The 127,143-nt window shown below is 41.8% G+C and overlaps 2 protein-coding genes across 6 annotated transcripts; one reads left to right on the top strand and one right to left on the bottom strand.

Moving 5' to 3' along the window:
* The first annotated feature begins 25,528 nt into the window (after window positions 1-25,528).
* On the top strand, window positions 25,529-96,564 carry ACSBG1 (acyl-CoA synthetase bubblegum family member 1). Of its 4 annotated transcripts, XM_048866489.2 has the most exons (15): window positions 25,532-25,768; window positions 32,439-32,657; window positions 43,571-43,653; window positions 61,374-61,591; window positions 63,170-63,258; window positions 64,844-64,964; window positions 67,465-67,545; window positions 70,717-70,866; window positions 74,159-74,335; window positions 74,993-75,174; window positions 78,894-79,127; window positions 80,235-80,452; window positions 88,742-88,881; window positions 90,501-90,747; window positions 95,027-96,564. In XM_048866489.2, exons 4-15 carry the CDS (start codon window positions 61,460-61,462, stop codon window positions 95,101-95,103), a joined length of 1,848 nt encoding a protein of 615 aa, XP_048722446.1. In that variant the 5' UTR covers window positions 25,532-25,768; window positions 32,439-32,657; window positions 43,571-43,653; window positions 61,374-61,459; the 3' UTR covers window positions 95,104-96,564. The 4 variants fall into 4 exon arrangements, with proteins under 4 accessions (XP_048722445.2, XP_048722449.2, XP_048722444.2 ...); XM_048866488.2 differs by lacking the exon at window positions 32,439-32,657 and having other exon boundaries at window positions 25,529-25,768; window positions 78,897-79,127; XM_048866487.2 differs by lacking the exon at window positions 32,439-32,657 and having other exon boundaries at window positions 25,530-25,768.
* A 744-nt stretch (window positions 96,565-97,308) lies between these two features.
* On the bottom strand, window positions 97,309-120,161 carry IDH3A (isocitrate dehydrogenase (NAD(+)) 3 catalytic subunit alpha). 2 transcript variants are annotated; one of them, XM_048866494.2, is made up of 11 exons: window positions 120,012-120,161; window positions 115,678-115,716; window positions 113,422-113,505; window positions 110,097-110,211; window positions 107,890-108,077; window positions 107,493-107,626; window positions 105,809-105,911; window positions 105,666-105,730; window positions 102,399-102,483; window positions 101,571-101,723; window positions 97,309-99,033 (listed from the first exon to the last, which is right to left on the bottom strand). In XM_048866494.2, exons 1-11 carry the CDS (start codon window positions 120,036-120,038, stop codon window positions 98,950-98,952), a joined length of 1,077 nt encoding a protein of 358 aa, XP_048722451.1. In that variant the 5' UTR covers window positions 120,039-120,161; the 3' UTR covers window positions 97,309-98,949. The 2 variants fall into 2 exon arrangements, with proteins under 2 accessions (XP_048722451.1, XP_048722450.1); XM_048866493.2 differs by having other exon boundaries at window positions 115,654-115,716; window positions 120,012-120,160.
* Between the last annotated feature and the right edge of the window lie 6,982 nt (window positions 120,162-127,143).

Consider the following 127,143-nt stretch of genomic DNA (forward strand, 5'->3'; position numbering starts at 1 on the left):
GAGTGAATAATATATTAATAGTGAGTACTGGGAAATTCCTGCAGATGTAAAATAGCAAGCAGGTCAAGAAAATAATTGTGGCTTTAAGCCAGAAAACAACAAGGAGCAATAATTTCAGGCTGTCTATTAACAAGCAAAAATAAGGTAATATCAATTGTTTTTTACTTAATATAAAGCTTTGGATACATAATAAGTTTCTTTGTATACTAGCAATCATGATTTCATCTGTTTTGAACTAGGGACTGCAAATGTTTTAGTAACTAGACTGATGAGAGTACCCTTCTGGTGCTTGGGGAGGTTCTGTGTATTCTGTTTAAATTCTAGTTTTGTAAATTGCCAAAGCAATATTCAGTGAACATAACGGAAGTTTCCTTTTGCCTCCTGAAGAATACGGATTCTAAGAGGTCTGTTTTCCTTTATCAGCTACTGAAGAATGTTCGTGTCACTAAAATCTAATGCCACATAAATGCCTCTTGATGTTGTTATCTGCATAATGTAGGCCACCCACCCCTACCCTTCCGTGGGCTTGAGGTGTAACCCAATCAATTTAGGACACCCACTCCTACCCTGCCTGGGCTTGGGGTGTAACTCTCTATGGGTTGGCGGGGCCTTTTCCCAATGAAAGAGCCTTTACACAATAATATCCTTAACTTGTACTTATTAGCAACTGATCAACAGAATACACACGCTAAGGATACAATGCTCACCACTTCCGATAAAGCAGACAAACTTTTCCTGATGGCCAGTCAGGACTGAGTCATCTGGGCCTCCGTGTTCTGCATGGTGTGATCGGCAGGGTGTGAGGGTTCTGACAGCTTTGATCTTAGGTTGTGTCCTGGAGCTAGGTTCCAAAGAACTTCTTTTTAGACTCAAGTTTATATAATTAAACTTAGGTCCTGCTTATCTGTACCTTAATGAATCATTTTTACTAAAGTATTATGAAACAATATTTTAACCAGTCCTGGCACATTACAAAACAATTCTTTAACCAATCCTAGCACATCACCTGCTACATACAAGAGTCAATTCAAATATTGTGAAACCAGTTACAAAACAGTCAGAAACAATTAAAGATAAAATAAAAGGGAATTGTGACTTGCTACCCTTGGGTCATAGATAGGGCCCTACCAAATTCACGGTCCATTTTGGTCAATTTCACAGTCAGAGGATTTAAAAAATCATAAATGTCATGATTTCAGATATTTAAATGTGAAATTTCACAGTGTTGTAACTGTAGGGGTCCTGACCCAAAAGGGGGTCATGGGGTGGGGGTGGGGGGGTTTGCAATGTTATTGTGGCGGGGTTGCGGTATTGCCACCCTTATTTCTGTGCTGCTGTTGCTGGTGGCGCTGCCTGCAGAGCTGGGCGGCCGGAGAGCGGCAGTGGTGGCTGGGAGCTCAGCTCTGAAGGCAGCACCACTTCCTGCAACAGTGCAGAAGTAAGGGTGGCATGGTATGGTTTTGCCACCCTGAGTTTTGCGCTGCTGCCTTCAAAGCTGAGCCCTCAGCAAGTAGCTGCCACTCTCCGTCCACCCAGCTCTGAAGGCAGCAGTGCAGAAGTAAGGGTGAAATGTATGGTATCGCCACCCTTACTTCTGCACTGCTGCTGGCAGGGTGCTGCCTTCAGAGCTGGTCATCCAGCTAGTAGCTGCCAGTCTCTGGCCACCCAGCTCTGAAGACAGCGCAGAAGTAAAGGTAGCAATACTGTGACCCCCCTACAGTAACCTTGCGACCAGTGTTCCCTATAATTTTTTACATCCATATGCAGAATGAATTTTGTAATGTGCACCAATATGGAGGTGTTGTGTGACACATCACCTTCATATTGGTGCACATAACAAAATTCATGTGGTGGGGGTGGGGCTGAGGGGTTTGCAGTGTGGGAGTAGACTCAGGGCTGGGGCAGAGGGTTGTGGTCTGGGGGGATGAAGGCTCTGGCTCTAGGTGCGGGCTCTGGGGTGGGGCTGGGGATGAGGGGTTCAGGGTGTGGGAGGGGGCTCAGGGCCGGGGAAGAGGATTGGGGTGTTGGGGTTGATGGCTCTGGCTGGGGGTGCAAGCTCTCTGGTGGGCTGGGGATGAGGGGTTCGGAGTGTGGGAGGGGGCTCAGGGCTTGGGCTGTGGGCTCTGGGCTGGGGCTGCGGATGATGGATTCAGGGTGCAGGCTGCCCCCAGGCTGCAGTGGGAAGAGAGGACTCCCCCCAGCCCACTCTCGCCACAGCAGTTTGGGCTGGGGTAGAAGCACCTCTCCCAGGTTGTGGCAGCTGGGTTGGGCTGAGGGAGGGGCTCCTCTCCCCCGGCCACGGTAAGTGCGAGGCAGCTCTGTGCTGGGGCCGGCAGAGAGGGGCACCTCTCCCCGCCACGGCAGGTCTGTGCTGGGGCTGGCGGGGAGGGGCGCCAAAGCATGGACCTGCCATGGCAGGGAGGGGCGCCTCTCCCCAGTGCAGCCCTGAGCACCTGAGTGGGACTTAATAGGCAGCTGTGCGGTCGCGCAGCTTAGAGGGAACTTAGCTTGCAACCCCCTCCCCACAACCCCCTTTTGGGTCAGGACCCCCAGTTTGAGAAATAGTGGTCTCTCCCATGCAATCTGTATAGTACAGGGTAAAAGTACATAAAAGACCAGATTTCACAGGGGAGACCAGATTTCATGGTCCATGATGCGTTTTTCATGGCCGTGAATTTGGTAGGGCCCTAATTATAGATTTCCCAACTTAAACTACTAAGTGTTTCTTCCAGACAGAGTGTTATCTTGCAAAGTTTTTCTTAAAACTGTTTTAAGGTCTGTCTGTTTATTTGGTCACTTGTTGGTGCAAGCCTTCTTAGGCCAGGAATGCTTTCTTAACAACCAGATATTCTATTGTTTTGTACAGTTTAGATGGAACGTGACTCCCCACTTTTAGCTAATGGCTGCTGCTCCTTACTGTAGAAAGGCCTTAGACTATAATGTTGCTGTTGCAGAATGTTTTGCAGAATTTATAGTCCTTCTCTCCTGTAGAATTTATTATTTTATAAATAGCTTTTGAATATATTCATTAGTAGTCAGACACAAACCCTTCCTAGACTATTAAGAAGCAAAGGTCATATTACATGTTACAGGTAAGTTATTTTTTATAAATTAATGTATTGGATTTGCATTAGAACTTAGATACTTTGGGGCATTTTTAATGTAACCAATCTCTGATGGTGCCTCCACTAGATGTACATTTTTCATTTGTTCTATTCTTTTTCCATTCCTCTTAGAAAAGTTTAGATATCTGGATTGGTTTTCACCTTTCCCCAGGCAACCAGAGACTTATATGAATAATTTACTACACAAATGCAATATTTAGATAACGTGGGCTAGTAGTATAACCAAGTTATGTAATCATTTCACTGAAAGACCGGAAGACCAAAATTCAATGTAGAAAATCGCAATTTAAAGTGACACTCTAAGGTACAAACAGTAGGCTTTGTAAAAACAAGTTATGTCCAGACCTAAAATTCATAGAACTGTTGCAGGATTTTTTTCATTCCAATGGAAACAGCTTTTGAAAAAAGAGACATTCCCATCCAGTTTTTGCAACACAGAGATTCCATTAGAGCTAAAAAATGAAATTAACTAAAAATGGCTTTAAGGAAAACTGAAAGTGACTAGTTTGTTTCATTGTCTAACACCCGTGAAATACACATCATAAACATCATAAACTTTAAATTAATTTTGATTTTAAAAATCCATTCCATTTTAATAAAAATCTGTTTGGTTGAAAAATCTAATGTAATTAGCTGCATAGATAGGCCATTTTGCAGTATACTTTAACTATAAGGTATTTGGCTATGCGAGTGCTCCTTTAGGTTAAGCACGAATTGCATGAAATATGATAAAGCTGTCTTACCATTTAAACTCAAGTTGTCTGTGTTCTTTATGGACTTTCTGTTTCTGGTTAAGTTGTGCAGGTTTATTGAATAAAATAGAGAAAAAAATCCACAGAAAATCAAAATGGCAATCAAGGGCACAGTTCAATGCTGAAAAATCACATTGTAATTGAAATACTGTACATAGCAGCTATGAAGTTATATAGGCAACTAAATGCAGAAATACTTTAATTGCATATTTTGTAAATTTGAAGACTGAAGGACACATGCTATTGTTTTTTTATTAAGAAAAAATCCCCATTCATTAAAGTGGGGGAATTTTGCTTAAAAATCAATGGTTTGATTGGCCTTGAGATAGTACACTTGTTTGACAATGAATGAGAAATCTATCACTGACTTTAAACTGGCTGGATACTCTAACAGATAGCTAGGGACTGACCATGAAGATCACTAAGAACTTCACTCGATAGTTAATTTCAAGGGTCAGTATAAGTTATAGAATAAGGATTTAGAAAAGTATGTGTATATGTATGTGTAATTAAAGATAACCATACATTAGCAGTTAGATATAGATAAACGTGAATTCAAACTTTTAAGCAACTTTTCACCAGTAACAGTCAACTATCAGTAAGATGCTGTGACGTTATCTGATTAGAGTATGACCATGCAAATCATTGTTGCTACCACTGTTATATAATTGCAACGAATCTTATCCAAAGTGTGATGCATGGCCAGAAAGGGTAAAGCAGCTTGCAGGCTAATTGACCCAGATTCAACCTTTAGGGACATATTGGTAGATTATGTTTGTGTTTTTGTGGGTTTACATATATATTGTTAGACGTTAACAATGTAATCAAACAGTCCCTGTCTATGCTGTATTCTGTGAATTCAGAGATCAAAAGGAAGTATTCACATCTAAATGAACTGTAAACATAGGATATCACTGTATTCATCTCTCTTTGAAATGTATAGCAAATCACCTGAGAATGGTGGAAAACGGGCAATTGCCTTATGTTAATCCATGTAGGTAATTACCAGTGATGCTTAGGAAATACGTCTACTTCAAAGTCTCCATGATTGCCTGTTGTTCACCTAAGGACTCCAACCTGTCAAGAGAAGTCCTGGAACTGTATAAAACCCCCTTGGATCCTGATCCTTTTTATCTCAGATTGGCTTGATGCTTCATGCAGGGGAAGCGTAAGTCATAAGGCTGAGATCTCCAGTCCTGTCTGGATCACTCTGAATATGAACATTGGACTATAACTATGGACTAACTCTTTGCAGCTACAAAGTTCACCATCTCTCTTAGTCTCTAAGGTGCCACAAGTACTCCTTTTCTTTTTGCGAATACAGACTAACACGGCTGTTCCTCTGAAACCCATCTCTACTATGAATCTAATCTTAGAACTGTACTCATGTCTGTATGTATATTGATCTTTTAACCAATACTCTCTCTCTCTCTTCTTTTTAAATACATTTTAGTTTAGTTCAGGGGTTGGCAATGTTCGGCATGCAGCCCGTCAGGGTAATCTGCTGGCGGGCTGCGAGACATTTTGTTCATATTGACCGTCCGCAGGCATGGCCCCCCGCAGCTCCCAATGGCTGCAGTTCGCCGTTCCCGGCCAATTGGAGCTGTGGGAAGCAGCGGCCAGCATATCCCTGTGGCCCGCGGTTTGCCGATCCCTGGTTTAGTTAATGAGAATTGGCTGTAAGCTTGTATTTGGGTAAGAGCCAAAATATTCATTAACCTGGGAGGTAATGTGTCTGATCCTTTGGGACTGGTAGAACTTTTTTATATGATGAATAAGATTTTCAGTAATTCTCATCATATTTGACTTGGGTGTCTCGTTGGAGGCCTGAGGCTGGGTTGCTTTGAGGGAACTGTGTTGTTGGCTTCTGGGTAACCAGTGAGGTATGTATAGAAGCTGTTTTGTCCTGTCTTGGTAAATCTAAGTATTGGAATATCCACCAGCTTTAGGGATTGTCTGCCCCATTCTTTGCAGTTCACCCTAATTGAGTGAACTCAGCATGGCTCCCCTGGGATTCCAGTCACAGATGCTCTGGCAGATAGCTCATTACAGGTATCTTTAGCTAAAAAGTGTTTGGATGTTTTACTTCCCTTTACTTTATTTGACTAAGGCCTGGTCTACACTAAAGCTATAAGTCGACCTTTAAGTTATGCTACTTCAGTTATGTATGTTCCTGGTTTGTGATGTGGCAGCCAATGACAGGAACTCTGGATAAACATGGCTATTGTGGCAGACGCTCCAGACCTTATTGGAAAGCTTCATTCGACTCAGAGTACTTGCAAAATCACAGAGCTATCAGTATTTGGATTTTGTAATTGAAGTCGATGTAACTTAGGTTGACTTACAGCGGCGTTTACACCATGCTGTGTGGACGGGAGATGCTCTCCTGCTGACTTACCTTCCGCCTCTTGTGGAGGTGGAGTACAGACGTCAACAGGAGAGTGCTCTCCCATCGACTTAGCGGGTCTAATTGACACAGCTGCATCGATCACAGCAGTGCTGATTTAGATGTAAGTGTAGACAAGCCCTGAGAGAAGGTCAGTTCTTAGTGTGACTCAGGTTAAATTTGTGTCTTTCTTCAATGTAAGATATTTATTCTGTCAATCTTACACTCAGATAACAAGAGGTGATTCCACATTTTTAGAAGTAACAGGAAAGTTACATAAGGCCAGTTTCTTGAACCTACTCTACTGCAATAGTTCCAAGTTCAATCATTCTCCTGTATCCCTTCTCTTGTATCCCTCCACCTACAAGCTACAATCATCATCCTCCCACCTAACAAAATAAATAAAAATACAGAGAGTCCTTAGACTTACGGCACAATTCGTTCCTCAGAATTGCGTTGTAAGTTGAAACACAAGTTGAAACTGCTTTTCCCATAGGAATCAATGGTATGAAGCAAAAAGAAAAGGAGTATGTGTGGCACCTTAGAGACTAACCAATTTATCTGAGCATAAGCTTTCGTTAGCTACAGCTCACTTCATCGGATACATACTGTGGGAAGTATAGAAGATCTTTTATACACACAAAGCATGAAAAAATGGGGTATTTACCACTACAAAAGGTTTTCTCTCCCCCCACCCCACTCTCCTGCTAGTAATAGCTTATCTAAAGTGATCACCCTCCTTACAATGTGTATGATAATCAAGTTGGGCCATTTCCAGCACAAATCCAGGGTTTAATAAGAACGTCTGGGGGGGGGGGGGGGAGGGTAGGAAAAAACAAGGGGAAATAGGCTTGAATAGAGACTGGGAGTGGCTAAGTCATTATGCAAGGTAACCCAAGTTAATTGTATCCAATTTGCAAATGAATTCCAATTCAACAGTCTCTCGCTGGAGTCTGGTTTTGAAGTTTTTTTTGTTGTAATATCGCAACTTTCATGTCTGTAATCGCGTGACCAGAGAGATTGAAGTGTTCTCTGACTGGTTTATGAATGTTATAATTCTTGACATCTGATTTGTGTCCATTTATTCTTTTACGTAGAGACTGTCCAGTTTGACCAATGTACGTGGCAGGGGGTATTGCTGGCACATGGCATATATCACATTGGTGGATGTGCAGGTGAACAAGCCTCTGATAGTGTGGTTGATGTTATTAGCCCCTGTGATGGTGTCCCCTGAATAGATATGTGGGCACAGTTGGCAATGGGCTTTGTTGGAAGGATAGGTTCCTGGGTTAAAAGAAAAGGAGTACTTGGGGCACCTTAGAGACTAACCAATTTATTTGAGCATAAGCTTTCGTGAGCTACAGCTCACTTCATCAGATGCATACTGTGGAAACTGCAGAAGACATTATATACATAGAGACCATGAAACAATACCTCCTCCCATCTCACTCTCCTGCTGGTAATAGCTTATCCAAAGTGGGGGTGAGAACCTGGATTTGTGCTGGAAATGGCCCACCTTGATTATCATACACATTATAGAAAGGAGAGTAGAGTAATCACTTTAGATAAGCTATTACCAGCAGGAGAGTGGGATGGGAGGAGGTATTGTTTCATGGTCTCTGTGTATATAATGTCTTCTGCAGTTTCCACAGTATGCATCCGATGAAGTGAGCTGTAGCTCACGAAAGCTTATGCTCAAATAAATTGGTTAGTTTCTAAGGTGCCACAAGTACTCCTTTTCTTTTTGCGAATACAGACTAACACGGCTGTTACTCTGAAACCGTTCCTGGGTTAGTGGTTCTGTTGTGTGGTATGTGGTTGCTGGTGAGTATTTGCTTCAGGTTGGGGGGTTGTCTGTAGGCAAGGACTGGCCTGTCTCCCAACACACCTCTGGGCAACATACTAATCCACAGAGAGCTCCCTACCAACACTACAAAAAGAAGGATTCTAGGTGGACTCCTCCTGAAGGTCGAAACAACAGACTGGACTTCTACATAGAGTGCTTCCGCCGATGTGCACGGGCTGAAATTGTGGAAAAGCAGCATCACTTGCCCCACAACCTCAGCCGTGCAGAACACAATGCCATCCACAGCCTCAGAAACAACTCTGACATCATAATCAAAAAGGCTGACAAAGGAGGCGCTGTTGTCTTCATGAATAGGTCGGAATATGAAAAAGAGGCTGCTCGGCAGCTCTCCAACACCACTTTCTACAAGCCATTACCCTCTGATCCTACTGAGAGTTACCAAAAGAAACTACAGCATTTGCTCAAGAAACTCCCTGAAAAAGCACAAGATCATATCCGCACAGACACACCCCTGGAACCCCGACCTGGGATATTCTATTTGCTACCCAAGATACATAAACCTGGAAATCCTGGGTGCCCCATCATCTCAGGCATTGGCACCCTGACAGCAGGATTGTCTGGCTATGTAGACTCCCTCCTCAAGCCCTACGCTACCAACACTCCCAGCTACCTTCGAGACACCACTGACTTCCTGAGGAAACTACAATCCATCAGTGATCTTCCTGATAACACCATCCTGGCCACTATGGATGTAGAAGCCCTCTACACCAACATTCCACACAAAGATGGACTACAAGCCCTCAAGAACACTATCCCTGATAATGTCACTGCTAACCTGGTGGCTGAACTTTGTGACTTTGTCCTTACCCATAACTATTTTACATTTGGGGACAATGTATACCTTCAAATCAACGGCACTGCTATGGGTACCTGCATGGCCCCACAGTATGCCAACATTTTTATGGCTGACTTGGAACAACGCTTCCTCAGCTCTCGTCCCTTAACCCCCCTACTCTACTTGTGCTATATTGATGACATCATCATCTGGACCCACGGAAAAGAAGCCCTTGAGGAATTCCACCATGATTTCAACAATTTCCATCCCACCAGCAACCTCAGCCTGGTCCAGTCCACACAGATCCACTTCCTGGACACTACAGTGCTAGTGAACGATGGTCACATAACCACCACCCTATACCGGAAACCTACTGACCGCTATTCCTACCTACATGCCTCCAGCTTTCACCCTGACCACACCACACAATCCATTGTCTACAGCCAAGCTCTGCGATACAACCGCATTTGCTCCAACCCCTCAGACAGAGACAAACACCTACAAGATCTATCAAGCATTCTTACAACTACAATACCCACCTGCGGAAGTGAAGAAACAGATTGATAGAGCCAGAAGAGTTCCCAGAAGTCACCTACTACAGGACAGGCCTAACAAAGAAAATAACAGAACGCCACTAGCCGTCACCTTCAGCCCCCAACTAAAACCCCTCCAATGCATTATCAAGGATCTACAACCTATCCTAAAGGATGACCCAACACTCTCACAAGTCTTGGGAGACAGGCCAGTCCTTGCCTACAGACAGTCCCGCAACCTGAAGCAAACCACATACCACACAACAGAACCACTAACCCAGGAACCTATCCTTGCAACAAAGCCCATTGCCAACTGTGCCCACATATCTATTCAGGGGACACCATCACAGGGCCTAATAACATCAGCCACACTATCAGAGGCTCGTTCACCTGCACATCCACCAATGTGATATATGCCATCATGTGCCAGCAATGCCCCTCTGCCATGTACATTGGTCAAACTGGACAGTCTCTACGTAAAAGAATAAATGGACACAAATCAGATGTCAAGAATTATAACATTCATAAACCAGTCGGAGAACACTTCAATCTCTCTGATCACGCAATTACAGACGTGAAAGTTGCGATATTACAACAAAAAAACTTCAAAACCAGACTCCAGCGAGAGACTGTTGAATTGGAATTCATTTGCAAAATTGGATACAATTAACTTAGGCTTGAATAGAGACTGGGAGTGGCTAAGTCATTATGCAAGGTAACCTATTTCCCCTTGTTTTTTCCTACCCCCTCCCCCCAAACGTTATTAAACCCTGGATTTGTGCTGGAAATGGCCTACCTTGATTATCATACACATTGTAAGGAGAGTGATCACTTTAGATAAGCTATTACCAGCAGGAGAGTGGGGTGGGGGGAGAGAAAACCTTTTGTAGTGGTAAACACCTACTTTTCCATGCTTTGTGTGTAAAAGATCTTCTATACTTTCCACAGTATGCATCCGATGAAGTGAGCTGTAGCTCACGAAAGCTTATGCTCAAATAAATTGGTTAGTCTCTAAGGTGCCACAAGTACTCCTTTTCTTTTTGCGAATACAGACTAACATGGCTGTTACTCTGAAATGGTATGAAGGGGAGATTGGTTCCTGAACCAAGCCTTGATACTCTATTTTCACCACAATAACCCAAATTATTGTATTAAATGAAGTATAGATGACTAGTATTGCAACAATTTATTTACTGTACACTGTATTTGGTAAACAGCATTAAAAAACAAACTCACACGTGCTGCTCAGAATGCTGGCAATACAGGCTCAGAAAGCGAGGGAGAATGGCACAATGGCTGAGCAAGGCCAGCCAATCACTGTTCAAGCTTTCTGATTGGCTAAGCCTGGGGCCAGGAGCCAAAAAAACCAAGCAGCATCCCTGCCCGGCAACAAGCTACCCTACTGCCTCAAAGCCAATCAGAAGTGACCCCTTCCAGCTCCATACCAGTATAATGCAACCAGGAAGTGATTTCAAGCAAACCGTATAGAAGTTGAGTGTTGTCATAAGGGCAAAATGAGCATCATGGGGCAAAACAGGCAGCTGATTGAAAAGCGTCGTAAGTGGTGTCCGATGAAAGTTGGGCCTCATAAGTCCGAGGACTCCTGGTAATTCTTTGACCCTCCAAAATAAAATATTTGACTTTTAGCACCATTTTATTTGTAATTATCAATGTTTCAGCTGTGTTTAAGGAACAGAGGAGGAACCCTCTAGTAGCTAAATTTAATACCTGTAATTTTCCATAACTATTAATAGTTTGTTTTCATTAAACATTCAGGCACAGCTTTCTCAGATCTTCTAGTTGTATTTTCCTTTGCTTCTCAGATTAGTAGCCGGAAGCCTGCCTGTCTGATTTCTGAATACCGTTCAACATCTAACTGCTGATCAGTGCTTCTCTCCCAAGAACTTTTCCCCTCGTAAGTCCTTGCAACATCTCAGACTAATAGCTGCCCACCTTCTTATCAAATGACCAATGGCCACCATCTCTTTATTCCTTTACTTCCCTCTCCTCCTGCTTCATGTGCTATTACTAACTGTCCCATCTGCTTCTAATTCACCAACTACACATGTACACGTAAATACAACAGGAGATGTTCCACAGTTATAATGCTGTTGGTCCATGGAAGTAGGCAGGACTGGGAGTAGGAAGAAGCTAGTTGTACACTCTTGCCTCCTACTAGTTTCTCGCTAAACTGTCACTGGACTCTGTTTTCTGGTTCCAACATTCATCTCTCATGGTTATCTGGGGAGAGACAGGATGCCACCCCCACCTGGGCTCTGAAACAAGCATTATTTTCACATATAACAACCAGTACCACTTTATCTTTAATCCTTGCTACATTAAATGCTCTTAGAATCCCTGTGTGACTTGTTAATGGTTTGGGTTTTTATTTTTCTCCCTTGCTATATGAAATAGGCCTCAATCTCCTCTAAATCATACCTTCTAAATTGCTGGGCCATTCATTCACTACTGTCTCAGAGGGGAAAAAAGAGCCACCTGCTGAATTGCTAATACAACTTCCTTCAGCCATCTGTTTTCTTAAAAATGTTCCCAAGATTGGTTTTACTTAGATTAGGAGATCTGACAAAAATTACAGCCTATGTGGTATAGAGCCTGAATGTGTACTCAGTTACAATAGGATACGTGTAGCTCCACGGATTATTTCATCATGTGTGTAAGGGAGATTCGTCTTGTGTATAGTGTCCCTTTGGGTGCTCCACTCTATGTGTGCTTGTGCCCCTGCGCCTCAGAGGGGAGATCTTAGGTAGCACTGTATGTTCAGCCAGTGCATATGCTGTCCCTGTCTTGTGCCCTGCACCAAGGCTATAAAGCGCTACCTGGCGAACTGCCCGAGTTCCTTCCCTAACACATCAGCCTGAAACAGAGCCTCAGGAGCGTCTGAACTGAAATTACCTCACTCTTATTTTCTCTTGCTCAAGATAGTTAGTGCTAGTATCCCCTCTCTCTTTTTTGTTCGAGTTTCTAAAACAATTAAAAAAAGTTTTAGAATAGTGAACTGTTACCCATGCATAGATTTTCCCTCCTTGTTTCTTCCCTCTTGGGAAGTGGAACCTGGAAAGGGTATGCCTGGCTCCCCAGGTTTAAACATTGCCTTTCCTGCTGAGAGGCTATCCTAGCCAGTGACAGACATTCCCGCCATATATGCCGTCTCAGGGAGTCACACAGCCCTCAAAAGTATAATTTCTGCCTCAAATTAAAATCAAGGGCCAGAAAAAAAGGAACTAACGTTGCATCTGCTTATGATGGAGAGTTCACTGACTAGCTTCCAACCCCAGCCCAGGGCCCCTCCACATACAATGAGCCCCGAGAAGGCCAACTCCATCAACTTCCTTGATGCAACACTCCTGCATAGCTTCAAATAAAAGATCCCTGGATTCCTCTCAAAAATCCTCTAGAAAGCAAGCTTCAAATCCCTTGGGTAGAGAATCTACCACAAAGAGACGATCCCTGACAAGATTGACCTCCTCAGCACGCACTGATCTCTGACTCGGTACCCATGAGGCTGCAGACTCCTCAGGTACAATTATTGCCAGCAAGTCTAAGGACTCCAAGAGTTTGGGCTCTTGAAGATTGGTACTGTTGTGTGAATGAAGCAGTAGGGAAAAAACACAGCTCCTCTAAATCGGTACTGAGGCCCTAGGGGACCATCAGAACCTAGTACTTCAGCCCTGCATAAAACCAAACCAACTCCTACTGGTCATTCAGAGTGCAAGAGACCTCTGGAACTTGTCAGCACCATCTACCTCAGCCACCTCTGCTCATCTTACCTCAGTGGTACCACCCTCCATCCCGGTACTGCAGGAATTTTGCTTTCCCTGTACTTGGTGGTTTCAGAAAGGCCTGAGTCTCTCCTGCTCAGCACTGACTCATTCCCAGTATTGATCACCCCTCACTCCCTGGAGATGTACATAGTACTGACAGAGTCTACCATAGCTTCCATAATTGCTCCACCTCTGCCAAATCTTGAAGAGGACAATGACGACAATTTCTCATCAGTCTCTCACATTTCTGTCCAATGCTCTCCTTTCCACGACTAGGGAGCTTTCCATTCTGAGACCTTTGCAGAACCAGTTTACTGTCATGGGAGACATGGCCCACCCAGTTGGTATGGACATCCTTGAGTGCCCCACCCATGCCTTTTGCACCACCTCAGTGGCCTTACTGGGACCCCTAGGTGGTTTATCGCTTCTAATTCTCAAGGGCCATTAGTGTTTCTCACTTGAAGAGAAGGCAGTTCCCTTGAGCTTCTCTAGAGCTCCTGATTTGCAAGAGGAGAGTCTTGAAGTACAGGAAGTGAGATTAGACAAGATTATTCCTACAACTCCCATTCCTTCATTCTCCCCCGTTGAAGCCATTGTATCTCCTTCACCGACCTTGACAAATGATTTTAAACAATTTCAGGACCTTATTAAAAGGGCAGTGGACTCCTTACAAGAAGAGGTTAAGGAGTCACAGCACAAGCTAGTCGACATCCTGCAAACTTCCTCATCTGCCGTGTTGCATTACCCATTAACAAGGACTTGCTGGACCCAGCAAAAATAATATTGCTTACCCCAGCTACAATACCTCCCACCAGTAAGAGGGTGGACAAAAAGTACTAGGTTCCCTCCAAGGAACCAGACTTTATTTTCAGACCCATCCCTGAATTCTCATGTTGTCGATACTGTAAATGAACATAGCAACAGCATCAGGCTAAATCAGTGCCATATGACAAAGATTTTCAACCTCTTGATTTATTTGGATGTAAATCATACTCATTGGCTACCCTACAATTTAGGATCGCTATGTTCCAGGCTCTTGTGGCAAAGTATAACCATATTAATTTCTCCAAACTGAATGCCTTTATTGAGCATCTTCCAACAGACCAGAGGGAGAAATTTCAGGTGATCATTGCTGCAGGCCAACTCCTTGCAAGAACTTCTCTGCAGGCTTCTCTAGACACCACTGACCTAGCTGCTCATTCTGTCTCCATGGCGGTGGTCATGAGGAGGACTTCCTGGCTTCAGTTATTCTGCTTTCCAAACTGCCTCCAGTCTACAGTCAAGGACCTTCCATTTGAGGGATCAAAGTTGTTTGCCAAGAAAATTGATGAATCCCTCCACACATTAAGAGATTCTAAAGCCATCTTGTGTTCGCTGAAAATTTACATGCCTGCACAAAAGAGAAGATTCAATAAATCCCAGATGGTGGAGAGACCCTGGCTTACTCAATTCCCTTCCTCCCGAGGCATTATGAACACAGTGCAAAAGACAACAGTTGCAGAAAAGGAGACCAAATACCTCACAAGCATCCGTTTCACAACCCACTGCATCTAAACATCAATTTTGATGGGTTGGTCAAGGACCTGAGTTACCACCCCCACTCTTATCTGCTGCAACAATCCATGTCTCTTGCTTCAGTGACCGCCTCTCTCTTTATCAAAACTGGGAACACATACCTAGAGATAAGTGGGTGTCGGAGATCATTTCTGAAAGTTATTCTATCCATTTTCCCTTCCTCTTCCTGTCCCTCTTCAGGGACCTCTCTCATGAGCACCTTTTATGATAGGAAACCAACTCTTTCCTGAACCTGGTTGCTATAGAACCAGTTCCCACACAGGGAGGGAGGGGATTCTATTCCAAGTACTTCCTGGTCCCGAAAAAGAACACTCAGATTTGTAAAGGTTCAGTGGTTCAAAATGGTAACTCTTGCAGCAATAATTCCATCTCTGGTCCAAGGGAACTGGTTCTCAGCCCACAACCTACAGGACACTTACTTCCATATTGCAATTCACCCACCCCACAGAAGGTTTCTATGATTCATGCTGCGTCATGATTACTCTCAATACAAGGTGCTCCCATTCAGTCTATTATCCATGGCCAGAGTGTTCTCAAAGGTCCTTTCTGTGGTAGTGGCATATCTTCACAAAGAAGAAATTGTGATCTTCTCATACTTAGATGATTGCCTGCTCATAGCACGCTCCTTGAGTGAGGGTTTGATGGCCACACAAAAGGCCATGAACCTATTCTTCCGACTGGGACTACAATTACAGTACAACATCTGGAACTCATAGGAGCCTACCTTGATGCAGCAGCAGCCAGAGCATTCCTTTCCTTACACAAGTTCAACACTCTGATCAATTTCATCTCAGCAGTCCAGGTCAGCTCTCAGACATTGTCCAGAAATGGCCTCCAGCTTCTGACTCACATGGCATTGGGCACCTTTGAAATAAATCAGGTGAGACTCCTCTTCAAAAAGGTGGCTCCGAACTGTCTACTTACCAAGCAAACACATCTTAAACAAACTTCTGTCTATGTCCTTGATAGTAAAAAAGTCACTGACCTGGCAGAAGGACCCTCACAATGTTTTCACAAGGGTTCCCTTCTCTGAACCACCCCTAATGTTGGTATTAGCAATGGACACATCCCTATTGGGATGGAGAGCCCACTTGGGAACCCATGGTGTTCAAGGTAGGTGGTCTCCACTTGAGTCCATGCTACATATCAACTTGTTGGAACTCAGAGCAGTCAGAAATGGCTGTACATGTTTCCTCCTACAATTAGGGGCAAGCATATAAATATCATGGACAACAGCTCATGTATGTATTTTTTATATAAACCACCAGGGAGGAGCGAGATGGTCTTCCCTCTGCGCCAAAGCAATGAAACTCTGGAATTGGTGCGTTCATAACCACATCAACATCTCAGCAGTTTACCTTCTGGGTATACAAAACACTGGCAGACACTTTCAGCAGATGCTTCTCCCAGGCTCAAAAATGGGAAATAGAACCCTCCATTCTCCACAGCATATTTCTACACTGGGGCATCCCAAAAATAGACTTATTTGCTGTATTCAAAAACAAGAAATGCTCCTGGTTCTGCTCTAGGGTCAGTCTGTGTCACACTCTCTCGGAGATGCCTCTCTTCTCCAATGGAAGAGAGGTCTCTTGTATACATTTCCACCAATTCCACTAATATCCAAGGTCCTGCTCAAGATAAACCAAGAAAAAGACAGGATTATACTTATAGTTCCCACATGGCCAAGACAAATACTTCCCCTACCTTACTGAGCTCGCTGTTTGCCAATCAACTGTTCTCCAGCCTGTTCCTCATCTCCTCTCTCAAGATGCCACCAGATCCATCAGTCCAATTTCCAGGTCCTCCAGCTCAAGGTGTGGCTGGTTGATGGTTTCAGGAGTTAGAAATGACCTGCTCTGAGGATGTAAATGCAGTGCTGTTACGTAGCAGGAAGCAAACTACTCACAACACGTATATCTAAAAGTGGAAGAGAGAATCAAACTCTCGTGTGACTTGGGACACATTCCTCTTACATCCTCTGCACTATCATTTGTGCTAGGTTACATCCTAGAGCTAAAAAGGTCAGGATTATCTCTAAGCTCCGTAAAGGTGCACCTTGCAGCTATCATAACCTCCCATCATAAGATAGAGGGTTGTTCTGTTTTCACTTTTCCCACAACAAGAAGACTTCGCAAAGGTCTGGGTAACATCTTCCCAGAAATCAGATGCTCCACACTGGCCTCGATTTTGTCCTCAGGGGTCTTATAAGACTTCCATTCAAACCCATGGCCACCTCCTCACTTTTACACCTCTATGAAAACTGCATTTCTGCTTGAAGAGTGGGAGAGCTAGAGGCTCTAATGACATACCCTGCCTTTACAGTCTTTTTTACAGAGAAGGTCACACTAAGACCACACCCCAACTTCCTACTGAAAATATCTTTGGACTTCCACATAAGTCAACCTATCCACCTCCAGGTTTTCTTTTCAAAACCACATGGAGACAAAGATGCGACATTGCACACACTGGATGTCAGGAGAGCACTAGCTTTTTATTTAGATAAGACTAAGTCCTTCAGGAAATCTTAGACTAATTCTCTCCATTGCAGACAGATCTAAGGGATCATCAGTCTTCAGACAAAGCCTTTCTAAATGGCTATCAAGCTGGATTACCTACTGCTATTGGTCTCACAATCTTCAGCCTCCTTCTAGAGTATGATCTCATTCCACGAGATCCCTCTCCACTTCCATAGCTTTCCTCAAAAACATTCTGGTCACAGAAATATGTAGAGCCACTACTTGGACATCTATCTGCTCATACATTTTGCTGAACTTTATGCTGTCACTCACAACTCAGTGTCCAATGCCATATTTGGCTTCACTGTTTCATTCTCAATTCTAGACCCAACACCAAAGCCCCATCCCTCTGTTAGGGGTACTGCTGCAGAGTCACCTAAAGTGGATTGCTACTTGAGAAAGAAGGTTACTCATCCTGTGCAGTAACTGTGGTTCTTCGAGATGTATGTCCCTATGGGTGCTTGTGACGGGGGCCTGACTCACCACCTTGGCGCCTCCTGCTGGCTGTGCTAGGAATTAGCTCTTGGTTGCCAGTGCGCCTTCCTCTAGTGGTGTCTCACGGCAATCACTTCTGCTCCACCCCTAACACCCCGCATTGCTCCCCAGACCGCAGCATCCTCTTCTAGACACAGCCCTTTGGCTGTGCCCCACTTGGTTCTCTCCCCACTTCCAGGGGAAGTGACAGTCCTCAGTCTAGCCACTTCCCTCAATGGCACACTGCAATCTCTGATCTGGCCACTCTCCTCAGTGGTGAACTGCAGTCTATGCACTAGCCATTCCCCTCAGTGGCAAGGGGGGGTCCATGGGAAGAAACCCAGGTCTGCCCACTACTCCACAGTCTGTCCCAGGGACCCTATAGCTAGCAGCCACGTGCTGCTGCCCTTCCAACTCCCACCACCTATTTCCCTTGGCCACTTTCCTGTAGCCCTAGCACCTTCCTAGCCCTTTGTATCAGGAGCCTCAGGCTAGAGGTTCCTATTGGCCCCCTGACCCTATCTCTGGTACTCCTCTTAGGCAGCCAGTCCTTCTCCCTTGCACTCCAAGGAGAGACTGACTCTGCTCTGTTGAGCAGCCTTTCTTATATGGTCCTCCCTGGCCCTGATTGACTGCTCCAACAAACCTTCTCCTGATTGGCTCTGTACAAGCCCTCTTCCCATTGGTTGGGTTTTGTTCAGCCTCCCTGAGGGCTGCTTTAACCCTTCATCTACCTGTGTGGGGCAGCCGCTCCACTACAGTGCTCCATTGCCGGCCCCCCTTCCCTCTGCTTTGGAGTTCTTTCCAGTGAGCACTGTGGCAGAGAAGGACTTGAGCATGATTTGCCCATGCAGTGCTATGTAGCCCTGATGCAGGGCACGAGATGGGGAGAGTGCATGTGTGGGCTGAGTGGACACTGCTACTTAAAATCTCTGATCTGAAGCACAGGGGGTGCAAGCACACCTAGAGTGGAGCGCCCATAGGGACACACATCTCCAGGAATCACAGAGACTAACAAATTTATTTGGGCATAAATTTGTTAGTCTCTAAGGTGCCACAAGAACTCCTCATTGTTTTTACTGATACAGACTAACATGGCTACCCCTCTAAAACCAAGAATCACAGTTACTGCACAGGGTAAGTAACCTTCTCTTAGAATCAGTCACTTAGAGCAACCTCCCTGCTCTGTGAATGGTTGCTTCTGCAGTACAAATCTGAACTGATAGAGTTCTGAGGGGAAAAAACCTCTAATATTATTTTCCAGCTATTAACATTTTTTCAGCTTCAATTTAGGGTGACTTAGAAAAGATCTTATAAAAAGATAGATTTGGTATCTGTAGTGGTACTGCAAGTCGGGTATTTCCCCTGGATAAATACCAGAAAAGGACATCTTGATCAGCTCTCTTATGGAAGCTGTTTGTTTAGAAGTAACCAGCATTGGAGGGAAGGTCAAAACTATAACTTTAAGATCAATCAGACGATTCTTTTTGATTCAAGACATTTAAGGCAGTACGGGATGTATGACCAACATCTTTAGAAGTCTTGGTCTAAGGAAAGTTTTAATTAAAGTACATGAAAATCTTTAATAAATAATTAATAATAATAAAACAACTGGGAGAAAACATGCCTGCTTTCACACTGTGAGTTCTACTGGCCAAAGAGATGCTGAGACATACCCTAAGTGGCTTAGTGCTGTAGACAGGGTAACTAGATGAATGAATAACTGAAGACAAATGTAAAGGTTCACTTCAGGTTATTTATTTGGAACTAACTCAGGCCTTGTCTGCACTAAAGGGAAAAGCTGATCTAAGCTAGGCAATTTGAGTTACATGAATAGTATAACTCAAATCGACATAGTTTAGATCTACTTACATACTACGTGACGTCGATAGGAGATGATCTCCCGTCGACTCCCTTTACTCTTCTCGATCAGCTGGAGTACAGGAGTTGATGGGAGAGCAATATCGACCACTGATGCATTGATCGCAGCAGCATCGGTCCTCCGGTAAGTGTAGACAGGTCCTCAGGCCCTTCAGCACAAAGTAGCTTTGTCTTCTAGGCCTTTCTTGCCTCAGGTCAGGTGCCACTCTGATCTAACAGAATGTTCTTTCCCTCTCCAGTTGTCTAGATTAGAAAAAACTATCTGTTTTTTCCCCCGATTTACATACCCATCTCCTTTTTCTTCCTCATGATGCCATATGTAATTTAATAATTATAACTCTATAGTACCTTTTTTCTTTGAAATATAACCTTCATTAATTAGGGTCAACAGTAAATAATACTCAACTCCAAGGAAGTTTTGTGGTCATTTATTTATTTTTAAAATTCAACTTATCATAGATGCTGGGGGTGCTACAGCAGCCCCTGGCTTGAAGTGGTTTCCATTAAATACAGGGTTTACAGTTTGGCTCAATGGCTCTCAGCCCTCCCCTATAAAAAATTGTTCCATCTCCTCTGCAACTTATTCCCAAATAATTCCCAGAAATCACAAGGCACTCTTCAAAAGGGCACTGCAGTTCCTGCCTCAGAGGCCTGGTGAGGCAGGGAAGCAGGTTTTAGGAGGAGACGTTACAGGAAGTGAGCTTTTGAGTGTTTGTAGGTGTGGCTGGGTATGCTTGTGCCTGGGAAGGCAAATTTTGTGAGGGAAATGATGCTTCTTCTGACTAATGGCTACTAGGTCATCCCTGTGTTCCAGCTGCAGTGACAGGGCAGTAGAAATGGGTGAGGGTAGGGTTGTTTTTTTTCTAGGGGTGGGAGATTCAACTAGGGAGAGGAGTTGCCTTTTTTGAGCTGGAGCCCCCTTAGTGTAAAAGAAGTGGGTGATGGCACAACATTCTCTCGGAGGTATCCTTGAGTTTTGCAACCTAATCAGAGGGAGGGATAGCTTAGTGGGTTGAGCATTGGCCTGCTAACCCCAGGGTTGTGAGTTCAATCCTTGAGGGGGCCATTTAGGGATGTGGGGCAAAAATTGGGGATTGGTCCTGCTTTGAGCAGGGGGTTGGACTAGATGACCTCCTGAGGTCCCTTCCAACCCTGATATTCTATGATTCTATGTCCTTCCATATTGCGTCCCAAATAGCCCAGATTTGTTCACTTTCAGGGCATGTGCAATGTGCATTTGTTTACCAATGGGCAATGACACAAATGGGACTGAGGTTTTGAAGGGAGTTTTTTTCTCTCACTTTGATGTCATTGTTTATTTGGGATTGTAGGGAGCTGGGATAGCCTTCCTCCGAACCAGAGGGTAAAGAGCTACTCTCTCTGCCTGACTGGGCGGAGCCAGGCCAAGCTTACTCCATCCACCCCCTCCCCGGAAGGGGAGGGGTGGAACAGGAAGTACAAAAGGCAGAGCCCTTAGCCCAGTCAGGGCAGCACCAGGGGCCAGACACGGGGGGGGGGCAGACACAGGCTGCTCCCTGTAGACCCTGCTGCTGAACCAGGGGAAAATTGACCCAGAGGAAGGACTTGGGCTACCAGGACTGCTGGCCACAAAGGAGCTGGAGGAGCCAGGCAGCAACCCAAGTCAGAGTGAGCCCAATGCTGAGCGTGAGCTGGGGCTACTGGCAGCTGAATACCCTGACAAGTTGGAGGAACCAGAGGGACCCACTTGAGAGACTGGATAGGAAGTAGCCCAGGGGTGGAACTGGACAGTGTGGTGAGTTAGTGTTTGATCAGCATGTTGCGGATGGATCCCTGCTCACCCAGTGGTGGGACACTCTCCTCCCGCCACTATCAGGGCCCTAGGCTGGAATGCAGTGGAGTCAGGTGGGCCTGTGTTCTGCTACCCCACCTCAGGGCGGCAGAACCCTGATAAAGAGTTAAGGACTCTGCCGGTGCTCCCCTGCCCGAGGGGTGTGTCATGGACTCTTGCTGGCGCTCCCCTGCCTGTGGGGTGTGCCACTGACTCTGGACAGGACTTCTGTGTCGCGCCAACTGTGACGGCACACCTCCCTCTGCTAATTTCTTATTGATGGAGAGGTGTGATCAAGGCCTTTTGGTGAGGCAGTAGCTCTCCACCGCCCCCCAGCAGTTTGGCAGACCAACTAAGATCTTGCTACAGGGAGCTTTAAAGTTTTCCAGGTGAGGAGTATTTACTGACTTTTACTTTTGACTTGATTGTATTTTTAATTTTGGGCAAAGGTGTCTAGAGCCCAGGGTTAGTGCTTTTATTTTATAACAAACTAAAACCCAAAATATATTTTAAAAATTCTGCACAAATCCATATATTTAATGGACAATTCTCAGCCATGGCTCCAGGCCATGCCAGTTGGGAATATAGCCCAACATGTTTAAACATCTTTGTAAGATGTAATTTGGTTAATGAGTGATTATTCATGTTGTACAGATTAATTTTATTTTAAATTAAAATGTCTACAATGACATCTATGTACAATAATATTTATCATGATAGTCCTTTAAAATCTATAAGAACCAGACTCAGTCCTGGCATAACTCCAGTGAAATTAGCAATATTTTACTGTTATGCCAGGATGAATATAATCCATGGTTTTTATTTGTTAAATCTGTTTGCTACTGTTTTCAAACAGCAGAAAATTTAGCCACCATGAATCCTTTGTGCATTGTTTAATCCTTTGTGCATTCATGCTAAAATAATATAGACTGATGCCACAGAATATTAACTGGGATTTTTAACATAGAGAAGGGACCAGGGGGCTCAGAGTGCTGGTATTAGCACAGTGAAACAGCAAGAACATTCTGAGTTAGTATCCTCTGTTGCCTGTACATAGTAATTGCAAGTTACTGCAGTTCATAGACAACACTGGCCTATCAAGAACAGGAATCGGAGAGCATGCAGCCATCAGCAGTTTCATGCAAATTACATAAATGTACATGTTAACTATCCCTATTTAGGAGAGAGAATCCTATAATTTTTTTAAGCAAAAATATATTTTTTTATCACATTGCTCCTCTGAAAAGCTCTTTGAGTCCAGTTTGTGTTTCAGTGGAGATAGGAACATAGCTTCAGTCTCCCCAAATGTTCCTCTTTATAGCTTTCATAGGTGTACATGAAGCAGTCCAAGAGTGTATCATCCACTTGATGCATATAGGGTAGCTCTCATTTTGTTCTGATCTCTGATGTTTAGAGATCATGTTGATAAAATAAGTGCCTTGGAAATTCCTAAGATCGACAGATTCAGGTATACAACAAAATGACCAAGCTAGTCACATAACTTAGACTGTTGCATGTAAAGAGTGACGGTGCAGGTCCTTCCTTCTTGAATGCTTCAAGTTACCCTTGTTTGTAAGGAAGTATTTTTTTAGTACAACTGGAAGAGGAGCTAGAAATGTGGTGTAGGAACTGCACTGGCAAATTAAGTACAGATTTGTATTGTTCATGACACTGTAATTAGGCTGTCAGGATGTGACGAGTTACCTCTGAGCCAGAGCTGTGGTCTACACTACAAACTTCATTGGTATTACTATGTTGCTCAGGGTGTGGAAAATTAACACCCCTGAGCGACACCGTTATACTGACCTAACTCCCAGTGTAAACAGTGTTATGTCAAAGGGAGGTCTTCTCCTGTTGACTTATCCACCGCCTCTTAAGGAGGTGGAGTACCTACGCTCATGGGAGAAGCTGTGCTGCCGGTATAGGTAGCATATTCACTAAGTGTTACAGCTGTGCCGCTGCAGCCCTGTAAGTGTAGACAAGCCATGAGATTCTTAAACCTCTTATCTTTGAGCCTGCCTTCTTAAACCTGATGAATCCGTTACCTCTCAGCTTAAACCTGCTTAAGTCTCAGAGTCATCCCTGAGCCAGAGAGTGTGATGTGTCATTAGAGGCAATTACCTGCAGCTCTTGTGATAGGCCCCTCCCCATTCAACCAGGGTTCACCCAGTTCCCTAGCAGGGCAGGTGATCCCAAGGGAACAGTCTCTTCAGGCTACTCAAATGTGACTTCTTGGCTGGGAGCGTTCATATTGCCCAGCAGTTCTGACAGACTGCTCCAGCTCGCCATTGCTCATGCTTCAGCCTGTTCTTACTCTCTATCCTGTTCCTTTTTCTATGCTAGCCAACCTGTTCCAGCTTATATCTGCTCCTGCCTCAGCTGGCTGCCTGGCAGTTTTGACACAAGTCCCTCTCTAGCTGGAGGCTGCAAGAAATTTGCAAAGAGGTTACTATAAAGCTATACAGTCCAATCATCTTTCCCATAGAAAAAACAGTTTTCTCTACCAAATACCTCTCAAGCAAACAAATCCTCTCTACTGTAATGGTTTAGCTACCTTTGTCACTGTGCTTCTTCTCACTGCTTGAGCTTGGGAAAAGAACAAGTATTTAAAAGGTCTGTGGCTCCTTGCACCCCTACCAGTCACTAAGCCTACCAATCACTAGCTTGCTTCCCAAGTACAGTACTTTCAGGTTAATTTAGGGATGGTTATTGAGTTTTCCCTTGTTATTTCTTTGACCTGAAGAAAAGTAAAATATTTTAAAGACCAGATCTCTGAAGTGGCTTTTTTTTTTTTAATTTAAGATGGAGCACTCATTCAGAGGACCGGTTTCAGAGCATTCTCATCAGAATTCATGCTCCCTCCATGAGGTCCACTCCTGTCATTGAACCACCCAAAACCACAGACAGCACCCACCCACAGAAGCCAGTGATTTTCTAGCTGGACTCCTTCACTTTCAGTAGAAGGTAAAAAAATTTTAGGTGATAAGAGAAAGAGAGGGGAAAAAAAATGATTAGAGGGGAATAAATGTCTGGAATTTATTCCTCTTGACTTTGGGCTTCTAATAAGCTGAACACCAAAAAAAAAAAAAAGCAAAAGGGCCCACTTGGTCTGCGATGGCCTGCTGCTTTGTTACATTCTACAGTAAAAGTTATCCAAGCTGAAACTAACATATTTTCCTTGTAATGATTGGGAAAACCAGTAATAAATTTAAGTGGGCTTTCTAGAGCCCTGAAGGAACCCTTTTGAAAATTGTCACCAAACTGAAGGAAGAAGTAGGGAGATTTCTCTGACTCTGATTTTAATCACCCTTGACAAAAATGCTTATTCTTGAATCCTGGGCCCCATAAATATACACTTTTTTGCCTTTGTAATGTTTCATATTGTGCTATTACATATTTCAAACATATCTGGGGGTGGTTAGGATGAGAACTCTTGGGACCTACCTCCAAGGTTTTCTCTTTTTCCCCGCCGATTTCGAATTGCACTTGATAGAATGATACTTATTGAATACTGTGCTGCATTGTCAATATACTGGGGATATATTTCAGCAATAATACATTTCTAGCAAAAGGGATAATATAAATTTAGGAAAGTGTTCATATACATTTATTCCCCAAGTGGCAAAACACAGTTTTCTTAAATTCTGGCAGGCTATTAGTTAAGTGGTGAGTAGATCCTTTCCAATATATATGGTAGTCCTGGTCCTGTGAATTGAAGTAAAAGGGAGCTGTTGGCACTCAACCATTTAAAGGAATGGGTTTCATATGTGTCATTGACTTGTCGGAGTCATATCCTAATTTAATTAATCTACATTATTTGGAGAAAATAGTTTACTTGGATGCTCTATTTTGAAACTAGAATTAATAAGAGAATCAGAATTGCTTCGGTTGTTGTAAGCTGTGGATTGATTGGGGTTAGATATCCTAGCAAAAGAGAAAATTTGCATCTTAAAGAACTATGGTCTCATTGAAATTCTTCTCATGTATAATTACAGAAAACTGAATAAAAAACTTTTAACAGTAAGCAACTGGCAGGCTTTGTGACATTTCAAGCATGTTAAAATCGGAGAGAAATGGAGCTTTAGTCTCCTCCTCTTGCATTACGTCTTTATTTGAACAAGTATCCTGTTTCTGTTAGTTTCTTAAATGGTCTCAGGAGCTTATTTATGCCTGATCCAGACAAATTTTTAGCATATTTGTTGTGGAGAGTTTGTCAGAATGGCTGGCAGCGAAGAGACCCTTAAGAAAAAATTGCAAGATGAAAATGAAATTGCAGAAAGCCACGAAACCAGGTAAAGTAACTTTGAGAATTTATACTAACAAACAATATCTTTATTTCACAAACCCTAAAACTAAGGACCTGATTCTGCTCCTGCTAAAGTCAATGTGAACCATATTCACTTAATGTTAACTTTACTATTTAATGCAGAATGACAAAAGTCCTTTGTTGAAACTAGAAAGCAAAGAAAACTGTGCCAATGATTCTGAATTGACAATCTCCTTTGCTAATCCATAGACTATCTGAATTTTATTGCTACTAGCATTATTCAGTTCAGACTATGTCCTATCCACAGTGTAATAATTATCAAAATTTTACCAATTCTGTTCTGGATCTCTGGATCACAGACTGTCCCTTTATAGTATTCTGTGCGTTTATTTATAAAAATAGTCAGTTTGCACAGTCTTTTTTTATTTGAACACCTGTGTCCAGTGGCATAGTGTTCACTGCATAAGACAGAAACCGTTAAATCCAGAAATGGGTGTAGCAGTGATTTTGGGGGGTGGGGAAACAGTGATCTGAATACTGATGTGAAGATTTGTAGTTCTACAAAAATTGAAAACAGTTCTGTAAAAGAAGAGAGTATGGAGTTGAAAAATGGCTTAAAAGTTACTTCAACCTTAGGGCAGCAGTCACTCTCAGCGTAATGTGACTTTTTTTTTCTTCTCCTTCAGCATACATGTATGTAAAGCAAGGCAAATAGTACTGTAGAACTGGCAGCCTGCTCAGGGTGGGCAACAGCCAATATCCATTAATTTCAGAATCTCGAAATTAATTGTCTCGATTTTTTTTCCAATACATGAAAGAGCTTGGTTCCTGATAGATACCTTATTCTAGACTTACACTAAGCACTGACAAATCATTATCAGCACCTTAAAACCTTGTTTCAATAAGATTCATTTGTATTTCCCTTTTAAGGTTTATTTTTCTTCCCACCCCTTAAGTTCTTTATTTTTCATCTGGAATACATGACTGCTAATATTTCTAGAGGCAGAAGTAGTGGTTCTCTCTATTTCACAGTTGATATCAGAGTATCTGCTGTGGGTAGCTTAATGTAACTTGTGTTTTTAAATTTGTACATAAGTGAGTAAGGTAGAATCCTGACTCTGTTGAAGTCAGTGGAAGTTTTGGCATTGACTTAATAGGGACAGAATTTCACCCCAATCTGCCATGGAAACAAGCACTTGGTTAAATATAATTTGAAGGAAATTCAGGTTAGGAACCTATCAGTGGACTTAAATATTCCAAGCTGGTATTAGACGTGTCACATGAAGGACTTAGTCTCAAGGGTGGATGAAATCACCATCCAGACACACCATTCTCAATACGCTCCTTATTCGCCAACCTATTGGTGCAATGTGTTTAAAACCTTATTTCATATTAAACATTAAAGACTTTTCGCAAAAAGGCTATCTTTATTACATTCAAAATATTTACCCATGTTCCATCAAGATGCAGAGGACTTAGGAGTCAGTAAATAAACCATAGGTGCAGGTCTATTACAAATGTACCAAACAAATGGCCCAAAATCCAGAAAATATAACTCGGTGCATAAAAACATAACAGCCATCCTGGGTCAGACCAGTATCCTGTCTTCTGACAGGCCAGTGCCAGATGCTTCAGAAAGAATGAACAGAACAGGTCAATTATTGAGTGATCCATATCCTGTCATCTAGTGCCGACTTCTGGCAATGGAAAGCAACTCAGTACATTGCATTGTAAAAAAAACAAAACAAAAAACTTCTCCACAAGCAATAGCTTAGTCTAGCAGTTCTAAAAACTGAATTATGATTCAGACGGTCAACTGCAGAAATTCATGGCTAACTGCTACACAAAAGTATATAATTCTATGTGAAATTCCCAGATAAAAAATTTCAGTAAAATGGAAATAAGTTTGTATAATTTGTTAAAAGAATCGTTATTAGAACCTTGCACTGAAAATCTTCTGACTTTTTGACCATTTAATGAGGTTAAACCCAACTCCCAAGTGCCTGGAAATGCACAGGTAAGACAGTCCAGAAACCCTTAACTGTGCTCCTGTACCATTTTCATGTATCTTTGATTTATATACTAGCAGCTGGGAATATTTTGAATCCCTCCTATTCCACTCTGGGCTGTGAGAAGTCCATATTTAGGAGTGTAGACCTATTCAAATCAGAAAGTTATGTGAAATGTAAATATGGACTTTTGGAAATATCCAGATTGTGACTGTGGATAACCTGAACTAGGCCTTTCCCCTCTTGCCTGTTTAGATGAATGAGCCCTGATTTTGGTTTGTATTCAGCAATGCAGTTAAGTTCACGTTTAACATTACAGTCAATGGGACTTAAGTACATACTTAAATGTAAGTGTGTGTTTAAGTGCTTTGCTGAACTGGGGCCTCTGTGAGCGTCCACAGAGTGGATGGGTAACTGCATGATTTTCTGAGTGTTATGATGTGTGACTAACAGGATGCAGTATTGCCAGCTCTTGTTTTTGTTTTGTTTTGGTCACAACTCTAGCAATTTTGGGATTTTTTTTTAACCTTTCATGTAAAAACATGAAGAAAGGTTGCTAACTCATGAATTTTCACATATTCAAAATGGCTACCACCTCCTATTACTGTCAATGGGGCTGAAGCCAGCAAGATGGCCACCATTTCCTAGCTGGTTATCAGCTTGCGGAAGTGAGGCTGCCCTTAATAAAGTTGTCTGTCACCTCTTGCTGTTTTCAGTGAGATTGAAGCTATGCTCACAGGTAAAATGGCTGTCACTGTATAGTTTAGGGGGCTAGACAGGACATGGACTGTGAGGAGGTGCAGAGCCACTGAAAAGTGAATGAGGGGAAGGGGTCACTGGGAAGAGCAAGAGGCAGATTTAGGGGTTGCAGCAGAATGATGCAGGGGTATGTGGGGCAGGAAGGAGGCTGAGAAGTTGTTGTGCAGAGAACGATGAGGGAGGTGTGAAATAAAAGGGATTGGGTGCCAGGTTTCATAGCATGGAGGTGGAGGCAGGTAAAGGAAGTCCCCTCCGAGCAGCCAGGGGAAGGCACATTGCCAACTCTTGCAAATTGATCACAAGTCATGGGATTTTTAGTAGACTGGCACCTAGATCACTGCCTGCAGTAGAACAGGAGCAGACAGACTGATCCATCTCTTGGATGGGAAATTGCATACGAGAAAAGAGACAAGGGCATCGTAAGAATTTTACCTCAGGTTTATTAATTTTAGTTCACCAGTCTCTGTTTTATGACTTGCTACTATGATTTCATGGGGAAATTTGAAACTTAATTTAAGAGAAGATTGTGAAATGAGTGACATTTACTAGAAGTTTGTTGTGTCCCACTAAAGATGGTGGACTGTTCCAACTATTATTAGTCATAACCTCTTTTCCTGTCTGATCAGAGCAGAAGGGAATGATTACAACTGTTACTATTACTGTAATGAGGCTCTTCCCAGTGACCCCTTCTCTTTCTCCAGACTCTTTGGAAATGTGTGTAATAATTATTAGTAATGTCTCCCAACAGTTATGGGTTCCATGGGACTGTCCCACTTTGACCCACTAAACCCCATGTCCTAGTTGAAGTAGATCATTTCCTGCATTCAGTGGCACCCACAGCCGTACATATGGTGTGCATCATTGGCAGGGGCAGAGCTAGAGAGGGCAGCGGATTCAGCTGCTCCTGGGCATGTTCAGCCTCCTTGGGCATGTTCAATGGCTGTAGGGAGCTCAGGAATGGGAAATGACATTGCACCTGCTTGGGCTGGAAGGTGGAGGCTGACTGTGGCATGGGCATGATAAAGGAGGCACTGGGACCAGGGGCTGCAGAGGAGATGGGCCCACAGGGATTGACAGTGACCAAATCCTGCTTGGATTGGAAAGGTTGGGAGGTATGTAATATAAGCACAAACCACACTGTAGACGTTTTCTTAACATAGTGTTCATATTATTACAATTTTAGTATTTTCTGTAAAGTCCATTACTGTAACCGCTAAAGGCTTAAAATAAAGTGGCGAGAACACCATGAATGTGAGTTCCAGCAGTACATCTTATTAGAACAACGGCCTCACCTTTTCTGTAAAAATGAAATTGGATTTTATATTTCCTGTCATCCACTTTACATAAGTGTAAAACTCTAGATGATAACTTGTGTGTCCAGGTAGACTTGCTTTACGATCAAAGGTAATTTCGTTAATTTGGGCCATTTTCAGGCTAGTGCCTTCTTGTATCAAGGATAATATGTATTCAGAAAGTATTATACATTCTCATAAGGGCAAACGTATACATTAGCCTTTTGCGCTGATGAATAATATTGATAACCTCTTCAATTGAATTGACTTCTTCTCGAATCTTAACGTAGCTAAAACAGGAATTTCTCTCTTAAATTATATTTTGTCCAAAAATGAAAATCAGAGGTTTGACACTTGTGTAAATATCCATATTATAGGTTACTCATAAAATCTGTGCTTTCTGCAAATTACAGATAAAGACTCTTGTTCAATCTTTGCATACTTTTACTCAGCAGATGTCCGGGATGTTGATACATAAGCAAAGAAATTTTGTTCACAGTGGTCAATAGATATATGCTAAAGGAGATGATGAATCAAGAGAAAAAGATGCTGATCTGTGACTTTTGGACTTTAGGGGGGCAGTTTAAGCCTCTCAAATTTTGCTTTCATTTTAGTAAAGGGGAGTTTTGCTTGATTTTTAGTTTTTTTTTTTTTTTCTGTTAAAAGGATTTTGGTGACAGTCGTCTCAAATACTTGAGGTACATATGCTTCTGTGGTGACACTTATAAAGAAACTGGCATAGTACTTTGATCCCATCAAACAGTGCCACCTATATATAGGCTTGAGTTTGGGCAGTTAAATTATATGCATAGCTGTGTGTGTGTGCTGGACACAGGATTCTATGCTTATATGGTATCCAGAACTCTGATATTAAGGAAGATGAAAGTGCAGAATTTGTGGAGGGAAAAATACCTTCTGTGACATGTTTTTGAGTCTGGAAACTGGGCTGCAGTTACTTGAAAATGGATGGGGAAGAGAGAAAAAGTATTATAATAACTTCTGTATAGCCATTTGTAGAGAGTACAATGAGGCTGAGTTGGATAGAATTCATCACTGGAAAGTCTCCACTGGAGAGCTGGATTTCTGCTGCATAGGTCAGAAGGGAGCAAGCCAGTTTATTACAAGATCATTCTAGAGTTGTGTCATACACTTTATCGTCTGAATAAAGCCTTTTTTGACTAAAAGGCTTGATGCATTATTTCTTTTCCATGCTCTCATATAGTTTTTAATAATGTACTAAATTTGTCTGCTTACCAAACTAAAAGGAAAAGAATCAACTTATTTTTAATTATATTTAGTCACTAAAAAAGAGATTTTTGGTCCTTTTCTTGCAAATCAAGATAGGCTATTGTTGGCAGCAGGAGCATAGATTTGGGGGGGTATGTAGAGGTGTTGTCCCCCCCACCCCCAAACTATATACAATTTTTGTTTTAGTAGTTTACAATTCAGATTTGATTCCTAATGTGAGGTAGAGCCCTGCAGTGGGACTGGGATCCCATGGGTCTTGCAGGACCTGCTGCCATAATAGCAGGAGCAGGATAAAAATTCAAGAAACAATCCGGGAATGGGTGGGAGTGGGTATTGGGTGGGGGGCTGGGAGTGGGATTAAAAATATAATCCTCCCATGCCACAAACACATGAACATCCCAGCCAGCAGCCACCACTTTCCAGCCACCCAGCTCTGAATTTCTGCTGCCCTTCAGAGCAGGGTGGCTGGGGAGGGGTGGCTCCTGGCCCCCCCCCAAATATAGAAGTCAAACTATGCCTGTGATTAGCAGCCTCCCTTTTATAAAAGCTATTAGCTACTTGTGAACTTTAGTAGGCAGTAATTTTTTTATTTTATTTTGTTCTTTAAGCTTAATGTAGCTTTTACATTGCATCCGATGAAGTGAGCTGTAGCTGACAAAAGCTTATGCTCAAATTTGTTAGTCTCTAAGGTGCCACAAGTACTCCTTTTCTTTTTACATTACATTAGTAGTTTGAGAAAGTTTGTTTCAGTATTTATGAAAAACAAGTTTGCACAGTCAGCAATAAATAGCTACTACTACTAGCTTGTAAATAAGCTGAGCCTGTTGACAGGATTAGTAGGTGTGGCTATTTGGACTAGTGCAAGTGTGAGAGAAATCTGTTTAGCATAATTTTGTCTCCTCCATAGAAAGGTAGCCTGGATTTCTTATAATTTATCTTGTGGCCAACGTGGTTTCCTCTGTTACATTTGTGACATTGCACTCCCTGTGTTTTATGGAAATATGCTTATGAGTGTGAATATGATGTAACTGGAATATGCTTTATGCAAAAGGTCTCTTGTAAGGTATCATAACAAAGGTTATAATCTACTGAATATATTCCTCCTATTTGTATATAGGTATTATTCTTGGATCTGAAGCTAAAAATATGAAGTATAACTCTGAGGTTCTATTGTAATTATGCAAAGGCTGGCCCATTAATGGTGGTTTAAATCTTGATGGCTCCCATTGACCAGGACAATTGGTTGTAAACGGCTCTGTTTACTTACAAACCTTCCAGTGTACATGGGGGGCCAGCCCAGGAAGAATGGAGGCTGGAGTCTCACAGGACATGTGATCATGTCACCTCATACTGGAATCTATCCTAAATCTGGTACTTTTCCATTTAGGAGGGGTGGGGACCCAGAGAGACAAAAGATTGCCACCTTGTGACAAAACCATAAAAAGGGGTGAAGCAGGACAGAGGTGGCTGCAAGTCTTGAGAACACCCCTGCTTTCCACCTAAGATGTCTGCTGGAACTAACAAGGACTGTACCAGGGGAAAGGATTGGGCCCAGACTAGGAAGGCGTCTAGTCTGTGAAAGAAGCTTATTGGAACATCTCTGAGGGTGAGCTATTATCTGTAATCAGTTTCTTAATGTATTAGGCTTAGACTTGCATGTTTTTGCTTTATTTTGCTTGGTGACTTACTTTGTTCTGTCATTACTTGAAACCACTTAAATCCTACTTTTTATATTTAATAAAATCACGTTTTTGTTTGTTAATGAACCCAGAGTAAGAGATTAATATCTGGGGGAGCAAACAGCTGTGCATCTCTACCAGTGTTATAGAGGGTGGAAAATTTGAGTTTACCCTGTATAAGCTTTATACAGAGTAAAACGGATTTATTTGGGGTTTGGATCCCATTGGGAACTGGGTGTCTGGGTGCTGGAGCTAGGTGACCTTCTGATCTGTTTTCACTTAAAGCCCGCAGCTTTGCGGGCATGGACCACACCTGGGTCTGTGTTTCAGCAGGCTAGCGTGTCTGGCTCAACATGACAGGGTTTTGGAGTCCCAAGCTGGCAGGGGAAATGTGCTCAGAGGTAATCTCAGCACTTCAGGTGACAGTTCCAAGGGGGTCTCTGTGACCAAACCCATCACATTATTTATGTCCATTGAGTTCAGTCACTGGCACAAGTGGGTGCATTATCTGGTACTAAAACTCATTTTAGTGATGGCGGGTTTTTTTCTTCTTCACATATTTCTGTATACCCTGTGATGAGACACAGAGGTTATACAACTCGGGAGCTTCAGGGCCATATTCTCATCTTGCATTGATGTAAAGCTAGGGTGACTCCGCTGTCTTGAGTGTTTAGAATTCTTACTGCAAACTTGTGGTCTTTAAACCACAGCCCTTGCAGGAGGGGCTAACATTACAACAGGAATTACCAAAAAGAATTCAAGATAATTCAGCCACATTTCTTCCTGGAATTGCACCTTGCACTACTTGCACCTGCATAAGGAGGGCACAATTGAGCCCTTAACATAATATAAATTAAAGATATCCGCATGTTTGCATATTTATTTAATGTACCTAAGGGCTCAATCCTGTCTCAGTGGCAGTTGAGAATGTTTAGTACCTAATAGTAAAGTTGGGTGAAACTTTTTTGGTGAATAGCAATTTCACCAAAAAATGCATTGTCACAGGGTAGCACTGGCCTTTTGACTCATCAACTGCTTCCCAGTTGGGTTTCAAGGGATGGCATCTGAGCCATAAAAATGGGGAAAGAGATAGTGGAGAGTTCAGTCTAGAGAAGTGCACATGAGAGCTTCAATGGGGTGAGAGATTAGCAAGTGAGAGCCAGGAAACTATAGAAACGTGATTGGAATAACAGAGACTTGGTGGGATAACTCACATGACTGGAGTACTGTCATGGATGGTTATAAACTGTTCAGGAAGGACAGGCAGGGCAGAAAAGGTGGGGGAGTAGCACTGTATGTAAGGGAGCAGTATGATTGCTCAGAGCTCCGGTACGAAACTGCAGAAAAACCTGAGTGTCTCTGGATTAAGTTTAGAAGTGTGTGCAACAAGAGTGATGTAGTGGTGGGAGTCTGCTATAGACCACCAGACCAGGGGGATGAGGTAGATGAGGCTTTCTTCCGGCAGCTCACGGAAGCTACTGGATCGCATGCCCTGATTCTCATGGATGACTTTAATTTTCCTGATATCTGCTGGGAGAGCAATACAGCGGTGCATAGACAATCCAGGAAGTTTTTGGAAAGCGTAGGGGACAATTTCCTGGCGCAAGTGCTCGAGGAGCCAACTAGGGGGGGTGCTTTTCTTGACCTGCTGCTCACAAACCGGGTAGAATTAGTGGGGGAAGCAAAAGTGGATGGGAATCTGGGAGGCAGTGACCATGAGTTGGTTGAGTTCAGGATCCTGACACAGGGAAGAAAGGTAAGCAGCACGATACGGACCCTGGACTTCAGGAAAGCAGACTTCGACTCCCTCAGGGAACGGATGGCCAGGATCCCCTGGGGGACTAACTTGAAGGGGAAAGGAGTCCAGGAGAGCTGGCTGTATTTCAAGGAATCCCTGTTGAGGTTACAGGGACAAACCATCCCGATGAGTCGAAAGAATAGTAAATATGGCAGGCGACCAGCTTGGCTTAATGGTGAAATCTTAGCGGATCTTAAACATAAAAAAGAAGCTTACAAGAAGTGGAAGGTTGGACATATGACCAGGGAAGAGTATAAAAATATTGCTAGGGCATGTAGGAATGTTATCAGGAGGGCCAAATCGCACCTGGAGCTGCAGCTAGCCAGAGATGTCAAGAGTAACAAGAAGGGTTTCTTCAGGTATGTTGGCAACAAGAAGAAAGCCAAGGAATGTGTGGGCCCCTTACTGAATGAGGGAGGCAAACTAGTGACAGAGGATGTGGAAAAAGCTAATGTACTCAATGCTTTTTTTGCCTCTGTTTTCACTAACAAGGTCAGCTCCCAGACTGCTACGCTGGGCATCACAAAATGGGGAAGAGATGGCCAGCCCTCTGTGGAGATAGAGGTGGTTAGGGACTTTTTAGAAAAGCTGGACGTGCACAAGTCCATGGGGCCGGACGAGTTGCATCCGAGAGTGCTGAAGGAACTGGCGGCTGTGATTGCAGAGCCATTGGCCATTATCTTTGAAAACTCGTGGCGAACCGGGGAAGTCCCGGATGACTGGAAAAAGGCTAATGTAGTGCCAATCTTTAAAAAAGGGAAGAAGGAGGATCCTGGGAACTACAGGCCAGTCAGCCTCACTTCAGTCCCTGGAAAAATCATGGAGCAGGTCCTCAAAGAATCAATCCTGAAGCACTTGCATGAGAGGAAAGTGATCAGGAACAGCCAGCATGGATTCACCAAGGGAAGGTCATGCCTGACTAATCTAATCGCCTTCTATGATGAGATTACTGGTTCTGTGGATGAAGGGAAAGCAGTGGATGTATTGTTCCTTGACTTTAGCAAAGCTTTTGACACGGTCTCCCACAGTATTCTTGTCAGCAAGTTAAGGAAGTATGGGCTGGATGAATGCACTACAAGGTGGGTAGAAAGCTGGCTAGATTGTCGGGCTCAACGGGTAGTGATCAATGGCTCCATGTCTAGTTGGCAGCCGGTATCAAGTGGAGTGCCCCAAGGGTCGGTCCTGGGGCCGGTTTTGTTCAATATCTTCATAAATGATCTGGAGGATGGTGTGGATTGCACTCTCAGCAAATTTGCGGATGATACTAAACTGGGAGGAGTGGTAGATACGCTGGAGGGGAGGGATAGGATACAGAAGGACCTAGACAAATTGGAGGATTGGGCCAAAAGAAATCTGAGGTTCAATAAGGATAAGTGCAGGGTCCTGCACTTAGGACGGAAGAACCCAATGCACAGCTACAGACTAGGGACCGAATGGCTAGGCAGCAGTTCTGCGGAAAAGGACCTAGGGGTGACAGTGGACGAGAAGCTGGATATGAGTCAGCAGTGTGCCCTTGTTGCCAAGAAGGCCAATGGCATTTTGGGATGTATAAGTAGGGGCATAGCGAGCAGATCGAGGGACGTGATCGTTCCCCTCTATTCAACATTGGTGAGGCCTCATCTGGAGTACTGTGTCCAGTTTTGGGCCCCACACTTCAAGAAGGATGTGGATAAATTGGAGAGAGTCCAGCGAAGGGCAACAAAAATGATTAGGGGTCTGGAACACATGACTTATGAGGAGAGGCTGAGGGAGCTGGGATTGTTTAGCCTGCAGAAGAGAAGAATGAGGGGGGATTTGATAGCTGTTTTCAACTACCTGAAAGGGGGTTCCAAAGAGGATGGCTCTAGACTGTTCTCAATGGTATCAGATGACAGAACGAGGAGTAATGGTCTCAAGTTGCAGTGGGGGAGGTTTAGATTGGATATTAGGAAAAACTTTTTCACTAAGAGGGTGGTGAAACACTGGAATGCGTTACCTAGGGAGGTGGTAGAATCTCCTTCCTTAGAGGTTTTTAAGGTCAGGCTTGACAAAGCCCTGGCTGGGATGATTTAACTGGGAATTGGTCCTGCTTTGAGCAGGGGGTTGGACTAGATGACCTTCTGGGGTCCCTTCCAACCCTTATATTCTATGATTCTATGAAAGAAGCTGCAGGAGGCTCCTGGGGGAAAGCTGAAGGTAGAAGAGCAGCAGAGGGGTTTGCTGGTGGATCCCCCTTAACCAGGGGCTGGCCAACTAGGGCTGGAGATGGCTGAAGGCCAGAGAGCAGCAGAGGAAGTTGCCTGCTGACTTCTAAGCTGGAGAGCCAAAGCTGAGTGCCAGAGAGGGCTGATGGCAGAGACCAGTGAAGGAGACATCAGTGGATAAATCCCATGCTGGAGAGCTGAAGGCCAGGGAGGGTGAGGGATGCTCCCCTGGTGAGAATGAACTCCAGCAGAGAGGCTGTGGTCATTCCTGCTGGGAACAGCAGGAGTTGTGATGCATCTGGAAGGCCTGAGGTGGCTGTCCTGCTGCACCCCCTGGCTTGAAGTGGTTCCATTATATACAGGGTTTACAGTTTGGTTTAATGGCTCTCAGCACCCCAGCTATAAAAAATGGTTTCAGCACTCCTGGTCCTGATTGAAAGATAGGAGAGGACCAAAGAAGTGCCCACCTGTGGTGGAAGATGCTGGAGCATGCTAGGTGCTTTGTCCAGGGCTGGCCTTATGGGTGGGTGGCTGTCCTGGGCACAATGGTCAGGTAGTGCTGTGGTCCAGAAGCAAGATTGGGGTGGACCTTGGTTGCAAGGCTGTGGAAGGGAGCTTAGTGCAATGGGGCAGGGGAAGCAGTGGGGCCTGGGGACAATAGAGGGTTGGGGAGCCCAAGGAGGCTGTGGAGGTTAGGGAGGGGATGGGTGGGGAGCCCACAGAGCTTAATTTGTTCCAGGGCTGAGCCCTGGCACCTCTAGGCTTGGCAGTCAGCCCCAGCACCTCTGGGCTTGCCATGTCAGTTACACATCACTCAGTGGCCAGAGGAACTTCCTGAGCTCTGGCACCTCTTGCATTACAAATTAATCACTGGGATCCAGGGAGTTATCTTGGGCCAGGGGGGATGGGTGGGGAGCAGGGATGATGTGTGGGGCCAGGGGCAATGGCTGGGGGACTGAAGGAGGCAGCAGGGGTTGAAGGCAATGGGGGGGATGGGTGGGGAGCCTAGGGAGACAACGGGAGCAGGGTGGGTGGGTGGGGAATTCAGGGAGGTAGTGGGGGCTAGGGATGATGGGGGGGTGGGGTAGGTGGGGAACCTGGGAAGGCAGAGGGGGCTGGTGCACCAAAATGCAAGTTCGCCCAGGATGCCATTTTTCTCTGAGGTCAGCCCTGGCTTTATCAATAGTGTAAAGATTGTGGGATTTTAAGGACTGCATAAACTGGGTGTGAGAAATGGACTATGTCTGGGACTTTTAGTAATAAGTTGGTCCCAAAGAGGGAAAGTATTGAGACAAGAGAGCTGTTGTGGAGTTACTGGGGACTCTGAAGAAAAGGCAACTAAGGAAGTCCTTTGTTCTGCCACAACAGGGCACTTCAGGCAGGCCTGCCTTATTACATGCATTTTGGGGGGCATTGAATCTTATCCGCATTTTGGATCAAATTTGGCAAATATTTTTGGCTGAAAAAAACTGGGAAGAAAAATTTCAGAAATGTCAAAAGGTTGGTTCCCCCCCCTCCCCCAACATTTTTCTAAATGGACTTCTTTGACAATGTCGATTTAAAATCAATCAGAACGTTTTGTTTGACCCAAATATTTTTTGGTTTTGTTTCTCCAAAGTTTTTCTTTAAATCCAGTTTTGGTTTGAAACTAACCAAAAATTTTCTTTTTAATTTTTCTGTTCGACCACCGAACCAAAAAATCAATTATTTGCTCAGCCCTATCTAGTGGGAGGCACTACAGACCTTGCAGGTTTGGCCCCAGATATTCTACCTGAATCTATTGGACTGTGAATAGTGGAATGTACTTAGAAAATAAATGTTGGGGAATGTATATACTAGGAGCTTAACTGATGTTCAATGATATCTTCTTAACAATTGATCTTTTGCTGTGTTAGGACACGCTGGCCAGGGAAATTGGGTTCATGAGAGCATCTTTTTCATGTATTCTAGTATTGGTCTCTTAAATCATTTTGGTTTTTGAACAGTTTGAGAGACTTAGTATTTCAAATTGTCCTCAAGAGAAGTAAGCAGTTGGCTAGGAAAGCCATGTTTGATCAAAAAGTTCTGTAGTGGATAAAAATGGCATAAACTAATTTAGTTTAATTCATTACTAGGCAAATTATACACACATGTTCATTTATGCCAGGAGCGCCACTGAAGGCAACAGGAATTCACATATGAAGAAACTATTTGCATAAGTAAAAGTTTGCAGGATTCAGTCCTAAATTACTAAAGACAAAAAAGTAGACATTGCACAATAATTCAGGTATGATAAGGGAGTGGAGTGATTAATGCAGAGGAGGTACACCTACTGTTAACAATAAATAGCTATCAGTAGTCAAAAGCTTACTGCCTTTAGGAAAGCAGATTGTAGAGTGAGACCTTAAATGAGCTAGCAGCAAGAGCTGCTGAGTAAATGAAAGAGCTGCTGCACACTGTGGAACCTGATGTGGGGAAAACACAAGCAAATCTTTCAGAGTGGAGAAGCAGCTGCCCCCAGGAGGAGCAAACGGAATCACTTCTAGAAGAAACACGTGAGTGATAGAAGAAATTTAACTGGGAGACAAAAAGAAAAGGAGTACTTGTGGTACCTTAGAGACTAACCAATTTATTTGAGCATGAGCTTTCGTGAGCGACAGCTCACTTCATCGGATGCATACCGTGGAAACTGCAGCAGACTTTATATATACACAGAGAATATGAAACAATACCTCCTCCCACCCCACTGTCCTGCTGGTAATAGCTTATCTAAAGTGATCATCAGGTGGGCCCTTTCCAGCACAAATCCAGGTTTTCTCACCCTCCACCCCCCCCACACAAATTCACTCTCCTGCTGGTGCTAGTGAGCTGTAGCTCACGAAAGCTCATGCTCAAATAAATTGGTTAGTCTCTAAGGTGCCACAAGTACTCCTTTTTCTTTTTGCGAATACAGACTAACACGGCTGTTACTCTGAAAACTGGGAGACAGACACCCCACACTAGAGGTTCGCACATTCCATCTTAACCCATCTTCAGGGTAATGTAATTTTAATACAAAACAAACAAACAAAAAATCCCTACACTAGTACAAGGATAAGTTTCAGAGTAACAGCCGTGTTAGTCTGTATTCGCAAAAAGAAAAGGAGTACTTGTGGCACCTTAGAGACTAACCAATTTATTTGAGCATAAGCTTTCGTGAGCTACAGCTCACTTCATCGCATGCATACTGTGGAAAGTACAGAAGATCTTTTTATACAACCAAACCATGAAAAAATGGGTGTTTACCACTACAAAAGGCTTTCTCTCCCCCCACCCCACTCTCCTGCTGGTAATAGCTTATCTAAAGTGATCACTCTCCTTACAATGTGTATGATAATCAAGTTATCTCACAAATCTTGGGAGACAGGCCAGTCCTTGCCTACAGATAACCCCCCAACCTGAAGCAAATGCTCGCCAGCAATCACATATCACACAACAGAACCACTAACCCAGGAACCTATCCTTGCAACAAAGCCCGTTGCCAACTGCCCACATATCTATTCAGGGGACACCATCACAGGTCCTAATAACATCAGCCACACTATCAGAGGCTCGTTCACCTGCACGTTCACCAATGTGATATATGCCATCATGTGCCAGCAATGCTCCTCTGCCATGTACATTGGTCAGACTGGACAGTCTCTACGTAAAAGAATAAATGGACACAAATCAGATGTCAAGAATGATAACATTCATAAACCAGTCGGAGAACACTTCAATCTCTCTGGTCATGCGATTACAGACATGAAAGTTGCAATATTACAACAGAAAAACTTCAAAACCAGACTCCAGCGAGAGACTGTTGAATTGGAATTCATTTGCAAATTGGATACTATTAACTTAGGCTTGAATAGAGACTGGAAGTGGCTAAGTCATTGTGCAAGGTAACCTATTTCCCTTGTTTTCCTACCCGCTTCCCCCCCCCCCCGACATTCTTGTTAAACCCTGGATTTGTGCTGGAAATGGCCCACCTCGATTATCATACACATTGTAAGGAGAGTGATCACTTTAGATAAGCTATTACCAGCAGGAGAGTGGGGTGGGGGAGAGAAAACCTTTTGTAGTGGTAAACACCCATTTTTTCATGGTTTGGGTGTATAAAAAGATCTTCTGTACTTTCCACAGTATGCATGTGATGAAGTGAGCTGTAGCTCACGAAAGCTTATGCTCAAATAAATTGGTTAGTCTCTAAGGTGCCACTCATGCATTGTTGGGTTTTTTTGGGGTCATTTGACTTTTAAAACAAAATTATTATGTTGTGTGGGGTGGAGAGTGCTTCCAGTGTTCCTGCAGTGGTGGAGGGAGGTGCTAAGCCTGTACAGTTCATACTGCTTTCAGGGCGTGTGTGTGTGTGTGTGCATATACAGAGGAATGGGTTTTTGCTACTCCTTTTAAAAAAAAAAACTAGCCTGTGTTTCCCTCCATGCTCTCCTCGTGGCTCTGTCCAGAGGGTAAGAATGGAGTAGGGTTAAGAGATTCTTAGTAACACAGTTCAGTTTAGAATTTGAAATATTAATAAAATCGGAAATACACAAAGCTATTTAAAAATTCTCTGTAATATTACATTGTGTAGTCAGTCACTTCTAAAGCAGGGGTTCTCACAACAAATTTTTTGGTGGCCTCAAAATGCAGCCACCAACTCTTGCTGGTGGCAGCTCTGACAATTTTTCCTAAAATTCTTAATTAACTTTAGGAAAAACAAATAAATAGGCATACATATACGTGTCCAAATCATTATAATTTATTTATGTAGGGTATTTTTTGAAGGCTTAATAATAAAAATATGCAGTTATCTTTAGTCTTCACTGAACCTAAACAGAATAGAAACACAAATAAGGTGCATTGCACATTCTTGTCTTTTGTTGTTTTTTTGCTTTTTTGGTTGCTTTTTTTAAACTTGCTAGCTGGTAAGTCTGCTGCTGTGAAAATTGATATTTGTATGTTCCTTTTCACAGCCTCCCATCTAGCTACTAAGTCTGCTGTGAAGAGAGAGATTAACAAACATACAAATATCCATTTTCACAAGCAGACTTACTCAGCCCCATCAAGGTGGGGACAAATTAAGCCCTGGATGGGGAGGTGGGTAGGGAGGCAGCAGGGTCATGGGGGGATGAATGAAGGGTCAGAGGAGGCAGCGAGGGCTAGGAGCGATGGGGTGGGGTGGTGAGCCAAGGGCTGGTACCTGTGGTTGGGGTCCAGATCCTGGGATCCCATGGCTGTGGATGGGGCCTGTGCCTGAAGGAGACCAGAGGTGATGCTGGGAGGGGTGACCCCAGGGCCAGCACTGTGGCTCCTGCCACCATGTGGCCAGGGCTCCACACCCGGAGCCTACTACCACAGAGCTGAAGCCTGAGTTCACTGTCCCCAGGAAGGTGGGGAATTCACACCAGCTGCCTGCTCCTCTGGTGTTTGTGGCTCCAGAGGGGGGCAGGGGCCAACCCCTGCTTGTGGCCCTGGAGGAGGAGCCATTGCTTTGCCCCCGCAAATCACCACCCAGAAATCTGTGACTGCAGAAAAACCACTGGTGGCTGAATTTGAGAAACACTGTTCTAAAGGCTCCACTCATTGACCATTAAGAGGTCTGCTCATGGAGACTCTGCAGGCTGCTGAGGTTTAGCTACTACATAAGCTCTTTCTCAGTGATGGGAATCCTGCACTGCTGCCTGGAATATCTGGCAGTAGGAGAAAAGTAATACTGGCATTATTCTAATGTTTCTAAAACCATTTTAGTAATGTTCATGAATCATTGGACACCAAAGCTTTTTGCTCCCAATTTGGATTGTCGGTGGGTTTTTTTTTTTAAAGTATAAACATGAGCATTGTTGATAACATCAATTTTTACAAAGTACTGCACTATACCAACTATGCCAGCCAGCAGATCTGGCTAGGCACACAGGAGAGCAGATGCTGCAACTTCTCCAAGTGTGATGCAATGGGCTTGATTCTCCAGTGCCTTGCAACTTGTGCCATCATTTACACCTGTGCAACATGGGCATAAAAAGCTCCCAAATTCAAAGCCTCCACTCATTTACAATGCTATCACTGGTGTAATGATGGGAGAATTCTGATTCTATAGCATTGTGCATCCACCTGGCACAAACATCAAGAACTACACAAGTGTGATGCAATGGAGGACCCGTCTCATTGTGCCTGAGTCAGCCTCCTGGAGAAGGGACTTAAAGGTTCAAACAACCCTTAATACTTGAAGTAGCCAGCTGGTTTTTGTTCCAGTGGCCATTGTGTTTTATGTGTGTGCAAAGGCAAGTATAGAGTATACGTTGTTTGCAACCCTGCAACAAACTTCTGTGGAGGGGTGAATTTCATCCTTGTGATAAAGATTCTGTTGCTTTGACAAAGATTTTTTTTTTTAATTGTTTGTACCAGGTGCTAGATTAATAGTATTTGGAACTAAGAGTCTCTGCCCCTTGTTTTTAATCCCTTTAACAGATATAGTACAGATATCAGCAGTGAAATCTTCCACATACTGTATTACCAACATGCTCACAATTTATACTTGTACAATTCATGTCCGTTCTGCTGTGACTGCCAACAACAGGTCAATTAGTGCCCAGCGTAATGATATATTTGATATTAACTTTATTCAGTAGATTTGGACTGAGATTTCATAATCTAACCCATGTGAAATGAGAGTATCAGCCATCAGATAAGAAATGCTTTCAGTCACTAGTGTGGTCATATTGAAACAGTGACCAAGAGGTGAAAAGGCTCCCCATTCCCAGGAGCCATATAATCTCTCCCTTTTGTAGTATGTAGTATTTACTAGCTGACTTTTAAAGTTACTCTATAGATAACTTTTTTATAACTGTGTCTTTTGTCTTAGAACACTGACCAATAAACTGAAAATCTCAAAAGAATCACTAACTTATTCTGAGAAGATCCAAGATAAAGGCAAAGAACCCCCAGGTAAGCAAATAAAGGACATTTGTTTGAAAACTTGGGACATTACTGCTTGTTTCATTTGTTCCAGTGATAGTAGTGACTGGAGAAGTCATGATATTCTGCATGATTTATTAAACAGGGAAGAAACCTGAATTGAGAGAGAAATTTGCATTAATAGCATATTATGGGTAGTGGTAGCTGCTCCATATTTAAGGGATCCTTTTCTAGTAATCTCCTACTAGTGTGTTCATTTGGCCTTTGTATATTCTTGCAGATTGTACTGAATAAAGTTCATGGCTGGGTGTCACATGCATGGCTGATGGGATGGTGAGGAGTGATGAAGAATGAAAATAAAACTTTAACTGTGGTAAATCAGGGTGACTCAACTGCTGGGAGGCTTGTGTAAACCCATGTGACCTGACCAATTTCACCAGGCTGCAGAGTGGCCTTCGTCTGGCTTTGGGAGAATTACTACTTAAAAATGAAAAAATTAATCTAATTGTAGGCAGAATCTCACAAGGGTCCCCTGTTAGCTTTGCCGCTGCAGCCTGTTCACAAGTTTTGAAATAATAGGAACCCTTACAGAATTGTATGTATTAGGCAATAACAGTAGACTGTAAGATGAAGAAATGGAGGTGCTCCACAGGAATTTTGTAAGCAGATTTTTAGCTACAGAAAAGCCATTCTAGGCTCACAGAAAAAGGTTTTTATTTAACAAAGGCATGGACAGCTGGCAGATTCATTCTGTAAAGCCAATTACAAATTAGAATAGTCAAATGTGGTCGCTAATTGTCCAATGTTCAGAGTTCAGAAATATTTGATAGGACCTTTTGGGGGACACATTACATGTATTGATAGTTACTAAGGCTCTGATTCGGCTAAGTACTTGACATGCACCTGACTTTAAGCACGAGTTGTCCAAATACTTTACTGAATCAGGGCCTTATGTAAGTTTTTGTTAACTTTGTTTTGCCATTTTGTGTCAATGAACCTATAGCAGGGTCCAGAGTCCATGTTAACTTTCTGCTTGACAGATAACAAACTTCGTGTTTTGAGATCATACACAAGTACAAGTGCTGAGTCACAAGGGAAGGTTGGGGACTGAATGCTCAAGAATGTTCTCAGAAGTTATATAGGAAATAACTATAATGACAGTCACATGGTCAGAGAAGAAAGCCTTTAAGAAGGGAGAGCACCACACCCAGTTGTTACTCTCTAGGTATACAACCTAGTCCTAGACAGTAGGAGGGAATCCTGTTTGTTTTTTAGTAGAGAGTTTTTCTTTTGTTGTAATCGGTGGACACTGAAGTTTAGAAATATAACCTTGAGGGATAAAACTGCTGATTAAAAGATGGATTCATTTTTTATTACTGAGCCAGCAGATCCACTCTATCCTGTCTACAGTATGGGGCCAGGCCCAGATTCTGATATCCACTGAACCGATATAAATCCAAGTAACTCCACTGAAGTCAGTGAGAGTTGCTTACTGGTTTAAAACTTACGTAAGTAGAATGAGAATGGGGTCCAATTCTAACATAATTGGTCTGATTCTCCTCTCATGAATGCCAGTTTTACATTGGTGCAACATAACTGACTTTAGTGGAGTGACTACTGATTTACCTCAGTTGTAAGAAGCCATCCAAATTGACTAATATAATATTATAAGATTTGTTTTTAACTTATTTGCATCCCTTCCCAATTCCCCTGGGCCAGATACTGCTCCTATTCAAGTCCATACTAAAATGTGTGTTGACTTGAACAGCCTGATCCTGTTCTTACTGCTCTCTTGGGCCTCGGTTTCCCGCACCATAAAATGGGGATAATTCTTACTCCACAGGTGTGTCATAAGTCCAACTTAATTAAAGCTTGTAACATGCTCTGAGATCCTTGGATGAAAAATGCTATAAATATGGGTTTGGCAGAATTAGATTTTTATTCTTGTATACAGTAGAACTTTGGGAATGGAGGTTGTTCATAACTGAAATGTTCATAACTCTGAACAAAATGTTATGGTTGTTCTTTCAAAAGCTTACAACTGGACATTGACTAAATACAGCTCTGAAACTTTTCTATCCAGGAGAAAAATGCTGCTTTCCCTTATTGTTTTAGTAGTTTATGTTTAAGACAGTACTGTACTGTATTTGCTTTTTTGGTCTCTGCTGGCTGATTGTGTACTACTGCTTCCAAATAAGGTGTATGGTTGACCAGTCAGTTCGTAACTCTGATGTTCTAGTATAATTTCAATAGAAATGTCAATGTTTATTTTTAAGCATTTTTTTTCTATTTTCACAGTTGCAGGAACTAAGGGGGGGATGGTGCGATTCAAAAAGTTAAAGCTTTATAACCGTTACAATACAAATTGTCAACATCACATTTCAAAACAAAGTAAATAGCCTTAAATCAGACTCAGATATGTTCTCAAGCAGCATTTCTTTCTTTGCCTATCTGTAAATTTCAGTGATCATTGATGAAAATATTTTGTCATTGGTTTGTGTGTGTACAGTGAAATGATTTTTGTGGATAAATTTATGGATTTATGGATAAAAATCTAATCCTTGCACACCTATATAAATGTACAAAGTACTATGATATATGCAGTGCTTTTCATCTTAAAGGCTTTTCACTAATTGACAAGCATGTGCATGGGGATCTAGTATTTGTGCGTCAGCTGTTTATTTGCATATGTGTGGTCTTTCCCCACACCTTTTAAAATCCTTCTACTGTTTCTGGAGCCTATGGAAAGAGTAAACACAGAGGAAAATATTTTACTTTATTGCTGCTCAGTGACATCTGCTATTTATTCAGATTCACATGGAACTCAAAGGCCTAATAATTGTGATTTATCATCTCCATTATTCTACATAAGAGGAAGTTTGAGGGAGAAGTCAAAGTCCCAGACTTTCAAACTCCTTTCCTTAAACTTAAGCACGTAACTCCAATAGGCAATAAAATCAATAAGTGGACTGATTTTCAGAGGCGAGACGTGTCAGGAGGAAAAAACATTGGTTAAGCTGGAGTTCTTGCAGTCTTAGAGATTCACATGACTGTACTCTTAGCAAAAATGAGAGGACTTCAGAACAGTGAGGAATCCTGGCTGATGAGGAGCACCTCCTGAAAGTGCTGAGCATGGTCATGTCCCATTAGAGTCAAGTATCCTTAGCACTTTGCAGAATCATCAGGTTTATCATGAATGTTAATGTTTTACAAGGTACATCTGGATTGGTTTTAGGCATAGGCTAACTAAGCAACTGTTCAGGGTAATGCATTTAATGGGATATCCCAGAATAGAGCTTGGAACTGTTGTGATCGTTCCTCCATCAGTCAGTCCCACACTCAGTTTCTCAGTCTACCAATTGTTTCTGCTGAACCATGTGCAATAGTCACCTTTGGGTCTTATATCCATCCCAGAATCTGTCTCACTTGAATGTCAGAATTCTGCACCCTAGAATCATTTACATCCCAGAGTTAAAGTGATTTGTAAATATTTTTGTGAATAAACATGGAGGATTCACTCCCTTATTTTTCTTGGGGGGCTTATAGTTATTCACCAGCATGCAGACACTCAGCCATTGGATGGCTGAAAATTTGTACCAGAAATTGCATTATTTTCTATTTGTTATTGTTTAAAAAATTTTCAGCCATTCAATCAGGCAGTGGAAACAATACTATGTGTCATAGGAGTTCAGTCATACACCATGAAAAGTGAATAGCAAATAGTCAGTAAACAATTTACAGAAAGCCCATAGGCTGTCATAAATTCATATAAACTATTTAGCAAAATTTGTGAATGATACCTATGTTTGTATAAACCAGGATCAGTTCTTGAATGACTTGTAAACAAAGTCAGCTAAGCTGTTCAGAAAATAAATAATTTAGACGGCTACTCAAATTTGTTTTATTGAAACTGTTTTTCCCTGGAGAACTGGGTTTTCAGCTAAACAAATTTTTTCATAAAAAGCATCTGCTTTCCATGGGAAATTGGTGGTTGTTGTTGAAAAACCAACTGCTTGAAAACTGAAATATTTGTATTTGGATCTGCCACTGTGGTGCCTTGAGAGCTGCTGTTCATTTGCCTTATGTCTCCCATTCTCCTCTAGGCTCAGGCTTCCATGAAGTACTGCCTCCCCACCAGAGGGAGAGACCACAGTACATCCCAGGAAATTTAATCCAAGCAGGGAGCTCAGCACACAGAGAAGAATTGGGGGGGGGGCATGAGGCACCCAAACTGCAGTTCCTAAAAGGCATATCTGAATCAAAATATTTTAGTTCTCAATACTTTGGGGAAAAAAATCCTTCCTCAGGGGGGAAAAAATTCTGACCAGTTCTAATATGCAGTGAATGATTCAGCCAGCTGTCCCCAAAATCCAGACAAGTAATCTTAATCAGTGTCATGCTTCAGTAGGGATAAAGTGACACAGAAAAGTGCCAAAGGGGGCAGGAGCAATCAGAGCTACAAGAAGAGGGGACACAAACCTTGCCATCTACTACACCAAGGAATTTTAGGATGCACTTAGTTGTGCTAACCCCTTTGAGATGAAATGGTCATTTACTTTGCTGATGGACTCAGTGTGTCTACATATACAATTTGCTATGTCATAGTGTATTTAAAAAAAACCAATATGAAAGGGTCATTTTTTAATTCCACATTGGTTTCAGTTAGTGTTCTGAGTTCATCACCCATCCATACCTCTAATACAATTTGATCTTCAAACTATGCATAAAGAAAAGGAGTACTGTGGCACCTTAGAGACTAACCAATTTATTTGAGCATAAGCTTTCGTGAGCTACAGCCCACTTCATCAGATGCATACTCACTGTAGCTCATGAAAGCTTATGCTCAAATAAATTGGTTAGTCTCTAAGGTGCCACAGTACTCCTTTTCTTTTTGTGAATACAGACTAACACGGCTGTTACTCTGAAACTATGCATAGTAGTTCAACTATGCATGGTACTTATTTTGCTTTTCTGAAAGTGAATAATCATCTTATTCAGCCTTTAGCCAGTAGTTCCTTCCCAGGCTCTTTCAATGTCAGCACGTACCTCTGCTATGTGGGAGCAGAAAAGTTCTTTTCATTTGCTGCTGCTCTTACAAAGCCCTCTAGGAAACGGAATAATCAGCGCCTTTAGAATCCTTTGGTTTATTTTCCAGGATGCAGAGCTATTTTCAGTTTCTTTTTCCACAAGCAGTCACATTAGACACTGAAAGGGTATTCAAGTTCATATAGCTGTATACACGTGTAAGGGACTGGGATACACGTGTAAGGGACTGGGATGTAGGCAGTCATGTCTAGTGGTCAGAGCTGGCCTGAGGCCTACCCACCAGGGACAGGATTCACCAGGCCAGAGTTGGAGGAATTGCAAGGCCAGGTTCCATAAACAAGAGTCTGGGTTAGAGTCAGGTCAGGGTCAGAGACTGGCATAGGCAACACATGCGGAGGGGGGCATATGGGGTCTCACACCACCCCCAGATTTCTGCCAGGATGGGAGTTGGGCAGAGTACTGCTGAAAGGACATGTCTGGGAAAGGCACCAGCAGTAAGTGCTCCTGCTGAGCCCTACTAGTTGTCAGAGCAGAGAAGTGAGGCTGGACTGACAGCACAGCTCTGTGCCAGAGGGGGCACGGGGAAGTCTGCAGCTGCAGTTACCTGCTTGGGGTGAACGGAAGGAAACTCAGGGTGTCACTTGGGGCAATGGGAGAGGGTTGGCAGCAGGGCCCAGGGGAGCTAGGGCTGGGGTGGGGAGCCCAGGGAGGTAGTAGGGGCCAGGATCAATAGGTGGGTGGTCTGGGAGAGTCAGCAGGGGCTGGAGCAATAGGGAGGTGGGTGGGGAGCCCAGGGAGGCAAAGGGGGGCCAGGGATGATTGGGGGGGATGGGTAAGGGTCCAGGGGAGGCAGCAAGGGCCAGGGGCAATGCAGGGGATGGATGGGGGACTGGGGGAGGCAGCAGGGGCCAGGGCACCAAAATATAAGTTCACCCAGGGTGCCATTTTCCCTAAGAGAGATAAGCAGGGCTGGTCTTAAGGGTGGGCAACCACCAAAGAGGCGGTGGTCGGGGGGTGCCATGGTCAAGAGGGCGTTGCTGAAGGGTACCTTGGCAGTCAGCAGGAAGCGGACCATGGCTCTGGTGAGAAGGGGAGGGAGGTTCTGCCATTGTGCCCAACCACCCACCCAGCCGTTACCAGTCACCTATGGCTGGAGGTGAGAGGTAGTACCAGGTTAGAATCAAAAGGCAGGAATCTGGGTTGAAGTCAGGCTGGAGTCAGAGATCAGGAGACAAGGCAAAGTCTGACGTTGTAGCAGGCCAAGATCTGTGTGGTTACCCAAACAACTTCCTGGGCCAACTCCTGGGGTTAAGTGGAGGCACTTGTCCAATCAGAAGGCAGCAGGATACAGACACTCTGGATCTCATAGGTGGTATTTCCTGCAGCACCTATTCTCCACTGTGCTCCCTGACCATGGCCTCTTGGTGGTACTGTGGAAATATTAGTTACCCCAGGCTCTGCAGACCTGGTTTCCAGTCTCCAGGTCCTCAGAATATGTCATAGCACTGCAGTGACTCAGCCTAATCTCAGTGAGCCTGATTCTGTTCTCAGTTATGCTGGTGTGAATCAGAAGTAACCCCACCAAAGCCAGTGTAAAACTTGTACAAGTAAGAGCAAAATGAGTCCCGGGAATATTCTGAAGTACATTTTAGTTGGTGTGGATAATAAAGAGAGTAATGTGATATTTAACACTTGTTTCTGGAGAACTGTTGAGCTATATACCACATCTGCAGTGAGTAGAAATTTGGAGTTTTCTTTTGAGACACGGATCTAGAAGTGTTGCTAACATGTTCTCTTCCCTTAAAGATGTGCTTTTGCTATCTCCGTGAATACAGTAGATTAGAAAAAACATATTCTGGCTCTGTATTGCCTAATGTTTCTTCCAACAAGGAGTCAATCTGCTCTAGAAGTCCAGCTCTTCTTCACCTGCTTGAAAACCAGAACACAATACAGTTGTTCTTCCTCCTATGTGCTTGTGATATGTAGCAGCAGGAGACCCATAATTGCATAATCAACAACTTCCTAAGTGACCAACTCCAAGAGATAAAAGAAATGACAATAAATATTATGACTGGTGGAGAAGAAACCCTGAGTCTTGCATCTTGTCAACATAGACATGAGGTTGTATCTTTCAGTGTTCTCCCTGATGGTTCAAATATATAGGACAAGAGCGTCTATTGATTTAGATTTCAGAGTAGCAGCCGTGTTAGTCTGTACGCACAAAAAGAACAAGAGTATTTGTGGCACCTTCGAGACTAACAAATTCATTTGAGCATAAGCTTTTGTGGGCTACAGCCAATTTAATCGGATGCATGCAGTGGAAAATACAGTAGGACGATTTTATATACACAGAGAACATGAAACAATAAGTGTTACCATGCACACTATAACGAGAGCAATCATTTAAGGTGAGCTATTACCAACAGGAGAGGGAAAAAAAACCTTTTGTAGTGATAATCAAGATGGGCCATTTCCAGCAGTTGACAAGAACGTGTGAGGAACAGTAGGAGGGGAAAACAAACACGGAAAAATAATTTTACTTTGTCTAATGACACATCCACTCCCAGTCTTTATTCAGGCCTAATTTAATGGTGTCCAGTTTGCAAATTAATTCCAATTCAGCCTGACCAGAGAGATTGAAGTGTTCTCTGACTGGTTTTTGAATGTTATAATTCTTGACGTCTGATTTGGCCAATGTACATGGCAGAGGGGCATTGCTGGCACAATGGCCAAACCGGACAGTCTCTACATAAAAGAATAAATGGACACAAATCAGACGACTATAGACCTAAAAGTTGCAATATTACAACAAAAAAACTTCAGAAACAGACTCCAACGAGAAACTGCTGAATTGGAATTAATTTGCAAACTGGACACCATTAAATTAGGCTTGAATAAAGACTAGGAGTGGATGTGTCATTAAACACGGGGAAATAGTTTTACTTTGTGTGTTTTTCCCCCCTACTGTTCCTCACACGTTCTTGTCAACTGCTGGAAATGGTCCATCTTGATTATCACTACAAAAGGTTTTTTTTCTCTCCTGCTGGTAACAGCTCACCTTAAGTGATCACTCTCGTTATAGTGTGCATGGTAACACCCATTGTTTCATGTTCTCTGTGTATATAAAATCATCCTCCTGTATTTTCCACTGCATGCAGCCGATGAAGTGGGCTGTAGCCCACGAAAGCTTATGCTCAAATAAATTTGTTAGTCTCTAAGGTGCCACAAGTACTCCTGTTCTTTTTATTGATTTAGAATGTCCTGCTTGAGCAGATGATTCATCAAGCTAACTGCTTCCTGAAGCTTCCTGGGTCAGGATTGTTCTGGCCTTGCAGGATGTCAAGATGCTCTTAGGTTTTACGTGTCATCCAATCCATTCAAAGAGCATGGGTATTATGTTGGAAGTCACTAAGAGTTTAAGCATTCTGCAAATCATGCTTAATCTGTAGCAGGTATCAGCAATGATTGACACCATTTTATGATTCGGTGACTCCAGGAATAGAGACACTTTCCAGATTATGGCACTTCTACAGCAAGCTCTAATAGAGGACTCTCCACACAATTTTTAAATATTTGGTTTTGTAACGTATACCCATAAAATGTCTAATAGTGCTGGCTGCTTTAAAAAGAGTTTGACAGAGGACACTGGAATTGTTGTGCTATGACTGACTTCCGCCTATTTCCTTCTGCTCTTATATTAGTCTTGGGAACATTGCTTCATAGAGCTGCGTGCTAGCCATCTCTGGAAAGTGTCCCAAGTGAAGTGTGGAGGCACAAATCTACTGGAGTCATGTTTATTCAAAGTAATGTTAATTTGAATTTCCAGTCTTGTCTTTGAATAACCCTTCCTATTCTGTTGATATTTATACAGCAGATAGTGCAAAAAACAGTGCATACTAACTTGCTACATCAGACTGAAAATAAACATTGCCAGAGCACAGATTCACAATTATGTCTCAGGCAACACTAGACTTCGCAAGAGTGACAGCATAAAATATAAATAAATAATTGAAGACGAACTTTTCTGGGCTGTAAGGGACAACCTAGTAATAATAATTTGTACTTCTATTGTGCATCCATGCTTTGAACATATCAAAGCATTTTTGAGGTAGGCAAATAATATTATCTTCATTCTACAGCTATACCAAACCACAAAGAGATTAAACCTAAGGTCATACAGTGAGTTAGTTGGCAGAACTGAAAGAGAACCTATGAGTCCAGACATGCTATAACCACTTGATATAATCATATTTTTTATTTTATTATAGCCTGTGGTAGATGTATCCTTGGGGATAGTATTGTTCATTATTCTCCTTGATTTTCCATTTTTCATTACAGTTGAAATTTTTGACATCAATCTTCATCTTGATTACTAATTTCAGTTTTTCTGGTGCCTTTTACTCAGTGATCTCAAAGCACATTACAAGCTTTAATTAATTAAATCTCAACATCTCTGAGGTGTAATGATTATTATCCTCAGTTTACAGATGGGGAAACTAAGGCACATAAAGGTTAAACAACTTGCTCAAGGTCATACAGCGTGTCTGTGACAGAGCTGGGAATAGAACTCAGATGTCCTTCCCCTATTCTAAAAACTAGACATACGAGCTCCCTTTCTTAGAGATTAGTATCATGTACTAGCTAGCTAAGGACATGAGACAGAGAGAGAGAGCGAGAGAGAGAGAAGGAAACAGTAAAAGGAGTGAGGATATTAATATAATAGGCACCACAGAAACTTGGTGGAATGATGATAAGCAATGGGACATGGTAATACCAGGATACAAAATCTATAGCAATGACAGAGTAGGTCATGCTGGTGGGGGAGTGACACTATAGAGTCAAATATAATAAAAATCTTAAATGAATCAAACAGTACTATTAAATCTCTCTGGATAGAAATTCTCGTGCTTGAATAATAAGACTATAGAAGTAGGAATATACTCCCACCACATGACCAGGATGGTGATGGCAATTGTGAAATGCTCTGGGAGATTGGAGAGGCTATAAAAATAAAAACTCAATAATAAAGGGGGATTTCAACTATCCCCATATTGACTGGATACGTGTCACCTCAGAACGGGATGCAGAGATAAAGTTTCTTGACACCATAAATGACTGCTTCTTGGAGTAGCTAGTCCTGGAACCCACAAGGGGAGAGGCAATTCTTGATTTAGTCCTAAGTGGAGCACAGGATCTGGTCCAAGAGGTGAATATAGCTGAACCACTTGGTAATAACGACCATAATATAATTAAATTTAACATCCTTATGGAGAAGAGGGACACCAAAGAAGCCCACCATAGTAGAATTTAACTTCAGAAAGTAGAATTACACAAAAATGAGGAAGCTTGTTAAACAGAAATTAAAAGGTACAGTCCCAAAAATGAAACACCTGCAAGCTGCATGGAAACTTTTTAAAAGCTCCATAGTAGTGACTCAATTTAATTTGGGGTAAAAACATAGTAAGAGGACAAAAAAGTGCCACCATCGTTAAATAACAAAGCAAAAGAAGTGGTTAGAGACAAAAAGGCATCCTTTAAAAACTGGAAGTTAAATCCTACAGAGGAAAGTAGAAAGGTGTATAAACTCTGGCAAGTCAAGTGTAAAAGTATAATTAGGCAGGCCAAAAAAGAATTTGAAGAGCAACTAGCTAAAGACTCAAAAACTAATAGCAAATTAGAAACAGGAAGCCTGCCAAACAAAGCCTGGATGATCAAGGTGCTAAAGGAGCATTAAAGGAAGATTAGGCCATTGAGGAGAAGCTAAATGAATTATTTGCATTGGTCTTCACTTCAGAGGATATGAGGGAGATTCCCACACCTGAGCCATTCTTGTTAGGTGACAGATCTGAGGAACTGTCCTAGACTGAGGTGTCAGTAGAGGAGGCTTTGGAATAAATTGATAAATTAAACAGCAATAAGTCACCAAGACCAGATGGTATTCACTCAAGAGTTCTGAAGGAACTCAAGTATAAAGTTGCAGAACTACTAGCTGTGGTATGTAACTTATCATTTAAATTGGACTCTGTGCCACATAACTGGTGGATAGCTAATGTGATGCTAATTTTTAAAAAGGGCTCCAGAGGTGATCCTGGCAAATACAGGCCGGTAAACCTAATTTCAGAACCAGGCAAATTGGTTAAATCTATAGTAATGAACAGAATTATCAGACACACAGATAAACACAATTTGTTGAGGAAGAGTCAACACGGTTTTTGTAAAGGGAAATCATGCCTCACCAATCTATTAGAATTCTTCAAGGGGGTCAACAAACATGTATAAAGGTGATCCAGTGGAAACAGTGTACTTGGATTTTCAGAAAGCCTTTAACAAGGTCCCTTGCCAAAGGCTTTTAAGCAAAGTAAGCAGTTATGGGTTAAGAGGGAAGGTCCTCATACATCAGTAACAGGTTAAAAGGAAACAAAGGATAGGAATAAACGGTCAGTTTTCAGAATAGAGAGAGGTAAATAGTGTTGTCCCACATGGACCTGTACTGGGACCAGTGCTATTCAACATATTCATAAATGATCTGGAAAAAGGGGCAAACAAAGAAGTGGCAAAATTTGCAGAAATTACAAAATTACTCAAGATAGTTAAATCCAAAGCAGACTGCAAAGAGTTACAAAGGGATCTCACAAAACTGGGTGACTGGGCAACAAAATGGCAGATGGAATTCAATGCTGATAAATGCAAAGTAATGCACATTGGAAAACATAATCCCAACTCTACATACAAAATGATGGGGGCTAATTTAGCTACAACTAATCAGGAAAGAGATCTTGGAGTCATTGTGGATAGTTCTTTGAAAACATCCACTCAGTGTGGTACAGCAGTCAAAAAATCTAACAGAATGTTAGAAAGGGATAGATGATAAAACAGAAAATATCATAATGCCACTATATAAATCCATGGTAATCCCACACCTTCAATACTGTGTGTCGTTTTCATAGAATCATAGGACTGGAAGGAACCTCGAGAGGTCATCTAGTCCAGTCCCCTGCACTCATGGCAGGACTAAGCTATCATTCTAGACCATTCCTGACAGGTGTTTGTCTCACCTGCTTTTAAAAATCTCCAATGATTTTTGGTCACTCCATCTCAAAAAAGATATATTAGAATTGAAAAAGGTACAGAGAAGGGCAGAAAAATAATTAAGGGTATGGAACAGCTTCTGTATGAGGAGAGATTAAAAAGACTGGGACTTTTCAGCTTGGAAAACAGACAACTAAGAGGGGATATGATAGAGGTCTACAAAAGCATGAATGATGTGGAGAAAGTGAATAAGGAAGTGTTATTACCCCTTAACATAATACAAGAGCCAGGGGGTCATCCAATGAAATTAAGAGGCAGCAGGTTTAAAACAAACAAAAGGAAATACTTCTTCACACAATATACAGTCAACCTGTGGATCTTATTGCCAGGGGATGTTGTGAAGGCCAAAAGTATAACGGGGTTAAAAAAAGAATTAGATAAGGTTATGGAGGATAGGTCCATCAATAGCTATTAGCCAAGATGGTCAGGGATGCAACCCCATTCTCTGGGTGCCCCTAGCCTCTGATTGCCAGAAGCGGGGAGTGGATGACAGGGAATGGATCACTCGATGGTTGCCTATTCTATTTATTCCCTTTGAAGCACCTTGCACTGTCCACTGTTGGAAGACAGGATACTGGGTTAGATGGACCACTGGTCTGACTCTGTATAGCTGTTCTTATGTTCTTAGGTAAATTGAAATGACACAGTTGTGTGGTGCTGCCTTATGATTAATGTGGGATATGCTAGTTAAATATTATGGCAGGGGTTACCAGCTGGTACTGTTCCACATAGGCTTACAAGCTTTTCTTCTTAGAACGAGAGCAAATTTCTAATCAAGAAATGCTGTATTGTTGTGTTGTGTTGTTATGCAGTGGTCCTTTGTCTGCTATCTGCCACAGCTTATTTCAGTTTTCATTCTGCTTTACTCTTTATTTGGAGCCAATACGTGAGACAGGGTAGCAAATGACTAACTTTTTAAGCAATGTTTAACACTTTTCAATCAGTGATTGCTGACTTCTCTTTGAGGCCCCACATCCTCCTTCACTTCTTGTGAACTTGAAAAGTCTCATTAACTTAATTTCCTGTGCAGTCTGTCTTTATTCTCTACTTTTACCTTTATCTGTAATTTTTATAGTTCTCTACAGCTAGGCTGTATCCTCTGGTCTGATTAAGCTGGGCTCAGCATGGAACCAAGGGAGCAAAGTCGGTTTTATGCTACCTTTGTGACTCCTCAATCCATATATCTCAGTTGTACCTTATTTCAAGAGGCATTGATCATTTTAGTTCCCAAGCTAGCTATGCTGCATACCTATCTGGTGTACCCTCACTTTTATTGCTGAAAGTTATTTACATCGGAACTAAAGAATCATGGAACTGAAGTTATAGCCTGTTTACACTAAAGGGATGAATCCTTCAACATTTTAAGTTTTTGCAAGAGTAATTTTATGTGCCCCTCATTTTGGATCTTTGTCCCACATTTTTCCCTATCTTAAGGCATTTTGAAGGCTGGTTTGGTGGAGGCACAATTTAGAGCAGCTCCAGGACTCAGGACTGCTCTGAGTTGCTCCCAACTTCCCTAGCAGTAGAGTGCAGCTGCTCTCTGGCCACATCCTCTTTCCCCAGACTATGCCTTCCACTCTGACTCTGCCGCACCTGGGGAATCCCCTTTTGCTATGGAATACTCAGGATACCAACTATCCCAGCTTTATGGAGTCTTTATGCTGCTCTGGATCGCTTTTCCACCCATTTTTGGACATATCTGGCTGGGTACACAAATGTCGTTTCGGAAGCCATCATGTCCAGACTGTGAAATTGACTTCTTGTCAGCTTCAATTTTGGCATATGTGCAAGAGCTATGGAAGAACACAGTCACAGCTTAATCTTTTTCCTCCCTTTCCCCTGACACATCAACTGCTAGATCTGTGACTTTCCCATGAAAAGGATAGGTCAGTTCTTTGGCAACCCCAAGTGAGATTTGATGTGAAAATAAAAAAATAGATTATTCAATGACAGCAGTTGGAGCACGGGAGTGGGAATATATCCTGCTGTCAGGAAACTGAAAGGCCCTGCTTACTTGTGCATGTGCTGGACTGTTCCACCATCTGGCAGTTTTCCAGATGCCAAGATAGATCAGATAATAAATTCATTTTTTTTTCTAGTCCTGAAGCTTAATATTTTGTTATGAGGCAATATTGTAAAAAAAGCTCAAAGTTTCATAGCAAGTCATGCAAGCTAGCTTAAAGTTTGCTTTCTCCTTTGCTTCCTTGTAAAGCAATCAGACTGAAAAAGCATTAAAGCTCTGGCATGTGCAAAGAGCTTATTTTGTTTATTTTGTTTGTTTTGAAGTATTTATAACAAAAATTGCTGTAAGCATTTATAATAATTCATACCAAATAGCAACCTACTGTTTACTGGCCTATGCCAAACGTAACATAGTATTAAGAAGAGATCAGACTGACTTCCATTCTCTGAATCTTGTTTGATAGTATATAAAAAAGAAAATGAATATCAGATACTTCCTCTCAGAGTTGACTCCAATTCTAACTGACATGAAATAGCTTCTGATGAGGAGGCTGTGATGCTGGCAGGCTACCTGCCAGCCAGACTGCAGGCATTAGCTAAGACCTAACAAACTCACAGCTGGAAACCAGATCAGTTTGCCTGTATGTTAATTTTGCTCAAAATAGGTATTAACCTTATAAGAATGTATTTAGTATTTGGACTCTATGAAATGATTGTAAGTTGCTGCATGTATTAATCTCACATGCAATGTCGGTATTCCATGCTATAAGAAAACATGTACGTTTTGCTTTATGTCTTTGAGAATGTTTGCTCTGAACTTGTGAATCCAGGCACAGGACTTGTTCCCTGCCTATCCCAAAGGACTATCAAAATCAGTTGGGCCATCAAGGAACATCACAATAAAAAAGATTGGCTAATGGCCCTATTGCATCAGGAAATACTATGTGCAAGGAAGCTTGCCCTGTGTCTTAGAAGCTGAATGAAAAATAAAACAAAGTCACATGAACATTTTCCATCTTTTTGGCTGTTTGAACTCTGACAGGTTTAGATACACCAAACTGAAGACAGAGATCCCCTGGGGCTGCCTCTTGGGTCCACCCTGAAAGAGACTTTGAATTGATAGATCACTAAAACTCTGGCACTCTTAGGATTTAGATAACTTATTTGTGTGTATATGTTTGGTTGCTTTAACCTGTAAAAAGAAAAGGAGTACTTGTGGCACCTTAGAGACTAACCAATTTATTTGAACATAAGCTTTTGTGAGCTTCAGCTCACTTCATCAGATGCTGTAGCTCACGAAAGCTTATGCTCAAATAAATTGGTTAGTCTCTAAGGTGCCACAAGTACTCCTTTTCTTTTTGTGAATACAGACTAACACGGCTGTTACTCTTAACCTGTAAATAACTTCCTTATTTCTTTTTCCTAGTTAATAAACCTTTAGATAGTTTTTTATGGGATTGGCTACATATATTGTCTTTATTGTAAGATCTAGAGTACCAGTTGATCTGAGGTAAGTGACTGGTCTCTTGGAACTGGGAGAAACCTAAATGTGGTGTGATCTTTGGTGTAAGTGACCATTTATCACTAAGTTCCATTTGTCTCAATGGAAAAATAGTGGAAAGATAGACTAGGGCATCTAAGGGTAGTGTCTTTGACTCCATGGTAAGATTGGAACTGTGATCCAGAAGTTCACAGTTGTTACTGGCTTGGTAAAATCTAATTATAGAATACACCACCAATTTGGGGTGTCTGCCCTGTTTTCTGACACTCTGCCCTGAGGTAGGCACTCACAGCTGTGAGCCACTCCAGACTGCATGACAGAGGCATCGAGGTATGAGTATCCACAGACTATATTTCATTGATGACAGTATGTTCTAGTTCACTTAAATTATCATCCAAAGGACCATAATGGGCATCAGAGGATAAGTCAGGTCTCCCAGAATAACTGGACCTACGTCTACACCATTAATGTCCACAGTAGTCCTCAGGGAAAAACAGTCCTTTTCCCATTAATTTAAATAGAACGGCTTTCTGAAAGATCCTAGCACTGTGGACCCTTCCAGCCTGCACTTATGTCTGTAAACCTACTGCGGTGGCCAACCAAGTCTTGAAGCACCAGGGTTAAATACCCCTTTCTTGTTCATAAATTCTGCATCCTGATGGGAGGGGGCATGCTGGGGTGTGTGTGTCAAATTATAGGCACATAGGTTCTATCAGTTGCCCCATGCAAAGTCATCAATAATCTCTGGAGGACTACCCAGTTTATGACCTGGCTGGACAGCACCTTATCAGTGGCATAGGGCCTGCATGAGAGTGGCTCCAGCAGTTGATCTCCCCATGCAAAGTTGGCTGGCTACAGATCGGTAGCATTCTGGGGTGGCCAGTTTCCAGATGGCAATGGTGACCTGCTTCTCTATGGGTATGGCACACTGCATATTGGTACTACAGTACTTGTAGCTGCAGCTTTGGGTCAGTTCTGCACAGATCACAGAAAAGGTAGTCCTTCCCACTCTGAAGTTCTCTCGCTACAGCTGGTTGTCCCAGGTCTGCAAAACGATCCTCTCCTACCAATCCATGCTGGTTTCCCAGGCCCTGAAACAGTGCTGAATGCCACATGGCAGATCCAGGAACCAGTGCTCCAGTTCCAACGACTTGGCATTGTCCTCTTCTTCTTCATCCTGCTGCAATTGCCTCAAGGTGTTCTTCTGCAGCTGGAGGAGCTGCTGCGTCTGCCACAGAATAGTCTCCTGCTCCCACATCATCTGCTCAGTGGTGTGTTGGGCAAAGTCTGCTGCTGAAGTCATCTGGCTATGGCTGCTGTAATACAGCCCAACTAGCCTCTGCATATTTGTGCTTGTCACCATAGCAGTACGGAGCATTGTTGGGTCCATGCCAGAAGACAGCAATTCAAAAATGGTGTGAAATTGCCCATAAAGGATGTATGGGGGGAAGACAGTGGAAACATGGGATTTAAAAAAAAACGTGAAATCACCTGGCTTCCCACAAATCACAGCAAAAACAATTCTAGGATGCATGTTGGTCAGCTGCAAAATAAAGGACCATGGGATACTCACCAAAAACTTTATGCCCTCGGTTCTCAGCAAACCACTGCCATGTATTCACACCATGTGAACTGAAAATGGAACAGATGTTCTGTGTGCGCACTATCGGTGTGACTTACGTTCTGCGAGTTACCTGACGCTTGTCAAAAAGCTTTGACTGAACCCTGTGTAGTTAAATCCAAAGTGTGTGTCCATCCCCTTCTAGTTTCATGTTCACGTACAGCCATCTGCTGCTACCAGTTACTCCATTAGCATATGTCAGAATGGACTGTGCTGTGGCTCTAAAGATCGCAACTCTGCTGATGAATCAGGTGGAGGGTGAATATGGTTCTACATTATGACTTTTTTTCCAATTTTTAAGTTTTCTAAAAAATTAGGAAATTATACTTTAAAAAAATATATCCTCTGTTAAAAGAACTTTAAGGTTGCAAAGTCAAGCATGCAGAAGTTTAGAAATGCCAGAATTAAAGTTGCCCATGCAACCTTAATTTGATCCTTCATGCATATGCATTATAATAGTAGTCTTTAATTACACGATCACACACTATTTTTTTCACTGATCTACTATCTCGATAATAACTTGCCTTTCAGAGCCTTTATGGACTACATTTGCTGATAGTGTGGTCAAGCTGAGAATAGATCACTCATGTTCACAAACTCCAATAACAGTTCATCAGATGTTCAAAGAGACTGTGGATAAATATGGGCCTCTCAATGCTATGGCCAGCAAAAAGAATGGAAAATGGGAAAAGATCACATTTGCAGAGTATTACAATCTTTCCTGGAAAGCAGCCAAAAGCTTTTTGAAGGTAAATGTTTAAAAAAACAACAATCCAAACCCATACTCGTTATGCAGGTTTTTTTATTACAGGTCATAGCATGAAAACATTCCTGTGGGTTTTCAGTCCTTATGAAGAGTAGCAGTCGCGTGTTCTGCATAACAGCCTTTATTGAAGTAAATCTCTAGTAACTGTACCATTCAAATATTAATGAGACCCCCTCAACCCATAGTAGAGGATGAGTTTCATCCTGGAATGCCCCCTGGGATTTACCTTCCTTTTAAGGACCATATATTTGATGGCCCCAACAAGTTATGTCTCTTAAATCTCTGAATTGGCTAGCAATTTTCTTTTTTATGATTGACCAAGGCAATGAGAGGCAAATTAGTAAATATTTCTATTTAATATATTATTATTGTTATAGTTATATTTATTATACTATTTTAGTTGTATATCAGACAGATACTAATATTTTCAATGGTAGCAGATGGCACTGATGCCTGTTCTTGCAAAGGTGTTGGCAGAAACAGTGGCAAAGTCAATAGGTGAGACTCCGCTTGTGAAAGCAGTTGCAATCAGGGAGACAAGAGTAAAAAGAAAAGGAGCAATACAGGAGCCTTGGCTGACTATTTTTTTAGAGTCTGTGATGCAGAGTGTTGGCATGGTCTTTAGATTATCTTTGGATGCTAAAATGTCAAGTATGTTAGTTAGTTTTCATTATGTTCTAGAAACTAGTGCATATTTTTCAGAAAGAGTTCAAAAGAAAATAATGCCAACAGAAGTTGGCACAGGTGGCATCTGTCACTATAGACAGTAACAGAGCAGCGCTATATGAACAACTAGGTTGTGCTCTGTTCCCTTATGGCCACAGGAGGGAGGGCACACAGAGCCTTCTCCTCGTGTATGGCCCTAGGTAGGAAAAGGGCACAATCTCAGACCTGGTGCTCCTGAGAATGGGGACTTGCTCCTTGGGGATGCAAATTACATAGAGGGTCATAGAGAGGTCTGATTCATGGCCCACCTTGCACAAGCCCACAGAGTGGGCTGGGCATGCAGGGAGAACATCCTTAAGGGCAGCATGCATATTTCTCCCTGTTCCCCAGGGAACTTGAAGTATAATCCTTCACAGAGATGCCCCAGGGCCATACAGCTCTGCAACACTCCTCATTCGGGGCTATGTACTAAGTCCACAATCTGGCCGTAAGTATAATTAAACAAATCTAACCTGGCAAGGTGAAAAGGATTTAGTAAAGATTCTGAGTACGGGATAAGTCTAATATTTGTTGAACTTCAGTTCATGTTGCAAAGCCCTTCTGTTTTTCAGACCTTCTTGGAGGGACTGGGCTGGACTGGGAAGTTGGGTGTGAAGGGTGGGAGAGTCTTATGTTTGCATGAACTTAGGGAGTGTTAATTGCAGACAGTGATTCCATTTTTATTGTATATATGGTCTATTAATACATTTTGCACTTATGCCTAGAGCTATGGATGGGTACATTTTTAAATGCATAAATAATAAAGAAGCCAAATCTATTTTTTTGTGTGTTGACTATATCTTTCTCTCTAATATGCCTGCATTACATATCCCAGTGTTTGCTCTTTTGTTTTAAGCTTGGTCTTGAACGATTCCACAGCGTAGCAATACTTGGATTTAACTCTCCAGAATGGTTCGTGTCAGCTGTTGGAGCTATTTTTGCTGGGTAAGTTTTGGATCGGTGCTAGGCCTAGGAATGAATGTTTTCCAGTGTAGCATTTGCTTCTGTAGAGTCTGACCATCCCCTCCTGTAGAAAGGGGGAGAAGAGAAACTACATTTCATTCTCCTTGTGCACTCCAAATAAACCACCTCTTTTCTCTTATAGCCCCTAAACATGTTGGAGCTATTATGGCTCACAGTGCCTCTAGGGTTGAGTTAAAGACCCCATAAACTATGACCAGTAGTATTGTTTCATTTGAAAAGATTACCATCTCATAAGTATGTTCAGTCACATGGTGGGGACCTGTTACTTTCCCTGTATCTAAAGTAAAGCAATCCAAAACCTCACAAAATGAGCCTCTTTGCTAAAGCCCCGACTGCAGTAGACACAGAAGATACTGTACTGTCTCTTATCTCTGTTCCTTGAGCGATATGGACCAAAGCCTACCAATTTCCTGTCAGTGCGTCTGAGCCTGCCCATGAACTGATCCCTGGCCTGGTTCCAGTGCAGAATACGACATTGATGAAGTGACAAGCAAAGTATTAACCAGCCAAATTCTGTCTGTCACAGTGTCTGTCTGTCTAATTCCAATAATCAATTTCTCGGTTTGGTCTCTGAGGGTGCATTTATGCCAGCAAAATTCAAACTGGTAATTCACCATCAGTGCAGCTCCATCAGTGGCAGAAATAGTGGAGGATGTTCTGTAAAGAGGACTTAGGCATTTTTCCATTGCATGGTCTAAGGCTACTCTAGGCAACATGTAGGGTAAAAGTGCTGAGTCCTACACTACAGCCTCCACTATTATTGCTTCAATTATGAATTTCTCTAGCTTAGACAAGGCCTTGGGTGCTTCAGATAGTCACACTACCACATAATGTTGCTGTTTTTCAGACTCTTTTCTTGTGTCTGTTACTGTTAGCTGTGCAGAATACCTGGGGCATGCCTGACAGCCACATCTATGCTGCACACTGTGTGTACCCATCCCTTATGCACTCCACTGGGTTTCATCCAATCTCAAATTCTTCTTCCCTTTTGAACAACTGTAGCAAAGGTGCCGACTCCAGGGGTGCTCCAGGGCTGAAGCACCCACAGAAAAAAAAATTGTGGATGCTCAGCATGCACCGGCAGCCCGGCATATCAGTTACTTCCCCTCTCCCCACAGCCCTCCTGCCAGCTGGCGGGCCCGGCCGATCAGCTCCTCTCCCTCCCCCCAGCCCTCCTGTCTCCTGGTGGGTCCCGCTAAGCAGCTCCTCCCCCTGCATCCCCCAGCCTCCTGCCCACTGGTGGCCCCGCCAATCAGCTCTTTCCCGTCCCCCTCCAGCACCTCCCGCCCACCACAGTCAACTGTTCAATGGTGTGCAGGAGGTGCTGGGGGGAGGAGCAGGGGCGAAGTAGGGGCAGGAAGAGGCGGGGCGGGGTGAGAGTTTTTTGGGGAAGGGTGGAGTGGGGGCAACGCCTGGGGCAAAACGGGGGTCAAGCACCTCCGGAAACTGGGGAAGTCGGCGTGTCTGAACTGTAGTATCAAGGGAAAAGTGTATCATACTCAGTGTTTTCCTGCTTAGCCCTCAAATTCACGTTTTTTTTTAACAGAGGAATTGTCACAGGCATCTATACAACCAACTCTCCTGAGGCCTGCCACTACATTGCTTATGACTGCAAAGCCAATGTCATTGTGGTGGAAAATCAAAAACAATTGGACAAGATAATGCAGGTATGGGGGTTGCTTTTATAACTTCTGAGGTGTAATTCCACTGCTCATGATGCTGTGAAAGCCCAAATATCAAATATTTTAGCTGTAAAATGGTAGTTTGGAACGTCTCACAAAACTAGGGACAGAACTAATATTTCTTTGTCCTGAAATCACAGGCCTCTGCCACTTGAGATATTTGAGCTAAAGGATAATCTCCATAGCTATTAAAAAAATACAGTGCCTGTAACACACAACTGAGCAGTTCTCATTCTATCCAGTACATAGCACAGTAGCCAGTTTATTACAGTGTTGTCTGACAAGCCATTTTCTGATGATGAGCATCATATCTTAATTCTGAGTGGGATATCACAGTCTGCTTCAATGCAAGTGATTAGGATGGCAAAAATTCATTGCAATAACGATTTCACTATAGGATTAACTAGTGTAATGATGCTGAGTTCTGATTAACATGGTGACCTTTTATGGGCTGACACATTTCATGTTATTTGGATCTGGATTTCAGGAATCACAGTGGTGACTTCTTACAGAGCAGTTACTATTTCCCAGCACGACTTAACTATCATTGGAGGTTTACCTCACTGTAATTGGAATTACAACCTGCACATTGCAGAGCAATGAAACAGAACAGGGCTTTCATTCAATCCCAGTGAATTTACTCCATTTAGACTGAGCCAGCTTCAGTTTCCATTGAATTCGGTGGTATACCCAGTTGGTCTCCAATGAGCAAATGAAATAATGGTTAAAGAGGGGCTATCATACCAGAGGAAACTTTTAAGTGCATCCATTTCATAACAGACATCCAGCTAAGTATTAAAGATATTGATGTTTAGAGACTGAATCTTCCCTCTCCAGAACATCATCTCTTCCTGCTATTAATGTTAACTATTGAGGCAGGTATGAACTGCAGTCCAATATCATGGTGACTAACATGATATAAACACATGGACAGAGTGGGAAGCTCTTTATTTAAAAGGAATGTGTCACAATTTTGGCAAAACTTATTGGATGCTACAAATGGGACCATGCTGCTTCTCCATATGGGGCCTGATCCAGTGTCACAGGAAGACAATGTGATCTTTCCACTGACTTCAGCGGGCTTTGGATTGAGCCCAAGTGAACACATTAGGTCAGGTGTTTCTTTCAGTGGTATGCTCGAGAAGGCCCTTGGGGATGGAGGAGGAGAGGTGTCCCTGAAGTCCTTGCTGAAAATGAAAAAGTGTGTTGATTGCTCTGCTTCTGATGGAGTTTGCCCCTTCTCTGGATACTCCAATAAAGTCCCTCTGGCCAGAGATAACATATTCCTGGGGCTTGTCAAACATACTTCTGAGGAGTCTTTTTTTTTATTATTATTTTGGAACGCAGCAGATTGCACCAACTACTAGGTATATTTTGTACATTTCAGGAGATAAGATACTCCTAAACAGGGCGTACATCCAGACAGACACTCTAGTTTGAATACCATTTACACTAGTTGAATACCATGCTATACTGTCAAAAGCAAGTGAGAAAGGTATCTGAATCCTGATGCTTGTTTCTTTTTGTCTATACACGTTTTTATCTAGAAAGTTAAAAGGAAGCCTGTGGCCAACCCTGTTTTATCCAGCTGAACATTTTCTGTGGTGCTTTTCCAGGAGAAATCTGCCTCAAACATAATACAGATGTCTTGTTTTTAAGCCTGTGGGTTTATCATGCTAGTAATACATGGTTAGTTTGGAGGCCTAACCATTGCTATCCACACAGGTACAGTTTCACCAGTTCAGCTCTCCATGGTTCAGGTCAATAATGTAGGTGCGACTTTGGCTGTTAGTGCACCATGATGCAATTAAATGCTTCTGGCAAGGATAGGCAAAACTACAACAGGGGAAGTGAAAGCAGCAGCACTGGTATCTAGTGGTGAAACTAACCTAACATTTTTACAGGCTAAACACCAGCTAAGTGTTCAGATACAATAGCACTCTTTCAATGTTTTCTATTTCTTTGAAATTGCCAAATTGCTTTTATTTTTTTTAATTATATATGTTTATATATAAAATGTTTAAAATGAGGCAGAACATTATAAAAAACTTAACCAAGGCTTGGCTACTTTAGAGACCATCTCTGTCTTCATGTGATAACCACAGCAGCTGTAATCCTCTCACATCCCACCCTAAAAGCATTACTCTCACTGGTTTAAATGCAAAGAGGCTGGTGGCAGGTCATTTTAAATTAAGGTCCTCAACTCAGGAGGAACCTTAGTTGGAGCACCTTGGTCCAACATAGCATGGGTATAGTCTCCTCCAGAGCATGCTGCAAGGCCTGTGTGTTTCCCCAGGGGTGTTGGGATGAACTGGGTCTGAGTAGCTTTAGAGAAGAGTACTGTATTATTTATGGTGGGTTTGAGGGTTTTTGTGGATATCAATCTAATTCAATTTTTGGAATCTTTTGATAGACATTTTTAATTAAATCAGAAACAAGTGAATAATAAATTATATGCTGTTTTTTTTTTTTAAAACCCCAACAGATCTGGAGTCGTCTACCATACTTAAAAGCAGTTGTGCTATACAATGACTCTTTATCAGAGAGACATCCCAATTTATATACGGTATGTGAATTTTAGAGTGGTGTAAAAATTCATTCATTTGATGTATTTCACCTTCTTTTCTGTCTGTGGAATGTCTGCCAGAGGATAACAATGTTTTCAAATATGTTTGCTCTTCAAAATACTTCAGTGTAATTTTTCATTAATTTAATTTACTCTTCCGTTTGTTTGATAGTGGATATTCAAAATTAGAGCTACATTGGTTGGCTGGCTTGGTCATGTGTTATGTTTCAGTTACTAGATTGGATTAACATAATATTTACCAGACTTCTGGTGAGACTATACTCGCAGAACTTTTGTTGTTGTTGTTGTTTTGTTAATACATTGTCTGCCCAGCTCTAGTGAATTGTGGTAAATTATGCTGGATCTGGGAACTAGAAAATGCTTGTGCTCTCACAATCCATTGTCAATATTTTGTTGTTTATGGAACCTCCTATTCTGCTAATCTTTGTATTTGTAGCAAATATTTCTATCCATAAGCAACTGTTGAATACAAGCAACTATTATATATGCAAAGAATAAAACACTAGTTCTAGTGTATTCAGGGTCTTCTTTAGCTCATGCAGTGCTTAGACAGCAAGATTAGGGACAAGATTAAGGATCAGACTCATTGTCAACAACAGGCCCAAAATTTAGGTTTAAAAAATAGGGTTTTACAAAACCTAACATGTGTAGAAGAATTTTCATTATTTATTTTTTAAATGTCACTGAAGACAATTTTCTAATGTGAACACTGAAATCAGCATTCTGCTTGGAACTGACTGTGAATTAACAGTGTAAATCCTCTGCTGAGTTTCATTGCCCATGCTGAATGAATTGCAAAAAGACTACACAGCATTTAGTAGAGAGTGAATAGTAAACAAATCTCTTAAGGCTTCAGATATCAAAACTGAAAGTATTTTACTGGTAACAGAAGTGAGGAGAAAATGTTTAACATATTTATGCCAACATTGTTCCTTCTCTCTGTATTGATTTTCATATTATAAAACACTTAACTATACAAAGGCACATAGATATCAAGAGTGTGCTATACAAAATGCAGAGCAATAATAAGAAAAATTAATTTGCTGTGTAAAGAAGCGCTTATTTAATCATATACATTTGTTATTACATAACAGTAAACAGTAGAGATGAACTCACACTGAGTTCCAAGTGTCTGAGAACTTTGAAAGAGATAAATGACCTGAAGTTTATATTTTCTAATAGTGGAGGACAAAATGTAACTGAAAATGCTACTGATCTAGTGACAGATCTGCCACCTTTTTTCAGTGAGAGAGCATAATTGTTACATCAGTTGTGATGATAAGAATTGGCAGTTGCCATATTTGTATTCCATACAGAGACACTCAGAGATCGAATCACCAATGGTAGAGATAGTTGTGCATTAGTTTTGATAAAAACCCAGTCACATAAAATACAGGCTATTGATAGGAGAAGGTTTGTGTGTAACAGATTGATAGTTGAGATAATTGTACAGTAATGAGCAGTTGCTTCAGCTACGACAGACTCCTAGTCCTCTGGACAGTGCATTTCCATAAATCTGTGTGACTTTACCCTTCAGTCTCTGTGGAATGGAAACACTATCCTAGTGCAGGTGCTGTTCAAGTAAACAAAGCCTAGGCAACAGGCGCACAGAGATTAATGCCTTGTGGTGTGAAAGAGAGTAAGGTCAAGAATACAAGGCATGAAGAGTCAAGTCATATAGGAACAAATCCGGACCCCACACCATTGCCAGTTGCTGTGGCATTGATGCAATCCACTATGTGGGGAGAAGCAGGATGTGAGGAAATCATGAGGGTGTCCACACCCTCTATATGCCGTGAAACTGTTGTCTGTGGTGGGCTCCTGCATGCTTTTACAGGTGGGAGTTTGGAGGAGGGATGGGGCATGAGTGGTGTGTCAGTGACTAAAAAGGAATCCCAAGACAGACTCTCCCATGGAGGGGCAGCTCCCCTGCCATGAAGAATACTACAGGTTAAATGCTGAGGTACTGATCACAGAGTGCATCCTGAGGGGAAGGATCCATCCTTCTCAACTATGTAAATTCTCCCTTGCCACTGCCACCCTAAAGCCCAGTTGCTGATTACAAGCTTGGTGCAGTGTCCAAGATTTGCCCGTAAGTCAGTAGTGGGGAGATTCCTTGCCAGGTATAGAACTGGGGTGCTGCCCTCAGTCACTGCTCATATATAGCTGTGTAAACATTATATGAATAATCCAGTCTTTCAGTGGGAAAATAACCCTTTTTGGTTTTCTTTCCCACATGTTGTGACTACCCCACTCCGTCACCTATTAACATTGAAATAATGGGATCTTAATGTGTGCATGTTACATTCAGACCCATATAAATGCATTGTGCCGACACATATCTGATAGTAATCAATAGAACATATTGGCCCAGATTCTCCATTCTGCTAAGGCAATTTTGTGTTGCACAAAGGGACCATATGCTTGCAGCATAAATTAAACTAGAACCGCTCATGCTCTGCCTTGTTCAGAGACTGGATGGCCCTAAATCAGAGAGCTTCAGCCAGCTTCCTGCATCTGCTCATCTTCCCTAGGTAGTGGAGAACTAAGGCCATTGTTCACACATTTAAATAATAAGAATACTTGGCTTTTACATAGAGCCTTTCATTCTAGCATCTCAAAGTGCTTTGCATATAGACTAGACAAGAAATAATCTATTGGAAATCCAACAAAATTGGACAGTTTACTTAGTATTTTAATTATAAGCTGTGATACAATTTACTTTAAATATGAATCAAAACCATTTCTAATGTCAGCTCTGAATCACATTTTCAGCCCATGTGACTAGAAAAGTGAAAAGGAATGTTATTCCCTAAGTAGTCACCTAAAGAATTAATAAAACTTCACTGCCTTTGCACACTCCACTTTTAATAGCTGTATGTTGGGGTGCTGATGCAAAACTTTTGGGATAACTGGTGGAGAAGGGACTGTGTGACATACAGATCAAAACTGTGGTCCTATATTTGGCTTAGACCCCTCAGACAGGCGAAATTCCAATTTACCTGAATGGGAGTATTGCCTAAGAAAGGTCAGAAGAACCAGGCCCATCTTAATTTTTCTGTCCTTTTTCCAGACTCTTAAAATATTGCAATTTCCATGCTTTCTATTAGCTGACTCCTTGAATTGTTTTTTCCCCATTTCATTTTGTAGATGGAAGAATTTATGGAGTTGGGAAACGAGATACCAAATGCTACACTCAATGACATTATTAGCTCTCAAAAGCCAAATCAATGTTGTGTGCTAGTGTACACTTCTGGAACAACTGGGAAGCCAAAAGGAGCCATGCTGAGTCATGACAATGTATGTACTCTAGACACAGCTTTATGATAAAGCTTTTCAAAGCATGAGGGTGTTTATTTCTGTGCTTTAGAACGAAATGGGATCATGGTGGAGTCTCCAAGCACTGTGGCACTCTGTTTTAAGGACGGAATAGCAAAAGAAACTATATCCAAACTATATATTTCTGAGAAACTACAAGCTCTTCTCATAGCTGAGTTTATAAATGACTTTCTCTGGTTCATGCAGTTGATTGTGTGATAAAACACTGTTAGCACAAATATCTTCAAATGACCTCTCAAGATCATCTTCAAAAGAATCATACACCTTAGGCAGCCAATGTCACAGCAGCCTGATATTAGAAGTTTTTGCAAGGTTTTATTAAACTTGGCCCTTTATCTGTAACATTATTACCTTTCCAAGTTACGTTCATTTTAGTTCCTCCTAATTTAGTAAAGAATAGGAAAAGTTTTGTATATTCTACAGCCCTCTTATTCACAAAATCCGTGTCTATGTTGCTGCAAACAGCCAACTCTATAGTGCCAAAGAGAGTCAAAAAGCCAAGCGGAAAAGAGACTTTACACAAAAGTCTGCTTACCACGGGCTAGAATGTGGTTGGCTCTTACATGGCTATGCAGTGCGGGAAAGGATTAAGGAACTTGCGTGAACACTCGTGTAGCCCATAAAAGAACTGGCTGGAATTGCAACTTCTGCTCTTGATGGAGCACAGGGTCTGATAATGAGAGCAATTCACCCTAAAGTAGGGAGTAGGCAGAGCAATATCTGGAAGTAGGATATGCTGGACATGATGGACCAAAGGTCTGATCTGGCATGGCAAATCCTGTGTTCTTCTGTCTCAAAGGAATCTGGTACAGTTTTGATTTTGCTGTCAAACTATTTCTGGCTACTGTGCACAAGCAGGCTATTTTTATGCTGATCAACACAGTGGAAAACATCCTTTGCCTGTAACTGTACTGCTGCCTTCTTTAGTCAAAAGAAGTTTTCCTCTGCCCTTATTCTAAACCTGTGCTGGGTCAGGCATTCATCCCTTTCATCCCCACCCTGATCTGACGTGTGAACATAACTGCGTGTTGAGGGATTTTTGGATGCTAAGCTGATAATGCAGCTACATATTTAGAAAACATCTTGTCAAGCCTCTTTGTACTCTTGTTCCACAAGCGCTTGCCCAATATTGCCTTCTGCACCTAGGGCAGCCTCCCTGAACCTATACACCATGGCTAGTATTCCTAATGATAAATACCACTGGTGATCCTGAATGGCTTTGTGTAGGCAAATTACCCCTTCTGTCATGCGAACTCAGTGTTCTATAGTATTTATTGCTGTTTTGTTTCAAATGACATCCTAGAAATGCTGTGCTGATGAAAGGTGACAGACTGACCTTCCTGGACACGGGAGTCCTCTTTACCTAGAGCAGGGCAACACACAGGCACCAACTTTTCAAAATGCTGGGGGGTGCTGGACCCTCAGCTCTGCCCCAAGCCCCATCCCTACTCCACCCCTTCCTTCAAGGCCCCACCCCATCCCGCCTCTTCCCGCCCCCGCTCCACCCCACCTCTTCCCACCCCCACCTCTTCGCGCCTAGTTCTGCCCCCTCCCTGACCGCGCCGCATCCTCACGCCGTCCCCCCAGCCTCCTGCATGCTGTGAAACAGCTGACTGCGGTGGGCGGGAGGTGTAGAGACAGAGGGGGAGGCGCTGATCCATGGGGCCTGCCAACGGGCGAGAGGCGGTAAGGGGGAGCTAATGGGGGGCTGCCGGTGGGTGCTCAGCAGCCACCATTTTTCCCTGTGGGTGCTCCAGCCCTGGAGAACCCACAAAGTCAGTGCCTATGGGGCAGCAGCACAAGCAGGGACAGTGCAAGCTTCCCCTCATGGGTCTCCCAGTGTTCCTCAAGCCTGACTGGGAAGGGTCATCTTTAGGAGTGAAATGGGGAAATGGTCTAAAATAAATAGGTGAAATTCAATAAGGACAAATGCAAAGTAGTACACTTAGGAATGAATAATCAAGTGCACAAGTACAAAATGTGAAATGATTGTCTAGAAAGAAGTATTGCAGAAAAGGATCTGGTGGCTATAGTGGATCACAAACTAAATATGAGTCAACAATGTAATACTGTTGCAAAAAAAGCAAACACCACTCTGGGATGTCTAGCAAGAATGTTGAAAGCAGGACACGAAAAGTAATTCTTCAGCTCTACTCAGCACTGATAAGGCCTCAACTGGAGTATTGTGGCCAGTTCTGGGCACTACACTGTGGGAAAGATGAGGACAAACTAAAGAAACTTCAGAGGAGAATAACAAAAATGATTAAAGGTCTAGAAAACCTGACCTACGAGGAGAGATTGAAAAAATTGGGTTTGTTTAGTCTGGAAAAGAGAAGACAGAGGGGAGACATAACAGTCTTCAAGTACATAAAAGCTTGTTATAAAGGGAAGGGTGATAAATTGTTCTCCTTAACTACTGAGGACAGGATAAAAAGTAATGGGCTTAAATTGCAGCAAGGGAGATTTAGATTAAATATGAGGAAAAACTTCCTAACCATCAGGATAGTTAAGCACAGGAACAAATTACCTACAGAGGTTGTAAAATCTCTGTCATTGGAGGTTTTTAAGAACAGGTTAGACAAACACCTGTCAGAGATAGTCTAGATAATATTTAGTCCCGTCTCAGTGCAGGGGACTGGAGTAGATGATCTATTAAGGTCCCTTCCAGTCCTACATTTCTATGATTCTGTGAAGGCGTAGTTCAGTTCCTTTGTCTGTTCAGTCCATAGGCCCTCTGGTGAGGTTAATTGTGTCAACAATACCCATTGTGTATGTAAGGCAGGAATTGTAGTGCTTACAGTGCAGCAGGGGGAAAACAGACTGCCACCAATTCATTATATTCCTTGCAGTTCATTTGCTCTAAATAGGTTGTTAAAGGTAGTGATATCTCTAACAACACATGTGTATTATACAGACAGAGTCATAGTTTACTAACATAACAGGACTGGCTGCTTAAATTGTATTAAAATAATATTTAACATCTTGACAGGTTTCAGAGTAGCAGCCGTGTTAGTCTGTATTCGCAAAAAGAAAAGGAGTACTTGTGGCATCTTAGAGACGAACAAATTTATTTGAGCGTAACTTTTCGTGAGCTACAGCTCACTTCATCAGATGCATTCAGGTATTTTCCACTGAATGCATCCGATGAAGTGAGCTGTAGCTCACGAAAGCTTATGCTCAGATAAATTTGTTAGTCTCTAAGGTGCCATAAGTACTCCTTTTCTGTTTAACATCTTGTTATTTATGTGAACAGATAACCTGGACAGCAGCACATGCCAGCAGAGCTGGGGATATGCAACCAGCAGAAATCCAACAGGAGATTATAGTCAGTTACCTCCCGCTCAGCCACATAGCTGCTCAGATATATGACCTCTGGACTGGAATCAAGTGGGGAGAGCAAGTTTACTTCGCTGAGCCAGATGCTTTAAAGGTACCTGTAGTACTTTACATATACATTTAAGGTAATTTTTTCACCAGCAGAAGCACTAAGTAGAGCATTTGGTTTTAAGGAGATGCAGGCGATAATTGCAAGTTTTGTGTAACCATTCTGGAAAAGTGAATTGAATGGGAGATGTAGAGCCAATACTCCAGTGACCTAAGGCCCCATTTTACCCTAACCCAGAGCCATGCCTAGAACTCTGTTCCGTCAGCTCCAAAACCACAGGCCTCTATCACTTTAGCTAAAGAGCTCCTGTAACTGATAGCAATAGTGGATCTCTTACCCTCTCTGTACACAAAGTTAGTTCATTACATTATAAAATGAAAAAATAATATAGCCAGAACCCAAGCTCTTTTTAAGGCAGCAGCTTGAGGATTCCCCTGGCACAGGGGGGAGTGTAAGCAATGTTCCAGGTAGGCAGGATCAGGGGGGACAGAAAGGAGGAGTAAAGCCACCTGTGCCCTCCCCCAGCACATACACAGTTGTGTCAAGCACTGTTCTAGCTCACCTGGGGATCTAGCTGAAATAATAGGCTCTGACTTCAATGATATTATACATATAAGTGCTGCAAGACGTAGTTCATTAGGAAGAAAAAAACCTCCATAACACCAATCCTGACTTTCGCAATATATTCTCTTATTTTAACAGGGCAGCTTGGTCAATACACTGAAAGAAGCACAGCCAACATCTCATATGGGAGTTCCACGAGTATGGGAGAAAATCATGGAGAAATTAAAGGACACGTCTGCTCAGTCGGGATTTATGAAAAAGAAAGTGTTATCATGGGCCATGTCCATTAGCTTAGAGAGGAACCTAAGCTGCTCAGGAAGGTACACTTAGTAACAAATACTACTTTAGCTATGCCCAAAGAACCCTATCTGCCCTCAATTATCCCCAAGTAGCCCCACTGACTTCATGGGGATTGCCTTTCTGTTCTCACTAGCACAGATATTTTACCTGGTAATTGGCATTCAGCACTGTAGTTTTATATTTTGGTAGAAATCAGTGGGGGGAAAAGATGTTCAGCAGCATCTCGTAAAACTGATCTCGGGTTCTGCTGGGGTATCTAGTTTTGACTGGATTTTTAAAGATAGATGGATTTCTGCCCTGGGCTTTACTATAGTTTTCCACTGGAGATTTTCTCCACCTTTGTTGCAGGCTTTGGCATCCATTCCAAGTGTATCAATGCATTTTTATCTGATTTCCCAAGGTCATTAAACTCATTGCCAGGTGATGTTGTGAAGGCCAAAACTATAATGCAATTAAAAAAAAAATTAGATAAGTTCATGGAGGATAAGTCCATCAATGGTCATTGGCCAAAATGGTCAGGGATGCAACACTATGCTCTGGGTGTCCCTAGCGTTTGTTTGCCAGAAGCTGGGAGTGGATGACAAGCGATGAATCACTTGATGATTGCCTGTTCTGTTCATTGCCTCTGGAAGACAGGATACCGGGCTTGGTGGAATCATAGAAGATTAGGGTTGGAAGAGAGCTCAGGAGGTCATCTAGCCCAAGCCCCTGCTCAAAGCAGGACCAACCCCAACTAAATTATTCTAGCCAGGGCTTTGGCAAGCCGAGCCTTAAAAACCTCTAAGGATGGAGATTCCACCACCTCCCTCGGTAACCCATTCTAGTGCTTCACCACCCTCCTAGTGAAATAGTTTTTCCTAATATCCAACCTAGACCTCCCCCACTGCAACTTGAGACCATTGTTCCTTGTTTTGTCATCTGCCACTACTGAGAAAAGCCAAGCTCCATCCTCTTGGAACCCCTTTCAGGTAGTTGAAGGTTGCTATCAAATCCCTCCTCACTCTTCTCTTCTGCAGACTAACTAAGCCCAGTTCCCTCAGCCTCTCCTCATAAGTCATGTGCCCCAGCCCCCTAATCATTTTCGTTGCCTTCCGCTGGACTCTCTCCAATTTGTCCATATCCTTTCTGTAGTGGGAGGTCCAAAACTGGATGCAGTATACCAGATGTGGCCTCACCAGTGTTGAATAGACAGGAAGAATCACTTCCCTTGATCTGCTGGCAATGCTCCTACTAATGCAGCCCAATATGCCATTAGCCTTCTTGGCAACAAGGGCACAGTGTTGTCTACTGTAATCCCCAAGTCCTTTTCTGCTGCTTAGCCAGTCGGTCTCCACTCTGTAGCACTGCATAGGATTCTTCCGTCCTAAGTGCAGGACTCTGCACTTGTCCTTGTTGAACCTCATCAGATTTCTTTTGGCCTACCCTCCAGCGTATCTACCTCTCCCCCCCAGCTTAGTCATCCACAAACTTGCTGAGGGTGCACTCCATCCCATCATCTAGATCATTAATGAAGATGTTAAACAAAACCGGCCCCGGGACCACTGGGGCACTCCGCTTGATACCAGTTGCCAACTAGACATCGAGCCATTGATCACCACCCACTGAGCCCGATGATCTAGCCAGCTTTCTATCCACCTTATAGTCCATTCATCTAATCCGTACTTTTTTAACTTGTTGGCAAGAATATTGTGGGAGACCGTATCAAAAGCTTTGCTAAAGTCAAGATATATCACATCCATCACTTTCCCCATATCCACAGAGCCAGTTATCTCGTCATAGAAGGCAATCAGGTTGGCAGGGCCAGCTCCAGGCACCAGCTTTCCAAACAGGCGCTTGGGGCGGCAATGAGAATGGGGCAGCAGTCCGTTTCCCGCGGCGGCTTTTGTGCGGCAGCTCCGCTGCTTTCCTGGGGGCGGTGGCAATTTGGTGGCAACTGCTTGGGGCGGCAAAATTGGTAAAGCTGCCCCTGAGGTTGGTGAGGCATGACAAGATAAAGGCCAATGGCTCTGCAATCGCATCAGCCAACTCCCTCAGATGCATTAGATCTGGCCCCATGGACTTGTGCATGTTCAGCTTTTCTAAATAGTCCTTAACCTGTTCTTTCACCACTGAGGGCTGCTCACCTCCTCCCCATACTGTGCTGCCCAGTTCAGCAGTCTGGGAGCTGACCTTGTCTGTGAAGACTGAGGCAAAAAAAGCATTGAGTACTTCAGCTTTTTCCACATCATCTGTCACTAGTTTGCTTCCCCCATTCAGTAAGGGTCCCACACTTTCCCTGACCTTCTTCTTGTTGCTAACTCACCTGTAGAAACCCTTCTTGTTATGCTTCACATCCCTTGCTAGCTGCAACTCCAATTGTGGTTTGGCCTTCCTGATTATACCCCTGCATGCTCGAGCAATATTTTTATACTCCTCCCTAGTGATCTGTTCAAGTTTCCACTTCTTGTAAGCTTCCTTTTTGTGTTTTAGCTCACCGAAGATTTCTCTGTTAAGCCAAGCTGGTCGCCTGCTATATTTGCTATTCTTTCTGCACATCGGGATAGTTTGTTCTTGCGCTCTCAATAAGGCTTCTTTAAAATACAGCCAGCTCTCCTAGACTCCTTTCCCCCTCATATTAGCCTCCCAGGGGATCCTGCCCATCAGTTCCCTGAAGGAGTCAAAGTCATCTTTTGGCTTAAGTCTGACCCAATATGGCTGTTCCTAGGTTCTTATGTTATCTACAGCGCCCTCAGGATTAATCACTCCATTCCCTCACCAAAAAGAAACAGTTTTATAGAGGCCTGTGGCATGATAGCACTTGACTATGAATTTATGTACAGCAGGGGAGAAGATCCTTTAGCGTATGTCTACACAATAAAGAAAAATTCGCAGCTGGCCCAGGCCAGCCAACTCAGGCTCATGGGGCTCAGCTGTGGGACTGTTTCATTGCTGTGTAGACTTCGGAGCTCAGGCTAGGGCCTAGGCTCTAAGACACTATGGGGTGGGAAGGTCCCAGAGCTCAGGCTCCAGCCGGAGCCTGGAAGTCTACACAGCAATGAAACAGCCTCTCAGCCCGAGTCCCACAAGGCCGAGTTGGCTGTCATGGGCCAGCCATGGGTTTTTCTTTGCTGTGTACACATACCCATAGAGATTCCAAAAAACATTGCATGTCTGTACTGATTTACTTGTATGACTTTTCAGTTTCCCAGATAGGTTTATCAAATTGCCCAGACAATGAGGCTCTTGTTATCTTAATGATCGTAGATTTTGGTGGAACTAGCTCATATTTAAGTGATAAAGAATCAAGAAATAGTGAAAATAGTGATCTCCACAATGCATTTCACCAATCCTTCATGAGCCTGCAAAACTGGGGCATCCCTGGTATTTGGAGTTAGTATTCAGGGAAGGTTTCAGAGTAACAGCCTGTATTTGCAAAAAGAAAAGGAGTACTTGTGGCACCTTAGAGACTAACCAATTTATTTGAGCATAAGCTTTCATGAGCTACAGCTCACTTCATCAGATGCTGTAGCTCACGAAAGCTTATGCTCAAATAAATTGGTTAGTCTCTAAGGTGCCACAAGTACTCCTTTTCTTTATTCAGGGAAGGACATTCTGTAAATGATACAAATGGGAAATAATGTGCCTAGACATCCAAACCCGAATGATGAATGCGTAATTGAAACACAAAGTTGGTTTGTTTTGGAAATTATTTACATTTCCTCTGAATTCCCCTGTCTTTCTCTGTGTTTTTTCCACTCAGCAGTGATTTAAAGCCCTTTCGAACAAGATTAGCAGACTACTTAGTACATGCAAAAATCCGCAGTGCTCTGGGATTTTCCCACTGTCAGAAGCATTTCTCTGGTGCTGCTCCTGTCACTACAGAAACTCTGGATTTCTTCTTGAGTCTGAACATCCCCTTGTACCAGGCATATGGGATGAGCGAGACTACAGGCCCGCACTGCATGTCTGGGCCATATGTTTACAGACGTCACAGGTAATTTTACAGAACCTTTTACATGCAGGAACCAAACAATCCTGCCAACATGAGAATGCCCATGATGTCTCCTGTTCCCACTGTTTTTCTTTCCCACTCCCTCTTTCACCTTCTTGTTTTTATGGCAGTTTCTGGGTAATTAAGTCGTGATACAGAATTTCACATTATTCTGTGAATTTGCCAACTCTTTATCTTTGTCTTCACTTTGACTGTGCTCTATCCCACAGTCCCAAGTTGCCTCCCACATCTACTTAGGTGGCAAAAGCCCTTATTGCACTGGACCCAGCTGCTAAAACTTCTACTTTCACCCTTGTCAATTTCTACCACATATTTATGCATTTTTACTACAAAAATCTGCAACAAATTGAAAACAGAAAATTGGGAAAAGACAGAATGAATTGAATATCAAATATATATATTTGATATATATATATATATATATATATATATATATATATATATATATATAAAATTCAGTAAAATGCTCTATTTTTAATGTATGAAAAGCTGCTACTGTATTTTCAGGTTGCTTTGCTGTAAAATTTAGATTCATGTCCCTTGAGACTTGAACTTGAGAGGCGGTGTTGTCTAGTGGATACAGTGCTGGACTGAGACTTGGGAGATGTAGGTTCTCTTTGTTCTTTCCTTTAACTTCCCCATCTTCAAGGCTCTGTGTTCCAGCTCAAGACAGTCTTCATGCCAGAAGCTGAGCATCTTGCTTCCACCACGCTTTGACCCACGGTGTCAGTCAAACCCGGTCTCTTGCACACTGTGCAGAGCACAACTATTAAACTAAAGGGCTGGCCTACTTAAGAGGGAATAATGTGCAAATACGAAATTTAAAACAGAGAAGTGTTTTAATGCTCCAAAAGAAACAAAAGGTCCACTTGAGTAGCAACACAGGGCAAAATCCTCAGCTGGTATAAATGTGCAGAACTCCACTTACGCTGCTGAAATTCTGGCCTGTAACTTTCTAACAACGATGGGAATGTGTTTGTTTATACCTTCTCAAGGATTTAGAGATGAGATATTATAAAGGTTGGCTGTATATTTTATCTGGCTTTTCTAGCATTCCTTATGAATCTTTTCCTTCTTGTTCCCTTGTAGCTGTGGCAAAGCAGTGCCTGGCTGCAAAGTGAAACTGGTGAATGAGGATGCAGATGGCAATGGAGAAATTTGTTTCTGGGGAAGAACTGTTTTCATGGGTTATTTAAATATGGAGGATAAAACTAAAGAAGCCATTGATGATGATGGGTGGTTGCATTCTGGAGACCTAGGAAGACTAGACAAGGACGGCTTCCTCTATGTTACTGGAAGAATTAAAGGTAAAAAGCAGTCTCCTCCCAACTTTTTAAAGTAACTATTAAGTGTTGTTCAGTCATACAACAGATAAGCACATAGGAATACCTTATTGGATCAGACTTGTGGTTCACCTGGTTGAGTGTCTCCAACTCCAGCTCCAAGTGCTTCAGAGGAGCCCTCACAATAAGTAGATGTGAGAGAATCTGCTCCCATGAAGGTCTCATCCTTAGAGATTGGCTTAAGCATTGCAACATGAGGTTTTATCTCCCTTCCAATATTCATTTTGTTAGCATTAACAATAATTCTGGATGTTTTGTTATCCATGTAAATGTTCAATCCCGCTTTGAATCTTGCTAAGTCCTTTGCCTTACTGTCTGATCAAAATATTCAGACAATAATGTTAGACAATCACTATGTTTTGTATTAAGTCATGAATCATGGGGCTACATGCTAGAAGAGGGTGCCTAATGAAATAGGAAAACTCACTGTACTCTTACTGCCATGTGGGAACTGGACATCTGAGATGGCTGTAAGCTCCGCGTTTCCAGACCATTTGAACAATATCCTCTTAGTTTTTGAAGGTAGAAGGATAAGTTAAAACAAAGAGGAATATTTGGGTCTGGTGACAGTATTTTGCTTGAAATGTTGTCCAGGGAAGGTTTTGGTAATTTGTTTGCCTGGAAGCTCACTTCCAAGATACATACTCAGAAGGGTGATATTTTGTCACAGTTCAGATGCTTCCTAAACTACCTTGTGTAATGAGTAACTGTAAGCCCTGAAAACAAGATGAATCATGAGGGAAGTAGCTGCACTTGCTGGTGAATTTGTAACAGGATAACATTACCATGTGCAGTCAATCCTAGTGGGCTTTATTAGACAGTAAAATTAGCCTGTACTGAATGTGATCATTTTGGCCTCCCTTAATTCTCTGTCTTTCCCTTTTCTGGTTACTTTTCCTTTCCTCCCATGTTATTCTTTAACAAAGTGGCCCAGTTCGATTATGTTAATGTTTGCATTGCACTTATACCTTCAGTGATGGGAGTGCCATTTTTTAAAAGAATAAATACTGTAAATGAAAGATAAATTAAGGCTAAGTGAGCCAGTTCGGATAAAATAAATACTGCCTGAATTTCCAGGCAAACTTCAAATCCAAGTCTAAACCATTTAAAATATATTGGAAGGTCAGATAAATCTCTGCCCTCCTCCCCGCCCCCGCATCCTTGAGCCTTGAACAGGTCTCCTCCATTTTCAGAAATCCATCTCAGCAGGTCTGGCTGGTGTTTTCAGTTCTCATGAGTTCTGGCAGGACTTTCAATGCATCAAGGATGGGAGGGACAAATGATGATGTTTTGTGATATCTCTGACCCAGAGTAGCTCTTAAGATTTGAATAGTCACATGTCAGAGATAGCTAGATAAGAGAACCCCCTTAATGGAACCTCATTGCGGGTGGGGCAGCAGCAGTTATAAAATTACAGGGGCTCTGGTGGGTTTGGAAAAGTTGAGGAGGAAGAAATCTCTAAGGTTTAGACCAACATCTGATTTGTGGAGGAGTGACCATATATTTAAGATATGATAAAGCATAGTGTAGTCTCTCATCCTAGAAATATAAATTGTACTTCATAAAATAATTCTGTACACACATCATATTATCCAGGAAAATAATTGTGGAGTATTGACTGTGCCAATTTATGTGGATTTAGCTGACTGGCTATTGCATATAAAACACACATGGGCCTATTATATACTTTCCCTGCCCTATAGCCTCCAAAGCTGTTACTGAACACTAGTGAAATTAGGACCCAAACCTGTGAGTAACTATTTCCCCTGAGTTCCCTCAAGTGCCACTGAATTGAGTAAAGAAAAGGAGTACTTGTGGCACCTTAGAGACTAACCAATTTATTTGAGCATAAGCTTTCGTGAGCTACAGCTCACTTCATCGGATGCTGTAGCTCACAAAAGCTTATGCTCAAATAAATTGGTTAGTCTCTAAGGTGCCACAAGTACTCCTTTTCTTTTTGCGAATACAGACTAACACGGCTGTTACTCTGAAACCTGAATTGAATAAAGCTCAGTAGCAAATGGGATCAGGTACTAAGCTACTGAATGTGCTACCTTTGTTAAGCTTTTCCCCCTTCACGTTTTTAAAAAACTGATAACTATAAAGATAACTATTTTTGTATCACTGAGACAACAGATTATCACAGTTAGGGAGTTTGAAACAAATGCTGATCCATGAAGTATAGGATATCTCAGAGGGGGTGTGTAAGGAGCAATAAGCTGGTTTAAAAGTAAACACTGAACATCAGAGGTAACCTCTTTCTCCTCTCTATTCTACTTTCTCCCTATCTCACAACTCACTGCCAAATGGTAGTTTTACCATAACACAGCACACAAGTCAGACAATCTAATGTTTCTTGTAAGAAATAAGACACGTCAGTTTTCCATAACCTTTTCTTTCCTTCTCATTTCCTCTGTTTCCTTCTTATACTCATCTGTTTACCAGACTTAATATCTACTCAATATGCAAATTCTGATAATCTCCAAAAACATAATTCCACTGAAACAGTTAGTCAAGTTTCTATCATCTTATTGTATTCAATACCACAAATTTTGGCAAAGAACCAAATTAAAATACAGACAAGAAGCCTCTTAGTTAATACTGAATATGCTACTGTCAACTAAGAAATGGATTCAGCAAATACTTACAGGTGCTTACCTTCACGTGCAGCAGTAGTACCACTGACTTCCATGGAAGTACATAAGTAAAGTTGAGCATTTCCATAAAAGTGTTTCCAGGATCAGGTCCCTTAATGTAGGGCTTTCAGTTACAATAGTACACTGAAGTCCATTTGTCTGCACTCTTCTGTACTGAGTGCATGGTAAATAGGCCTCATGGCCTGTGATGGGATGTTAAATGGGATGGGATCTGAGTTACCCAGGAAAGAATTTTCTGTAGTATCTGGCTGGTGAATCTTGCCCATATGCTCAGGGTTTAGCTGATCGCCATATTTGGGGTCGGGAAGGAATTTTCCTCTAGGGCAGATTGGAAGAGGCCCTGGAGGTTTTTCGCCTTCCTCTGCAGCATGGGGCACGGGTCATTTGCTGGAGGATTCTCTGCTCCTTGAAGTCTTTAAACCACGATTTGAGGGCTTCAATAGCTCAGACATAGGTGAGAGGTTTTTTGCAGGAGTGGGTGGGTGAGATTCTGTGGCCTGCGTTGTACAGGAGGTCAGACTAGATGATCATAATGGTCCCTTCTGACCTTAGTATCTATGAATCTATGAGTACATTATTTCTTAAAATGTTTTATGTATTTAAAAGGACAATTTATTTTAGGCACAGGCAGAGGACACAAGTTTAATGCAGTGGAGCCCTCGTTTGCTTATGGGATGGTGCAATGTATTGAGAATTGTAATAGTCAAAGAATTTTACTTTAATAGACAAGTATCAGAGGGGTAGCCATGTTAGTCTGTATCCACAAAAACAGTGAGGAGTCCGGTGGCACCTTAAAGACTACCAGATTTATTTGTGCATTAGCTTTCATGGGTAGAAAATCCACTTCTTCAGATGCATGGAGTGAAAATTACAGAAAAAGACATAAATATATATTGGCACATAAAGAGAAGGGAGTTACCTTACAAGTGGAGAACCAATGCTGAAGGTCAATTTAGTCAAGGTGGATGTGGTCAACTCCCAATAACTGATGAGGAAGTGTCAATACCAAGAGAGGGAAAATTGCTTTTGTAGTGAGCCAACCACTCCCAGTTCCTGTTCAAGCACAAATAGATGGTGTTATGTTTGCAAATGAATTGTAGCTCAGCAGTTTCTAGTTGAAGTCTGTTTTTGAAGTTTTTTTTTGTTGAAGAATGGCTACTTTTAAATCTGTTATTGAGAGCTCTCCTACTGGTTTTGGATGTACCATTCCTGATGTCTGATTTGTGTCCATTTATCCTTTTATGTAGAGATTGTCTGGGTTGGCCAATGTACATGGCAGAGGGGCATTGGCACATGATGGCATATATTCCATTAGTAGATATGCAGGTGATGGTGTGGCTGCTGGTGGTTGGGTCCTCTGATGGTGTCACTAGAGTAGAAATGGGGACAGAGAAGGCAACGGGGTTTGTTACAGGGATTGGTTCCTGGGTTAGTGTTTCTGTGGTGTGGTGTGTAGTTGCTGGTGAACAACAGACTTTTGATGTAACCTTCTGTTTCCCAAACATCATGTAATCAACTACATGGATTAACATAAGGTAATTTGCAAAAAGAAAAGGAGTACTTGTGGCACCTTAGAGACTAACCAATTTATTTGAGCATAAGCTTTCGTGAGCTACAGCTCACTTCATCGGATGCATACTGTGGAAAGTGTAGAAGATCTTTTTATACACACAAAGCATGAAAAAATACCTCCCCCCACCCCACTCTCCTGCTGGTAATAGCTTATCTAAATTGGTCACTCTCCATACAATGTGTATGATAATCAAGTTGGGCCATTTCCAGCACAAATCCAGGTTTTCTCTCCCCCCCCCACTCCCACGCGGGTGGCCCCAAAGTACGCCAACATTTTTATGGCTGACTTAGAAAAACGCTTCCTCAGCTCTCGTCCCCTAACGCCCCTACTCTACTTGCGCTATATTGATGACATCTTCATCATCTGGACCCATGGAAAAGAAGCCCTTGAGGAATTCCACCATGATTTCAACAATTTCCATCCCGCCAGCAACCTCAGCCTGGTCCAGTCCACACAAGAGATCCACTTCCTGGACACTACAGTGCTAATAAACGATGGTCACATAAACACCACCCTATACCGGAAACCTACTGACCGCTATTCCTACCTACATGCCTCCAGCTTTCACCCTGACCACACCACACGATCCATTGTCTACAGCCAAGCTCTGCGATACAACCGCATTTGCTCCAACCCCTCAGACAGAGACAAACACCTACAAGATCTCTATCAAGCATTCTTACAACTACGATACCCACCTGCGGAAGTGAAGAAACAGGTTGATAGAGCCAGAAGAGTTCCCAGAGGTCACCTACTACAGGACAGGCCTAACAAAGAAAATAACAGAACGCCACTAGCCGTCACCTTCAGCCCCCAACTAAAACCCCTCCAATGCATTATTAAGGATCTACAACCTATCCTGAAGGATGACCCAACACTCTCACAAACCTTGGGAGACAGGCCAGTCCTTGCCTACAGACAGCCCCCCAACCTGAAGCAAATACTCACCAGCAACCACATACTACACAACAGAACCACTAACCCAGGAACCTCTCCTTGCAACAAAGCCCGTTGCCAACTGTGCCCACATATCTATTCAGGGGACACCATCACAGGGCCTAATAACATCAGCCACACTATCAGAGGCTCGTTCACCTGCACGTTCACCAATGTGATATATGCCATCATGTGCCAGCAATGCCCCTCTGCCATGTACATTGGTCAAACTGGACAGTCTCTACGTAAAAGAATAAATGGACACAAATCAGATGTCAAGAATTATAACATTCATAAACCAGTCGGAGAACACTTCAATCTCTCTGGTCACGTGATTACAGACGTGAAAGTTGCGATATTACAACAAAAAAAACTTCAAAACCAGACTCCAGCGAGAGACTGTTGAATTGGAATTCATTTGCAAATTGGATACAATTAATTTAGGCTTGAATAGAGACTAGGAGTGGTAAGTCATTATGCAAGGTAACCTATTTCCCCTTGTTTTTTCCTTACCCCCCCCCCCCCGACGTTCTTATTAAACCGTGGATTTGTGCTGGAAATGGCCCACCTTGATTATCATACACATTGTAAGGAGAGTGGTCACTTTAGATAAGCTATTACCAACAGGAGAGTGGGGTGGGGGGAGGTATTTTTTCATGCTTTGTGTGTATAAAAAGATCTTCTGTACTTTCCACAGTATGCATCCGATGAAGTGAGCTGTAGCTCACAAAAGCTTATGCTGAAATAAATTGGTTAGTCTCTAAGGTGCCGCAAGTACTCCTTTTCTTTTTGCGAATACAGACTAACATGGCTGTTACTCTGAAATAAGGTAATTTATCCATTAAACAGTTCATATACTGTTTACCACAAACTTTAAAGAGACATATAGACAATGACATTATTTCACCCAAGATTTCATCTAAATGTTAACATTCCCTTTTGATCTCTGAATCAGTAGCTATAGTGATAGACAGGAACTGTCTGTTTACATGTCTAACATCTAACAAGATCTAAGTAAACACATACAATTAGTATCACCTCTAATTTTCTAACAATACAGGTTTGCATTTCAAAGTTCCAGCCTACCTAACATGTCTCAAAAGTTTCAGAGGAACAGCCGTGTTAGTCTGTTAGTCTCTCACAAGTCTTGGGAGACAGGCCAGTCCTTGCCTACAGACAGCCCCGCAACCTGAAGCAAATACTCACCAACAACCACATACCACACAACAGAACCACTAACCCAGGAACTTATCCTTGCAACAAAGCCCGTTGCCAATTGTGCCCACATATCTATTCAGAGGACACCATCACAGGGCCTAATAACATCAGCCACACTATCAGAGGCTCGTTCACCTGCACATCCACCAATGTGATATATGCCATCATGTGCCAGCAATGCCCCTCTGCCATGTACATTGGTCAAACTGGACAGTCTCTACGTAAAAGAATAAATGGACACAAATCAGATGTCAAGAATTATAACATTCATAAACCAGTCGGAGAACACTTCAATCTCTCTGGTCACGCAATCACAGACATGAAGGTCGCTATCTTAAAACAAAAAAACTTCAAATCCAGACTCCAGCGAGAAACTGCTGAATTGGAATTCATTTGCAAATTGGATACTATTAATTTAGGCTTAAATAGAGACTGGGAGTGGCTAAGTCATTATGCAAGGTAGCCTGTTTCTTCTTGTTTTTTCCTACCCCCCCCCCCAGATGTTCTGGTTTAACTTGGATTTAAACTTGGAGAGTGGTCAGTTTAGATGAGCTATTACCAGCAGAAGAGTGAGTTTGTGTGTGTATGGGGGTGGGGAGGATGTGAGAAAACCTTGATCTATGCAGGAAATAGCCCGACTTGATTATGTAAAGAGTTGTCACTTTGGATGGGCTAGCACCAGCAGGAGAGTGAATTTGTGTGGGGGGTGGAGGGTGAGAAAACCTGGATTTGTGCTGGAAATGGCCCACCTGTTGATCACTTTAGATAAGCTATTACCAGCAGGACAGTGGGGTGGGAGGAGGTATTGTTTCATATTCTCTGTGTGTATATAAAGTCTGCTGCAGTTTCCACGGTAAACATCTGATGAAGTGAGCTGTAGCTCACGAAAGCTCATGCTCAAATAAATTGGTTAGTCTCTAAGGTGCCACAAGTACTCCTTTTCTTTTTATGTCTCAAAAGGTTGACCCTGGGTCATTTAGCCTGCAAGCTACTTAACCCTTTCTGGCCATGTCACAGACTTTTTTTAAATCATTTTTTAAAATTTGAAATGACTCTTCACTTTAAAATGTCCTTTGTTTTTTAAGTAAAACTAATCAAAAACATTTTAAAATGGTCAAAAAACAAAACAAAACATTTTGATTTTGAAGGAAACAAAATTCTCAGAATGGAATGACATTGTGACTTCTTGATTCGCTGAAAATTTCAAAAAATTCAGTGGTTCATTTGACCCCAAACAATTATTAATTATTATTTATTTTATTGGCAGCAAACCAAGAAATCTATTATTCATCCAGCCCTACTCTGGACTGCCCCAGTTACTCCCTGGCTGTTCCGTGCCGATCTGCTTCTTCTAAAGATCCATCTCCATGTGCTTGCTTGTGCTGGCCTGCCCCCTCTGGGTGGTTTTAAGGTTGCTTTTTATTATGGTGCCAGCTGTGAAAGGGATTTTCGCAGTTTAGCAACACTAGAGCACAAAGAGAATGAATGCCAGATAGCACTGAAGGGAGCCTAACTGCTGAAAATCCCAGGTTATCAGTAACACCTCGAGAGTCATAATTAATCTTCAGTTAACCAAGAGTTTAGGTTATCTGCAGTCTGGTATAAAGGGTTTTGTTTTGTATGCACAATAGTGTGTGTTTGTGTTTGTTAGAGAGGGAGAGAGAGTGCCCTCTAGGGATATTGCAAAGGATATATCTGGCTTTCAGGAAGGTTAATTTTCACAGCTAAACAAGTTTTGTTCTCTTTGAAAGCTATTGGTATTCCTGTTATCTTCTATTAGCAGGAATGTGATAAATGGTTCAGCCCACCTCTTAGGCAGCTGTGAGGAAATTATTTGAATTCAACTAATAAGTTTCTTTTTATGCCTAGAGTTAATTATTACAGCTGGTGGTGAAAATGTGCCTCCGATCCCAATTGAAGATGAGGTCAAAAAGGAACTGCCCATTGTTAGCAATGCTATGTTGATTGGAGATCAAAAGAAGTTCTTATCAATGTTGCTGACCTTAAAGGTAAACTACTCTTACTGTTGATTTTGACAAAATCACACCCCACTAAACTCCTGAGATCTAAAATCTTCTAGATACCTTGTTAGTTTAATGAAGCCTGAAGTCTAGGGGTGAAAAGACTTGAAACTTCCTGGATATTTTTCTGGTTTGAAAAATAGCAAGTGTGTGTGTGTGTGGTTCCACATTGGGAAAAATGTTCAAATTACAAAGTCTGCTGGCTTTACTCACACTGGTAGATTTGCTGTGAGCAAGCAGGATTTGGCCCTTATGCTGTATAGCAGAAAAAATACTTCACATTCATTTCTAATATTCTTCCATAAACAAAGCAAGACTTACTTTCAGTCTAAAATTCAAATTCACTTGCATTAAGAAAAACCTGGAAGAGCAGAAGTGAGGTCTCCATGAGAGTTCAGCATTTGCCTTCTCTATAACGGCTGTTGTCACTTTGCACAGGCAGAGTCCTTAGAATTTTAAAGTCTCAATACATAAAAAACAAAAGGCTACACAGTTTCATAGCTACTTACACAAAAGGCTTTTCTGGCCATGTTTTCTCATTACAATTTATGCTTAAGACAGAGAATGTTTACTTTCTAACAGACCCTATTTTCCACCTATTTGTTCCTTTTGGGAAGAAATCAAAGAATGAATTTAGGAACAAGATTATGAATAGCTGAGCTACAGGATCAAGCCCAACTGAAAGATTGTCCTTTGTTAAAATGCAAATATTATAGTAACAGAATGAAAAAAAGGGCCCAGTATATTATTATATAAAACTTCTTGTCTCGGGTGTCCCAGGGTTAGTCACCCTTTATATTTATTATCTCTGTCACTGATTCCTCCCCACCACCAAGTGTAAAAAATATATATTTTTTCTAATTTTAAACAGCAGCTCTGTCTCGAGAGATCAAACAGAACTATACAATTTTCAGTAGGCCATTTTTGTAAACAGCATCTTGAATACATTTCTTGAAATAACAATGCAATTGATTTGGAAAAACACAGGGTATGTCTACAATGTGATAAAAAGCTCACAGCACCCAGTCTGAGAGCCTAGATCAGCTGACTTGGGCTCCAGGGCTTGGGCTGCAGGGTTAAAAATAGCAGTGTAGAGGTTTGGGCTTGGGCTCAAGCCCAGGCTCTGAGATTCCCTCTCCCTTACAGGGTGTCAAAGCTGGGCTCCAGCCCAAGCCCAAATGTCTACACTGAAGTTTCATAGTGCTGCATCCTGAGCCCCGCAAGCCTGAGTCAGCTAACTGTGGCCAGGTCTTTTAATGCAGTGTAGACATACCCACAGTGCTAAACTTATTCAGAGTATATACAGAGCTTTTTCTATGTTAAATATTTTGACATGTTTCAAATGTGATCATGTCACATACATGACGATCACATATTAGCCAGCCTGTTTGCATTGTGTGGCCAAATTGACAAACTATCTCTCATCTAGCAAGAGTCTACAAATGGTCCCATTTTGTAGACTTAGGACTGCAGTTTGGACTGTTTCACTTAAGTTTTGATACTCTGAGCTGCCCTCAAATCCCACTGGTTTGAGTGGGGATTGAGGACACTTAGTGCCCTATTGGAGCCAGCCATTAATACTGAAACTCTGTCACTTGATATTGTAGAGTGCTCTGGACCCAGATACATCCGATCCTACTGACAATCTGACAGAGCAAGCCAGAGAATTCTGCCAGAAAATTGGCAGCAAAGCCACTAAAGTGTCAGAGATTGTGGCAACAAGAGATCAGGCTGTTTACCAGGCCATTCAAGAAGGAATCGACAGAGTCAACATGAAGTCCACTGCCAGTGTTCAGCATATTCAGAAATGGACAGTCCTGGAAAGGGATTTCTCCATTTCTGGTGGAGAATTTGGTGAGACCTCTGCATACTAATCTATACTGAGATACTAAGTGAATACAGGAGGGGTGTGGAGTACTGTAAGATTGGGATTTCTATTTCTCAGGAATGGTGGAGATGGGAGTTATATAGCTCTTCCGAAACAAGTGACAATTCTCTGATAGCAATTCAGACTGTCAGATTACAGAACAATGATATTGATACAATCTTAGGGATGTCAACCACTCCAGGATAAAATCAATTCATATTACAATTTGAAATTTAACCCATGGTTTGTGAAATATGGGAGCTTCATAAAAACCTTAATATAACATACGAGTAAGTTATCCTTGATCAATTTTTTTTTAAATTAAGAAATTCAAGAAGTCCTACAATTTTGGTGCCAGAGAAAGAATCAAAAATACAAAAAAAATTATATAATCTATATGCCAACCTATTTAATAATTGTTAATTGTGTCCACAGCTTTTTCTCTTTTTAGAAGAAGGTAAAATGAAGTCAGTTTAATCAGAGAAAACAAAATCTTATTGTAACCCTTGCTTAAAAATTAACCAGGAAATCAAGGTCATTTGGCAGCCAAGGCCTGTCTTTTGTGGGGAGGGAAAATTATGAGCAATAATTAAATAAATAAATATATGTTGGTGAAAGATGTTCTAGTTTCTTGCTTCACCAACTTTAACTTCTAACTAATGGAATACAGAATATTTATGCGGACCCCTATAGGTATTTAAAGATGTATTGTGTGCCCGGGATCCCAGGGGAGTCACACTGAGGTAACTCAATTCAGGCAAACTGCAAAGAATGGGGCAGGCAATCCCCAAAGCTGGTGGATATTCCAATACTTAGATTTACCAAGTCAGCACAAAACAGCTTCTATAAGACCTCACTGGTTACCCAGAAGCCAATGATACAGTTCCCTTAAAGTAACTCAGCCTCCACCCAGACACCCAAGTCAAATATGATGAGGATTACTGAAAATCTTATTCATCATATAAGAAAATTCTACCAATCCCAAAAGATCAGACACATTACCTCCCAGATTAATGAATATTCCAGTAAGCGTGTAAGGACACGCTTACAGCCAATCCTTATTAACTAAACTAAAATCTATTAAAAAAGAACATATTGGTTAAAAGATCAGTATACATGCAGACATGAGTACCATTCTGAGATCAGTTTTATAGTAGAGATGGTGAGCGTTGTAGTTCAGAATTAGTCCAATGTTCATATTCAGGGTGATCCAGGCAGGACTGGAGATGACTTATGACTCAAGCTTCCCCACATAAAGCATCAAGCAGATCTGAGATAAAAATGATCAGGACCCAAGACATCTTTATACAGTTTCAGGCCTTCTCTTTACAGCATGGAGTCCTTAAGCGAACAATAGGCAATCAGAGAGACTTTGAAGTAGACCTATTTCCTAAGCATCACCGGTAATTAGCTACATGGATTAACATAAAGCAATTGCCTGTTTTCCAACATTCACAGAGAGATGAATACAGTAATATTATTATTTTTACAGTTCATTTAAATGTTAAGATCTCCTTTTGATCTCTGAATTAACAGAATACAGCATAGACAGGAACCGTTTGGTTACATGTTAACCTCAAACAAGATATAAGTACACACATACAATTAGTATCACCTCTAATTGCTAATAATACAGGTTTACATTTCAAAGTTCTAGCTTATGTGACATACAATGGCCCTAATTACCATTTACATACTTTTCTAACATGTCTCTAAAGGTTGAATTTGGGTCATTTATCCTGCAGGATGCTTACCCTTTCTGGCCATGTGTCACATATTGTATGAAAGATTTACACTGTTGCCAAATACACAGAAGATCTAGTAAAGGAAGAAAGGGACCATGTCAAAGGTGGGAGGTTAATATACATGTGGGGGGCCTGTTTCTGTCAGTGTTAGTTTCTTCCAGGTTATAATCTTACCCTTGAGCAGCATCTTGGATAATACTGTCTAGCGGTAAAATTTTCAAAAGTGCCAAAGTCACATGCCAGTTGTTCAATACCAGAATGATTTCCGATCAAGTGAATTTGAACTGTGCTAGTGGATGAAAAGTTTGAGGCCTTGATTCCTTCATTCACAACATTATTTCAGAACAGAAAAATTCTGTATTCTAGTTTGTGGCTGAACTGAGATGTCAGAAAAATAACAGTGTGGTATCCATTACATTCTATTTCTTTAATAATGCAGACAGCATGTCGTCCATCCTCTAACCTTATAGGGTTATAACAATGGGGTGTCCTTTATAGGAATGGGGTTCATGTTTACCAAGTAGATAGATATGACTTTTTTCCAAGAAGCTGATTTTTTTAAAATAAAGTGTCTTGGGCATAAATGAATTGTGGGGCCCATCTACTAGGGCCTACTGGAGGTTGTTGCAGTTGTTTGAGAAATAATGCGTGCATTTCTACAGCCCTGATGACTTATTTCTTTCCACTCAAATCCATCCACACCATAGCAATAGTTACCTTCCCTGTCTACTACATCTCATCCCACTGACTTAAATCCCTCCAATAGCTTCTTGACTCATTCTGTCTCAGGTTGAAATTAAGCTTCTCCTTCAAGGCTCTGTACTGATACCATCAAATGATTAGCTACACCAATTATACTCTTAGCATGCATCCATGTGTGTGAGAGTGGATCCTTTTTTGGTAGCAGTATCCTCTATGGCTGCATCTGCTTCCTTCCACCCTGCTGACTAGTGTAGCTGAGGGCATACTTAGTTTCTTCTCTCCATCCATTCTGACTCAGTTATCCCCTATAGTCTCCGTGAGTGGAGTAAGCATATATCTCCCAACTCCTATTTGAGCCCTGGCTACAGTAATGCTGAGTTATTACATTCCTTGCTCCGTTCAGTATTATAATGATTTTGTCTTTAGTGCATATCACATGAGATTGGGGGAGAGGGGATAGAGAGAAAAGTAAGCAAAACACAACCTCACAGAAAGTAAGATGCAATTTTTGGGAGGACCCTGTGAGTATGTTACTCTAGGTTATTTGAACCCAAACCTATGGTAACTAATCTCTGTTTTCCAGGTGATATCAGGAAACAAATTGGGGGGGAACAGCACCTCCCTCTGATAAATGATTGGTATACATGAGTGCTTCTACCCAAAAATCCTTGTTTTTATTGAGTACAAAGCACACATCTAAAATAGAAATAACTTAGAGCACCCCGGAATAGAGTTACCCGAAGTCTGAGGCAGTATCCAGTGACAGCAGCAGGTTTCTGGTGGCTGGCCTTCCTCCAACGCGCTGGGGAGATAGCTGTCAGACTGCAAGCTCATAGAAATCCTCTCAGAAGAACTACTCCAAAGTACACACACTAACTAAATTCTTTTATACGTAATTCAAAACAAAGCATAACTCAAAATAACCCCTAATGGGCTGACCATTTCCCTAGCAACAGCAAAGAAATCTCAATTTCTTCTTATCAGTAAAGCAACTCTAGCAAAAAAACGTACAGGTAGGCACCCAGACCAAGGTCAGCTATCCTTTAATACTACAGCTGAGCAGATGTTTTTGTCTGCCTAAGCAAGGCCAAATTCTTTCTCGCGTTGTGGGGTCCTCGCTTCCAGCCCATGGTGGCTAAGTGCACAGCTGGCTGCAGGTTATGTCAAGTCCAGGGCTCTTGTAACAAGTAGACACAACCCTGCTAAGGGCAGGTCTACACCAGAAGTGCTATGTCGGTGTAACTGCATTGCTGTAGTGTGTCTGGTGAAGGTGCTCTATGCCGATGAGAATTCTCTCCTATCGGCATAATTATCCACCTCCAGGAGAGGCAGAAGCTATGTCAGTGGGAGAGCGTCTCCTGCCAACATAGCGCTGGTGTGAACAACACTTAGGTTGCTGTTACTTTCATTGCTTGGGGTGTGTGTGTGTTTTTCACACCCCGAGGAACGCAAGTTAGATTGACTTAAGCAATAGTGTAGACCTGCCATAAGAGAGGGCTCTTTAACTAAGGACATTAAGGGAGAAAGCTTGATTAGTTCTCTTAAAGTATTACTAAACTGGGCAGTAGCTATTTTGTTACCTCTGGTCATGAAGCCTGACATTGCTTTGTCTACAAATCATTTGGACTGAACTACTTTGTTTCTGCCCCAGCTATTCTACAGTTCCTATGGGAGATCAGCCATTGAAGCAACAGGAACATCTACTAGTCAGTCCCTTTGCAGGAATGATGTACTAGGGCTTGTTGACCCTCCAGCTAGGAAACTTTGCTGTAATTTCTCTCTCCTCTTGTAATCAACTTTGGTATGTTTTTTGTTTTAGGTCCTACGATGAAATTAAAACGACTTGCTGTGCTTGAAAAATACAAAGATGAAATTGATTCATTTTACAAAGAATAAAGCTAGTCTTCGTGCCAAGTATTGTCTGCAAGTTTCCCATGAAGCAAAACAAATTCACCAACTCTGTGTTGCCGGAAACAGCTCCCAACAAATGCATTTGAGGATTTACTTTTTTAGGCTAGCACACCTACCATTTGTTTTGCACCCTATGCAACAGGCATTAGAAGAGAAACATCCATATAAAGATCTAGTTGTAATTCAGCCTGCAAAGTAATAAAATTTCTTGCTACAGATAAGTATTTATATTGCCCGTCGTGAATATTTTACTTTTGGTCTTAAATGAGTTAAACTTAATGACATACTAATGTGAGTTTAACTGTTTATTGTAAGGATGTAGCTCGTATTCTTATGGGGGGGGGGGTAAAAGAATAAGAGAAGACTAAGCAACACCCTGATGGATATTTCCTTACAGTTTTTATAGTTCTGTAATAGGCTAAATTGATTATAATTCAAATGTTTGGTAGACATAACTAATCAAGTGGCACTGTTTAATGAAACTGTTACATCCTCATGGGGCTCAATGGCTATTGATACTAACTGAAATTAAAACATCAACAGCTCTGTAATGTTTTCAGTGAAGAGCATCTAAATAATCTTGTACCAAAAGAAATGCTACATATTGTGGCCTAATTAATTCCTCTTTCCAGCCTTGTAGCTTGTCAAGTGAGTTCTGGATTGACCATCCCAAAAAAAGACAATGAAGATTTTTTCAATCTTTGGTTCATGCTGAAAGACACTTCAGTTTAGCATTTCCCAAAGAGTCAAGTGATGAGTTGGTGGGCATGAACAGAAATAACAGCTCAAGATCAAAATCTAGACCAGGTCAAAGGATGTCTCACTCAATGCAGGGGCCCTGATTCAGAGTGGATAAAAGTCATGATTTTAAAAAAAATATTTAAATTCAGGTTTATTTAAACAAAACTATTTAAAATTAAATTTAAAGTGACAGTCTCTAAAAGCCTAAACTTATCTATTAATCATTTAAATTAAAAATAAAGCAGTACATTTGCTGTTGAGTTTTAAAGACAATCAAAGCACTGAATTGGTGGGAATTTCTGACTATGCACTTGGAACTAATTTGTTAAAATACTCAACCAGCTTTTGACAGCAGTAATCTTTTCTGCAGGTGTAGAGGGAGTATTTTCTTCATTTCTGTTTATTCAGCTAGTTCAGTTCAATGACTAGTTCATTCAAAGTTAAGAAACCAATTGGAAGTTGGAAAAAAAGAAGAGCTTATTTTCCTCTTCCAATCTGACTAACAACCAGCTGTAAGAGGATGAGCTTTACTAGTACTAAAATCTTCATGGACATAGTGACTAGAAACAATCAGTTCAATTCACTAATTACAGATACCTCCTTTGTTTAATAAATCAGTTCATTTTAAATGCAAAACATGTTTTGACGAGAGAAAAGTTTGTACCCAGCACATAATGTAGTTTAATAAAAAAAAATGTAAATGCTGTTTGTGCATTTAATTGAATTTGGATTTCCATCTAAATAAATCTTGACACAAATTGCAAGTAAAAATTTAAGAATCTGATTAAATTAAACTATGTAATTGCTTAAGTGTACAGCTAGCGTATCCTCCTGCTTAGCAAAAAGAAGGAAGTTTAGAGTAAAAGGTTCTATTTAATTGCGAATGATTGTTTAATGGTTACCAAGAAGAATCACCCTTTCTTATAACTGAAGTACTAACGCAAAACAATTAAAATCAGTGATTTAAATCAATCAATCCTGTGCTGATAACAAGCCGGAAAACTAACTGTAATACCAGTCATCTTGAAGTTTTCCATCTATTTGCAGCACTTTGCAAAATGCTTACTGCTAGGATTTTGAGGTGTGTGTGTTTGGCTACTCTGTCCCAACAACAACATTTGCTTTAAACACGCGCTTGTTAAGAGTTTGAAATCTTATTTATATATTAGATCTTTACAAACCTCTGGTACACCACCTCCTCCCCACCAAACCAAATTGCTTAAAGAGCCTGATTTTGATATCTGGTCCTTATCAAATGGAAGATAGCACCATATGAAGTGGAAGTTCTACAAAAAGTTTGTCCTTTACTGAAAATCATGTTACAGCAAGTAAGAAAACATGCTCAACTGTACCTCCTCTATACATAACTGATATTTGCAATAAGATGTATCTACTCAAAGCATTAAACAAGTCAGCAGCCTAGGCTTATAAAAAACACAACAAATGGTATGACTTTGGGAAGTCTTTATTTTCTCACTTTGTGCGTAAACGTAACTCAGTTGCTTACTTAGCATAATACAAATGAATCAAGAGAATAGCAACCACACCATGCACATTCAAATCAAGCTCAACCTCTGCTGTGGTACATCCAAGAGAAGAAAAATTACCTTTATCACTAGAAGCAGTTATGAATACACAAGGAAAAAAAATCTTTGTCCTTATCCCTGCCATAGGATAGCAGAAGTATAACAAAAGCTGGGATGCTTATTTTGCAGGGGAAAATGAAGTGACTTTGCATTGCTCGGTTTTGCTTTGGAAACCACCACACTGAATAAGGAAATAAGTGAAATTAGTGGCATAGGACCTATAGACAGAATTAAGCTGAATACAATTGGGGTACAGATCAGAACCATAACCAGGAAATTTGACTTATATGTATGTTAAAGGTTGTAGGGATGGAGTATTCTAAGACATTTAGGTCAGTATCTGTCACGTGTGTCCATTATATCACTATATGGAGATGAGAAGAGGACTTAACTTCATGGTCTTTGCTAGGCTTAGTGAGCAAATGCCTGGAAACCTCATATCCACTCATATAGTGAAGACAGATTATAGGTTCCAGAAATATTAAGCAACAGAACCAAAATTATAGATCATTGTACAAGAGGATACTCAGTTTCAAGCTCTGTAGCAATCCCTTGTTATCTCGTCGATTACATTCAGAATTTGAGGAAGTTACTAATCAGTACATTTAAACATCAGAACAGACAATGCAATACATAAAAACAAAGTATAACAGAAAAACTGTAGTACAAAGCTACAGAAAATTTATATTTCCGCCTGACACTATAGAGTGGAATTCAAGGAATTTTATCATCTACTCATTAGGAGAACTCTATTGTAAAATAAGTAAGAGTCTTCCTCTCAGAGCCACCTTACAAGAATATTTGGATACGTAGGTTTGTAAGATTTTACTTTACTAGCATTATTTCTCACATCTGTTTTGATGCCTTGATTTTTATACAGAAACATATTTTAAGAGAGATTAAATATCTGTAGGGTTTTAAGTCTTTATTCATGCATTTAGAGAACTTTGTTTTTCTTGGAACATCACAGCACCTGAAAGTGTCTCTTCATTGCTTTTGATACAACATTCCTAGTAAGTTTCATACCCGTTTGTTTACAAAAGTGTCTTCTTGTGCTATTTTAAGGCCGAAAAGCCTATTTTATTCCATTCTAAGACCAATAAAATAGATTTTAAGCTTTCTTTAAAAGGTGCTTTTATAATCATGATAATTCAGTCATCTTGATATTTACAGCAAGTCTTTTGAGAAGTAAAAACCACTTAATTGAAATGTAAAATGGTAAACAATTCCAAGTGATACAATAAAGGAATCCACTTATACAAAAAAATGTTACTAGAGACAAGTAATAAATAAAACAAAGCACTTGGAAAAAGTCCACTGAAAGCAGGCACAAATGTTATTTGTATCCATTTGGGCTAAATTTATTAACAAAATGGCCCCATCTAAAAACTTTGCTCTCTCTCGAGATAGGCAAACCAAATGTATACGAATTGCAGATGACTACATAATGTATTTGTAATGTGTCCATTTGGAGTGATTGCAACATTAGTGATATGAGGAAACTTTAGTCAATATCCTGTACTCTGCGACAGATCTCTGCTGTGTAGTCCGAACACTTGGCATTACCTCCCAAATCTTTTGTTAGGACCTGAGAGAGAAAAAAATAGACATTTTAATTAAAAAAATGTAATCTGAGTATTGCAGCTTCTAAATTAATTTTACATTCTGAACACAGAGTATGTGGTATTATGTATGCAAGGGAACAATGTTAACTGTCCAAGGTTCTCTGTACTGCAACAATTTTAATAGAAATGAGCTTGCAAATTGCAGCATGTACAGAAGGCAAATTCAAACAGCAAGTTTTCATCACAGTAGTAGGTTATCACATGTTAAGACTTTAGCACCATCATTATGCTGGATAGCCATCTGTCTTGGATGGTTTAGACACAACAAATCCTGCACCTTAGCAGGGGGTTAGACTAGATGACCCTTGCCGTTCCTTCTAACCCTGTGGTTCTATGATTAGTGATTTTATCTTTATTCATAATTTAGCTGGAATTACTGCCTAAACATATTTAGCTAAAACAGTTGTAAGTCCTCGGGTTTCCTAGCTGCACAGTAAAACAGCTCCCAACTATTATAACTTCATATTTCCAGGAGTTAGCTTTCTGAAGTTTTTTTGGGAGCTTAGGTTTAGGGCAAAGATGAGTAATTCTTACACAATGAAACTTCTGGAGGATTTTATTTATTTATAAATAACAACCACACAACAGCAGCATAAATATAGACGTTGAAACTTAGCATGTTAATAGTCCTTGAGGAGGCAAGGAGGCGTGGCTTCCCTCAGACGCGGATGTGGAGGGAATGCAGCAAGCCGCCTGGTGGGTGGAACCAGGAGGGCCACACCCCATACGTCGGAAGCAGAGGGGCGGGACAGGAAGAGGAAGTATAAAAAGCTAGTTTAGCAACTCAGTTGAGAAGGAACTGCTGAGAGAGACAGACACTTCTTCCTCGCTGCTGGAGTGGGATGCTAAGGAGAATTGCTGCTACTCTGAGGACGTGCACAAGCTTCCAGAGAGCCCTGCCACACCCGATGCTGAGGCGCTACTACCAAGGGTGAGAGTAGGAAGCAGCCGTGGGGAACCAGACTATTGTCTGGCAGTGGTACTGCTAGAAGCACGGTGAGCATGTTTCGGGTGGATTCCCCACTGACTCTGGGCTGGGATGTGGTGCAGCTGGGCAGACCCGCGTCTTCCTACCCCTGGGGCGGGCAGTACTCCCTCTCCTTAAGCCAGGAGGCCGGCGCTCCTCAGGCTCGCCCCTGTCTGAGCCCCATAGACTGCTTCGTGCTACAGCTCTGTCTGACTGCAGGCCAGAGCCCAGACTGCTTGTGGCCCTGTCCTGCTTGAAGGCTGTGGCCTACTGAGTACCACTAATTCCCCCTTTCCTTATTTTTGAGAGTACTCTAGCAGACCAGACTGCATGGAGGCGTGGTCTTCCTCAGAGGCAGACTCGGAGGGATGGCCAAGCCAACTTACAAGGAGCAAGATCTATAATTGGGGAGGGGAAGAATGCAAAAAGTTAAATGATGGGAAAAGCTGCTGAATAGGTACAATGGACATATGTTCAAATTTTTAGTCTTACTACTCTTGTGATGGCAAAATATGGGATAATAGCATTATCTGGCCCCTTTGATAAGGCATGATAATGGGGCAATTTGCATGATAGAGACTAATGTCTCAGACATACAGCAAGATCTTAAGAGTGTGTATGGAAGGACATGCAGGCATAAGAGATGACAATTTATAATTTGTGTTTTGTCTTTTGTCATTTTCACTATACAATTTTTAAATGAAAGATGAGTTCTCTGCATTGTGAGCAGAGATATCCATCACATAGTGAGCCAGTAGCAAACTAATACTTGGTCTGTCAACCATTGTGTTACTGATCTACAGATAAAGGACTTCCACTCCAGACAGTATATCTGGAGCTTTTCTGAAGCACTTCGTATTTACTTGTAATTTAAATTGGAGTTTTAAGTGTCTATGTACAGTATGGCAGCCACCACAAATAGGTCAGTTATAAAATGAAAAGATGTTCATTTTATCTTGTTCAATATTTGCATAAAAATCCACTTATGAGGAATTGCAAAGCACCCTCCCATGCTCCTGGACCAAAGAATTTCACCAGTGTGGCTAAGTAATGTTCCTTTTTTAAAGCACAATTTTAAAAAGATGAAAGCCAAGATGGCAGTGAAGAGAGTTGGTAAGGCTCAACTTCTGGAAACATGAATTCAAATTTTACTCAAGTTACAAGTGAAAATCTGTTTGGTGGCCTCCAAATCTTAGATACTAACTGCATAAGAGAAACCATGCATACAACTGAGCAAAATCTAGCTTGTGTGTCCAATTCTGGCCTCGTTTACACCCATGTAACCCTAACAAGTCAGAGTCTGTCCCAACATGAGGGTGGAGACACACTCAGGGGGTGCTAGTGCTCTTTTCAGAGAGCTGAATCTACAAGTCCCCCAGCATTTCCCAAGGCAGTGTGCCCACTCCTGCTGAGACAGTGAGCCTCTGCATCCTCCTCATAATCTGCAGGTTAGGCTTTGGTGTTCTATATTAATTATTGTAGAGGTATGAAAAGTGATAAGGTCAATACTTTGTCTGTAAACCCTGAGAATACCTTTCTAGCTTTAATTGTTTCAAAACATGCAGTCTCGATTTTTGTGGCATATTCGTGCAGTCCCATGTGACGCAGCATCATCACAGCACTCAGAAGAAGGGCAGTTGGATTTGCTAAATCTTTTCCTGCAATGTCTGGTGCTGTTCCATGAACCTACAGATAAAAATGAAATTATCTATATTATGAAGTCAATATATCAAGCATCTAGTGTCTGTTTTGTTATCTAAAGTAATTTAGACAACTGAAAAATTAATCTAAGTTAAATTTGAAATAACTTACTATATTAATTCTTTTGAACAAAGCGTATTCATCCAATAAGTATACAAAACCATAATAGTTTAAGGTGGGGGTGGGGAAAGAGTTTCAAAGATCAAGAAAGGGGAATTAATTCTGGTTTCCAATTCCCAGTGCAAGCAAATGAGAATTGGACACCGAACTCCTCTGTACTTTTCAAAGTCTTTCCCCTAAAAATCCAGAGGACATGGATATCCTAAAAGATGATGTCCCTGACAACTAAAAATTATTCAAGATCCTTTCTAAAATAGGTTAATAAATATTACAATTACTGTGAAACTCTTAAATTTGAAATCTTCGTTTAAAACACCGCACTGACTGCGTTATTTCCTTGACTGTTAAAAGCCAATTGAAATAACTAATCATTTTAAAAGTAACATTTCCTTTTATGCAGAATTTAAGTAAGCTTCACAATTAAAGCAGTCAGACATTTTGCAGAGAATGTATTTCAGTAATGGCTACAGGATATCTTGTAGCTTTAGCTTTCTAGGCAAAGTTAGTTATTAAAATTTCCTCTTGCAAAAGAGATCTTACAGATTCAAAGATTGCGATTCCATTAGCTCCAATGTTTCCGCTTGGTGTTACTCCAAGGCCCCCAATCAATCCAGCACACAAGTCACTGGAAGAAAAAATTCTTCATATAAGTTACAAAGGTACAACCTCCTACCAAAAAGGTATAAAGAGATTATTGTAATAGTTTATTCCATATTAATAAAACAAAATTTAGCTGCCAACACAGCCAGCGGTTAATGTGTTTAACCCTGTGGCAAAAAGAACATGTAATAAGTTAGCTATACTACAGCAGCGTGTTTGAAGATGAGCAGGACTACTAGACCAACAAAAACAGTTTAATGAGAAAAATGACAGGGGAACTTCAAATTCCAGGATCGAGCTTACCAAAATCATAGGGCAAGGTGGAAAATACTATAAATTTGCATACAGCAGAAGAAAGTTTGGACAGCCAATCAGCACAATAAAAAAGGTACCCAAACCCCCTCCATGATACCAATACAAATAAAAAAAAAAAAAAAATCAGAGAAATATCAGTTGAGGGGTTTTATGTAATTATTTGGAGGTCCTTCAATGTATAATCCAACATTTTCCCCAAGAAATTACAGATATTTCCTATAAGAGCTGCCTATAACGAGGCCAGAACTTTGCTCACAAGAAATCTGAATTACTAACAACTATTATGCAAAACTGAAGGAAACAGGTGTTAAGTGACACAAGATTGCTTTGCTACTTCATTACCGAACAGCCTACATGATCTGTGAAAGAATTAAAGAAAGCAACACAAAAAATCTGACTTTAGCGGGATTACCTCCAAGATCAATATGAGCAAGGACTAAGCCAACAAGTGCCCATAAAACACCTTCCTGAAAGGGGAAGACATTAAACAAGCATCATCAAATGTTGATATTTAGAAAACTATTCAAAACCCACTTTTATACCAATGCCTACAAGAAATCAGCCACCCAATAAGTGCTGAACAAACAGGAAGTGGGGAATGCATCCGATGAAGCAAGCTGTAGCTCACAAAAGCTTACGCTCAAATAAATTTGTTAGTCTCTAAGGTGCCACAAGTACTCCTTTTCTTTTTGCGGATACAGACTAACATGGCTGCTACTCTAAAACCAGTCTATATAACCGTTTTTTAAATTTAAAATAAAGGGAATAGCTTTGCTTGTATTTTGTATCCCCCTCCTCCATCCTTTGTTTGTCACTTTGGCCATTACACACTTCAAGGTAGGGAATGTCATCCAATATCTGTTCAGAGAGTAGAACATTTTGGGCAGTATGTCATAAGGCACTTTCAAAAAGCCATAGGAGCAGAGAGGCAGTTTACAGGGAAGGGAGTGTGTTGGGGCCACCTAACTTTATGAAGAAACTCTCCTTTATCAAAGCTGAGCACAAATGTAAAATGTTTTAAGGAACTGTCATTAGAACTCAAATTGGCGGGGAAATCTATACTAGGTAAAAAGAACATAAGCAACAATGTGGAGGAGAATCAAACTAGGAATCCAGCTAAACATCAGGAAAATAAGCGGAGCTATCAGGCAGAACTTTCAACAGCAACTACAGAGAAAACACTACCAGCTGTTAAAGCACATAGTTAGTTTGAGCTCTATATTTTGTTCAACCAGAAGGTGATTAGGGAATACAGTAGCAAAGGAAGAATGGTGTTCTTCTGGGTACCAAAAGGAGAGCTGCTTGTTGAGCTAAGTGGTCTTTTCCCTATTATCTGTACAGAATGTGAAAGATGATTCTACAATGAATTAGTTCACAATGGTATTTATACCAGATTTACTCAACTGCAACAGCCAAAAGCCACTTCGTCATTGCAGGGGGACGCCAAGAGCCACAAAAAGAATTAAACCTATTTAAAATGCAAAAATGCCTGTAACAAACATTGTAAATTAAGGAATTCATTCATCTACACAGCTAAAGCAAAACTACAGTCAGAGCAGTACTAGGATCCATGGAGGGACCCTTAGTTTAAAACCTGATACCAATTCCGAGAAATCGGGCTACTGCCACCTGTGTGGGTATTTCTGTTCTTCCTGAGGCAACAGCCACCCAACAATCAAGACATCATGGCCCACAACCACAACGGTATATAGGCTTCTGACTTCCATTGATTTCAATGGAAGTTAGAAGCCTAAACACCTGTGTTAATCTGAGCCCATGAGACTCCTTTCTTAACCTTTTAGAAGAGAACCAATACAAGGCTATGAAGCCACATGCAACTCAAATAGCAACAATCTGAGAAATCCCTGCAATCCTAGGATTTTATCTCCATGTATTTTACATAAACACATTGTTTTTAAAATAATTTTCATTTATTTATCTTATCTAATGATTGGTAAGGAGTTTAAAATCCTCCATTCAGTGTTTTGCACTTTACTGTATGTCAGTTGTAGTATAGAAAATCTGTAGTTCTAAAGTGCATGCACATGAGTACATATTCCACCCACAACTGGAAGCAAGCTATTCTGTGCTAAACCTCTCTCTTTTCCAAGGCTTTTGGGGTGGGAGTGTGCACTGCGGGCTGTAACTGGAGTGGGTTTCCTCCCTCTCCACCACCTTCCTGGTTTTGGGGTGACTGCAGTTATTTGTTTGTATTAGGATCACATATTAAAAATACATTCTAACATCCAGAACCGTAGAAAGGTACTCTTTTAAAGTTTGGCCTGAATCAAAATAAGAAACAACATTTTAGGATTTCCTGGATGATACAAGAGAAGCAAGGACCAAATTCTTAGTTATATGCACACACATTTAAGACTCCAGATTAAAGACACTAGTTTTTGCTATGTGATTAGAACAGCATCAAATTCAATTAAGTAAATGTTTTATGGCAAATGGGTCTGGCAGTTGACTTCACAAGTCAAATTAGTTGTTTTGACGGCAGAGTGCTACTGACAATATTCTTCAAAAACAAAGTTGTCTGAGAAACAGTAACTGAAGGTACCTTAGTAAGTATTTTACAGATGTTCATTTCACACACATCCTTCCATTTTTATATCTGAATCACATTTACATGGTATATGGACAAACACCATCCCTTCTGATGCCATGAAGCACAGCCTCATCATACAGCTCCCTCGATACTAAGATATTCTGTGTTTGGTTCTCAATTGCGGCTTTTTTTTTTCTAGGATTGAGAATCTGAAAGGGTTATGTTTTAACCTTCTGGATGCTGAAAACAGACACCCACTTGCCTAACATTTAATCTGAATGGTAATCTTGAAAGTGATGGTATTTTAAGGGTTAAATTATAACCAGCTCACTTCTGCTTACCTCAGGATGTCACCGTACAGGTTTGGCATAACAAGCACATCAAACTGTGATGGATCCTGTACCATCTAGGAAGAAAACTGTTTTAATTTTAAGGTCATGTTTTATAACTATAAAAAGCTGGATATAATAGATTAGGTACTCACATTCAGACACACAGTATCAAGGTACATTTCATTAAATTTAATATCTTTATAGTTTTCTGCAGCTTCCCTGCATTTTCTCAGAAAAAGCCCATCGGACATTCGCCTGCAATTAGACAAAGAGAAGAATCTTACAGAGCATGGCTGAGTAAACAAGTTTTAAAAAGCAACTGCATCAAGGTAAGTATGGATGCACTTCTGGAAACAAATAAATAGAAAAATATAGGCCAGATTCTCACTGGAGATACACTGGGGAACCCAAAGGTGGCTTTTCACCTCCTGGTTTGTGGGATCAGCCAAGAGCTGATTCAACTGTTGGAGCAAATTAGGGCAATTTCTAATTTGGGCTGGCCTGTAATGGCCCCGCAGGGGCAGGAAATTGCCAGAGAGAAGTATGTTTGACCATGGCCCACTCCTGCATCCAACACTCCCCCAATGTGCATGTATGAAAAGGATGGCGCAGAATTGGCTCTGCCAGCCTTAGACCACTTGGGGATTCCCCTCACAAGGGGGGGGAATTCCCAGCTGCCTGGTTAAAGCAGCTATAAGGCTGTTTTATGTCATGACAAACCAGCCTCACCAGAAGCCAAGATCTGGCCCTAAAAGTCTAATTTAGCAATAGAGCAAAAAATTACTTCATACATTAACTTTTCTGATTTCATTGCATTAAAAACCTTCTTACAATTTACCATATGTTCAGAGCAAAGTCTTTGTCCTTATCTTTGGACAGCAAAGGTTTGTTTTATTTTAATATATACGTCGAACTTCTCAATGCTTACTTTACAGAATGAGAGCTAGGTTGTCAGAACCCACAAAACTGATCTGAACTGACACCTCAGTGAGTTAAACTGCACTTGTCAATTGCATTAAAGACAGAAGTGAGACTGACAAAGTAAACCAGAAATCAGATCTGGAAAAGTACATCCTCCCAACAAGCACATTTTGTACTATGCAAGTGTTTTTTGACCAGAACACTTTAATATCTATCTATGGTATGCACTACTAAGACCAACAAAAGTGACACCTTTGTAATTAAAGCCTGAGTATATAAAAACAGGCAAAGAAGTGTCATGCAATTCCATACATACTGTGGCTCAATTCTGAGGCTTATTGTGAAGTGCTTTGAAATCCTTGGGTGAAAGTCACAGTCTACAACATTGTAGTTGTGCCACTGTAGCCCAGATGCTTCCTATGGAAGGGGTTTTTCCATTGCAGTAGGTAATCCACCTCTCCAAGAGGTGGTAGCTACGACAATGGAAGAATTCTGCTGTGAACTTAACCATGTCCTCTACTGGGGGTTAGGCTGGCCTAACTACGTTGCACAGGGTGAAATTTTTCACAGCCGCGAGCAACATAGCTAGGTTGATCTAATTTTTAAGTGTAGACCAGGCCTATATGTGCAAGTTTCACTTTTAGTGTTTTTTATTCTTAAGTTTACTATTAAAATAGGTAAGAGTACAGAGAGAAGGAGCATACTAACTTGTCAGTGATTTGAGTATGTAACTAATGCAGTCCCACCAACACTGGGTCAATTTTCCCCATGTTGCTTATGGTTTTCCCCACTAGCATTAATGGGTGTTACACATCAGAGGGAGATTTCACAAGTTACTTTGCATCTTGAAAACCGCAAAATCCATAGTTTTTAAATCCATTCGTAAGAGTTTGTTACTTTATGATGTCAACATACATAATGTTTGCTTTGTGCACTGCAGTAACATAGCTTCTATGATTGTTTCTGGCGTACTCGAAAGCAAATTCAGCAATACGTTTGCTTGCTTCTTCTGTGATGAGTTTGATACTCTGTACAACACCATCAACAATCTGAAAAACAGACAGTTATCACAAGTTAAAACTTAAGCTGATTTATAAAGCAGGAGTTGATAGTGTGGAGATTTGGAACAGCATCATATAATTCTGATGGGCAAGTATCTGAAAAGCACTGTACACAAGGCATTTCACATTAAAAATTCTGAATCAGAGTTAATTTAAAAAAAAAACAAATTTCCTAATTTTGACATACAAGTTTGCAATTTGCAGAGAAGAGAAAACCCTGCCAGAAAATTAACTGTTTCCCAATAACATACCACATGCTCAATTCCACTGTATTCTCCTTCTGTGTTCTCTCGAATTGTGACAATATTTACATCTGTGTAAGGTGTTTTGTATCCTTCAATCGAGACACAGGGACGAATATTTGCATAAAGATCAAAGGTTTTACGCAACAGCAGATTCATCGAAGGGTGCCCAGCAGCTATGGGTGTTTTTAAAGGTCCTATAATATACAACAGGAATGAGTGAGAGAAAAGCACCAATTTAGAGTTTAAATTCACTACAACCATCCGGGAGATAGGTCTAGGCACAGTCTCATGGGAGACCTGGGTTCCCTTGTTAGGGTCTTGTGTTGACTAGAGCTGAAAGGGTGAAGAACTCTCCCTGTAGACCATTAAAGAGTGAAGTTATTCTACTGTTTAAGAGCCAATTTGTGACCCCTCTATTCATGTTGAGTAGCAATTAACACCACAAGCATTCTCACTGAATTCAATAGGACTACTTGGGGAGTAAGGTGTTACTCAATGAGAATAAGAAGGAATCACATTCTGGCTACGAAGTATTCCAGCAGCAGGGGAACCGGTTTGTGCTGTTTTAGATATGGGCTCCAGTTCAGGGTTCTATTAATAATAATATTCCCATCTCTAATAGTCCTCCTAGTGAACCCATGAAAAGTCTGACACTAAAGACTGAAGAGGTGGGCAAGGTAACATCTTTTAGTGGACCAACTTTTGGTGGGGAGAGAGACAAGCTTTCGGGCCTCCACAGAGCTCTGACTGACATGTGGCATGCGCCTTCGTTTGGGCTTTCACAAAATGTCACCCTGTAAGGGGGGGGTATACCTCCACTGAGACTAAAAGCATTAATTAAGCCCTCTTTGGTTAATGTACCTGCAGGGTGGGTCAGGTTCAATGAAAGATGAGTCCCAGATGGGAAAGAGCTGAATGGTTAATAAAAAGAGGAAGACCAGAACAGAAGAGGGCTACAGGGCAGAACTTAGAAATCCGTCTCGGAGATATAGAGAGGTCTGATGGGCCAGGGAAGGACTTCAGGGCAGTAGAGGGAAGAGGAGACCTGGGGGAACAGATGGTCTTGGGATCCTCTCCTAAGAACATCTGGTAAAGGACAAGGAGAGACATGGTGCAGCCACTAGGGTGGAGCAACTCTGATAAAAAGGCAGGGACTAGATTTCCCAGAACAGACCCCTGGGAGGCATTTAACTGGGGAATGGAGTACAGGGAAAACTGAATAAAAAGGTCAAGCTCGAGGGGGACAAAAGTTGGCTTACATCTATTTTTTCAGTTGAGATTTGTTGGGGGACTCCAAGCGAGGGACCCCTATGAGCCATGGCCCTAAAAAAAGGTGCACCTTGCAAGGTCATGGAGCTTAGGGAGATGGAAAAGGTGTGGCACCTGAGACAAATACAGGTACCAAGGGGCCCAGGAAGGGGCTGTTGACAGGTTGAGGTAGAAAGAAACCCAGGGAGGTGGCAGGTCAGAACTGACAGACCTTGCCTGCTCACTAAACAGTCCCTGAGCTGGAACCCAAAGGTGTATGAGGACCTGGGTTCCCCTGCCAGCTGCAAGGGAAGGTGGTGTCAAGCCCCCTTAAGGGAATATGGACTTTTGAAACCCTGAGATGAGCGTAAGGACCTCAGGGCCCAGAGCTGGGGGGAGAAAGACCTGATGGAAGGACACTGGACTTTTGTTTGTTGGACTGTTCCTCTGGAAGGTGCACTATAAGTGACCTGGTCACAGGACTAAGTCATGAGAAGCGGCAGACCACTCGAGTTGGAGCAGCTGTTGGCAGGGGGCACCAGAGGAAGAAAGCCTGGTACACTATGCCCAGTCACGAAGGGTAATGCCACCAGTGAGTCAACCCTTCAACACACCCCAATTGCTATATTCATTCACTGAAATGCAATGCCATTTATGAAATGGTGTGGATAGGTCTCACACAGGGAAACTCCAAGGATACTTACCTACACACTGGCTGATTCTGGCTAGGAATGTCCACTCATTAAATGAGAAAGCTACACTAAAAGTTGAAATAAAGGTCATGCTTTGAAGTTTCATATGACTACTGTCATGCAGTTTGTACCCTAGAATTAGCCATTCTAGTACGGTGTAGAGTACTTTGTCTTTTACATCGCCACACATACTTCCAAGAACACCCCCCCCACACACACACACAATACAAGCAACAGTTGCTTTTAATAGCTCAACATTAACCTCTGCAGTACCTTTCAGTCCCATCTTGTTTTTATCCATGGATTCTTTGGCATCTAGAGGAATCATCCACCTTCCTCCTGGTCCCTGGATAGCTGTAACATTTCTCTCTTCCCACTGAATAGGAACCTAAACACATTTGTTCCACATTATCTTCTGAATTAGGAATTTTGTAAGCGTGTGTGTGCATATAATTACTTTGGGAGGTTTCAGCAAAATCCCTTTGGATTTGATTTTGCTCAAACCTCCCAAAGTAATTTATCTCAGAGCTGACAAGCATAGGATATTTCAGCCCACAGAGAACTGTTTATTACCTCCTGTTTTCACATGCCTAACTCTTTAAAGGAGAATGTAACTAACTACTAAGGCACTATGAGATGCCTACTATAATATTTTTCCAGACTTATATCATTAGAACTACTTGCACCATGCTATCTACACTTTCAAGCTTGTGGTTTCCGTATGGTGATCTATCTCATGTTATTTTCAAGAAATACAAAATGAATTTTAAAAGACTTTTAAAATTCAACTTTGTAATTAGGAGCTCTTGTTGATCCTGTTTAACAGACAGGAACAGATTTGACTGGGCTGCATGCCGAAATAGAATGCTGTGAATGTTCCAGTCAGTCCCACTCATCACCAGTGTCTTAATTTTTCATTTACCTAGGGAATCTCCCTGTTACGAAAGGTTGCCACATGTTATTTTTTTTCAGGAACGAGTGTAAGAGAAGAACAATATAACTGTATTCTATGCTCCTTAAATAACCACCATCTTTGAAACTGAACAAATTAGAGAATTTCCAGTAAATGTTAACATGCTTTTTTTTAATCTTGAATGAGTTGATTTCCTATCAGGAGTAATCCAAACTAAACATTCCCTTTCCATCTCTCTCAGGTGTTAAATACAACAGTGATAAGTCTATTCCCTGCCTCTCAAAACTGAACTATGCATGAGCTCTTTAATATAAAGTTATACCCCCTATAATTAAAAGTAGTTAATCTAAGCCAACTGTGGAAAAAGCTATCTTGTAGTGGGAAGAAGAATTTTAAGGATAAACTCCTTTTTGGTACCAATGATGGGAAACCATTTTAACTTACCAAGGTTATTTCAGAAGAGGTACATTTTGATTTTGTATGCATCTTCTCTTAAATTCTGAGTAAGTTCTCTGCATATGTACTATATCAATCTTTGGACATGTTAGGTTTCCATATTGCAAAGGTAAATAGTTTTAAAGTAGGGCTGTCAAGCAATTAAAAAAATTAATCGCAATTAATCGCTCTGTTAATAATAGAATACCATTTATTTAAAGATTTTTGGATGTTTTCTACATTTTCAAATATTTATTTCAATTACAACACAGAATACAAAGTGTACAGAGCTCACTTTATTTTTGATTACAAATATTTGTACTGTAAAAAACAAATTGTATTTTTCAATTCACCTCATACAAATACTGTAGTGCAGTCTCTTTATCATGAAAGTTGAACTTACAAATGTAAAATTATGTACAAAAAAACCCCTGCATTCAAAAATAAAACACTGTAAAACTTTAGCGCCTGCAAGTCCAATCAGTCCTACTTCTTGTTCAGCCAATTGCTCAAACAGGTGTGTTTACATTTGCAGAAGATAATGCTGCCTGCTTCTTGTTTACAATGTTACCTGAAAGTGAGAACAGGTGTTTACATGGCACTGTTGTACCTAGTGTCGCAAGATATTTACATGCTATATGCACTAAAGATTCATATGTGCCTTCATGCTTCAACCACCATTTCTGGGGGACATGCGTCCATGTTGATGACTGGTTCTGCTTGATAACCATTCAAAGGAGTGTAGACCAATGCATGTTCATTTTCATAACCATGAGTCAGATGCCACCAGCAGAACGTTTATTTTGTTTTTTGGTGGTTTGGGTTCTGTAGTTTCCACATCAGAGTGTTGCTCTTTTAAGACTTCAGAAAGCATGCTCCACACCACATCCCTCTCAGATTTTGGAAGGCACTTCAGATTCTTAAATCTTGGGTTGAGTGCTGTAGCTATCTTTAGAAATTTTACATTGGTATCTTCTTTGCATTTTGTCAAATTTGCAGTGAAATTGTTCTTAAAACGAACATGTGCTGGGTCATCATCCAAGACTGCTATAACATGAAATATATGGCAGAATGTGGGTAAATCAGAGCAGGAGACATACAATTCTCTCTCAAGGAGTTCAGTCACAAGTTTAATTAATGCATTTTATTTTATTTTTTTTAAAACAAGTGTCATCAGCATGGAAGCATGCCCTCTGGAACAATGGCCAAAGCATGAAGAGGCATATGATTCTTTAGCACATCTGGCACATAAATATCTTGCAATATCAGCTACAACAGTGCCATGCAAATGCCTGTTCTCACTTTCAGGTGGCATTGTAATTAAGTGGGCAGCATTATCTCTTGTAAATGTAAACAAACTTCTCTCTCTTAGCAATTGGCTGAACAAGGAGTAGGACTGAGTGGACTTGTAGGCCCTGAAGTTTTACATTGTTTTGTTTTTGAGTGCAGTTATGTAACAAACCTACATTTGTAAGTTGCACTTTCATGATAAAGAAATTGCACAACAATACGTGTATGAGATGAATTGAAAAATACTATTTCTTTATTTTTACAGTGCAAATATTTGTAATAAATATAAAGTGAGCACTGTATACTTTGTATTCTGTGTTGTAATTGAAATAGATATTTGAAAATGTAGAAAAACATCCAAGATATGTAATAAATTTCAGTTGGTATTCTATTGTTTTAACAGTGTGATTAATCGCGATTAATTTTTTTAATCACAGTTAATTTTTTTGAGTTAATCGCATGACTTAACTGCAATTAATTGATAGCCCTAGTTTAAAGCAAGAGTGGATTAATTTCAGATACATTGCTAAGAACAAGCCAATGTTTTTAATGTACATTTTTCTTTTACTTGTATCCACAAATCAAAGTGGACAAAAAAACACCTTTCGATCAGTTGCTACATATTTACTCAATTAGATAATTATTTCACACAAAATACTGTAGCTTAAATTTCTAAGAATTAAAAACACAGTATTTGCTGTGAGCTTCCCATTCCTTTGCCCAAGAAGTACAGGCTCTGTCCTGATACTGCAACCCTAACCACTCCATTATGTTATATACAGAGCTTCAGTATTTTTTCTTTTTCTGGCTAGCGATACAACCCAGACACTTGACAATTCGGTGAAAAATTCCAAAGTGGAACCCCCACAAACTTAAACAGAAGTCACAAGTAAAATCCCTATGCAAACACTCACTTCAAGTTGTAATGTACATGACTAACAAGGCAAATGAATTGCTTACTTTAGCAGCATCAAAAATCTTCATAACAGCAGCAGAAATCTCCGGTCCTATGCCATCTCCTGGGATTAAAGTTACTGTCTGTACCTATGCAAGAAGTCAGATAGTAGACCTCAGGAACATTGCATTCATCAGAGCATTTACAAGTGTTTTGGTGAAAATCAAGCTAGTTGCTAGAACAGAAAACAATCAATCAATTCCCAAAGTCACTTTAAAGAAGGCACTGCACTAAAGAGGAGTGCAAGCAGGAAGTCTGTTTCCCAGACAAACAGCTTGCATAGTGTTCCAAAGAATCCACCTGGTGCCTCAGTCTTTCTGAAATACAGAAGAAGTGGCTAACCTAATTGAAAAGCAGCCTTGCTATTCACATTCCTCCCCAGTACAATACAGGTATTTATTTCTTCCTGGCACTTTGTACAGGACACAGCATTATCCAGTTAAGTCATGTATACTAGGACCTATCCTACACTACAACAGGCTCCAGTCATGCTAACTTATTCCTAGAGAAGATTTTGTTTGAAGGTTATTTTCTTAATTTTGTGAAGTCCAACATTCATTTTAAAAAAGCTTCACTTATTTGGCTAACTTATTTTTAGCAAAATGAAGTTATTTTTCCACCACAACTTCTGCTGAGTTTCCCCAGCACTTTGTTTCTGATGTCATCCCTGAAGCAGAGGAAACTGACTGCACAGCTTGGACTCATCAGGTGTCTAGGGAAGTACATGATCAAACTTGGTTTAAAGATCTAAGAACTGCTACTCCAGGTTTACTTTTACTATTCATTTTGAATCTTAGAAATAGGCGTTTAGTTTTCAGACCAACATCCATAGGAGTCTTTTAATATCAATAAAAGCAGCCCCAGATACAATGTTATCTGAAAAAGCCCTGATTAGGATCACTGTGAAAACACAAAAGATGTTTCACAATTGGCCACACAAGATACAAAATATACATTGAAATGCTGAGTATCTGAATTTCTTTTGAATGAAACAGTCATTAAGGTTATCTATAAAGAAAAGAAAAAGTGGAGATTCAGAGAAAGGAAACAAACTAATGGGGATGTGGGGACTGCTATTTATAAGGCTCATCAGAAATGTTAAATACATAATTATTTGAATGTCTTCAAGAATTGCCATGTCCTCTGACACTTAGGCTGACTGCTCAGCTGTTATGCTTGTGTTTTCTTTCTCCCCCACTGATATAACTGGTTACATAGCAATGTGTGGCTATAGTACACTCAAAAGTAGGATGTAAGATCCTGCATTAAGTCTGAAATGCTAACTCTAGTGTACCTGGAGCCTGAGGTGCAACACCCATTCTTAATTATTTCACTAATATACAAGCCATGGGCAACTTCTTGGTTTCTCTTTTTCCCAAATGTTTTATAACTCACAGTGCAGAGCTATAATGATAGCATTAAAAGCCATTCTCTCCTGAAATGCACACCACCCATAAAAGAGTAGGCGTAGCCTTGATACATACATCAGTCAGAGCATTCTTCAAAACCCTCTTTAAATGAGGCTTCAAGAGCATGCTTGTGTGCATTTTGTACTTACACACAGAGGGTAAGAAACCCAAATATAAACAAATCACTTACAAAAACAAGCTCAAGAGAAAAATCACACAATCATATTGTAAGCTAAAATGAAGCATTACAGAGGGACTTCAAAAGGACAGGTGTCTAGATATTCTAAAAGCAGCAGTTTTAAAATGTCAGTGTTAATACTGGTATAAAAGTGTTTACAGAATTCTTTAAAGACTTCATAGGTATAGATTTGAATAAAGCTACAAGACATTTGCTAAACAGCAAGTAAGTCTACTGCTTATAGAAAAGTTTGCAAAATAAAAAGATGCTTAGAAGCTTCTCAACAACATTGCCATTGAAGTTTCTGTAGCAGTTTCAGATGGGTTGATTTCTAAGCCATCACTATCCTATTAATGTGACCCAATTATGTGATTTTTCCATGCAATTGCTATAATTTTTCATAAGCGGTTATTCAAATTATTTGTCTAAGAATATATGATTCTTTTGAATGTGAAATTGTCAAAAGATATTGGTGCTAAAGTTAGTCAATAGAAATCCAACATGGCATAAGAGCATATGGCCATTGTACTTGCAGCTTATCTTTAAAAGTGTGTGGACAGGTAATATAGCAACCCTATCTTATTCAGTAAGTTGCCCTGTACTTTTATTGAGAAACTTCTCAAAAGAAAAAAAAATACTATTATACTCACAGCACTACTAAAACATCTGGTCACCTGTTTTTGGTTTTTGAAAACTCCCAGCAACCGAGATACCTGTAAAAACAAAGGTTTCAGAGGAACAGCCGTGTTAGTCTGTATTCGCAAAAAGAAAAGGAGTACTTGTGGCACCTTAGAGACTAACCAATTTATTTGAGCATGAGCTTTCGTGAGCTACAGCTCACTTCATCAGATGTTTACCGTGGAAACTGCAGCAGACTTTATATACACACAGAGAATATTCTCTGTGTGTATATAAAGTCTGCTGCAGTTTCCACGGTAAACATCTGATGAAGTGAGCTGTAGCTCACGAAAGCTCATGCTCAAATAAATTGGTTAGTCTCTAAGGTGCCACAAGTACTCCTTTTCTTTTTGTAAAAACAAAGTTATTTCAGAGTGGTAGCCATGTTAGTCTGTATCAGTAAAAACAACGAGGAGTCCTTGTGGTACCTTAGAGACTAACAAATGTATCTGGGCATAAGCTTTCGTGGGCTATAACCCACTTCATCAGATGCATGGAGTGGAAAATACAGTAAGCAGGGATAAATATACAGCACATAAAACTGCAGAACTGGAATTAATTTGCAAACTTGACACCATCAAATTAAGCCTGAATAAAGACGGGGAGTGGCTGGGTCACTACAAAAAATAATTTTCCCTCTGTTGATATTCACACCTTGTCAACTGTTGGGAACAAGCCACATCTACCCTCATTGAATTCCCCTAATTAGCACTGACCCCCCCACTTGGTAAGGCAACTTCCATCTTTTCATGTGCTGTATATTTATCCCTGCTTATTGTATTTTCCACTCCATACATCTGATGAAGTGGGTTATAGCCCACAAAAGCGTATGCCCAAATAAATGTGTTAGTCCCTAAATGCCACAAGAACTCCTCGTTGTTTTTAAAGATATTTTAGTGTGTGAACAGAAAGCAAGACAATATTAATTTCTAATACTGCAGCAGGTTTGCATTTTATAGTACACTTATTTCAGGTCACATTTTATACTAGGAATATCTTTGCTAACATTAGTTGTCATACAGTTAGTATATAAATATTTTCTTCAGATGACCAAAACTTTCAGTTTGCAAACATTTTAATTATTCTGTCTTGTACTTTCAAGAGTTTTAAATGTACACTCTGCTACCAACAAATATTTCTTCCATTCTTTATGAATTTTGACAATGAGCTTGTAATATATTGACTGATATGTTAGGAAAAGAGTAAATTCCACCACAAACACTATGTGGATTTTGAAGTCTAAAATAAGAGAACTTTGGAGTCTCCGTTAAATATTTGTCCTTGTGTCCAGTAAGTGGTGAGAAAGAAATATTTTATTATAGGAACAAAAATTTGTAGAGGCACAGTCCATGAAAGCCATGGAAATGAAGGGAACACACTCAGATATTACACTTTAAAATTATTGCATCTTTGGGTCCAGTTATATGGCTAATGGTTGACTAACTTTTTTACGTTTATGGCTGTATTACCCAATAGCTCCAGTTAAGTACCAAGACCCCATTGTGCTAGGTACTGTGCACACACAGAATAAAAAGATGATCCCTGCCCCAAAGAGACAACAGATGGATACAGACAGGAAAGTACAAGGACACAATAAGACAAGAAGCTGAACATGGAGAGCTGATATAAAGCTGCACAGAAACTTACAGCAAATTTGTGACAAACAGAACAAGTCATGAAATATGAAAACACTGTCTTTACAAGTATTGAAAATTTACCCCAAGGATTTTGCTGCAAGATTTGATTAGTAGCAGCTTTCATGGCACTTAAATACCTGGGATAGGATTTTCAAAAGCACTCAGCATTGGTCTTACTACCATTGAAGCCCATGGCAGATTTACCTTCTGTAAATACCACTCTTGGCATTTTCATATCTGGATTGCATTCATGAATATGGTGGCATTTTAACTACTAGTCTGTTTTAAATGTGGTGATATTACTAGTAAAGTACCTGATGCAATGATATTTAGACAATTCTTAAAAAGGGTGTATACTAAAGAGATGCTTTTAGTTTGAAAACCAACTAGTTTATTATAACCCATTCTACCATATACAGTAAAAAGTTGTATATGGGCAGACTAAACTATAGATACATCATGTCATACTGAAGTAAGTACCAGTTGGAAGGGCTGGATAAAGGACAGTCGGACACATTTCACCTGAAACTTACTATTGTAACCTCCCACCATAGGTCTTTGACACTTATGCGGAGTTGGCATGAACATAACTGTACGACAAGGAGGACAGAGTGTAGGCAAGATGATTAGAAATTATGTAGTTCTCATCTAGGATATTGTAATGAATGCTGTAGAAAAGTTAATTACAGCTAAGATTCATTCTGACCTGTAACTGAACATGAAACGTACAATGTCATAACAGCAAGCGCTGCATATCATAACAAGCTACACACTTGACAGAGAAGCAGACACAACAGAAAAGGTGAACTGGCTTAGCTACATAAACACCTGGGGGTCTTCATGGCATAGTTCTTGCCTGTGGTACCAAGGGATAACTCTGGAGACAAGTGAAAATTATAGACAGGGGACTGTATTACAGACTGCTAGTGTAGTATAGTGGTTGGAACAGGGGACTGGGAATCAGACCTGTGTTTACTGGAAGTTATGAGCTTGATATAGGATTCAAACATTGAAATTCTATAGCCTGTGTTATGTAGGGCCTTTGACTAGATGATCAGATTACTCTGTTATGGCCTTAATTAGGTTTCAATGAATCAAAACTGTTTTTGTCCAAATTAGTAAAAATTTAACAGAGGGCTCAAAGAGGTTGAATTTTTCAATGATTTGGCATATGCTATGTCGAGTGCAGGTCTGAAAGTAAAAGTTTATTGTTCGCTGGAAAATACTGAAAAGTATTGTTCACTATGTTGTGGACAGTAAGTGGATGCTATTAAGTATAGGCTAGGCATCTTTCAAGCAGAGCAGAAGAATTTTATTCTTGTTTATCCAACACAATTGACCATGTCTGTGGAACAGCTTCCAGAATAACTACCATTTTCAAAAAACAAAGTGTTGGTGGACACGAGTGCAGAGGACTGCTAGTTAGAATATAAATACAAAGTATTAAGAAGCTTGTTTTTTCCAGACTCCAGAATGAAAGAGATACCATTAATTCATTGTGAAAGTGATCCTATCATTAGGATCCATTTTTAGTCTAACTATAAAATATTAAATAAAAGGAGTATATGGGAGCAAGTTGTTAGTAGCTTATTCAAAAACACAAGTAACAGTAAATGCATTCAAAAATGCACATTACTGAGCTTCAGGAAAAGTTAATTATCTCCTGTTTTATTGCTAAAATATGAGGGACAGCAGGGGTAAGGTGAACTCTATTTGCATTGCTGCTAGTTTGAAGAATAAGGATTTTACTGCTCTGTTATGTGCAAACACCAATGTATGCACATTTACAAGAAATAATCAGAATGTGCAATTTTCCTAGGTACAGGAGCCCTCAAAACATTTAACCTTGGTAAGAACCAAGTGTGTGTCCATGGACAACACCACCATGCTCAAGAAACCCCACACAATCCAAGTGTGGCAGCCTCTCAGAAAACCATTAGCTAATGGACACAAAGAGTACAGAATAGGACCTTGGCATGTAGTAGATAAAGAATGGAAAATACTAATGTCAGCAGTAACTTGAGAACAAATGTCTTACAAATGTAAGTACTGTAAGATACAAACAGGAGGCGAAAGGAAAGCAAGTCCAGCTCAACAGGAAAGTAAGAATGTTCTTCCCAGTGCTAAAATAATTATGAAATTACAATAAGTTGGATATTTTAAGATCTGCAGTTGTGGGGAAGCAAGCAGCCGGGGTAGTTGCCTGGCTCCCTCTGTCCTCAGGGGGAGGCGTTACAGGACAGGAAGGAAAGGTCACCACTGTCCTAGCTCCCTCCATCCAGAGGAGCGGCGAGGGGATTCAAAGGCACTAAACAGGGTCTGCCTAGACTGAACCAAGGGCAGTGGCATTTGACTCCTCAGAACCGTGCACCCCACTGAGCAGCCAGGCCCGTTTCCCCCTCCCATCCGCCGGGCCTGCGGCTTCCCAGCTCCCTGCACCGGGGAGTCAAGGGCACGAGCAGGCCTGGGGCCCGGTTCCCCCAACTGCGGACACCTGGGGGCAGCGGGCGGAGGAGCAGCGCAGCGCGGGCACTGGGCCGCGCCCCCCGACTCCCGGACAAGGCCCCCCGCGCCCGGCAGCAGCCAGGGGAGCATCGGGACGCAATAGGGCGGGGGTCCCTCCCCGGGATCCCAGCCCCCACGGGGGGGAAGGGCCAGACCCCGGCAAGGGCAAGCACAGGGGACCCGCTTACCGTGGGCATCCATGCGGTGGCGGCCATGGCGACTCCTACTCCGTTCTCCGGCTGCGCTGACAGACCCGGCCCCTCTCACGCTCGCTCCCGCAGCCAGGGGCCAGAACCGGCACGCGCAATAGCACCGCCCCCGCCCCGGAGGACACGCCCACCAGCCGCCACTTGACCCGCCCCGCGCAACTCCGCCCGCCTAAAGCGAGGCTGTCAGTCAGACAATGGATGATGCTCGGGGAGGGCTAGTGACGCTGCCTGCGGCCTCTCCGGCCAACGCCTCTCGCAGAGCCGGGGGAGGTTGGGTGTTCCCGCCGTTCCTGCGCACCCGGGCCTCAGCCGCCGCAGTACAAAGAAATAAGGGCTCGGGGCAGGGCTGCTGGGCCTGCTCTCCCCCAACCCAGGGCATCAGTCCCACCCCCCCCCCCCCCGCATCGCCTAGGCAGGGCGAGGGGCCCAGAGCGAGGCTGGGGGCTGAGGGGACAGGGCTCCGGAGGCACTCGTGAGGCGGGCCGCGGGGGTAACCAGGGGTGGGAGCGCAGGGTGTTCTCCCGCATCAGCAGCAGCCGGTTCGCACGGGGTGGGCAAGAGACGTTCAGCGGCCTGGCCGTAGAGAATGGCGGCCCTAGCCCGCAGCAACCGCCGCGGGGGCTCTGCGCAGGGAGCTTTGTCAAGTAGCACCCGCGACCTCCTCCGCCCCGCGCAAGGTGCAGCTACAGTCAGAGAGCCTCTGCCCCGTGGAGCGGAGCCCGCAGGGGCAGGGAGCGGGCCCAGGCGGTGCCGGACTGCTATGGGCTGTGAGAGACCAGGGCCAGGCTCAGGGATTTGCTGCGTTGCCATCTGCTGTGACTTTATTGCAAGCCTCACAACAGCTGGTCTTTGTCTCCTGGAGTCAGCTCATTACCACAAAATCTCGCTTTCATTTAAAACAACAAAAAAGTGAGTTTCAAGCCTTCCTGGGTGTGAGAAAAGTTTGAAAACACAAGTCCTACAGGGTCCCAATCCAGACAGCACACAAAAACAATCCAAATGTATGTTTTAAACTTCATAATTTTTAAGACACTCTCAATATTAAGGGGCCTAACTTGGGGTTTGAATGGTGGTTGTTGGGCATATCAGATAGCAGCACTACTCAGCCTTGCACATGGTCCCTGTGAAAGGCCCTGAGCTAGGGTTTAACCATGGATAAGGCTCTGTTTAAATCACCATTTGACAGACTGTATGGAAATTGTTAAATTAGTCTAATGATGTGTTTTTTTTTTTCAGACAGTGGGGAGTCAGGAGGGGGGATTCACCTTCTGCCTTGCTGTTGTTGAAAGAATCACTGCATTGGGCAAATTCAGCTGCTTGTAGGGAGTTAGCTTTCCTGCCATCTAGCAGGAAAAATGGGGTGGTACTGTATGGACAACATGTAATGATTAGGAGCCCCTGCCTGCCTCCTGGTCCACCACACATTGACCCCTGGCAAGGAACCGAGCCTGGGATCCACCACTTGGAACATGAACAGCTGTGTGAAGAGGCCCTGCCCTGGTGCGGGGATCAGGGTGAGACCAGGATCCATCCCCCCACTCTGATTCTACAGCCAGGTCAGGGTCCCTTCGCACCTGTAAGCTATTTGGGCCAGGGGCCAATTTTTACAATGTGTATAAACAATGCGTAACATAGTCCCTGATCTAATAATGTTCACACTGCTTGGAATTTTATCAAGACTTCATGATATTTGGTTATTTTCTCAAAGCCCCAAGTCCTGGAGCCATGTGACTATGTGAGAATCTCAGCCTTCATTTAATGTATTTAGCCCCAAAGGTTGAGAGAAAAGCCTGAAAACATTAACAGAATGCATCCTAAATGCTCAAAAACCAGCATGCAAACAAAAAGAACCTAAAATGTATTATTTTTTAAAAATCTCATATTTTTGGGGTCCAATTCATGATTTTTAAATGCTTGGGCTTGGCAAGACTAGGGTGACTAGATAGCAACTGTGAAAAAATGGGACAGGGTGGGAGTGTAATAGGCGCCTATATAAGAAAAAGTCCCAAAAAATGGGACTGTCCCTGTAAAACCGGGACATCTGGTCACCCTAGGGAAGACTATCAGCATTTTTAATTCTTTTTTCCCCCACCCCATCCTACATGTGCTTAAGGAATCGGCCTTGAAGTTCTGTCCTAAATTTGCTGATCCCTGCAAGAAGTAGGGCTATTTGTGTTTTTTCTATTCATTCACACTCCCAGAGGGGGTTCTGTCTTCAAACATATCGTTGTGGTTTCACCCGCCTTCATGGGGAAAGAAAGCCAGTTGCTACTCTCTCTCAGGTGCAGAGCAGCTGTAGGGATCCAAATAGTTTCCTGCTAACAAAACAGGCTTTTACATGTTAATTTTATTATTTTCAGTGTGCATCCAATTGTTTTTTTGACAACGATGCATTTTACTAGGAGCAGAATTGACCATAAGGCCTTATTATGTTGGCAGCTCTTGTTGGGGAGCTCTTGCAATGGCATCAACAGCAGGAGTTCTAGTGTAAAACAGCATATCTGTTCTGAGCAGGGCTAAACAACATAGTGGTAAAAGCTCCAGCAGCTGATATGCCCTTGCACTCCCACACTTGCTGGCATTGGTGTTGCCACACCAATGGCAGTACTGTGCAACAGTGGAAGGAGTTTCCCTGGGGAAAAAAAATCCCAGTGGAGAGACAGCTATAGTGTCTTCTAATGACCATTGCATTCAGGGCATCATTAGCTGCGGAATTTATGATTCTAACAAATTCAGTCTGCTTTGGACAACCATTGACTTTATCTGTAATTTTTAAAGGATATTTTGCACAAGACAGTGTTTGGCCCTAGGGACAAAACATAATGTTACATTTTACATTAAATATTGTGGTTGAATTAGGCTTAATGAAGTGCAGTCACAGCCCACATCTTCCAGGATAATGTAGTGAATTTTATTAGATCAGATGAGAATTACTGTGAAAGCCAAAAAGCTTGGCACAAAATCTACCATTCTACTTACTCGATATCTGTTTAGCATATAAGGCCAATATACAAGTTCCAAATCATTGAAACTGCAGTAGAGTTTACGTAGTAAATATTTTCCATCCGTATAAGGAGAATAACAAATGTAGCTAGACTTCCTTTTCATAACCATTAGATTTTTTTTTTGTACGTGACACCCAGTAAGGACTTGGTTCTCTCCTTAGATATATAGAGTACACAGTGCCATATGACTGGAAAGTTAGTTGCTGTATATGGCCACTAAGCAGGATGAAGCCTGGGATCTTATACCCACTATGTAGCACATGCTGTAGCAATGAAGCATTTTCCACAGCAGATTCAGTCTGAAATCTTCCTAGTGGGAGGTTGCCTAGCTTATTTTGTTTGCATACTTTACATCAGAGGTGGGCAAACTATGGTCCGCGGGCCACATCCGGCCCGTGGGACTGTCCTGCCCTGCCCTTGAGCTCCTGGCAGGGGAGACTAGCCCCCGGCCCCTCCCCCCCATCCCCCTCCCATTCCGCCTCAGCTCGCAGCCCTGCCAGTGCTCTAGCCTGCTGCTCCTGCTGGGTAGCACTGCAGCGTGGCTGGCTCCGGCCAGGGGGTGGAGCTGCGAGCTCCTGCTGCTCTGAGCAGCGTGGTAAGGGGGCAGGGAGTGTGGGGGTTGGATAAGGGTCAGAGAGTCCCGGGGGGCACTTAGGGGACAGGGAGCAGGGGGCGGTTGGATGGGGCAGAGGTTCGGGGGGGCTGTCAGGGGATGGGGAATGGGGGGTTGGATAGGTGTGGGAGTCCTGGGTGCCTGTCAGGGGGCTGGGGTGTGCATAGGGGTCGGAGAGTTGGGGGATGGGGTGGTTAGATGGGTGTGACGAAGTGGGACTGTTCTTAATGTTTTCTCCGAATATTGTGGGGGTGCCTCAGTTTCCCCTATGCAGTTCTTAAGTATCTAGGGGATGGGGTAAGGGTGTATGATCATTGCAGAGCCCTACAGGGCAGGTGTGTGCAGGGGTCTGGACACAGAGAATGGCCGACACCCTGTTTCCTGGCAACTGATGGTCTGGGCCCATCCCCCCTGCAAGGTGAGAGCTGAAGGGTTGGAGAACAAAGGAATCAGGTGACCTCCTGGCCCAGGGAAAGGAACAAAGCACAGAGGAGGAGGGGCTGGAGGGAGTTTCAGTTTGGGGCTGGCTGGGACATGGAGTGAAGTGCAGATGTGGTTGTCTGACTCACTGCCCCCCAAAATGGACCCAGCCGAGAGGTCCCGTTCTCTGCACCTGCAAGCTCTGTTTTAGACCATGTTCCTGTCATTTAATAAACCTCTGTTTTACTGTCTGGCTGAGAGTCACGTCTGACTGCGAAGTTGGGGTGCAGGACCCTCTGGCTTCCCCAGGAGCCCGCCTGGGCGGACTCGCTGTGGGAAGCGCACGGAGGGGCAGAGGATGCTGAATGCTCCGAGGTCAGACCCAGGAAGGTGGAAGCTGGGTGAGCTGTGTGTCCTGCAGACAGGCTGCTCACAGAAAGGCGACTTCCCCAGAGTCCTGACTGGCTTCGTAGGGAGCAGTTCCAGAGCATCGCCCAGGGACTCCGTGACAATGGGGGTGGAGCCTCGGGGGGGCGGTTAGGGGCGGGGGTCCCGGGATGGCCGGTCAGGGGACAAGGAGCAGAGGGGGTTGGATGGGTTGAAGGTTCTGAAGGGGGCAGTCAGGGGGCAGGAAGTGGGAGGTGGCGGATGGGGGCGGGGGCCAGGCTGTTTGGGGAAGCACAGCCTTCCCTACCTGGCTCATCTTACAGTTTCGGAACCCCAGTGTGGTCCTCAGGCCAAAAAGTTTGCCCACCCCTGCTTTACATCAATCATTAATTTATTATTTATAGAGCACCTTAAAGTGTACATAGTGCTTTATAAGCCTTGTAAAAGACAAGGAGGCAGGGAAACAACACAAGCAGACATCAATAAGTAGATTAACATAAGAAAGCTTTAAAAGAGAAGTGAATTTTATGGATGGATTGCAAGGAGAAAAGGGAGACTTTGGGTCAGAGACAGTTCCAGATGTGGAAGACAGCTAGAAAATAAAACCCTTTGTAGAGAGTGGAAGAAGCAAACAAAGCAACCAGTCAGGAGAGAGAATACTGAGAGAAGCAAGATGTTTCTAGATATTTAATATAAGAATTACTGAGTGAAATTCTATGGCCTCTGTTATGCAGGAGCTCAGACTAGATGATCATCATGGCCCCTTATGGCCTTAAAATCCATAATGGTTTCTAAAATTGTGAATAAATATTTGGCCCGTGATTTCAGTTCTGAATCTGTAATATATTCTTTTTCACTATGGTAGCTGGTTACTGCTAACTTAAACTCAGACTATGTGTCAGATCCTAGTCTGACTGAAATTATTGGCAAGCCTCCCTCCAACAGAACCATGAACTGGCCACATCTGAGAAGTTTGGTACATTGGGATTTTTCCTCACTAGCTGCTGTTTCTTGATAGGCTACATCCTTGTGTGACACCCTGTACCCTATGTTCACCATTTTTATATAGTTATTATATATTGTGTACAAAGTATGCATTGTGAGGTGGTATTTGAAAACTCATTATCTGCTGAATATTATTATCCCACTGAAATGTGTGTAATATCACTGTATGTCAAATTATGAGATTTTGCTATGATTATTACTGAAATATGCTGTAATTCTGGGTAACGCCCACAAACTATTTTCTTAGAGACAAAGACAAACTAGCATGCCAGCAAGGTGTTAAAGAGCCATTACCTGCTTAACTGGTCATCCACCAGTGGGGGGCGGGAGGGAAGGTATAACAAAGAATTTACATTTCATCCCAGAAATTCTTCAAACCTCATGTACATGGGAGACTATTTGCACTCAGGTGGGAGGTAATCCTCACCTCTTCCCCTCCATCTCTACTCACGGCAGCAAGATCGCTTGAAAGACAAAAGAAGCATCATTGAACTTGGGGAGTGGTCCTTGCCTGAAGGTTTCCCAGCCAGTACAGACTGCTGTAAGCTTTTAGGGCAAAAAACTCCTTTTTTGCATTTAAATCTCTTAGCCATGGTTAAGTTTGGGAATTAGTTTGTGTGTTTATCCTTTTATTTCTTTTGTAACAAATGCTAACTTTTATGCCTTATCGCTTGTAATCACTAGAGTCTCTTTCTCTAACTAATAAACTTGTTTTATTGTTTTATCTAATACAAATATTAGATAATATCTAAATAAAAATCTAAGATTGTTTTGGCTGAAGTGTTTGGGAATCTTTATTCAGGTCAACAAAGCTGGTACATATAATTTTCCTTTGTTGAAATAACAGACTTATTATGAGCTTGCATTGTTCAGTAGTGCACTGGACAGTACAAGGCGCACATTTCTGGGGGACAAGGTTGGGACTGAGAATATACACATGTCACGTTGTATATAATTTATGGATGGCTGGGCATTGCATTCATGTGTTCAGCTAGAGTGATTTCAGATGCTGGTGGCTGGGTGTGAGCAGAACCTGGAGCGGTTGCTGTTAACCAGCAGAGCAGAGTAAAAGGCATCACAGGTTGGAGAGCTCAGGGGACACAGCAGTCTAGCAGTTCAGATTGCACCCTGAGGAATGTCAAACCCTGACTTTGGTGAATTAGGACCTTTTTTACCCTGTTCCCTAGTACATGTAAAGAGGCATCATGCTATTCCTATAAAATTCTTGTGCTGATTGCTTTCAGTGAATTTCTAAATTTCAAACAGCAAAATAAAGTTTCATTACTTTTGTATAATTGGTTGGGAGTGGGAGACCTGGATCTCCTTATACAAGTATGTTAAGTACTACAATAGTAAAACACTTTTACATAATTCAGGAGAGTTTTCTGGGATTAAATTTCTGAATTTTGGCTTCTTTCTTTTTGATTTAAGCAGGGCTCAGGGGATTGGTAATGGAACAGGGTCTTTCACCTGCAGGTCACTGGTTTAAATGCAGCCTAGATCAGTAGTCACAGAAAGTTGTTCTCATGTGATGCCTGTTTGGTAAGCACCCTGCCTATGTGAAATGGATTTGAAGGTTGCAGTACAATTTCCAGTGGAAAGGTCTCCACTTTCAGACATAGCCATCACAATTTTAACCTTTGGTAGCAGTCTCATCAGAAAGGTCAAGTATCTGAATGGA

The sequence above is a fragment of the Caretta caretta genome, chromosome 10 (assembly GCF_965140235.1).
Source record: "Caretta caretta isolate rCarCar2 chromosome 10, rCarCar1.hap1, whole genome shotgun sequence".
NCBI classification, from domain to species: Eukaryota; Metazoa; Chordata; order Testudines; family Cheloniidae; genus Caretta; species Caretta caretta.

What these genes read in the sequence shown, in the direction of transcription:
- ACSBG1 (XM_048866487.2), top strand. Translation starts at nt 25,695, where the DNA reads ATGGCTGGCAGCGAAGAGACCCTTAAGAAAAAATTGCAAGATGAAAAT. An exon ending in CCATGCTGAGTCATGACAAT is followed by an intron (nt 70,867 to 74,158) that starts GTATGTACTCTA and finishes TTATGTGAACAG; the next exon opens with ATAACCTGGACAGCAGCACA. An exon ending in CATTTCTGGTGGAGAATTTG is followed by an intron (nt 90,748 to 95,026) that starts GTGAGACCTCTG and finishes TTTTTGTTTTAG; the next exon opens with GTCCTACGATGAAATTAAAA.
- IDH3A (XM_048866493.2), bottom strand. Translation starts at nt 120,038, where the DNA reads ATGGCCGCCACCGCATGGATGCCCACG. An exon ending in CCACCGCATGGATGCCCACG is followed by an intron (nt 115,717 to 120,011) that starts GTAAGCGGGTCC and finishes TTGTTTTTACAG; the next exon opens with GTATCTCGGTTGCTGGGAGT. An exon ending in CCAGATGTTTTAGTAGTGCT is followed by an intron (nt 113,506 to 115,653) that starts GTGAGTATAATA and finishes CTTCTTGCATAG; the next exon opens with GTACAGACAGTAACTTTAAT.